General features: G+C 33.5%; 1 long non-coding RNA gene across 2 annotated transcripts; it reads left to right on the forward strand.

The window, feature by feature from the left end:
- Positions 1-51710: 51710 nt before the first annotated feature.
- On the forward strand, positions 51711-54532 carry LOC146915500 (uncharacterized). 2 transcript variants are annotated; one of them, XR_015014622.1, is made up of 3 exons: positions 51711-52073; positions 53001-53305; positions 54264-54532. It is a non-coding gene; the product is annotated as an uncharacterized LOC146915500 (long non-coding RNA). The 2 variants fall into 2 exon arrangements; XR_015014621.1 differs by lacking the exon at positions 51711-52073 and having other exon boundaries at positions 52082-53305.
- Positions 54533-144179: the final 89647 nt, after the last annotated feature.

A 144179-nucleotide genomic window follows, 5' to 3' on the forward strand; every position in this document is an offset into this window, starting at 1 on the left:
CTAAAATCAACCATAGAGGTAATAGATATGCTCGTTAGGTTTCCTAGGAACTATTACATGCTTCGATTTGATAAGGCTAGGCCACTTTATGTCTTTTTTAGTGAAAGAAAAAGGGTCAAAAACGAGTAAAATCCGTAAATTAACAAGGAAATTAACTTAACCACCATTTTGGCCGTTTTTTAAAATTCTAATATAAATCATGGAAGTCGTAGATATGCTCGTTAAATTTCCTAGGAACTATTACATGCTCCGATTCGATAAGGCTAGGCCACTTTATACCCTTTTTAGTGAAAGAAAAGAATCAAAAACAAGCAAAATCCGTAAATTAACAAGGAAATACACTTTACCACCATTTTGGCCGTTTTTCAAATTTCTAAAATCAACCATGGAAGTCGTAGATATTCTCGTTAGATTTCCTAGGATGTATTACATGCTTCAATTCGATAAGGCTAGGCCACTTTATCCCCTTTTTAGTGAAAGAAAAAGGGTGAAAAACAAGTAAAATCCGTAAATTAACAAGGAAATTCACTTTACCACCATTTTGGCCGTTTTTCAAATTTCTAAAATCAACCATGGAAGTCGTAGATATGCTCGTTAGAATTCCAAGGAATTATTACATGCTTCGATTTGATAAGGCTAGGTCACTTTATGCCCTTTTTAGTGAAAGAAAAAGGGTCAAAAACGAGTAAAATCCGTAAATTAACAAGGAAATTAACTTAACCACCATTTTGGCCGTTTTTGAAAATTTTAATATAAATCATGGAAGTCGTAGATATGCTCGTTAGATTTCCTAGGAACTATTACATGTTCCGATTCGATAAGGCTAGACCACTTTATGCCCTTTTTACTGAAAAAAAAAAGAATCAAAAACAAGTAAAATCCGTAAATTCACAAGGAAATACACTTTACCACCATTTTGGGCGTTTTTAAAATTTCTAAAATCAACCATGGAAGTCGTAGATATTCTCGTTAGATTTCCTAGGATGTATTACATGCTTCAATTTGATAAGGCTAGGCCACTTTATGCCATTTTTAGTGAAAGAAAAAGGGTCAAAAACAAGTAAAATCCGTAAATTAACAAGGAAATTCAGTTTACCACCATTTTGGCCGTTTTTCAAATTTCTAAAATCAACCATGGAAGTCGTAGATATTCTCGTTAGATTTCCTAGGAACTATTACATGCTTCGATTTGATAAGGCTAGACCACTTTATGCCCTTTTTAGTGAAAGAAAAAGGGTCAAAAACGAGTAAAATCCGTAACTTAACAGGAAATTAACCTAACCCCCATTTTGGCCGTTTTTGAAAATTCTAAAATCAACCATAGAGGTAATAGATATGCTCGTTAGGTTTCCTAGGAACTATTACATGCTTCGATTTGATAAGGCTAGGCCACTTTATGTCTTTTTTAGTGAAAGAAAAAGGGTCAAAAACGAGTAAAATCCGTAAATTAACAAGGAAATTAACTTAACCACCATTTTGGCCGTTTTTTAAAATTCTAATATAAATCATGGAAGTCGTAGATATGCTCGTTAAATTTCCTAGGAACTATTACATGCTCCGATTCGATAAGGCTAGGCCACTTTATACCCTTTTTAGTGAAAGAAAAGAATCAAAAACAAGCAAAATCCGTAAATTAACAAGGAAATACACTTTACCACCATTTTGGCCGTTTTTCAAATTTCTAAAATCAACCATGGAAGTTGTAGATATTCTCGTTAGATTTCCTAGGATGTATTACAGCTTTGATTCGATAAGGCTAGGCCACTTTATGCCCTTTTTAGTGAAAGAAAAAGAATCAAAAACAAGTAAAATCCTTAAATTAACAAGGAAATACACTTTACCACCATTTTGGCCGTTTTTCAAATTTCTAAAATCAACCATGGAAGTTGTAGATATTCTCGTTAGATTTCCTAGGAAGTTTTACATGCTTCGATTCGATAAGGCTAGACCACTTTATGCCCTTTTTAGTGAAAGAAAAAGAATCAAAAACAAGTAAAATCCGTAAATTAACAAGGAAATACACTTTACCACCATTTTGGCCGTTTTTCAAATTTCTAAAATCAACCATGGAAGTTGTAGATATTCTCGTTAGATTTCCTAGGAAGTATTACATGCTTCGATTCGATAAGGCTATACCACTTTATGCCCTTTTTAGTGAAAGAAATAGAATCAAAAACAAGTAAAATCCGTAAATTAACAGGGAAATACACTTTACCACCATTTTGGCCGTTTTTCAAATTTCTAAAATCAACCATGGAAGTCGTAGATATTCTCGTTAGATTTCCTAGGATGTATTACATGCTTCAATTTGATAAGGCTAGGCCACTTTATGCCATTTTTAGTGAAAGAAAAAGGGTCAAAAACAAGTAAAATCCGTAAATTAACAAGGAAATTCAGTTTACCACCATTTTGGCCGTTTTTCAAATTTCTAAAATCAACCATGGAAGTCGTAGATATTCTCGTTAGATTTCCTAGGAACTATTACATGCTTCGATTTGATAAGGCTAGGCCACTTTATGCCCTTTTTAGTGAAAGAAAAAGGGTCAAAAACGAGTAAAATCCGTAACTTAACAGGAAATTAACCTAACCCCCATTTTGGCCGTTTTTGAAAATTCTAAAATCAACCATAGAGGTAATAGATATGCTCGTTAGGTTTCCTAGGAACTATTACATGCTTCGATTTGATAAGGCTAGGCCACTTTATGTCTTTTTTAGTGAAAGAAAAAGGGTCAAAAACGAGTAAAATCCGTAAATTAACAAGGAAATTAACTTAACCACCATTTTGGCCGTTTTTTAAAATTCTAATATAAATCATGGAAGTCGTAGATATGCTCGTTAAATTTCCTAGGAACTATTACATGCTCCGATTCGATAAGGCTAGGCCACTTTATACCCTTTTTAGTGAAAGAAAAGAATCAAAAACAAGCAAAATCCGTAAATTAACAAGGAAATACACTTTACCACCATTTTGGCCGTTTTTCAAATTTCTAAAATCAACCATGGAAGTTGTAGATATTCTAGTTAGATTTCCTAGGAAGTATTACATGCTTCGATTCGATAAGGCTAGACCACTTTATGCCCTTTTTAGTGAAAGAAATAGAATCAAAAACAAGTAAAATCCGTAAATTAACAAGGAAATACACTTTACCACCATTTTGGCCGTTTTTCAAATTTCTAAAATCAACCATGGAAGTCGTAGATATTCTCGTTAGATTTCCTAGGATGTATTACATGCTTCAATTCGATAAGGCTAGGCCACTTTATCCCCTTTTTAGTGAAAGAAAAAGGGTGAAAAACAAGTAAAATCCGTAAATTAACAAGGAAATTCACTTTACCACCATTTTGGCCGTTTTTCAAATTTCTAAAATCAACCATGGAAGTCGTAGATATGCTCGTTAGAATTCCAAGGAATTATTACATGCTTCGATTTGATAAGGCTAGGTCACTTTATGCCCTTTTTAGTGAAAGAAAAAGGGTCAAAAACGAGTAAAATCCGTAAATTAACAAGGAAATTAACTTAACCACCATTTTGGCCGTTTATGTAAATTCTAATATAAATCATGGAAGTCGTAGATATGCTCGTTAGATTTCCTAGGAACTATTACATGCTCCGATTCGATAAGGCTAGGCCACTTTATGCCCTTTTTAGTGAAAGAAAAAGAATCAAAAACAAGTAAAATCCATAAATTAACAAGGAAATACACTTTACCACCATTTTGGCCGTTTTTCAAATTTCTAAAATCAACCATGGAAGTTGTAGATATTCTCGTTAGATTTCCTAGGATGTATTACATGCTTCAATTCGATAAGGCTAGGCCACTTTATGCCCTTTTTAGTGAAAGAAAAAGGGTCAAAAACAAGTAAAATCCGTAAATTAACAAGGAAATTCACTTAACCACCATTTTGGCCGTTTTTCAAATTTTTAAAATCAACCATGGAAGTCGTAGATATGCTCGTTAGATTTCCTAGGAACTATTACATGCTTCGATTCGATAAGGTTAGGCCACTTTATGCCCTTTTTACTGAAAGAAAAAGGGTCAAAAACAAGTAAAATCCGTAAATTAACATGGAAATTCACTTTACCACCATTTTGGCCGTTTTTCCAATTTCTAAAATCAACCATGGAAGTCGTAGATATGCTCGTTAGATTACCTAGGAACTATTACATGCTTCGATTCGATAAGGCTAGGCCACTTTATGTCTTTTTTAGTGAAAGAAAAAGGGTCAAAAACGAGTAAAATCCGTAAATTAACAAGGAAATTAACTTAACCACCATTTTGGCCGTTTTTGAAAATTTTAATATAAATCATGGAAGTCGTAGATATGCTCGTTAGATTTCCTAGGAACTATTACATGTTCCGATTCGATAAGGCTAGACCACTTTATGCCCTTTTTACTGAAAAAAAAAAGAATCAAAAACAAGTAAAATCCGTAAATTCACAAGGAAATACACTTTACCACCATTTTGGGCGTTTTTAAAATTTCTAAAATCAACCATGGAAGTCGTAGATATTCTCGTTAGATTTCCTAGGATGTATTACATGCTTCAATTTGATAAGGCTAGGCCACTTTATGCCATTTTTAGTGAAAGAAAAAGGGTCAAAAACAAGTAAAATCCGTAAATTAACAAGGAAATTCAGTTTACCACCATTTTGGCCGTTTTTCAAATTTCTAAAATCAACCATGGAAGTCGTAGATATTCTCGTTAGATTTCCTAGGAACTATTACATGCTTCGATTTGATAAGGCTAGACCACTTTATGCCCTTTTTAGTGAAAGAAAAAGGGTCAAAAACGAGTAAAATCCGTAACTTAACAGGAAATTAACCTAACCCCCATTTTGGCCGTTTTTGAAAATTCTAAAATCAACCATAGAGGTAATAGATATGCTCGTTAGGTTTCCTAGGAACTATTACATGCTTCGATTTGATAAGGCTAGGCCACTTTATGTCTTTTTTAGTGAAAGAAAAAGGGTCAAAAACGAGTAAAATCCGTAAATTAACAAGGAAATTAACTTAACCACCATTTTGGCCGTTTTTTAAAATTCTAATATAAATCATGGAAGTCGTAGATATGCTCGTTAAATTTCCTAGGAACTATTACATGCTCCGATTCGATAAGGCTAGGCCACTTTATACCCTTTTTAGTGAAAGAAAAGAATCAAAAACAAGCAAAATCCGTAAATTAACAAGGAAATACACTTTACCACCATTTTGGCCGTTTTTCAAATTTCTAAAATCAACCATGGAAGTTGTAGATATTCTAGTTAGATTTCCTAGGAAGTATTACATGCTTCGATTCGATAAGGCTAGACCACTTTATGCCCTTTTTAGTGAAAGAAATAGAATCAAAAACAAGTAAAATCCGTAAATTAACAAGGAAATACACTTTACCACCATTTTGGCCGTTTTTCAAATTTCTAAAATCAACCATGGAAGTCGTAGATATTCTCGTTAGATTTCCTAGGATGTATTACATGCTTCAATTCGATAAGGCTAGGCCACTTTATCCCCTTTTTAGTGAAAGAAAAAGGGTGAAAAACAAGTAAAATCCGTAAATTAACAAGGAAATTCACTTTACCACCATTTTGGCCGTTTTTCAAATTTCTAAAATCAACCATGGAAGTCGTAGATATGCTCGTTAGAATTCCAAGGAATTATTACATGCTTCGATTTGATAAGGCTAGGTCACTTTATGCCCTTTTTAGTGAAAGAAAAAGGGTCAAAAACGAGTAAAATCCGTAAATTAACAAGGAAATTAACTTAACCACCATTTTGGCCGTTTATGTAAATTCTAATATAAATCATGGAAGTCGTAGATATGCTCGTTAGATTTCCTAGGAACTATTACATGCTCCGATTCGATAAGGCTAGGCCACTTTATGCCCTTTTTAGTGAAAGAAAAAGAATCAAAAACAAGTAAAATCCATAAATTAACAAGGAAATACACTTTACCACCATTTTGGCCGTTTTTCAAATTTCTAAAATCAACCATGGAAGTTGTAGATATTCTCGTTAGATTTCCTAGGAAGTTTTACATGCTTCGATTCGATAAGGCTAGACCACTTTATGCCCTTTTTAGTGAAAGAAAAAGAATCAAAAACAAGTAAAATCCGTAAATTAACAAGGAAATACACTTTACCACCATTTTGGCCGTTTTTCAAATTTCTAAAATCAACCATGGAAGTTGTAGATATTCTCGTTAGATTTCCTAGGAAGTATTACATGCTTCGATTCGATAATGCTAGACCACTTTATGCCCTTTTTAGTGAAAGAAATAGAATCAAAAACAAGTAAAATCCGTAAATTAACAAGGAAATACACTTTACCACCATTTTGGCCGTTTTTCAAATTTCTAAAATCAACCATTGAAGTCGTAGATATTCTCGTTAGATTTCCTAGGATGTATTACATGCTTCAATTCGATAAGGCTAGGCCACTTTATGCCCTTTTTAGTGAAAGAAAAAGGGTGAAAAACAAGTAAAATCCGTAAATTAACAAGGAAATTCACTTTACCACCATTTTGGCCGTTTTTCAAATTTCTAAAATCAACCATGGAAGTCGTAGATATGCTCGTTAGAATTCCTAGGAACTATTACATGCTTCGATTTGATAAGGCTAGGCCACTTTATGCCCTTTTTAGTGAAAGAAAAAGGGTCAAAAACGAGTAAAATCCGTAAATTAACAAGGAAATTAACTTAACCACCATTTTGGCCGTTTATGAAAATTCTAATATAAATCATGGAAGTCGTAGATATGCTCGTTAGATTTCCTAGGAACCATTACATGCTCCGATTCGATAAGGCTAGGCCACATTCTGGACTTTTTAGTGAAAGAAAAAGAATCAAAAACAAGTAAAATCCATAAATTAAAAAGGAAATACACTTTACCACCATTTTGGCCGTTTTCCAAATTTCTAAAATCAACCATGGAAGTTGTAGATATTCTCGTTAGATTTCCTAGGATGTATTACAGCTTTGATTCGATAAGGCTAGGCCACTTTATGCCCTTTTTAGTGAAAGAAAAAGAATCAAAAACAAGTAAAATCCTTAAATTAACAAGGAAATACACTTTACCACCATTTTGGCCGTTTTTCAAATTTCTAAAATCAACCATGGAAGTTGTAGATATTCTCGTTAGATTTCCTAGGAAGTTTTAAATGCTTCGATTCGATAAGGCTAGACCACTTTATGCCCTTTTTAGTGAAAGAAAAAGAATCAAAAACAAGTAAAATCCGTAAATTAACAAGGAAATACACTTTACCACCATTTTGGCCGTTTTTCAAATTTCTAAAATCAACCATGGAAGTTGTAGATATTCTCGTTAGATTTCCTAGGATGTATTACATGCTTCAATTCGATAAGGCTAGGCCACTTTATGCCCTTTTTAGTGAAAGAAAAAGGGTCAAAAACAAGTAAAATCCGTAAATTAACAAGGAAATTCACTTAACCACCATTTTGGCCGTTTTTCAAATTTTTAAAATCAACCATGGAAGTCGTAGATATGCTCGTTAGATTTCCTAGGAACTATTACATGCTTCGATTCGATAAGGTTAGGCCACTTTATGCCCTTTTTACTCAAAGAAAAAGGGTCAAAAACAAGTAAAATCCGTAAATTAACATGGAAATTCACTTTACCACCATTTTGGCCGTTTTTCCAATTTCTAAAATCAACCATGGAAGTCGTAGATATGCTCGTTAGATTACCTAGGAACTATTACATGATTCGATTCGATAAGGCTAGGCCACTTTATGTCTTTTTTAGTGAAAGAAAAAGGGTCAAAAACGAGTAAAATCCGTAAATTAACAAGGAAATTAACTTAACCACCATTTTGGCCGTTTTTGAAAATTTTAATATAAATCATGGAAGTCGTAGATATGCTCGTTAGATTTCCTAGGAACTATTACATGTTCCGATTCGATAAGGCTAGACCACTTTATGCCCTTTTTACTGAAAAAAAAAAAGAATCAAAAACAAGTAAAATCCGTAAATTCACAAGGAAATACACTTTACCACCATTTTGGGCGTTTTTAAAATTTCTAAAATCAACCATGGAAGTCGTAGATATTCTCGTTAGATTTCCTAGGATGTATTACATGCTTCAATTTGATAAGGCTAGGCCACTTTATGCCATTTTTAGTGAAAGAAAAAGGGTCAAAAACAAGTAAAATCCGTAAATTAACAAGGAAATTCAGTTTACCACCATTTTGGCCGTTTTTCAAATTTCTAAAATCAACCATGGAAGTCGTAGATATTCTCGTTAGATTTCCTAGGAACTATTACATGCATCGATTTGATAAGGCTAGACCACTTTATGCCCTTTTTAGTGAAAGAAAAAGGGTCAAAAACGAGTAAAATCCGTAACTTAACAGGAAATTAACCTAACCCCCATTTTGGCCGTTTTTGAAAATTCTAAAATCAACCATAGAGGTAATAGATATGCTCGTTAGGTTTCCTAGGAACTATTACATGCTTCGATTTGATAAGGCTAGGCCACTTTATGTCTTTTTTAGTGAAAGAAAAAGGGTCAAAAACGAGTAAAATCCGTAAATTAACAAGGAAATTAACTTAACCACCATTTTGGCCGTTTTTTAAAATTCTAATATAAATCATGGAAGTCGTAGATATGCTCGTTAAATTTCCTAGGAACTATTACATGCTCCGATTCGATAAGGCTAGGCCACTTTATACCCTTTTTAGTGAAAGAAAAGAATCAAAAACAAGCAAAATCCGTAAATTAACAAGGAAATACACTTTACCACCATTTTGGCCGTTTTTCAAATTTCTAAAATCAACCATGGAAGTTGTAGATATTCTAGTTAGATTTCCTAGGAAGTATTACATGCTTCGATTCGATAAGGCTAGACCACTTTATGCCCTTTTTAGTGAAAGAAATAGAATCAAAAACAAGTAAAATCCGTAAATTAACAAGGAAATACACTTTACCACCATTTTGGCCGTTTTTCAAATTTCTAAAATCAACCATGGAAGTCGTAGATATTCTCGTTAGATTTCCTAGGATGTATTACATGCTTCAATTCGATAAGGCTAGGCCACTTTATGCCCTTTTTAGTGAAAGAAAAAGGGTGAAAAACAAGTAAAATCCGTAAATTAACAAGGAAATTCACTTTACCACCATTTTGGCCGTTTTTCAAATTTCTAAAATCAACCATGGAAGTCGTAGATATGCTCGTTAGAATTCCAAGGAACTATTACATGCTTCGATTTGATAAGGCTAGGTCACTTTATGCCCTTTTTAGTGAAAGAAAAAGGGTCAAAAACGAGTAAAATCCGTAAATTAACAAGGAAATTAACTTAACCACCATTTTGGCCGTTTATGTAAATTCTAATATAAATCATGGAAGTCGTAGATATGCTCGTTAGATTTCCTAGGAACTATTACATGCTCCGATTCGATAAGGCTAGGCCACTTTATGCCCTTTTTAGTGAAAGAAAAAGAATCAAAAACAAGTAAAATCCATAAATTAACAAGGAAATACACTTTACCACCATTTTGGCCGTTTTTCAAATTTCTAAAATCAACCATGGAAGTTGTAGATATTCTCGTTAGATTTCCTAGGATGTATTACAGCTTTGATTCGATAAGGCTAGGCCACTTTATGCCCTTTTTAGTGAAAGAAAAAGAATCAAAAACAAGTAAAATCCTTAAATTAACAAGGAAATACACTTTACCACAATTTTGGCCGTTTTTCAAATTTCTAAAATCAACCATGGAAGTTGTAGATATTCTCGTTAGATTTCCTAGGAAGTTTTACATGCTTCGATTCGATAAGGCTAGACCACTTTATGCCCTTTTTAGTGAAAGAAAAAGAATCAAAAACAAGTAAAATCCGTAAATTAACAAGGAAATACACTTTACCACCATTTTGGCCGTTTTTCAAATTTCTAAAATCAACCATGGAAGTTGTAGATATTCTCGTTAGATTTCCTAGGAAGTATTACATGCTTCGATTCGATAATGCTAGACCACTTTATGCCCTTTTTAGTGAAAGAAATAGAATCAAAAACAAGTAAAATCCGTAAATTAACAAGGAAATACACTTTACCACCATTTTGGCCGTTTTTCAAATTTCTAAAATCAACCATTGAAGTCGTAGATATTCTCGTTAGATTTCCTAGGATGTATTACATGCTTCAATTCGATAAGGCTAGGCCACTTTATGCCCTTTTTAGTGAAAGAAAAAGGGTGAAAAACAAGTAAAAACCGTAAATTAACAAGGAAATTCACTTTACCACCATTTTGGCCGTTTTTCAAATTTCTAAATTCAACCATGGAAATCGTAGATATGCTCGTTAGAATTCCTAGGAACTATTACATGCTTCGATTTGATAAGGCTAGGCCACTTTATGCCCTTTTTAGTGAAAGAAAAAGGGTCAAAAACGAGTAAAATCCGTAAATTAACAAGGAAATTAACTTAACCACCATTTTGGCCGTTTATGAAAATTCTAATATAAATCATGGAAGTCGTAGATATGCTCGTTAGATTTCCTAGGAACTATTACATGCTCCGATTCAATAAGGCTAGGCCACTTTCTGCCCTTTTTAGTGAAAGAAAAAGAATCAAAAACAAGTAAAATCCATAAATTAACAAGGAAATACACTTTACCACCATTTTGGCCGTTTTTCAAATTTCTAAAATCAACCATGGAAGTTGTAGATATTCTCGTTAGATTTCCTAGGATGTATTACAGCTTTGATTCGATAAGGCTAGGCCACTTTATGCCCTTTTTAGTGAAAGAAAAAGAATCAAAAACAAGTAAAATCCTTAAATTAACAAGGAAATACACTTTACCACCATTTTGGCCGTTTTTCAAATTTCTAAAATCAACCATGGAAGTTGTAGATATTCTCGTTAGATTTCCTAGGAAGTTTTACATGCTTCGATTCGATAAGGCTAGACCACTTTATGCCCTTTTTAGTGAAAGAAAAAGAATCAAAAACAAGTAAAATCCGTAAATTAACAAGGAAATACACTTTACCACCGTTTTGGCCGTTTTTCAAATTTCTAAAATCAACCATGGAAGTTGTAGATATTCTCGTTAGATTTCCTAGGATGTATTACATGCTTCAATTTGATAAGGCTAGGCCACTTTATGCCATTTTTAGTGAAAGAAAAAGGGTCAAAAACAAGTAAAATCCGTAAATTAACAAGGAAATTCAGTTTACCACCATTTTGGCCGTTTTTCAAATTTCTAAAATCAACCATGGATGTCGTAGATATTCTCGTTAGATTTCCTAGGAACTATTACATGCTTCGATTTGATAAGGCTAGACCACTTTATGCCCTTTTTAGTGAAAGAAAAAGGGTCAAAAACGAGTAAAATCCGTAACTTAACAGGAAATTAACCTAACCCCCATTTTGGCCGTTTTTGAAAATTCTAAAATCAACCATAGAGGTAATAGATATGCTCGTTAGGTTTCCTAGGAACTATTACATGCTTCGATTTGATAAGGCTAGGCCACTTTATGTCTTTTTTAGTGAAAGAAAAAGGGTCAAAAACGAGTAAAATCCGTAAATTAACAAGGAAATTAACTTAACCACCATTTTGGCCGTTTTTTAAAATTCTAATATAAATCATGGAAGTCGTAGATATGCTCGTTAAATTTCCTAGGAACTATTACATGCTCCGATTCGATAAGGCTAGGCCACTTTATACCCTTTTTAGTGAAAGAAAAGAATCAAAAACAAGCAAAATCCGTAAATTAACAAGGAAATACACTTTACCACCATTTTGGCCGTTTTTCAAATTTCTAAAATCAACCATGGAAGTTGTAGATATTCTCGTTAGATTTCCTAGGAAGTATTACATGCTTCGATTCGATAAGGCTAGACCACTTTATGCCCTTTTTAGTGAAAGAAATAGAATCAAAAACAAGTAAAATCCGTAAATTAACAAGGAAATACACTTTACCACCATTTTGGCCGTTTTTCAAATTTCTAAAATCAACCATGGAAGTCGTAGATATTCTCGTTAGATTTCCTAGGATGTATTACATGCTTCAATTCGATAAGGCTAGGCCACTTTATGCCCTTTTTAGTGAAAGAAAAAGGGTGAAAAACAAGTAAAATCCGTAAATTAACAAGGAAATTCACTTTACCACCATTTTGGCCGTTTTTCAAATTTCTAAAATCAACCATGGAAGTCGTAGATATGCTCGTTAGAATTCCTAGGAACTATTACATGCTTCGATTTGATAAGGCTAGGCCACTTTATGCCCTTTTTAGTGAAAGAAAAAGGGTCAAAAACGAGTAAAATCCGTAAATTAACAAGGAAATTAACTTAACCACCATTTTGGCCGTTTATGAAAATTCTAATATAAATCATGGAAGTCGTAGATATGCTCGTTAGATTTCCTAGGAACTATTACATGCTCCGATTCAATAAGGCTAGGCCACTTTCTGCCCTTTTTAGTGAAAGAAAAAGAATCAAAAACAAGTAAAATCCTTAAATTAACAAGGAACCGTTTTTCAAATTTCTAAAATCAACCATGGAAGTTGTAGATATTCTCGTTAGATTTCCTAGGATGTTTTACATGCTTCGATTCGATAAGGCTAGACCACTTTATGCCCTTTTTAGTGAAAGAAAAAGAATCAAAAACAAGTAAAATCCGTAAATTAACAAGGAAATACACTTTACCACCATTTTGGCCGTTTTTCAAATTTCTAAAATCAACCATGGAAGTTGTAGATATTCTCGTTAGATTTCCTAGGATGTATTACATGCTTCAATTTGATAAGGCTAGGCCACTTTATGCCATTTTTAGTGAAAGAAAAAGGGTCAAAAACAAGTAAAATCCGTAAATTAACAAGGAAATTCAGTTTACCACCATTTTGGCCGTTTTTCAAATTTCTAAAATCAACCATGGAAGTCGTAGATATTCTCGTTAGATTTCCTAGGAACTATTACATGCTTCGATTTGATAAGGCTAGGCCACTTTATGCCCTTTTTAGTGAAAGAAAAAGGGTCAAAAACGAGTAAAATCCGTAAATTAACAAGGAAATTAACTTAACCACCATTTTGGCCGTTTATGAAAATTCTAATATAAATCATGGAAGTCGTAGATATGCTCGTTAGATTTCCTAGGAACTATTACATGCTCCGATTCAATAAGGCTAGGCCACTTTCTGCCCTTTTTAGTGAAAGAAAAAGAATCAAAAACAAGTAAAATCCTTAAATTAACAAGGAACCGTTTTTCAATTTTCTAAAATCAACCATGGAAGTTGTAGATATTCTCGTTAGATTTCCTAGGATGTTTTACATGCTTCGATTCGATAAGGCTAGACCACTTTATGCCCTTTTTAGTGAAAGAAAAAGAATCAAAAACAAGTAAAATCCGTAAATTAACAAGGAAATACACTTTACCACCATTTTGGCCGTTTTTCAAATTTCTAAAATCAACCATGGAAGTTGTAGATATTCTCGTTAGATTTCCTAGGATGTATTACATGCTTCAATTTGATAAGGCTAGGCCACTTTATGCCATTTTTAGTGAAAGAAAAAGGGTCAAAAACAAGTAAAATCCGTAAATTAACAAGGAAATTCAGTTTACCACCATTTTGGCCGTTTTTCAAATTTCTAAAATCAACCATGGAAGTCGTAGATATTCTCGTTAGATTTCCTAGGAACTATTACATGCTTCGATTTGATAAGGCTAGGCCACTTTATGCCCTTTTTAGTGAAAGAAAAAGGGTCAAAAACGAGTAAAATCCGTAAATTAACAAGGAAATTAACTTAACCACCATTTTGGCCGTTTATGAAAATTCTAATATAAATCATGGAAGTCGTAGATATGCTCGTTAGATTTCCTAGGAACTATTACATGCTCCGATTCAATAAGGCTAGGCCACTTTCTGCCCTTTTTAGTGAAAGAAAAAGAATCAAAAACAAGTAAAATCCTTAAATTAACAAGGAAATACACTTTACCACCATTTTGGCCGTTTTTCAAATTTCTAAAATCAACCATGGAAGTTGTAGATATTCTCGTTAGATTTCCTAGGATGTTTTACATGCTTCGATTTGATAAGGCTAGACCACTTTATGCCCTTTTTAGTGAAAGAAAAAGAATCAAAAACAAGTAAAATCCGTAAATTAACAAGGAAATACACTTTACCACCATTTTGGCCGTTTTTCAAATTTCTAAAATCAACCATGGAAGTTGTAGATATTCTCGTTAGATTTCCTAGGATGTATTACATGCTTCAATTTGATAAGGCTAGGCCACTTTATGCCATTTTTAGTGAAAGAAAAAGGGTCAAAAACAAGTAAAATCCGTAAATTAACAAGGAAATTCAGTTTACCACCATTTTGGCCGTTTTTCAAATTTCTAAAATCAACCATGGAAGTCGTAGATATTCTCGTTAGATTTCCTAGGAACTATTACATGCTTCGATTTGATAAGGCTAGACCACTTTATGCCCTTTTTAGTGAAAGAAAAAGGGTCAAAAACGAGTAAAATCCGTAACTTAACAGGAAATTAACCTAACCCCCATTTTGGCCGTTTTTGAAAATTCTAAAATCAACCATAGAGGTAATAGATATGCTCGTTAGGTTTCCTAGGAACTATTACATGCTTCGATTTGATAAGGCTAGGCCACTTTATGTCGTTTTTAGTGAAAGAAAAAGGGTCAAAAACGAGTAAAATCCGTAAATTAACAAGGAAATTAACTTAACCACCATTTTGGCCGTTTTTTAAAATTCTAATATAAATCATGGAAGTCGTAGATATGCTCGTTAAATTTCCTAGGAACTATTACATGCTCCGATTCGATAAGGCTAGGCCACTTTATACCCTTTTTAGTGAAAGAAAAGAATCAAAAACAAGCAAAATCCGTAAATTAACAAGGAAATACACTTTACCACCATTTTGGCCGTTTTTCAAATTTCTAAAATCAACCATGGAAGTTGTAGATATTCTAGTTAGATTTCCTAGGAAGTATTACATGCTTCGATTCGATAAGGCTAGACCACTTTATGCCCTTTTTAGTGAAAGAAATAGAATCAAAAACAAGTAAAATCCGTAAATTAACAAGGAAATACACTTTACCACCATTTTGGCCGTTTTTCAAATTTCTAAAATCAACCATGGAAGTCGTAGATATTCTCGTTAGATTTCCTAGGATGTATTACATGCTTCAATTCGATAAGGCTAGGCCACTTTATCCCCTTTTTAGTGAAAGAAAAAGGGTGAAAAACAAGTAAAATCCGTAAATTAACAAGGAAATTCACTTTACCACCATTTTGGCCGTTTTTCAAATTTCTAAAATCAACCATGGAAGTCGTAGATATGCTCGTTAGAATTCCAAGGAATTATTACATGCTTCGATTTGATAAGGCTAGGTCACTTTATGCCCTTTTTAGTGAAAGAAAAAGGGTCAAAAACGAGTAAAATCCGTAAATTAACAAGGAAATTAACTTAACCACCATTTTGGCCGTTTATGTAAATTCTAATATAAATCATGGAAGTCGTAGATATGCTCGTTAGATTTCCTAGGAACTATTACATGCTCCGATTCGATAAGGCTAGGCCACTTTATGCCCTTTTTAGTGAAAGAAAAAGAATCAAAAACAAGTAAAATCCATAAATTAACAAGGAAATACACTTTACCACCATTTTGGGCGTTTTTCAAATTTCTAAAATCAACCATGGAAGTTGTAGATATTCTCGTTAGATTTCCTAGGATGTTTTACATGCTTCGATTTGATAAGGCTAGACCACTTTATGCCCTTTTTAGTGAAAGAAAAAGAATCAAAAACAAGTAAAATCCGTAAATTAACAAGGAAATACACTTTACCACCATTTTGGCCGTTTTTCAAATTTCTAAAATCAACCATGGAAGTTGTAGATATTCTCGTTAGATTTCCTAGGATGTATTACATGCTTCAATTTGATAAGGCTAGGCCACTTTATGCCATTTTTAGTGAAAGAAAAAGGGTCAAAAACAAGTAAAATCCGTAAATTAACAAGGAAATTCAGTTTACCACCATTTTGGCCGTTTTTCAAATTTCTAAAATCAACCATGGAAGTCGTAGATATTCTCGTTAGATTTCCTAGGAACTATTACATGCTTCGATTTGATAAGGCTAGACCACTTTATGCCCTTTTTAGTGAAAGAAAAAGGGTCAAAAACGAGTAAAATCCGTAACTTAATAGGAAATTAACCTAACCCCCATTTTGGCCGTTTTTGAAAATTCTAAAATCAACCATAGAGGTAATAGATATGCTCGTTAGGTTTCCTAGGAACTACTACATGCTTCGATTTGATAAGGCTAGGCCACTTTATGTCTTTTTTAGTGAAAGAAAAAGGGTCAAAAACGAGTAAAATCCGTAAATTAACAAGGAAATTAACTTAACCACCATTTTGGCCGTTTATGAAAATTCTAATATAAATCATGGAAGTCGTAGATATGCTCGTTAGATTTCCTAGGAACTATTACATGCTCCGATTCAATAAGGCTAGGCCACTTTCTGCCCTTTTTAGTGAAAGAAAAAGAATCAAAAACAAGTAAAATCCATAAATTAACAAGGAAATACACTTTACCACCATTTTGGCCGTTTTTCAAATTTCTAAAATAAACCATGGAAGTTGTAGATATTCTCGTTAGATTTCCTAGGATGTATTACAGCTTTGATTCGATAAGGCTAGGCCACTTTATGCCCTTTTTAGTGAAAGAAAAAGAATCAAAAACAAGTAAAATCCTTAAATTAACAAGGAAATACACTTTACCACCATTTTGGCCGTTTTTCAAATTTCTAAAATCAACCATGGAAGTTGTAGATATTCTCGTTAGATTTCCTAGGAAGTTTTACATGCTTCGATTCGATAAGGCTAGACCACTTTATGCCCTTTTTAGTGAAAGAAAAAGAATCAAAAACAAGTAAAATCCGTAAATTAACAAGGAAATACACTTTACCACCATTTTGGCCGTTTTTCAAATTTCTAAAATCAACCATGGAAGTTGTAGATATTCTCGTTAGATTTCCTAGGATGTATTACATGCTTCAATTTGATAAGGCTAGGCCACTTTATGCCATTTTTAGTGAAAGAAAAAGGGTCAAAAACAAGTAAAATCCGTAAATTAACAAGGAAATTCAGTTTACCACCATTTTGGCCGTTTTTCAAATTTCTAAAATCAACCATGGATGTCGTAGATATTCTCGTTAGATTTCCTAGGAACTATTACATGCTTCGATTTGATAAGGCTAGACCATTTTATGCCCTTTTTAGTGAAAGAAAAAGGGTCAAAAACGAGTAAAATCCGTAACTTAACAGGAAATTAACCTAACCCCCATTTTGGCCGTTTTTGAAAATTCTAAAATCAACCATAGAGGTAATAGATATGCTCGTTAGGTTTCCTAGGAACTATTACATGCTTCGATTTGATAAGGCTAGGCCACTTTATGTCTTTTTTAGTGAAAGAAAAAGGGTCAAAAACGAGTAAAATCCGTAAATTAACAAGGAAATTAACTTAACCACCATTTTGGCCGTTTTTTAAAATTCTAATATAAATCATGGAAGTCGTAGATATGCTCGTTAAATTTCCTAGGAACTATTACATGCTCCGATTCGATAAGGCTAGGCCACTTTATACCCTTTTTAGTGAAAGAAAAGAATCAAAAACAAGCAAAATCCGTAAATTAACAAGGAAATACACTTTACCACCATTTTGGCCGTTTTTCAAATTTCTAAAATCAACCATGGAAGTTGTAGATATTCTCGTTAGATTTCCTAGGAAGTATTACATGCTTCGATTCGATAAGGCTAGACCACTTTATGCCCTTTTTAGTGAAAGAAATAGAATCAAAAACAAGTAAAATCCGTAAATTAACAAGGAAATACACTTTACCACCATTTTGGCCGTTTTTCAAATTTCTAAAATCAACCATGGAAGTCGTAGATATTCTCGTTAGATTTCCTAGGATGTATTACATGCTTCAATTCGATAAGGCTAGGCCACTTTATGCCCTTTTTAGTGAAAGAAAAAGGGTGAAAAACAAGTAAAATCCGTAAATTAACAAGGAAATTCACTTTACCACCATTTTGGCCCTTTTTCAAATTTCTAAAATCAACCATGGAAGTCGTAGATATGCTCGTTAGAATTCCTAGGAACTATTACATGCTTCGATTTGATAAGGCTAGGCCACTTTATGCCCTTTTTAGTGAAAGAAAAAGGGTCAAAAACGAGTAAAATCCGTAAATTAACAAGGAAATTAACTTAACCACCATTTTGGCCGTTTATGAAAATTCTAATATAAATCATGGAAGTCGTAGATATGCTCGTTAGATTTCCTAGGAACTATTACATGCTCCGATTCAATAAGGCTAGGCCACTTTCTGCCCTTTTTAGTGAAAGAAAAAGAATCAAAAACAAGTAAAATCCTTAAATTAACAAGGAAATACACTTTACCACCATTTTGGCCGTTTTTCAAATTTCTAAAATCAACCATGGAAGTTGTAGATATTCTCGTTAGATTTCCTAGGATGTTTTACATGCTTCGATTCGATAAGGCTAGACCACTTTATGCCCTTTTTAGTGAAAGAAAAAGAATCAAAAACAAGTAAAATCCGTAAATTAACAAGGAAATACACTTTACCACCATTTTGGCCGTTTTTCAAATTTCTAAAATCAACCATGGAAGTTGTAGATATTCTCGTTAGATTTCCTAGGAAGTATTACATGCTTCGATTCGATAAGGCTAGACCACTTTATGCCCTTTTTAGTGAAAGAAATAGAATCAAAAACAAGTAAAATCCGTAAATTAACAAGGAAATACACTTTACCACCATTTTGGCCGTTTTTCAAATTTCTAAAATCAACCATGGAAGTCGTAGATATTCTCGTTAGATTTCCTAGGATGTATTACATGCTTCAATTCGATAAGGCTAGGCCACTTTATGCCCTTTTTAGTGAAAGAAAAAGGGTGAAAAACAAGTAAAATCCGTAAATTAACAAGGAAATTCACTTTACCACCATTTTGGCCGTTTTTCAAATTTCTAAAATCAACCATGGAAGTCGTAGATATGCTCGTTAGAATTCCTAGGAACTATTACATGCTTCGATTTGATAAGGCTAGGCCACTTTATGCCCTTTTTAGTGAAAGAAAAAGGGTCAAAAACGAGTAAAATCCGTAAATTAACAAGGAAATTAACTTAACCACCATTTTGGCCGTTTATGAAAATTCTAATATAAATCATGGAAGTCGTAGATATGCTCGTTAGATTTCCTAGGAACTATTACATGCTCCGATTCGATAAGGCTAGGCCACTTTATGCCCTTTTTAGTGAAAGAAAAAGAATCAAAAACAAGTAAAATCCTTAAATTAACAAGGAAATACACTTTACCACCATTTTGGCCGTTTTTCAAATTTCTAAAATCAACCATGGAAGTTGTAGATATTCTCGTTAGATTTCCTAGGAAGTTTTACATGCTTCGATTCGATAAGGCTAGACCACTTTATGCCCTTTTTAGTGAAAGAAAAAGAATCAAAAACAAGTAAAATCCGTAAATTAACAAGGAAATACACTTTACCACCATTTTGGCCGTTTTTCAAATTTCTAAAATCAACCATGGAAGTTGTAGATATTCTCGTTAGATTTCCTAGGATGTATTACATGCTTCAATTTGATAAGGCTAGGCCACTTTATGCCATTTTTAGTGAAAGAAAAAGGGTCAAAAACAAGTAAAATCCGTAAATTAACAAGGAAATTCAGTTTACCACCATTTTGGCCGTTTTTCAAATTTCTAAAATCAACCATGGATGTCGTAGATATTCTCGTTAGATTTCCTAGGAACTATTACATGCTTCGATTTGATAAGGCTAGACCATTTTATGCCCTTTTTAGTGAAAGAAAAAGGGTCAAAAACGAGTAAAATCCGTAACTTAACAGGAAATTAACCTAACCCCCATTTTGGCCGTTTTTGAAAATTCTAAAATCAACCATAGAGGTAATAGATATGCTCGTTAGGTTTCCTAGGAACTATTACATGCTTCGATTTGATAAGGCTAGGCCACTTTATGTCTTTTTTAGTGAAAGAAAAAGGGTCAAAAACGAGTAAAATCCGTAAATTAACAAGGAAATTAACTTAACCACCATTTTGGCCGTTTTTTAAAATTCTAATATAAATCATGGAAGTCGTAGATATGCTCGTTAAATTTCCTAGGAACTATTACATGCTCCGATTCGATAAGGCTAGGCCACTTTATACCCTTTTTAGTGAAAGAAAAGAATCAAAAACAAGCAAAATCCGTAAATTAACAAGGAAATACACTTTACCACCATTTTGGCCGTTTTTCAAATTTCTAAAATCAACCATGGAAGTTGTAGATATTCTCGTTAGATTTCCTAGGAAGTATTACATGCTTCGATTCGATAAGGCTAGACCACTTTATGCCCTTTTTAGTGAAAGAAATAGAATCAAAAACAAGTAAAATCCGTAAATTAACAAGGAAATACACTTTACCACCATTTTGGCCGTTTTTCAAATTTCTAAAATCAACCATGGAAGTCGTAGATATTCTCGTTAGATTTCCTAGGATGTATTACATGCTTCAATTCGATAAGGCTAGGCCACTTTATGCCCTTTTTAGTGAAAGAAAAAGGGTGAAAAACAAGTAAAATCCGTAAATTAACAAGGAAATTCACTTTACCACCATTTTGGCCCTTTTTCAAATTTCTAAAATCAACCATGGAAGTCGTAGATATGCTCGTTAGAATTCCTAGGAACTATTACATGCTTCGATTTGATAAGGCTAGGCCACTTTATGCCCTTTTTAGTGAAAGAAAAAGGGTCAAAAACGAGTAAAATCCGTAAATTAACAAGGAAATTAACTTAACCACCATTTTGGCCGTTTATGAAAATTCTAATATAAATCATGGAAGTCGTAGATATGCTCGTTAGATTTCCTAGGAACTATTACATGCTCCGATTCAATAAGGCTAGGCCACTTTCTGCCCTTTTTAGTGAAAGAAAAAGAATCAAAAACAAGTAAAATCCTTAAATTAACAAGGAAATACACTTTACCACCATTTTGGCCGTTTTTCAAATTTCTAAAATCAACCATGGAAGTTGTAGATATTCTCGTTAGATTTCCTAGGATGTTTTACATGCTTCGATTCGATAAGGCTAGACCACTTTATGCCCTTTTTAGTGAAAGAAAAAGAATCAAAAACAAGTAAAATCCGTAAATTAACAAGGAAATACACTTTACCACCATTTTGGCCGTTTTTCAAATTTCTAAAATCAACCATGGAAGTTGTAGATATTCTCGTTAGATTTCCTAGGAAGTATTACATGCTTCGATTCGATAAGGCTAGACCACTTTATGCCCTTTTTAGTGAAAGAAATAGAATCAAAAACAAGTAAAATCCGTAAATTAACAAGGAAATACACTTTACCACCATTTTGGCCGTTTTTAAAATTTCTAAAATCAACCATGGAAGTCGTAGATATTCTCGTTAGATTTCCTAGGATGTATTACATGCTTCAATTCGATAAGGCTAGGCCACTTTATGCCCTTTTTAGTGAAAGAAAAAGGGTGAAAAACAAGTAAAATCCGTAAATTAACAAGGAAATTCACTTTACCACCATTTTGGCCGTTTTTCAAATTTCTAAAATCAACCATGGAAGTCGTAGATATGCTCGTTAGAATTCCTAGGAACTATTACATGCTTCGATTTGATAAGGCTAGGCCACTTTATGCCCTTTTTAGTGAAAGAAAAAGGGTCAAAAACGAGTAAAATCCGTAAATTAACAAGGAAATTAACTTAACCACCATTTTGGCCGTTTATGAAAATTCTAATATAAATCATGGAAGTCGTAGATATGCTCGTTAGATTTCCTAGGAACTATTACATGCTCCGATTCGATAAGGCTAGGCCACTTTATGCCCTTTTTAGTGAAAGAAAAAGAATCAAAAACAAGTAAAATCCTTAAATTAACAAGGAAATACACTTTACCACCATTTTGGCCGTTTTTCAAATTTCTAAAATCAACCATGGAAGTTGTAGATATTCTCGTTAGATTTCCTAGGAAGTTTTACATGCTTCGATTCGATAAGGCTAGACCACTTTATGCCCTTTTTAGTGAAAGAAAAAGAATCAAAAACAAGTAAAATCCGTAAATTAACAAGGAAATACACTTTACCACCATTTTGGCCGTTTTTCAAATTTCTAAAATCAACCATGGAAGTTGTAGATATTCTCGTTAGATTTCCTAGGATGTATTACATGCTTCAATTTGATAAGGCTAGGCCACTTTATGCCATTTTTAGTGAAAGAAAAAGGGTCAAAAACAAGTAAAATCCGTAAATTAACAAGGAAATTCAGTTTACCACCATTTTGGCCGTTTTTCAAATTTCTAAAATCAACCATGGATGTCGTAGATATTCTCGTTAGATTTCCTAGGAACTATTACATGCTTCGATTTGATAAGGCTAGACCACTTTATGCCCTTTTTAGTGAAAGAAAAAGGGTCAAAAACGAGTAAAATCCGTAACTTAACAGGAAATTAACCTAACCCCCATTTTGGCCGTTTTTGAAAATTCTAAAATCAACCATAGAGGTAATAGATATGCTCGTTAGGTTTCCTAGGAACTATTACATGCTTCGATTTGATAAGGCTAGGCCACTTTATGTCTTTTTTAGTGAAAGAAAAAGGGTCAAAAACGAGTAAAATCCGTAAATTAACAAGGAAATTAACTTAACCACCATTTTGGCCGTTTTTTAAAATTCTAATATAAATCATGGAAGTCGTAGATATGCTCGTTAAATTTCCTAGGAACTATTACATGCTCCGATTCGATAAGGCTAGGCCACTTTATACCCTTTTTAGTGAAAGAAAAGAATCAAAAACAAGCAAAATCCGTAAATTAACAAGGAAATACACTTTACCACCATTTTGGCCGTTTTTCAAATTTCTAAAATCAACCATGGAAGTTGTAGATATTCTCGTTAGATTTCCTAGGAAGTATTACATGCTTCGATTCGATAAGGCTAGACCACTTTATGCCCTTTTTAGTGAAAGAAATAGAATCAAAAACAAGTAAAATCCGTAAATTAACAAGGAAATACACTTTACCACCATTTTGGCCGTTTTTCAAATTTCTAAAATCAACCATGGAAGTCGTAGATATTCTCGTTAGATTTCCTAGGATGTATTACATGCTTCAATTCGATAAGGCTAGGCCACTTTATGCCCTTTTTAGTGAAAGAAAAAGGGTGAAAAACAAGTAAAATCCGTAAATTAACAAGGAAATTCACTTTACCACCATTTTGGCCCTTTTTCAAATTTCTAAAATCAACCATGGAAGTCGTAGATATGCTCGTTAGAATTCCTAGGAACTATTACATGCTTCGATTTGATAAGGCTAGGCCACTTTATGCCCTTTTTAGTGAAAGAAAAAGGGTCAAAAACGAGTAAAATCCGTAAATTAACAAGGAAATTAACTTAACCACCATTTTGGCCGTTTATGAAAATTCTAATATAAATCATGGAAGTCGTAGATATGCTCGTTAGATTTCCTAGGAACTATTACATGCTCCGATTCAATAAGGCTAGGCCACTTTCTGCCCTTTTTAGTGAAAGAAAAAGAATCAAAAACAAGTAAAATCCTTAAATTAACAAGGAAATACACTTTACCACCATTTTGGCCGTTTTTCAAATTTCTAAAATCAACCATGGAAGTTGTAGATATTCTCGTTAGATTTCCTAGGATGTTTTACATGCTTCGATTCGATAAGGCTAGACCACTTTATGCCCTTTTTAGTGAAAGAAAAAGAATCAAAAACAAGTAAAATCCGTAAATTAACAAGGAAATACACTTTACCACCATTTTGGCCGTTTTTCAAATTTCTAAAATCAACCATGGAAGTTGTAGATATTCTCGTTAGATTTCCTAGGATGTATTACATGCTTCAATTTGATAAGGCTAGGCCACTTTATGCCATTTTTAGTGAAAGAAAAAGGGTCAAAAACAAGTAAAATCCGTAAATTAACAAGGAAATTCAGTTTACCACCATTTTGGCCGTTTTTCAAATTTCTAAAATCAACCATGGAAGTCGTAGATATTCTCGTTAGATTTCCTAGGAACTATTACATGCTTCGATTTGATAAGGCTAGACCACTTTATGCCCTTTTTAGTGAAAGAAAAAGGGTCAAAAACGAGTAAAATCCGTAACTTAATAGGAAATTAACCTAACCCCCATTTTGGCCGTTTTTGAAAATTCTAAAATCAACCATAGAGGTAATAGATATGCTCGTTAGGTTTCCTAGGAACTATTACATGCTTCGATTTGATAAGGCTAGGCCACTTTATGTCTTTTTTAGTGAAAGAAAAAGGGTCAAAAACGAGTAAAATCCATAAATTAACAAGGAAATTAACTTAACCACCATTTTGGCCGTTTATCAAAATTCTAATATAAATCATGGAAGTCGTAGATATGCTCGTTAGATTTCCTAGGAACTATTACATGCTCCGATTCAATAAGGCTAGGCCACTTTCTGCCCTTTTTAGTGAAAGAAAAAGAATCAAAAACAAGTAAAATCCATAAATTAACAAGGAAATACACTTTACCACCATTTTGGCCGTTTTTCAAATTTCTAAAATAAACCATGGAAGTTGTAGATATTCTCGTTAGATTTCCTAGGATGTATTACAGCTTTGATTCGATAAGGCTAGGCCACTTTATGCCCTTTTTAGTGAAAGAAAAAGAATCAAAAACAAGTAAAATCCTTAAATTAACAAGGAAATACACTTTACCACCATTTTGGCCGTTTTTCAAATTTCTAAAATCAACCATGGAAGTTGTAGATATTCTCGTTAGATTTCCTAGGAAGTTTTACATGCTTCGATTCGATAAGGCTAGACCACTTTATGCCCTTTTTAGTGAAAGAAAAAGAATCAAAAACAAGTAAAATCCGTAAATTAACAAGGAAATACACTTTACCACCATTTTGGCCGTTTTTCAAATTTCTAAAATCAACCATGGAAGTTGTAGATATTCTCGTTAGATTTCCTAGGATGTATTACATGCTTCAATTCGATAAGGCTAGGCCACTTTATGCCATTTTTAGTGAAAGAAAAAGGGTCAAAAACAAGTAAAATCCGTAAATTAACAAGGAAATTCAGTTTACCACCATTTTGGCCGTTTTTCAAATTTCTAAAATCAACCATGGAAGTCGTAGATATTCTCGTTAGATTTCCTAGGAACTATTACATGCTTCGATTTGATAAGGCTAGGCCACTTTATGCCCTTTTTAGTGAAAGAAAAAGGGTCAAAAACGAGTAAAATCCGTAAATTAACAAGGAAATTAACTTAACCACCATTTTGGCCGTTTATGAAAATTCTAATATAAATCATGGAAGTCGTAGATATGCTCGTTAGATTTCCTAGGAACTATTACATGCTCCGATTCAATAAGGCTAGGCCACTTTCTGCCCTTTTTAGTGAAAGAAAAAGAATCAAAAACAAGTAAAATCCTTAAATTAACAAGGAAATACACTTTACCACCATTTTGGCCGTTTTTCAAATTTCTAAAATCAACCATGGAAGTTGTAGATATTCTCGTTAGATTTCCTAGGATGTTTTACATGCTTCGATTCGATAAGGCTAGACCACTTTATGCCCTTTTTAGTGAAAGAAAACGAATCAAAAACAAGTAAAATCCGTAAATTAACAAGGAAATACACTTTACCACCATTTTGGCCGTTTTTCAAATTTCTAAAATCAACCATGGAAGTTGTAGATATTCTCGTTAGATTTCCTAGGATGTATTACATGCTTCAATTTGATAAGGCTAGGCCACTTTATGCCATTTTTAGTGAAAGAAAAAGGGTCAAAAACAAGTAAAATCCGTAAATTAACAAGGAAATTCAGTTTACCACCATTTTGGCCGTTTTTCAAATTTCTAAAATCAACCATGGAAGTCGTAGATATTCTCGTTAGATTTCCTAGGAACTATTACATGCTTCGATTTGATAAGGCTAGACCACTTTATGCCCTTTTTAGTGAAAGAAAAAGGGTCAAAAACGAGTAAAATCCGTAACTTAATAGGAAATTAACCTAACCCCCATTTTGGCCGTTTTTGAAAATTCTAAAATCAACCATAGAGGTAATAGATATGCTCGTTAGGTTTCCTAGGAACTATTACATGCTTCGATTTGATAAGGCTAGGCCACTTTATGTCTTTTTTAGTGAAAGAAAAAGGGTCAAAAACGAGTAAAATCCATAAATTAACAAGGAAATTAACTTAACCACCATTTTGGCCGTTTATGAAAATTCTAATATAAATCATGGAAGTCGTAGATATGCTCGTTAGATTTCCTAGGAACTATTACATGCTCCGATTCAATAAGGCTAGGCCACTTTCTGCCCTTTTTAGTGAAAGAAAAAGAATCAAAAACAAGTAAAATCCATAAATTAACAAGGAAATACACTTTACCACCATTTTGGCCGTTTTTCAAATTTCTAAAATAAACCATGGAAGTTGTAGATATTCTCGTTAGATTTCCTAGGATGTATTACAGCTTTGATTCGATAAGGCTAGGCCACTTTATGCCCTTTTTAGTGAAAGAAAAAGAATCAAAAACAAGTAAAATCCTTAAATTAACAAGGAAATACACTTTACCACCATTTTGGCCGTTTTTCAAATTTCTAAAATCAACCATGGAAGTTGTAGATATTCTCGTTAGATTTCCTAGGAAGTTTTACATGCTTCGATTCGATAAGGCTAGACCACTTTATGCCCTTTTTAGTGAAAGAAAAAGAATCAAAAACAAGTAAAATCCGTAAATTAACAAGGAAATACACTTTACCACCATTTTGGCCGTTTTTCAAATTTCTAAAATCAACCATGGAAGTTGTAGATATTCTCGTTAGATTTCCTAGGATGTATTACATGCTTCAATTCGATAAGGCTAGGCCACTTTATGCCATTTTTAGTGAAAGAAAAAGGGTCAAAAACAAGTAAAATCCGTAAATTAACAAGGAAATTCAGTTTACCACCATTTTGGCCGTTTTTCAAATTTCTAAAATCAACCATGGAAGTCGTAGATATTCTCGTTAGATTTCCTAGGAACTATTACATGCTTCGATTTGATATGGCTAGACCACTTTATGCCCTTTTTAGTGAAAGAAAAAGGGTCAAAAACGAGTAAAATCCGTAACTTAACAGGAAATTAACCTAACCCCCATTTTGGCCGTTTTTGAAAATTCTAAAATCAACCATAGAGGTAATAGATATGCTCGTTAGGTTTCCTAGGAACTATTACATGCTTCGATTTGATAAGGCTAGGCCACTTTATGTCTTTTTTAGTGAAAGAAAAAGGGTCAAAAACGAGTAAAATCCGTAAATTAACAAGGAAATTAACTTAACCACCATTTTGGCCGTTTTTTAAAATTCTAATATAAATCATGGAAGTCGTAGATATGCTCGTTAAATTTCCTAGGAACTATTACATGCTCCGATTCGATAAGGCTAGGCCACTTTATACCCTTTTTAGTGAAAGAAAAGAATCAAAAACAAGCAAAATCCGTAAATTAACAAGGAAATACACTTTACCACCATTTTGGCCGTTTTTCAAATTTCTAAAATCAACCATGGAAGTTGTAGATATTCTCGTTAGATTTCCTAGGAAGTATTACATGCTTCGATTCGATAAGGCTAGACCACTTTATGCCCTTTTTAGTGAAAGAAATAGAATCAAAAACAAGTAAAATCCGTAAATTAACAAGGAAATACACTTTACCACCATTTTGGCCGTTTTTCAAATTTCTAAAATCAACCATGGAAGTCGTAGATATTCTCGTTAGATTTCCTAGGATGTATTACATGCTTCAATTCGATAAGGCTAGGCCACTTTATGCCCTTTTTAGTGAAAGAAAAAGGGTGAAAAACATGTAAAATCCGTAAATTAACAAGGAAATTCACTTTACCACCATTTTGGCCGTTTTTAAAATTTCTAAAATCAACCATGGAAGTCGTAGATATGCTAGTTAGAATTCCTAGGAACTATTACATGCTTCGATTTGATAAGGCTAGGCCACTTTATGCCCTTTTTAGTGAAAGAAAAAGGGTCAAAAACGAGTAAAATCCGTAAATTAACAAGGAAATTAACTTAACCACCATTTTGGCCGTTTATGAAAATTCTAATATAAATCATGGAAGTCGTAGATATGCTCGTTAGATTTCCTAGGAACTATTACATGCTCCGATTCAATAAGGCTAGGCCACTTTCTGCCCTTTTTAGTGAAAGAAAAAGAATCAAAAACAAGTAAAATCCTTAAATTAACAAGGAAATACACTTTACCACCATTTTGGCCGTTTTTCAAATTTCTAAAATCAACCATGGAAGTTGTAGATATTCTCGTTAGATTTCCTAGGAAGTTTTACATGCTTCGATTCGATAAGGCTAGACCACTTTATGCCCTTTTTAGTGAAAGAAAAAGAATCAAAAACAAGTAAAATCCGTAAATTAACAAGGAAATACACTTTACCACCATTTTGGCCGTTTTTCAAATTTCTAAAATCAACCATGGAAGTTGTAGATATTCTCGTTAGATTTCCTAGGATGTATTACATGCTTCAATTTGATAAGGCTAGGCCACTTTATGCCATTTTTAGTGAAAGAAAAAGGGTCAAAAACAAGTAAAATCCGTAAATTAACAAGGAAATTCAGTTTACCACCATTTTGGCCGTTTTTCAAATTTCTAAAATCAACCATGGAAGTTGTAGATATTCTCGTTAGATTTCCTAGGATGTATTACAGCTTTGATTCGATAAGGCTAGGCCACTTTATGCCCTTTTTAGTGAAAGAAAAAGAATCAAAAACAAGTAAAATCCTTAAATTAACAAGGAAATACACTTTACCACCATTTTGGCCGTTTTTCAAATTTCTAAAATCAACCATGGAAGTTGTAGATATTCTCGTTAGATTTCCTAGGAAGTTTTACATGCTTCGATTCGATAAGGCTAGACCACTTTATGCCCTTTTTAGTGAAAGAAAAAGAATCAAAAACAAGTAAAATCCGTAAATTAACAAGGAAATACACTTTACCACCATTTTGGCCGTTTTTCAAATTTCTAAAATCAACCATGGAAGTTGTAGATATTCTCGTTAGATTTCCTAGGATGTATTACATGCTTCAATTCGATAAGGCTAGGCCACTTTATGCCATTTTTAGTGAAAGAAAAAGGGTCAAAAACAAGTAAAATCCGTAAATTAACAAGGAAATTCAGTTTACCACCATTTTGGCCGTTTTTCAAATTTCTAAAATCAACCATGGAAGTCGTAGATATTCTCGTTAGATTTCCTAGGAACTATTACATGCTTCGATTTGATAAGGCTAGGCCACTTTATGCCCTTTTTAGTGAAAGAAAAAGGGTCAAAAACGAGTAAAATCCGTAAATTAACAAGGAAATTAACTTAACCACCATTTTGGCCGTTTATGAAAATTCTAATATAAATCATGGAAGTCGTAGATATGCTCGTTAGATTTCCTAGGAACTATTACATGCTCCGATTCAATAAGGCTAGGCCACTTTCTGCCCTTTTTAGTGAAAGAAAAAGAATCAAAAACAAGTAAAATCCTTAAATTAACAAGGAAATACACTTTACCACCATTTTGGCCGTTTTTCAAATTTCTAAAATCAACCATGGAAGTTGTAGATATTCTCGTTAGATTTCCTAGGATGTTTTACATGCTTCGATTCGATAAGGCTAGACCACTTTATGCCCTTTTTAGTGAAAGAAAACGAATCAAAAACAAGTAAAATCCGTAAATTAACAAGGAAATACACTTTACCACCATTTTGGCCGTTTTTCAAATTTCTAAAATCAACCATGGAAGTTGTAGATATTCTCGTTAGATTTCCTAGGATGTATTACATGCTTCAATTTGATAAGGCTAGGCCACTTTATGCCATTTTTAGTGAAAGAAAAAGGGTCAAAAACAAGTAAAATCCGTAAATTAACAAGGAAATTCAGTTTACCACCATTTTGGCCGTTTTTCAAATTTCTAAAATCAACCATGGAAGTCGTAGATATTCTCGTTAGATTTCCTAGGAACTATTACATGCTTCGATTTGATAAGGCTAGACCACTTTATGCCCTTTTTAGTGAAAGAAAAAGGGTCAAAAACGAGTAAAATCCGTAACTTAATAGGAAATTAACCTAACCCCCATTTTGGCCGTTTTTGAAAATTCTAAAATCAACCATAGAGGTAATAGATATGCTCGTTAGGTTTCCTAGGAACTATTACATGCTTCGATTTGATAAGGCTAGGCCACTTTATGTCTTTTTTAGTGAAAGAAAAAGGGTCAAAAACGAGTAAAATCCATAAATTAACAAGGAAATTAACTTAACCACCATTTTGGCCGTTTATGAAAATTCTAATATAAATCATGGAAGTCGTAGATATGCTCGTTAGATTTCCTAGGAACTATTACATGCTCCGATTCAATAAGGCTAGGCTACTTTCTGCCCTTTTTAGTGAAAGAAAAAGAATCAAAAACAAGTAAAATCCATAAATTAACAAGGAAATACACTTTACCACCATTTTGGCCGTTTTTCAAATTTCTAAAATAAACCATGGAAGTTGTAGATATTCTCGTTAGATTTCCTAGGATGTATTACAGCTTTGATTCGATAAGGCTAGGCCACTTTATGCCCTTTTTAGTGAAAGAAAAAGAATCAAAAACAAGTAAAATCCTTAAATTAACAAGGAAATACACTTTACCACCATTTTGGCCGTTTTTCAAATTTCTAAAATCAACCATGGAAGTTGTAGATATTCTCGTTAGATTTCCTAGGAAGTTTTACATGCTTCGATTCGATAAGGCTAGACCACTTTATGCCCTTTTTAGTGAAAGAAAAAGAATCAAAAACAAGTAAAATCCGTAAATTAACAAGGAAATACACTTTACCACCATTTTGGCCGTTTTTCAAATTTCTAAAATCAACCATGGAAGTTGTAGATATTCTCGTTAGATTTCCTAGGATGTATTACATGCTTCAATTCGATAAGGCTAGGCCACTTTATGCCATTTTTAGTGAAAGAAAAAGGGTCAAAAACAAGTAAAATCCGTAAATTAACAAGGAAATTCAGTTTACCACCATTTTGGCCGTTTTTCAAATTTCTAAAATCAACCATGGAAGTCGTAGATATTCTCGTTAGATTTCCTAGGAACTATTACATGCTTCGATTTGATATGGCTAGACCACTTTATGCCCTTTTTAGTGAAAGAAAAAGGGTCAAAAACGAGTAAAATCCGTAACTTAACAGGAAATTAACCTAACCCCCATTTTGGCCGTTTTTGAAAATTCTAAAATCAACCATAGAGGTAATAGATATGCTCGTTAGGTTTCCTAGGAACTATTACATGCTTCGATTTGATAAGGCTAGGCCACTTTATGTCTTTTTTAGTGAAAGAAAAAGGGTCAAAAACGAGTAAAATCCGTAAATTAACAAGGAAATTAACTTAACCACCATTTTGGCCGTTTTTTAAAATTCTAATATAAATCATGGAAGTCGTAGATATGCTCGTTAAATTTCCTAGGAACTATTACATGCTCCGATTCGATAAGGCTAGGCCACTTTATACCCTTTTTAGTGAAAGAAAAGAATCAAAAACAAGCAAAATCCGTAAATTAACAAGGAAATACACTTTACCACCATTTTGGCCGTTTTTCAAATTTCTAAAATCAACCATGGAAGTTGTAGATATTCTCGTTAGATTTCCTAGGAAGTATTACATGCTTCGATTCGATAAGGCTAGACCACTTTATGCCCTTTTTAGTGAAAGAAATAGAATCAAAAACAAGTAAAATCCGTAAATTAACAAGGAAATACACTTTACCACCATTTTGGCCGTTTTTCAAATTTCTAAAATCAACCATGGAAGTCGTAGATATTCTCGTTAGATTTCCTAGGATGTATTACATGCTTCAATTCGATAAGGCTAGGCCACTTTATGCCCTTTTTAGTGAAAGAAAAAGGGTGAAAAACATGTAAAATCCGTAAATTAACAAGGAAATTCACTTTACCACCATTTTGGCCGTTTTTAAAATTTCTAAAATCAACCATGGAAGTCGTAGATATGCTAGTTAGAATTCCTAGGAACTATTACATGCTTCGATTTGATAAGGCTAGGCCACTTTATGCCCTTTTTAGTGAAAGAAAAAGGGTCAAAAACGAGTAAAATCCGTAAATTAACAAGGAAATTAACTTAACCACCATTTTGGCCGTTTATGAAAATTCTAATATAAATCATGGAAGTCGTAGATATGCTCGTTAGATTTCCTAGGAACTATTACATGCTCCGATTCAATAAGGCTAGGCCACTTTCTGCCCTTTTTAGTGAAAGAAAAAGAATCAAAAACAAGTAAAATCCTTAAATTAACAAGGAAATACACTTTACCACCATTTTGGCCGTTTTTCAAATTTCTAAAATCAACCATGGAAGTTGTAGATATTCTCGTTAGATTTCCTAGGAAGTTTTACATGCTTCGATTCGATAAGGCTAGACCACTTTATGCCCTTTTTAGTGAAAGAAAAAGAATCAAAAACAAGTAAAATCCGTAAATTAACAAGGAAATACACTTTACCACCATTTTGGCCGTTTTTCAAATTTCTAAAATCAACCATGGAAGTTGTAGATATTCTCGTTAGATTTCCTAGGATGTATTACATGCTTCAATTTGATAAGGCTAGGCCACTTTATGCCATTTTTAGTGAAAGAAAAAGGGTCAAAAACAAGTAAAATCCGTAAATTAACAAGGAAATTCAGTTTACCACCATTTTGGCCGTTTTTCAAATTTCTAAAATCAGCCATGGAAGTTGTAGATATTCTCGTTAGATTTCCTAGGATGTATTACAGCTTTGATTCGATAAGGCTAGGCCACTTTATGCCCTTTTTAGTGAAAGAAAAAGAATCAAAAACAAGTAAAATCCTTAAATTAACAAGGAAATACACTTTACCACCATTTTGGCCGTTTTTCAAATTTCTAAAATCAACCATGGTAGTTGTAGATATTCTCGTTAGATTTCCTAGGAAGTTTTACATGCTTCGATTCGATAAGGCTAGACCACTTTATGCCCTTTTTAGTGAAAGAAAAAGAATCAAAAACAAGTAAAATCCGTAAATTAACAAGGAAATACACTTTACCACCATTTTGGCCGTTTTTCAAATTTCTAAAATCAACCATGGAAGTTGTAGATATTCTCGTTAGATTTCCTAGGAAGTATTACATGCTTCGATTCGATAAGGCTAGACCACTTTATGCCCTTTTTAGTGAAAGAAAAAGAATCAAAAACAAGTAAAATCCGTAAATTAACAAGGAAATACACTTTACCACCATTTTGGCCGTTTTTCAAATTTCTAAAATCAACCATGGAAGTTGTAGATATTCTCGTTAGATTTCCTAGGATGTATTACATGCTTCAATTTGATAAGGCTAGGCCACTTTATGCCATTTTTAGTGAAAGAAAAAGGGTCAAAAACAAGTAAAATCCGTAAATTAACAAGGAAATTCAGTTTACCACCATTTTGGCCGTTTTTCAAATTTCTAAAATCAACCATGGAAGTTGTAGATATTCTCGTTAGATTTCCTAGGATGTATTACAGCTTTGATTCGATAAGGCTAGGCCACTTTATGCCCTTTTTAGTGAAAGAAAAAGAATCAAAAACAAGTAAAATCCTTAAATTAACAAGGAAATACACTTTACCACCATTTTGGCCGTTTTTCAAATTTCTAAAATCAACCATGGAAGTTGTAGATATTCTCGTTAGATTTCCTAGGAAGTTTTACATGCTTCGATTCGATAAGGCTAGACCACTTTATGCCCTTTTTAGTGAAAGAAAAAGAATCAAAAACAAGTAAAATCCGTAAATTAACAAGGAAATACACTTTACCACCATTTTGGCCGTTTTTCAAATTTCTAAAATCAACCATGGAAGTTGTAGATATTCTCGTTAGATTTCCTAGGAAGTATTACATGCTTCGATTCGATAAGGCTAGACCACTTTATGCCCTTTTTAGTGAAAGAAATAGAATCAAAAACAAGTAAAATCCGTAAATTAACAAGGAAATACACTTTACCACCATTTTGGCCGTTTTTCAAATTTCTAAAATCAACCATGGAAGTTGTAGATATTCTCGTTAGATTTCCTAGGATGTATTACATGCTTCAATTTGATAAGGCTAGGCCACTTTATGCCATTTTTAGTGAAAGAAAAAGGGTCAAAAACAAGTAAAATCCGTAAATTAACAAGGAAATTCAGTTTACCACCATTTTGGCCGTTTTTCAAATTTCTAAAATCAACCATGGAAGTTGTAGATATTCTCGTTAGATTTCCTAGGATTTATTACAGCTTTGATTCGATAAGGCTAGGCCACTTTATGCCCTTTTTAGTGAAAGAAAAAGAATCAAAAACAAGTAAAATCCTTAAATTAACAAGGAAATACACTTTACCACCATTTTGGCCGTTTTTCAAATTTCTAAAATCAACCATGGAAGTTGTAGATATTCTCGTTAGATTTCCTAGGAAGTTTTACATGCTTCGATTCGATAAGGCTAGACCACTTTATGCCCTTTTTAGTGAAAGAAAAAGAATCAAAAACAAGTAAAATCCGTAAATTAACAAGGAAATACACTTTACCACCATTTTGGCCGTTTTTCAAATTTCTAAAATCAACCATGGAAGTTGTAGATATTCTCGTTAGATTTCCTAGGAAGTATTACATGCTTCGATTCGATAAGGCTAGACCACTTTATGCCCTTTTTAGTGAAAGAAATAGAATCAAAAACAAGTAAAATCCGTAAATTAACAAGGAAATACACTTTACCACCATTTTGGCCGTTTTTCAAATTTCTAAAATCAACCATGGAAGTCGTAGATATTCTCGTTAGATTTCCTAGGATGTATTACATGCTCCAATTCGATAAGGCTAGGCCACTTTATGCCCTTTTTAGTGAAAGAAAAAGGGTGAAAAACAAGTAAAATCCGTAAATTAACAAGGAAATTCACTTTACCACCATTTTGGCCGTTTTTCAAATTTCTAAAATCAACCATGGAAGTCGTAGATATGCTCGTTAGAATTCCTAGGAACTATTACATGCTTCGATTTGATAAAGCTAGGCCACTTTATGCCCTTTTTAGTGAAAGAAAAAGGGTCAAAAACGAGTAAAATCCGTAAATTAACAAGGAAATTAACTTAACCACCATTTTGGCCGTTTATGAAAATTCTAATATAAATCATGGAAGTCGTAGATATGCTCGTTAGATTTCCTAGGAACTATTACATGCTCCGATTCATAAGGCTAGGCCACTTTCTGCCCTTTTTAGTGAAAGAAAAAGAATCAAAAACAAGTAAAATCCATAAATTAACAAGGAAATACACTTTACCACCATTTTGGCCGATTTTCAAATTTCTAAAATCAACCATGGAAGTTGTAGATATTCTCGTTAGATTTCCTAGGATGTATTACATGCTTCAATTTGATAAGGCTAGGCCACTTTATGCCATTTTTAGTGAAAGAAAAAGGGTCAAAAACAAGTAAAATCCGTAAATTAACAAGGAAATTCAGTTTACCACCATTTTGGCCGTTTTTCAAATTTCTAAAATCAACCATGGAAGTCGTAGATATTCTCGTTAGATTTCCTAGGAACTATTACATGCTTCGATTTGATAAGGCTAGACCACTTTATGCCCTTTTTAGTGAAAGAAAAAGGGTCAAAAACGAGTAAAATCCGTAACTTAACAGGAAATTAACCTAACCCCCATTTTGGCCGTTTTTGAAAATTCTAAAATCAACCATAGAGGTAATAGATATGCTCGTTAGGTTTCCTAGGAACTATTACATGCTTCGATTTGATAAGGCTAGGCCACTTTATGTCTTTTTTAGTGAAAGAAAAAGGGTCAAAAACGAGTAAAATCCGTAAATTAACAAGGAAATTAACTTAACCACCATTTTGGCCGTTTTTTAAAATTCTAATATAAATCATGGAAGTCGTAGATATGCTCGTTAAATTTCCTAGGAACTATTACATGCTCCGATTCGATAAGGCTAGGCCACTTTATACCCTTTTTAGTGAAAGAAAAGAATCAAAAACAAGCAAAATCCGTAAATTAACAAGGAAATACACTTTACCACCATTTTGGCCGTTTTTCAAATTTCTAAAATCAACCATGGAAGTTGTAGATATTCTCGTTAGATTTCCTAGGATGTATTACATGCTTCCATTTGATAAGGCTAGGCCACTTTATGCCATTTTTAGTGAAAGAAAAAGGGTCAAAAACAAGTAAAATCCGTAAATTAACAAGGAAATTCAGTTTACCACCATTTTGGCCGTTTTTCAAATTTCTAAAATCAACCATGGAAGTTGTAGATATTCTCGTTAGATTTCCTAGGATTTATTACAGCTTTGATTCGATAAGGCTAGGCCACTTTATGCCCTTTTTAGTGAAAGAAAAAGAATCAAAAACAAGTAAAATCCTTAAATTAACAAGGAAATACACTTTACCACCATTTTGGCCGTTTTTCAAATTTCTAAAATCAACCATGGAAGTTGTAGATATTCTCGTTAGATTTCCTAGGAAGTTTTACATGCTTCGATTCGATAAGGCTAGACCACTTTATGCCCTTTTTAGTGAAAGAAAAAGAATCAAAAACAAGTAAAATCCGTAAATTAACAAGGAAATACACTTTACCACCATTTTGGCCGTTTTTCAAATTTCTAAAATCAACCATGGAAGTTGTAGATATTCTCGTTAGATTTCCTAGGAAGTATTACATGCTTCGATTCGATAAGGCTAGACCACTTTATGCCCTTTTTAGTGAAAGAAATAGAATCAAAAACAAGTAAAATCCGTAAATTAACAAGGAAATACACTTTACCACCATTTTGGCCGTTTTTCAAATTTCTAAAATCAACCATGGAAGTCGTAGATATTCTCGTTAGATTTCCTAGGATGTATTACATGCTCCAATTCGATAAGGCTAGGCCACTTTATGCCCTTTTTAGTGAAAGAAAAAGGGTGAAAAACAAGTAAAATCCGTAAATTAACAAGGAAATTCACTTTACCACCATTTTGGCCGTTTTTCAAATTTCTAAAATCAACCATGGAAGTCGTAGATATGCTCGTTAGAATTCCTAGGAACTATTACATGCTTCGATTTGATAAAGCTAGGCCACTTTATGCCCTTTTTAGTGAAAGAAAAAGGGTCAAAAACGAGTAAAATCCGTAAATTAACAAGGAAATTAACTTAACCACCATTTTGGCCGTTTATGAAAATTCTAATATAAATCATGGAAGTCGTAGATATGCTCGTTAGATTTCCTAGGAACTATTACATGCTCCGATTCATAAGGCTAGGCCACTTTCTGCCCTTTTTAGTGAAAGAAAAAGAATCAAAAACAAGTAAAATCCATAAATTAACAAGGAAATACACTTTACCACCATTTTGGCCGATTTTCAAATTTCTAAAATCAACCATGGAAGTTGTAGATATTCTCGTTAGATTTCCTAGGATGTATTACATGCTTCAATTTGATAAGGCTAGGCCACTTTATGCCATTTTTAGTGAAAGAAAAAGGGTCAAAAACAAGTAAAATCCGTAAATTAACAAGGAAATTCAGTTTACCACCATTTTGGCCGTTTTTCAAATTTCTAAAATCAACCATGGAAGTCGTAGATATTCTCGTTAGATTTCCTAGGAACTATTACATGCTTCGATTTGATAAGGCTAGACCACTTTATGCCCTTTTTAGTGAAAGAAAAAGGGTCAAAAACGAGTAAAATCCGTAACTTAACAGGAAATTAACCTAACCCCCATTTTGGCCGTTTTTGAAAATTCTAAAATCAACCATAGAGGTAATAGATATGCTCGTTAGGTTTCCTAGGAACTATTACATGCTTCGATTTGATAAGGCTAGGCCACTTTATGTCTTTTTTAGTGAAAGAAAAAGGGTCAAAAACGAGTAAAATCCGTAAATTAACAAGGAAATTAACTTAACCACCATTTTGGCCGTTTTTTAAAATTCTAATATAAATCATGGAAGTCGTAGATATGCTCGTTAAATTTCCTAGGAACTATTACATGCTCCGATTCGATAAGGCTAGGCCACTTTATACCCTTTTTAGTGAAAGAAAAGAATCAAAAACAAGCAAAATCCGTAAATTAACAAGGAAATACACTTTACCACCATTTTGGCCGTTTTTCAAATTTCTAAAATCAACCATGGAAGTTGTAGATATTCACGTTAGATTTCCTAGGAAGTATTACATGCTTCGATTCGATAAGGCTAGACCACTTTATGCCCTTTTTAGTGAAAGAAATAGAATCAAAAACAAGTAAAATCCGTAAATTAACAAGGAAATACACTTTACCACCATTTTGGCCGTTTTTCAAATTTCTAAAATCAACCATGGAAGTCGTAGATATTCTCGTTAGATTTCCTAGGATGTATTACATGCTCCAATTCGATAATGCTAGGCCACTTTATGCCCTTTTTAGTGAAAGAAAAAGGGTGAAAAACAAGTAAAATCCGTAAATTAACAAGGAAATTCACTTTACCACCATTTTGGCCGTTTTTCAAATTTCTAAAATCAACCATGGAAGTCGTAGATATGCTCGTTAGAATTCCTAGGAACTATTACATGCTTCGATTTGATAAAGCTAGGCCACTTTATGCCCTTTTTAGTGAAAGAAAAAGGGTCAAAAACGAGTAAAATCCGTAAATTAACAAGGAAATTAACTTAACCACCATTTTGGCCGTTTATGAAAATTCTAATATAAATCATGGAAGTCGTAGATATGCTCGTTAGATTTCCTAGGAACTATTACATGCTCCGATTCATAAGGCTAGGCCACTTTATGCCCTTTTTAGTGAAAGAAAAAGAATCAAAAACAAGTAAAATCCATAAATTAACAAGGAAATACACTTTACCACCATTTTGGCCGTTTTTAAAATTTCTAAAATCAACCATGGAAGTCGTAGATATTCTCGTTAGATTTCCTAGGATGTATTACATGCTTCAATTTGATAAGGCTAGGCCACTTTATGCCATTTTTAGTGAAAGAAAAAGGGTCAAAAACAAGTAAAATCCGTAAATTAACAAGGAAATTCAGTTTACCACCATTTTGGCCGTTTTTCAAATTTCTAAAATCAACCATGGAAGTCGTAGATATTCTCGTTAGATTTCCTAGGAACTATTACATGCTTCGATTTGATAAGGCTAGACCACTTTATGCCCTTTTTAGTGAAAGAAAAAGGGTCAAAAACGAGTAAAATCCGTAACTTAACAGGAAATTAACCTAACCCCCATTTTGGCCGTTTTTGAAAATTCTAAAATCAACCATAGAGGTAATAGATATGCTCGTTAGGTTTCCTAGGAACTATTACATGCTTCGATTTGATAAGGCTAGGCCACTTTATGTCTTTTTTAGTGAAAGAAAAAGGGTCAAAAACGAGTAAAATCCGTAAATTAACAAGGAAATTAACTTAACCACCATTTTGGCCGTTTTTTAAAATTCTAATATAAATCATGGAAGTCGTAGATATACTCGTTAAATTTCCTAGGAACTATTACATGCTCCGATTCGATAAGGCTAGGCCACTTTATACCCTTTTTAGTGAAAGAAAAGAATCAAAAACAAGCAAAATCCGTAAATTAACAAGGAAATACACTTTACCACCATTTTGGCCGTTTTTCAAATTTCTAAAATCAACCATGGAAGTTGTAGATATTCTCGTTAGATTTCCTAGGAAGTATTACATGCTTCGATTCGATAAGGCTAGACCACTTTATGCCCTTTTTAGTGAAAGAAATAGAATCAAAAACAAGTAAAATCCGTAAATTAACAAGGAAATACACTTTACCACCATTTTGGCCGTTTTTCAAATTTCTAAAATCAACCATGGAAGTCGTAGATATTCTCGTTAGATTTCCTAGGATGTATTACATGCTTCAATTCGATAAGGCTAGGCCACTTTATGCCCTTTTTAGTGAAAGAAAAAGGGTGAAAAACAAGTAAAATCCGTAAATTAACAAGGAAATTCACTTTACCACCATTTTGGCCGTTTTTCAAATTTCTAAAATCAACCATGGAAGTCGTAGATATGCTAGTTAGAATTCCTAGGAACTATTACATGCTTCGATTTGATAAGGCTAGGCCACTTTATGCCCTTTTTAGTGAAAGAAAAAGGGTCAAAAACGAGTAAAATCCGTAAATTAACAAGGAAATTAACTTAACCACCATTTTGGCCGTTTATGAAAATTCTAATATAAATCATGGAAGTCGTAGATATGCTCGTTAGATTTCCTAGGAACTATTACATGCTCCGATTCGATAAGGCTAGGCCACTTTATGCCCTTTTTAGTGAAAGAAAAAGAATCAAAAACAAGTAAAATCCATAAATTAACAAGGAAATACACTTTACCACCATTTTGGCCGTTTTTCAAATTTCTAAAATCAACCATGGAAGTTGTAGATATTCTCGTTAGATTTCCTAGGATGTATTACAGCTTTGATTCGATAAGGCTAGGCCACTTTATGCCCTTTTTAGTGAAAGAAAAAGAATCAAAAACAAGTAAAATCCGTAAATTAACAAGGAAATACACTTTACCACCATTTTGGCCGTTTTTCAAATTTCTAAGATCAACCATGGAAGTTGTAGATATTCTCGTTAGATTTCCTATGATGTATTACATGCTTCAATTCGATAAGGCTAGGCCACTTTATGCCCTTTTTAGTGAAAGAAAAAGGGTCAAAAACAAGTAAAATCCGTAAATTAACAAGGAAATTCACTTAACCACCATTTTGGCCGTTTTTCAAATTTTTAAAATCAACCATGGAAGTCGTAGATATGCTCGTTAGATTTCCTAGGAACTATTACATGCTTCGATTCGATAAGGCTAGGCCACTTTATGCCCTTTTTACTGAAAGAAAAAGGGTCAAAAACAAGTAAAATCCGTAAATTAACATGGAAATTCACTTTACCACCATTTTGGGCGTTTTTAAAATTTCTAAAATCAACCATGGAAGTCGTAGATATTCTCGTTAGATTTCCTAGGATGTATTACATGCTTCAATTCGATAAGGCTAGGCCACTTTATGCCATTTTTAGTGAAAGAAAAAGGGTCAAAAACAAGTAAAATCCGTAAATTAACAAGGAAATTCAGTTTACCACCATTTTGGCCGTTTTTCAAATTTCTAAAATCAACCATGGAAGTCGTAGATATTCTCGTTAGATTTCCTAGGAACTATTACATGCTTCGATTTGATAAGGCTAGACCACTTTATGCCCTTTTTAGTGAAAGAAAAAGGGTCAAAAACGAGTAAAATCCGTAACTTAACAGGAAATTAACCTAACCCCCATTTTGGCCGTTTTTGAAAATTCTAAAATCAACCATAGAGGTAATAGATATGCTCGTTAGGTTTCCTAGGAACTATTACATGCTTCGATTTGATAAGGCTAGGCCACTTTATGTCTTTTTTAGTGAAAGAAAAAGGGTCAAAAACGAGTAAAATCCGTAAATTAACAAGGAAATTAACTTAACCACCATTTTGGCCGTTTTTTAAAATTCTAATATAAATCATGGAAGTCGTAGATATGCTCGTTAAATTTCCTAGGAACTATTACATGCTCCGATTCGATAAGGCTAGGCCACTTTATACCCTTTTTAGTGAAAGAAAAGAATCAAAAACAAGCAAAATCCGTAAATTAACAAGGAAATACACTTTACCACCATTTTGGCCGTTTTTCAAATTTCTAAAATCAACCATGGAAGTTGTAGATATTCTCGTTAGATTTCCTAGGAAGTATTACATGCTTCGATTCGATAAGGCTAGACCACTTTATGCCCTTTTTAGTGAAAGAAATAGAATCAAAAATAAGTAAAATCCGTAAATTAACAAGGAAATACACTTTACCACCATTTTGGCCGTTTTTCAAATTTCTAAAATCAACCATGGAAGTCGTAGATATTCTCGTTAGATTTCCTAGGATGTATTACATGCTTCAATTCGATAAGGCTAGGCCACTTTATGCCCTTTTTAGTGAAAGAAAAAGGGTGAAAAACAAGTAAAATCCGTAAATTAACAAGGAAATTCACTTTACCACCATTTTGGCCGTTTTTCAAATTTCTAAAATCAACCATGGAAGTCGTAGATATGCTAGTTAGAATTCCTAGGAACTATTACATGCTTCGATTTGATAAGGCTAGGCCACTTTATGCCCTTTTTAGTGAAAGAAAAAGGGTCAAAAACGAGTAAAATCCGTAAATTAACAAGGAAATTAACTTAACCACCATTTTGGCCGTTTATGAAAATTCTAATATAAATCATGGAAGTCGTAGATATGCTCGTTAGATTTCCTAGGAACTATTACATGCTCCGATTCGATAAGGCTAGGCCACTTTATGCCCTTTTTAGTAAAAGAAAAAGAATCAAAAACAAGTAAAATCCATAAATTAACAAGGAAATACACTTTACCACCATTTTGGCCGTTTTTCAAATTTCTAAAATCAACCATGGAAGTTGTAGATATTCTCGTTAGATTTCCTAGGATGTATTACAGCTTTGATTCGATAAGGCTAGGCCACTTTATGCCCTTTTTAGTGAAAGAAAAAGAATCAAAAACAAGTAAAATCCGTAAATTAACAAGGAAATACACTTTACCACCATTTTGGCCGTTTTTCAAATTTCTAAAATAACCATGGAAGTTGTAGATATTCTCGTTAGATTTCCTAGGATGTATTACATGCTTCAATTCGATAAGGCTAGGCCACTTTATGCCCTTTTTAGTGAAAGAAAAAGGGTCAAAAACAAGTAAAATCCGTAAATTAACAAGGAAATTCACTTAACCACCATTTTGGCCGTTTTTCAAATTTTTAAAATCAACCATGGAAGTCGTAGATATGCTCGTTAGATTTCCTAGGAACTATTACATGCTTCGATTTGATAAGGCTAGACCACTTTATGCCCTTTTTAGTGAAAGAAAAAGGGTCAAAAACGAGTAAAATCCGTAACTTAACAGGAAATTAACCTAACCCCCATTTTGGCCGTTTTTGAAAATTCTAAAATCAACCATAGAGGTAATAGATATGCTCGTTAGGTTTCCTAGGAACTATTACATGCTTCGATTTGATAAGGCTAGGCCACTTTATGTCTTTTTTAGTGAAAGAAAAAGGGTCAAAAACGAGTAAAATCCGTAAATTAACAAGGAAATTAACTTAACCACCATTTTGGCCGTTTTTTAAAATTCTAATATAAATCATGGAAGTCGTAGATATGCTCGTTAAATTTCCTAGGAACTATTACATGCTCCGATTCGATAAGGCTAGGCCACTTTATACCCTTTTTAGTGAAAGAAAAGAATCAAAAACAAGCAAAATCCGTAAATTAACAAGGAAATACACTTTACCACCATTTTGGCCGTTTTTCAAATTTCTAAAATCAACCATGGAAGTTGTAGATATTCTCGTTAGATTTCCTAGGAAGTATTACATGCTTCGATTCGATAAGGCTAGACCACTTTATGCCCTTTTTAGTGAAAGAAATAGAATCAAAAACAAGTAAAATCCGTAAATTAACAAGGAAATACACTTTACCACCATTTTGGCCGTTTTTCAAATTTCTAAAATCAACCATGGAAGTCGTAGATATTCTCGTTAGATTTCCTAGGATGTATTACATGCTTCAATTCGATAAGGCTAGGCCACTTTATGCCCTTTTTAGTGAAAGAAAAAGGGTGAAAAACAAGTAAAATCCGTAAATTAACAAGGAAATTCACTTTACCACCATTTTGGCCGTTTTTCAAATTTCTAAAATCAACCATGGAAGTCGTAGATATGCTAGTTAGAATTCCTAGGAACTATTACATGCTTCGATTTGATAAGGCTAGGCCACTTTATGCCCTTTTTAGTGAAAGAAAAAGGGTCAAAAACGAGTAAAATCCGTAAATTAACAAGGAAATTAACTTAACCACCATTTTGGCCGTTTATGAAAATTCTAATATAAATCATGGAAGTCGTAGATATGCTCGTTAGATTTCCTAGGAACTATTACATGCTCCGATTCGATAAGGCTAGGCCACTTTATGCCCTTTTTAGTGAAAGAAAAAGAATCAAAAACAAGTAAAATCCATAAATTAACAAGGAAATACACTTTACCACCATTTTGGCCGTTTTTCAAATTTCTAAAATCAACCATGGAAGTTGTAGATATTCTCGTTAGATTTCCTAGGATGTATTACAGCTTTGATTCGATAAGGCTAGGCCACTTTATGCCCTTTTTAGTGAAAGAAAAAGAATCAAAAACAAGTAAAATCCGTAAATTAACAAGGAAATACACTTTACCACCATTTTGGCCGTTTTTCAAATTTCTAAAATAACCATGGAAGTCGTAGATATGCTCGTTAGATTTCCTAGGAACTATTACATGCTTCGATTCGATAAGGCTAGGCCACTTTATGCCCTTTTTACTGAAAGAAAAAGGGTCAAAAACAAGTAAAATCCGTAAATTAACATGGAAATTCACTTTACCACCATTTTGGGCGTTTTTAAAATTTCTAAAATCAACCATGGAAGTCGTAGATATTCTCGTTAGATTTCCTAGGATGTATTACATGCTTCAATTCGATAAGGCTAGGCCACTTTATGCCATTTTTAGTGAAAGAAAAAGGGTCAAAAACAAGTAAAATCCGTAAATTAACAAGGAAATTCAGTTTACCACCATTTTGGCCGTTTTTCAAATTTCTAAAATCAACCATGGAAGTCGTAGATATTCTCGTTAGATTTCCTAGGAACTATTTCATGCTTCGATTTGATAAGGCTAGACCACTTTATGCCCTTTTTAGTGAAAGAAAAAGGGTCAAAAACGAGTAAAATCCGTAACTTAACAGGAAATTAACCTAACCCCCATTTTGGCCGTTTTTGAAAATTCTAAAATCAACCATAGAGGTAATAGATATGCTCGTTAGGTTTCCTAGGAACTATTACATGCTTCGATTTGATAAGGCTAGGCCACTTTATGTCTTTTTTAGTGAAAGAAAAAGGGTCAAAAACGAGTAAAATCCGTAAATTAACAAGGAAATTAACTTAACCACCATTTTGGCCGTTTTTTAAAATTCTAATATAAATCATGGAAGTCGTAGATATGCTCGTTAAATTTCCTAGGAACTATTACATGCTCCGATTCGATAAGGCTAGGCCACTTTATACCCTTTTTAGTGAAAGAAAAGAATCAAAAACAAGCAAAATCCGTAAATTAACAAGGAAATACACTTTACCACCATTTTTGCCATTTTTCAAATTGCTAAAATCAACCATGGAAGTTGTAGATATTCTCGTTAGATTTCCTAGGAAGTATTACATGCTTCGATTCGATAAGGCTAGACCACTTTATGCCCTTTTTAGTGAAAGAAATAGAATCAAAAACAAGTAAAATCCGTAAATTAACAAGGAAATACACTTTACCACCATTTTGGCCGTTTTTCAAATTTCTAAAATCAACCATGGAAGTCGTAGATATTCTCGTTAGATTTCCTAGGATGTATTACATGCTTCAATTCGATAAGGCTAGGCCACTTTATGCCCTTTTTAGTGAAAGAAAAAGGGTGAAAAACAAGTAAAATCCGTAAATTAACAAGGAAATTCACTTTACCACCATTTTGGCCGTTTTTCAAATTTCTAAAATCAACCATGGAAGTCGTAGATATGCTCGTTAGAATTCCTAGGAACTATTACATGCTTCGATTTGATAAGGCTAGGCCACTTTATGCCCTTTTTAGTGAAAGAAAAAGGGTCAAAAACGAGTAAAATCCGTAAATTAACAAGGAAATTAACTTAACCACCATTTTGGCCGTTTATGAAAATTCTAATATAAATCATGGAAGTCGTAGATATGCTCGTTAGATTTCCTAGGAACTATTACATGCTCCGATTCGATAAGGCTAGGCCACTTTATGCCCTTTTTAGTGAAAGAAAAAGAATCAAAAACAAGTAAAATCCATAAATTAACAAGGAAATACACTTTACCACCATTTTGGCCGTTTTTCAAATTTCTAAAATCAACCATGGAAGTTGTAGATATTCTCGTTAGATTTCCTAGGATGTATTACAGCTTTGATTCGATAAGGCTAGGCCACTTTATGCCCTTTTTAGTGAAAGAAAAAGAATCAAAAACAAGTAAAATCCGTAAATTAACAAGGAAATACACTTTACCACCATTTTGGCCGTTTTTCAAATTTCTAAAATCAACCATGGAAGTTGTAGATATTCTCGTTAGATTTCCTAGGATGTATTACATGCTTCAATTCGATAAGGCTAGGCCACTTTATGCCCTTTTTAGTGAAAGAAAAAGGGTCAAAAACAAGTAAAATCCGTAAATTAACAAGGAAATTCACTTAACCACCATTTTGGCCGTTTTTCAAATTTTTAAAATCAACCATGGAAGTCGTAGATATGCTCGTTAGATTTCCTAGGAACTATTACATGCTTCGATTCGATAAGGCTAGGCCACTTTATGCCCTTTTTACTGAAAGAAAAAGGGTCAAAAACAAGTAAAATCCGTAAATTAACATGGAAATTCACTTTACCACCATTTTGGGCGTTTTTAAAATTTCTAAAATCAACCATGGAAGTCGTAGATATTCTCGTTAGATTTCCTAGGATGTATTACATGCTTCAATTCGATAAGGCTAGGCCACTTTATGCCATTTTTAGTGAAAGAAAAAGGGTCAAAAACAAGTAAAATCCGTAAATTAACAAGGAAATTCAGTTTACCACCATTTTGGCCGTTTTTCAAATTTCTAAAATCAACCATGGAAGTCGTAGATATTCTCGTTAGATTTCCTAGGAACTATTACATGCTTCGATTCGATAAGGCTAGACCACTTTATGCCCTTTTTAGTGAAAGAAATAGAATCAAAAACAAGTAAAATCCGTAAATTAACAAGGAAATACACTTTACCACCATTTTGGCCGTTTTTCAAATTTCTAAAATCAACCATGGAAGTCGTAGATATTCTCGTTAGATTTCCTAGGATGTATTACATGCTTCAATTCGATAAGGTTAGGCCACTTTATGCCCTTTTTAGTGAAAGAAAAAGGGTGAAAAACAAGTAAAATCCGTAAATTAACAAGGAAATTCACTTTACCACCATTTTGGCCGTTTTTCAAATTTCTAAAATCAACCATGGAAGTCGTAGATATGCTAGTTAGAATTCCTAGGAACTATTACATGCTTCGATTTGATAAGGCTAGGCCACTTTATGCCCTTTTTAGTGAAAGAAAAAGGGTCAAAAACGAGTAAAATCCGTAAATTAACAAGGAAATTAACTTAACCACCATTTTGGCCGTTTATGAAAATTCTAATATAAATCATGGAAGTCGTAGATATGCTCGTTAGATTTCCTAGGAACTATTACATGCTCCGATTCGATAAGGCTAGGCCACTTTGTGCCCTTTTTAGTGAAAGAAAAAGAATCAAAAACAAGTAAAATCCATAAATTAACAAGGAAATACACTTTACCACCATTTTGGCCGTTTTTCAAATTTCTAAAATCAACCATGGAAGTTGTAGATATTCTCGTTAGATTTCCTAGGATGTATTACAGCTTTGATTAGATAAGGCTAGGCCACTTTATGCCCTTTTTAGTGAAAGAAAAAGAATCAAAAACAAGTAAAATCTGTAAATTAACAAGGAAATACACTTTACCACCATTTTGGCCGTTTTTCAAATTTCTAAAATCAACCATGGAAGTTGTAGATATTCTCGTTAGATTTCCTAGGATGTATTACATGTTTCAATTCGATAAGGCTAGGCCACTTTATGCCCTTTTTAGTGAAAGAAAAAGGGTCAAAAACAAGTAAAATCCGTAAATTAACAAGGAAATTCACTTAACCACCATTTTGGCCGTTTTTCAAATTTTTAAAATCAACCATGGAAGTCGTAGATATGCTCGTTAGATTTCCTAGGAACTATTACATGCTTCGATTCGATAAGGCTAGGCCACTTTATGCCCTTTTTACTGAAAGAAAAAGGGTCAAAAACAAGTAAAATCCGTAAATTAACATGGAAATTCACTTTACCACCATTTTGGGCGTTTTTAAAATTTCTAAAATCAACCATGGAAGTCGTAGATATTCTCGTTAGATTTCCTAGGATGTATTACATGCTTCAATTCGATAAGGCTAGGCCACTTTATGCCATTTTTAGTGAAAGAAAAAGGGTCAAAAACAAGTAAAATCCGTAAATTAACAAGGAAATTCAGTTTACCACCATTTTGGCCGTTTTTCAAATTTCTAAAATCAACCATGGAAGTCGTAGATATTCTCGTTAGATTTCCTAGGAACTATTACATGCTTCGATTCGATAAGGCTAGACCACTTTCACTACACCATTTGTTGTCTCTGGCAACACTTTTTTAGGCAACATGTAAAAATTGTCCCCTAAAAGTCGCTTAGGCAACGATTTTCGGCTGTTGCCAAAAAGATTTTCGCAATACCCGATAAACGTCCCCTAAAATACTTTTGGGGACGTTTTTGGAGTGTTACTCTATTACTTCTTTATCCACGATCGCGAATTGTCCCCTTAAATACTTCTGGGGACGTTTTTAAAGTGTCACAATATTATTTCTCTGGCAATATTTGATAATTGTCCCCATAAATACTTTTGGGGACAATTTTAGAATGTTACCTTAGTTTTAACAAAAGGCTACATTCCTTCAATGTTCCATGAGATTCACAACATCAAAATTTTGGTGGCAATCTTCCCTTTAAACTTGTTTATCAAAAACCAAATATTCCCTCTAAACTTGGTCATTACTTTCATAAAGAGATTTTGTCAAAAAGAATTAAAATTTCATAAAGAGATCTTTGTAAAAAAAAAAAAAAAAAATCCTTCATAATAGATAAAGATAGATAGACTATTGATTGATATTGTTGATGATTAGAAAATTTTAAAATATAATGAGTAGTTTGTTGAGATATTTATGCTACATAAATTTTAAAAATAAATTAAAAACTTAAATAAAATATTTAATTGATAAGATCAAAGTAATATATGAAGTTTGATGAGATATTAATGTCAAATAAAATATTAATTAAAAAAATAAAAAATAATAAAAATATTGAGAATAGATGTGTGAGTCTGGGTATATACTAGCGAAAAAACAAGCATTCACGTGCCCGTCATTCCGCTTTTTTTATTGCGCCAACGTTTGAAAATTATGAACGGTGTTTTTTTATGAAATTTTAATTTTGATTAAAAGTAAAAATATAAATGTTTTTGTAACATATCAGACTGCTTTCATGATTGTCGACTGACGCCACAAACCAACACGAGTCTTTTTAGCGTGTTTTGTCCTCACACACACGCTTACTGGGAAACTTCCTGGTAGGTCACCCATAAGACTACTCCAAGTCAAGCACGCTTAACTATGGAGTTCTTATGGAATGAGCTACTGAAAAGAAGATGCATCTTGTTGATATAGACAGTATCAAACAATTCTTATAAGCCTTCCTTCAACCATGTAGTCCCATACTTACACGGCCTCATGATCCCTCTCATTCCGATGTGATTCGGTTCCTCTATAAGTTGCCGGGAGCCGCTCATTGCCGTGCCTTGTGCACCGGCGATCACTCGCCTGACCTCGTCAGCCGTGGGTGTTACATGCCCACCAGCTTCCGTTTGGTTCGTCCCCGAACCACACCGTACTGGGAGAGGTCTGCTCTGATACCATTTTGTAACATATCAGACTGCTTTTAGGATTGATATTTTAGGATTGCCGACTGACCCCACAAACCAACACGAGTCTTTTCAGCATGTTTTGTCTTCACTCGCACGCTTACCGGGAAACTTTCCGGTAGGTCACCCATCCAAAGACTACTCCAAGTTAAGCACACTTAACTATGGAGTTCTTATGGAATGGGCTACCAGAAAGAAGATGCATCTTGTTGATATAGGTAATACCAAACAATTTTTATAAGCCTTCCTTCAACCATGTAGTCCCATACCAAACAATATTTATAAGCTGCCGAGAGCCGCTCATTGTCGTGCCTTGTGCACCGGCGATCACTCCCCTGGCTTCGTCAGCCGTGGGTGTTACAGATTTTGCTTTCAAACTATAACAAATCAAACTAACTATGCTTATTTATTTTAATGAAACCAACAATATAACAAAAAAATATAATTTGTTTAAAAAAAAAATATATAATCTAAGTTCCACCGTTGATTTGGCTAGCTGGAATTCTTTATTGGATAGTAGTAAGGCTATTAATAATGATCTGCTTTTTAATATTCTGAATGCTGCCATTCAACAAGGTATTTGGCTTCTTTGGATTGAGAGGAACACTAGAATTTTTCAAGGCACCTGGAATTCGGTTGATTTTATCATTCATAGAGTAGTAGCCGAGGTTCGCATGAGTTACAAAATTATGAAGGCTAAAAGTAGAGATGCAGTTGCAGAATTCCAAATCCTTCAGTTGTTTGGGTTGTCCCCCATGCCTCTTTCTGTTTCTATTGGCAGGGCCCCGGTTGTTAGATGGATAGCTCCGGATTTTGGCACCATCAAGGTTAATGTGGATGGGCCGGCATTTGGTAACCCATCAGTCGAAGCTATTGGTGGGGTCTTCCGGGACTGGCAGGCCAACTTTCTGGGAGGTTTTGCTCAGCATATTGGTTTTGCTAACTGTTTGGAGGCAGAGTTCTGCTCAGTTATGTACGCGTTGGATGCGGCTTTTGAGAGGAATTGGAGCAATCTTTGGGTGGAGTGTGACTCAGTTACAGTTGTTCAGGCTTTTTCCAACGTCTCGCAGGTCCCCTGGAAGCTTAGGACTCGTTGGCAGAACTGCATGTTGAGAGCTCAGCAGATCAGATGTTTTTGCACACATATTCTGCGGGACGGCAACCAAACTGCTGATGCTTTAGCAAAGAACGGACCATACGATTGACCATTGTCATATTGCACAAATAATGGTGATTTAAATTTTAAAAGTGATTCTCCACTATTGAAGAATCCATATTGGTGATTTAAACTTAATTTTTTTTTTTTTTTTTATAATTTTGTTAGGGGAGTTTTTCTAGAATTGTTCTCAATAAAAATAATGAAAAAAAAGAATAAACATAATAATATCATTGGAAGATATTAATTACTTAAAAAAATCATTGGAAGATATTGCAAAATTAAATATAAAAAAATAAAGGGTTCACGGACCAATACTAAATTGCAGAGATTAATACCAAAGTGTGGTGTCATTAAAAAAATAATTTAGATTATATTTTTTTGTTACATTGTTAGTGTCATTGAAATAGATAATCATAGTTAGTTTGATTTGTTATAATTTGATAGTAAAAAACATTTATATTTTTTATTTGAATCAAAATCAAAATTTCATAAAAAATTAACGTTTAATTTTCTAACATTAGCGCAATAAAAAGAGCGGAAAGACAGACACGTGAGTGTCAGTCTTTTCGCTAATAATAATAATAATAATAATAATAATAATAATAATAATAATAATAATAATAATAATAATAATAATAATAATATATAATATAATTTTCACAAAAAAATATAATATCCCATCAAAAACAAAATAAAAAATAAAAATATAATATAATATATATTTTTTTTAGAGGAATATTAAATGTGTATTATAGAAATATGTCTTTTCCCCAATTCATTGTACGGTATATACCCAATCCGCTCATCTTCAGACTCAGAACCTCTCTCAAATTGAAATTCTCAATCAAACTGAACCTCAATCTTGTTCCACACACTTTATCCATTCATCAATCGAAATCGTTCCAAACCTTCATCAATCGAAACCATGTGATCTTCGTTCCACCATGATGACTTTGAATATTGAAACCCTGTTCGTCAATACGATCTGTTCCACCAAGATCCAGACACAATCCTTCTAGATGAATATTCACCCAAATCGTTCCTGAATCATTCCCCACTCCTCAAACCCCGATCTTCTATTGCTCTCATCACACCTCAAATCCAAAATCGCGACTGTTCACACCAGATCTTCGATCCATGTAACTCTTCTTCATCCTACTTATTTTTTTATTTTTTTTTGGTTTTGTTTTATTGTTTGCAATGTTTTTGGGATTTTTTTCATGTATTTGTTGACCCTTTTGTGTTTTTTTTTTTTGTACGTGGGCTTTTGAGTATTGCGTGTGAAATGATTTTAGGTTATAGATCTTCATGTAGTTCTTATTATTTTATTTAGTTTATTTATATGATTTAAACAAATAGGTTAAATTTGTCCATTCTTGATTGTTAGAAACATATGAACACATGTATCTATAGAAGAATTTAATTACTTTTTTTTATAGTAAAATTTAATTTATTTGTCCATTCTTGTAGTCTAGTAAAGTACTATCTACTAGCAGCACCATTTTTGACACGTTCTGTGTTCGCGGCATTGTTTACATTAATGTGTTCTTGCTTCTTTGCATTGGTGTGTTCAGTTAGGTGGATTCTCAATTCTAGGGTGAGGGTTCCAACAAATCCCTCACCGGTGGACCACCATGAATAACAATAAGAGCCATTAGATTTCTTGCGTTCATAGATTTTATTATACACCGTATACACGGGATCACACTTAACGTTTTCATCTCTCCCTTCTATTGCTTCAATTTGTAAAGTTGTAATCTCAACGGAATGTTGGTAATGGTAACAATCACAAATCAATCAGTTTTATTAAAGAAACTCATGACATATGATTTTGTGGAAATTAAGAATATAATAGTAAAAAGAAATTAAAGAGAGAAGAAATTCAATTGACGAACATATGATTATTTATAGTCTTGTGCTTTTGTTGACGGGTTTTTCCTTGATTACACCAACTTCCGTTAGAATCCGCTAGGCTTTTCTTTTGGTTTAATTTTTGGGTATTTTTGTCCTTGTCCAAATATATGTGTGATTGTTTGATACAATATAATTTACCAATACACTGCCAGAACATCGTATACAACCTGTCAAAAAGAAACTTTGTGCACAGAATGTTGAAAAAGAGTAAACAAATTGAAATGGGTTTTGAAATCTTGAATAAAAGACGCACTTTTAATTTTCATGTGCCGGTGGAACAAATGGAGACAAAGCTTAGCCATGGTCCTTGTGCAAGACAAAGTGAGATCTGCTAGGGATAGAGAAAGAGCGTGGTTGGAGAGAGAGGAGAGCTAGACTTGTTTAATCCAATGGTCAATTAAAGTGATACACCTCTGAGGGACTTTATTGAATCCTCACCCTAGAATCCACCGTTCAGGTATAAGCTTTTTAACTTCTTTGTTGCTTGCTATATATGTTTTTTACATGCTTATATGCTACTATTTTACTAAAAAATTGAAATTTATGCTTCGGTTGGATTTTGCTTCAACTTGTATTTTAGTTAAAAATTGAAAGGGTATTATTCCTACTATATAGTACTAGTTTTATCTTCTAATTATTGGTTTGTTGCTATCATTTGAATTTCTCCTTTCAATTGTCAATTTAAAAAACTCTAAAATATAAATATATATATATATATATATATATATATATATATATATATATATAATCTTATGTTTAGTTAAATTCTTTTATGATTCATTTATTAGGTTTATAATTCCTTAAAGTACTTATAACCTTATAGGCTTATAGTAATAAATCAATTAATCAAACATGACAAAGAACAAATGGTGGAGTTGCCTCCACAAAGTCAAGGTTACAATAATGATGTTAATTACATTTTGGATATTGTTGGGTCAGGTGGCTTTTTTGAGTTCTACATGAATTTGATTTTGTTGTTTGTGAGAAATTGTTTAAGATGTGTGTTAGTCTGATTTTGTTTGTGAGAAATTCTGATTGTGTTTGTATGAAATAGTTTAAGATGTGTGCGTCGGGTCTGATTTTGATTGTAGCATAATTTTATTCATAAATTTTGTTTATACAATTGGTGTTGTTTGTGCTAACTTGTGTTTAATTTTCTGCATTTGTTGTTTTGGTTTATGTGTTTTGCATAACTAGGCACAAGTTGTAGACACTTAAAAAGGGGTTGGTATTGATAGAATAGTAACGGGAAATGTAAAACAATTTTCCTATTTGCGATTCTGTTTTGAGTGTGTTTTACTTGTCGTTTTGGTTTTTATTTGTGTGAGGTATAACTTTTATTGATGTCCTAATTGTTCCTTGAACCAATGATATATATGGTTAATGTATTTTGTTTTATTTTCTTATCCAACAAGGTATCAACGAAAGTGTTGAAAAGGTCGAGGTAGAGAATCAATTTCAAGAAGACATCGTAACCGATGAATTTCAAGAGGGCAACATAGGTGATGAATTTTCGGTGGATAAATTTGAAAGAGCTAGATGGTGTTTTATTTGAGTGAAATATGTTTTTGGTTATTTTGTTAGGCTCATCTTTCAAAGTATTAAACTTATTATTATGTAATGTTCAACATTTTCTTACTACCATATATTGAATTAATGTTCGAACCATTTTATTATAATATAACTTTTGTCAATTTGACCTTGTTTGAATTATAATTGACAAATTTTTATTATACCAGTTATAATTAATTATATTTCAAAATTGTAATATTTTATTAGGACATGTAAAAAGTGTTGCTTAAAAGTATTGGCTGCCTCAACTCTATGGCAACGATTATTAAGTGCAGCCACCTATAGCAACAATTCAAAATCGTCGTCTTAGATTACCACAGAAAACGTCCCCTATTCCTATGGTTTAGGCGACGTTTAGAAAAAGTGTGCCCAAAGATCATGAAAAAACGTCTCCTTAGACAATAGGCGACGCTCGCATAGGAGACGCCTGAAAAACGTCCCCTATTCTTTTAGGCAACGCTTTTTGCAGTTCTGGCAACATTTTTCAATTGTTGCTAGACAGGATAAATGGTGTAGTGTTTATGCCCTTTTTAGTGAAAGAAATAGAATCAAAAACAAGTAAAATCCGTAAATTAACAAGGAAATACACTTTACCACCATTTTGGCCGTTTTTCAAATTTCTAAAATCAACCATGGAAGTCGTAGATATTCTCGTTAGATTTCCTAGGATGTATTACATGCTTCAATTCGATAAGGCTAGGCCACTTTATGCCCTTTTTAGTGAAAGAAAAAGGGTGAAAAACAAGTAAAATCCGTAAATTAACAAGGAAATTCACTTTACCACCATTTTGGCCGTTTTTCAAATTTCTAAAATCAACCATGGAAGTCGTAGATATGCTAGTTAGAATTCCTAGGAACTATTACATGCTTCGATTTGATAAGGCTAGGCCACTTTATGCCCTTTTTAGTGAAAGAAAAAGGGTCAAAAACGAGTAAAATCCGTAAATTAACAAGGAAATTAACTTAACCACCATTTTGGCCGTTTATGAAAATTCTAATATAAATCATGGAAGTCGTAGATATGCTCGTTAGATTTCCTAGGAACTATTACATGCTCCGATTCGATAAGGCTAGGCCACTTTATGCCCTTTTTAGTGAAAGAAAAAGAATCAAAAACAAGTAAAATCCATAAATTAACAAGGAAATACACTTTACCACCATTTTGGCCGTTTTTCAAATTTCTAAAATCAACCATGGAAGTTGTAGATATTCTCGTTAGATTTCCTAGGATGTATTACAGCTTTGATTCGATAAGGCTAGGCCACTTTATGCCCTTTTTAGTGAAAGAAAAAGAATCAAAAACAAGTAAAATCCGTAAATTAACAAGGAAATACACTTTACCACCATTTTGGCCGTTTTTCAAATTTCTCAAATAACCATGGAAGTTGTAGATATTCTCGTTAGATTTCCTAGGATGTATTACATGCTTCAATTCGATAAGGCTAGGCCACTTTATGCCCTTTTTAGTGAAAGAAAAAGGGTCAAAAACAAGTAAAATCCGTAAATTAACAAGGAAATTCACTTAACCACCATTTTGGCCGTTTTTCAAATTTTTAAAATCAACCATGGAAGTCGTAGATATGCTCGTTAGATTTCCAAGGAACTATTACATGCTTCGATTCGATAAGGCTAGGCCACTTTATGCCCTTTTTACTGAAAGAAAAAGGGTCAAAAACAAGTAAAATCCGTAAATTAACATGGAAATTCACTTTACCACCATTTTGGGCGTTTTTAAAATTTCTAAAATCAACCATGGAAGTCGTAGATATTCTCGTTAGATTTCCTAGGATGTATTACATGCTTCAATTCGATAAGGCTAGGCCACTTTATGCCATTTTTAGTGAAAGAAAAAGGGTCAAAAACAAGTAAAATCCGTAAATTAACAAGGAAATTCAGTTTACCACCATTTTGGCCGTTTTTCAAATTTCTAAAATCAACCATGGAAGTCGTAGATATTCTCGTTAGATTTCCTAGGAACTATTACATGCTTCGATTTGATAAGGCTAGACCACTTTATGCCCTTTTTAGTGAAAGAAAAAGGGTCAAAAACGAGTAAAATCCGTAACTTAACAGGAAATTAACCTAACCCCCATTTTGGCCGTTTTTGAAAATTCTAAAATCAACCATAGAGGTAATAGATATGCTCGTTAGGTTTCCTAGGAACTATTACATGCTTCGATTTGATAAGGCTAGGCCACTTTATGTCTTTTTTAGTGAAAGAAAAAGGGTCAAAAACGAGTAAAATCCGTAAATTAACAAGGAAATTAACTTAACCACCATTTTGGCCGTTTTTTAAAATTCTAATATAAATCATGGAAGTCGTAGATATGCTCGTTAAATTTCCTAGGAACTATTACATGCTCCGATTCGATAAGGCTAGGCCACTTTATACCCTTTTTAGTGAAAGAAAAGAATCAAAAACAAGCAAAATCCGTAAATTAACAAGGAAATACACTTTACCACCATTTTGGCCGTTTTTCAAATTTCTAAAATCAACCATGGAAGTTGTAGATATTCTCGTTAGATTTCCTAGGAAGTATTACATGCTTCGATTCGATAAGGATAGACCACTTTTTGCCCTTTTTAGTGAAAGAAATAGAATCAAAAACAAGTAAAATCCGTAAATTAACAAGGAAATACACTTTACCACCATTTTGGCCGTTTTTCAAATTTCTAAAATCAACCATGGAAGTCGTAGATATTCTCGTTAGATTTCCTAGGATGTATTACATGCTTCAATTCGATAAGGCTAGGCCACTTTATGCCCTTTTTAGTGAAAGAAAAAGGGTGAAAAACAAGTAAAATCCGTAAATTAACAAGGAAATTCACTTTACCACCATTTTGGCCGTTTTTCAAATTTCTAAAATCAACCATGGAAGTCGTAGATATGCTCGTTAGAATTCCTAGGAACTATTACATGCTTCGATTTGATAAGGCTAGGCCACTTTATGCCCTTTTTAGTGAAAGAAAAAGGGTCAAAAACGAGTAAAATCCGTAAATTAACAAGGAAATTAACTTAACCACCATTTTGGCCGTTTATGAAAATTCTAATATAAATCATGGAAGTCGTAGATATGCTCGTTAGATTTCCTAGGAACTATTACATGCTCCGATTCGATAAGGCTAGGCCACTTTATGCCCTTTTTAGTGAAAGAAAAAGAATCAAAAACAAGTAAAATCCATAAATTAACAAGGAAATACACTTTACCACCATTTTGGCCGTTTTTCAAATTTCTAAAATCAACCATGGAAGTTGTAGATATTCTCGTTAGATTTCCTAGGATGTATTACAGCTTTGATTCGATAAGGCTAGGCCACTTTATGCCCTTTTTAGTGAAAGAAAAAGAATCAAAAACAAGTAAAATCCTTAAATTAACAAGGAAATACACTTTACCACCATTTTGGCCGTTTTTCAAATTTCTAAAATCAACCATGGAAGTTGTAGATATTATCGTTAGATTTCCTAGGAAGTTTTACATGCTTCGATTCGATAAGGCTAGACCACTTTATGCCCTTTTTAGTGAAAGAAAAAGAATCAAAAACAAGTAAAATCCGTAAATTAACAAGGAAATACACTTTACCACCATTTTGGCCGTTTTTCAAATTTCTAAAATCAACCATGCAAGTTGTAGATATTCTCGTTAGATTTCCTAGGATGTATTACATGCTTCAATTCGATAAGGCTAGTCCACTTTATGCCCTTTTTAGTGAAAGAAAAAGGGTCAAAAACAAGTAAAATCCGTAAATTAACAAGGAAATTCACTTAACCACCATTTTGGCCGTTTTTCAAATTTTTAAAATCAACCATGGAAGTCGTAGATATGCTCGTTAGATTTCCTAGGAACTATTACATGCTTCGATTCGATAAGGCTAGGCCACTTTATGCCCTTTTTACTGAAAGAAAAAGGGTCAAAAACAAGTAAAATCCGTAAATTAACATGGAAATTCACTTTACCACCATTTTGGGCGTTTTTAAAATTTCTAAAATCAACCATGGAAGTCGTAGATATTCTCGTTAGATTTCCTAGGATGTATTACATGCTTCAATTCGATAAGGCTAGGCCACTTTATGCCATTTTTAGTGAAAGAAAAAGGGTCAAAAACAAGTAAAATCCGTAAATTAACAAGGAAATTCAGTTTACCACCATTTTGGCCGTTTTTCAAATTTCTAAAATCAACCATGGAAGTCGTAGATATTCTCGTTAGATTTCCTAGGAACTATTACATGCTTCGATTTGATAAGGCTAGACCACTTTATGCCCTTTTTAGTGAAAGAAAAAGGGTCAAAAACGAGTAAAATCCGTAACTTAACAACGAAATTAACCTAACCCCCATTTTGGCCGTTTTTGAAAATTCTAAAATCAACCATAGAGGTAATAGATATGCTCGTTAGGTTTCCTAGGATGTATTACATGCTTCAATTCGATAAGGCTAGGCCACTTTATGCCCTTTTTAGTGAAAGAAAAAGGGTCAAAAACAAGTAAAATCCGTAAATTAACAAGGAAATTCACTTAACCACCATTTTGGCCGTTTTTCAAATTTTTAAAATCAACCATGGAAGTCGTAGATATGCTCGTTAGATTTCCTAGGAACTATTACATGCTTCGATTCGATAAGGCTAGGCCACTTTATGCCCTTTTTAATGAAAGAAAAAGGGTCAAAAACAAGTAAAATCCGTAAATTAACATGGAAATTCACTTTACCACCATTTTGGGCGTTTTTAAAATTTCTAAAATCAACCATGGAAGTCGTAGATATTCTCGTTAGATTTCCTAGGATGTATTACATGCTTCAATTCGATAAGGCTAGGCCACTTTATGCCATTTTTAGTGAAAGAAAAAGGGTCAAAAAAAAGTAAAATCCGTAAATTAACATGGAAATTCACTTTACCACCATTTTGGGCGTTTTTAAAATTTCTAAAATCAACCATGGAAGTCGTAGATATTCTCGCTAGATTTCCTAGGATGTATTACATGCTTCAATTCGATAAGGCTAGGCCACTTTATGCCATTTTTAGTGAAAGAAAAAGGGTCAAAAACAAGTAAAATCCGTAAATTAACAAGGAAATTCAGTTTACCACCATTTTGGCCGTTTTTCAAATTTCTAAAATCAACCATGGAAGTCGTAGATATTCTCGTTAGATTTCCTAGGAACTATTACATGCTTCGATTTGATAAGGCTAGACCACTTTATGCCCTTTTTAGTGAAAGAAAAAGGGTCAAAAACGAGTAAAATCCGTAACTTAACAGGAAATTAACCTAACCCCCATTTTGGCCGTTTTTGAAAATTCTAAAATCAACCATAGAGGTAATAGATATGCTCGTTAGGTTTCCTAGGAACTATTACATGCTTCGATTTGATAAGGCTAGGCCACTTTATGTCTTTTTTAGTGAAAGAAAAAGGGTCAAAAACGAGTAAAATCCGTAAATTAACAAGGAAATTAACTTAACCACCATTTTGGCCGTTTTTTAAAATTCTAATATAAATCATGGAAGTCGTAGATATGCTCGTTAAATTTCCTAGGAACTATTACATGCTCCGATTCGATAAGGCTAGGCCACTTTATACCCTTTTTAGTGAAAGAAAAGAATCAAAAACAAGCAAAATCCGTAAATTAACAAGGAAATACACTTTACCACCATTTTGGCCGTTTCTCAAATTTCTAAAATCAACCATGGAAGTTGTAGATATTCTCGTTAGATTTCCTAGGAAGTATTACATGCTTCGATTCGATAAGGCTAGACCACTTTATGCCCTTTTTAGTGAAAGAAATAGAATCAAAAACAAGTAAAATCCGTAAATTAACAAGGAAATACACTTTACCACCATTTTGGCCGTTTTTCAAATTTCTAAAATCAACCATGGAAGTCGTAGATATTCTCGTTAGATTTCCTAGGATGTATTACATGCTTCAATTCGATAAGGCTAGGCCACTTTATGCCCTTTTTAGTGAAAGAAAAAGGGTGAAAAACAAGTAAAATCCGTAAATTAACAAGGAAATTCACTTTACCACCATTTTGGCCGTTTTTCAAATTTCTAAAATCAACCATGGAAGTCGTAGATATGCTAGTTAGAATTCCTAGGAACTATTACATGCTTCGATTTGATAAGGCTAGGCCACTTTATGCCCTTTTTAGTGAAAGAAAAAGGGTCAAAAACGAGTAAAATCCGTAAATTAACAAGGAAATTAACTTAACCACCATTTTGGCCGTTTATGAAAATTCTAATATAAATCATGGAAGTCGTAGATATGCTCGTTAGATTTCCTAGGAACTATTACATGCTCCGATTCGATAAGGCTAGGCCACTTTATGCCCTTTTTAGTGAAAGAAAAAGAATCAAAAACAAGTAAAATCCATAAATTAACAAGGAAATACACTTTACCACCATTTTGGCCGTTTTTCAAATTTCTAAAATCAACCATGGAAGTTGTAGATATTCTCGTTAGATTTCCTAGGATGTATTACAGCTTTGATTCGATAAGGCTAGGCCACTTTATGCCCTTTTTAGTGAAAGAAAAAGAATCAAAAACAAGTAAAATCCGTAAATTAACAAGGAAATACACTTTACCACCATTTTGGCCGTTTTTCAAATTTCTAAAATCAACCATGGAAGTTGTAGATATTCTCGTTAGATTTCCTAGGATGTATTACATGCTTCAATTCGATAAGGCTAGGCCACTTTATGCCCTTTTTAGTGAAAGAAAAAGGGTCAAAAACAAGTAAAATCCGTAAATTAACATGGAAATTCACTTTACCACCATTTTGGGCGTTTTTAAAATTTCTAAAATCAACCATGGAAGTCGTAGATATTCTCGCTAGATTTCCTAGGATTTATTACATGCTTCAATTCGATAAGGCTAGGCCACTTTATGCCATTTTTAGTGAAAGAAAAAGGGTCAAAAACAAGTAAAATCCGTAAATTAACAAGGAAATTCAGTTTACCACCATTTTGGCCGTTTTTCAAATTTCTAAAATCAACCATGGAAGTCGTAGATATTCTCGTTAGATTTCCTAGGAACTATTACATGCTTCGATTTGATAAGGCTAGACCACTTTATGCCCTTTTTAGTGAAAGAAAAAGGGTCAAAAACGAGTAAAATCCGTAACTTAACAGGAAATTAACCTAACCCCCATTTTGGCCGTTTTTGAAAATTCTAAAATCAACCATAGAGGTAATAGATATGCTCGTTAGGTTTCCTAGGAACTATTACATGCTTCGATTTGATAAGGCTAGGCCACTTTATGTCTTTTTTAGTGAAAGAAAAAGGGTCAAAAACGAGTAAAATCCGTAAATTAACAAGGAAATTAACTTAACCACCATTTTGGCCGTTTTTTAAAATTCTAATATAAATCATGGAAGTCGTAGATATGCTCGTTAAATTTCCTAGGAACTATTACATGCTCCGATTCGATAAGGCTAGGCCACTTTATACCCTTTTTAGTGAAAGAAAAGAATCAAAAACAAGCAAAATCCGTAAATTAACAAGGAAATACACTTTACCACCATTTTGGCCGTTTCTCAAATTTCTAAAATCAACCATGGAAGTTGTAGATATTCTCGTTAGATTTCCTAGGAAGTATTACATGCTTCGATTCGATAAGGCTAGACCACTTTATGCCCTTTTTAGTGAAAGAAATAGAATCAAAAACAAGTAAAATCCGTAAATTAACAAGGAAATACACTTTACCACCATTTTGGCCGTTTTTCAAATTTCTAAAATCAACCATGGAAGTCGTAGATAGTCTCGTTAGATTTCCTAGGATGTATTACATGCTTCAATTCGATAAGGCTAGGCCACTTTATGCCCTTTTTAGTGAAAGAAAAAGGGTGAAAAACAAGTAAAATCCGTAAATTAACAAGGAAATTCACTTTACCACCATTTTGGCCGTTTTTCAAATTTCTAAAATCAACCATGGAAGTCGTAGATATGCTAGTTAGAATTCCTAGGAACTATTACATGCTTCGATTTGATAAGGCTAGGCCACTTTATGCCCTTTTTAGTGAAAGAAAAAGGGTCAAAAACGAGTAAAATCCGTAAATTAACAAGGAAATTAACTTAACCACCATTTTGGCCGTTTATGAAAATTCTAATATAAATCATGGAAGTCGTAGATATGCTCGTTAGATTTCCTAGGAACTATTACATGCTCCGATTCGATAAGGCTAGGCCACTTTATGCCCTTTTTAGTGAAAGAAAAAGAATCAAAAACAAGTAAAATCCATAAATTAACAAGGAAATACACTTTACCACCATTTTGGCCGTTTTTCAAATTTCTAAAATCAACCATGGAAGTTGTAGATATTCTCGTTAGATTTCCTAGGATGTATTACAGCTTTGATTCGATAAGGCTAGGCCACTTTATGCCCTTTTTAGTGAAAGAAAAAGAATCAAAAACAAGTAAAATCCGTAAATTAACAAGGAAATACACTTTACCACCATTTTGGCCGTTTTTCAAATTTCTAAAATCAACCATGGAAGTTGTAGATATTCTCGTTAGATTTCCTAGGATGTATTACATGCTTCAATTCGATAAGGCTAGGCCACTTTATGCCCTTTTTAGTGAAAGAAAAAGGGTCAAAAACAAGTAAAATCCGTAAATTAACAAGGAAATTCACTTAACCACCATTTTGGCCGTTTTTCAAATTTTTAAAATCAACCATGGAAGTCGTAGATATGCTCGTTAGATTTCCTAGGAACTATTACATGCTTCGATTCGATAAGGCTAGGCCACTTTATGCCCTTTTTACTGAAAGAAAAAGGGTCAAAAACTAGTAAAATCCGTAAATTAACATGGAAATTCACTTTACCACCATTTTGGGCGTTTTTAAAATTTCTAAAATCAACCATGGAAGTCGTAGATATTCTCGTTAGATTTCCTAGGATGTATTACATGCTTCAATTCGATAAGGCTAGGCCACTTTATGCCATTTTTAGTGAAAGAAAAAGGGTCAAAAACAAGTAAAATCCGTAAATTAACAAGGAAATTCAGTTTACCACCATTTTGGCCGTTTTTCAAATTTCTAAAATCAACCATGGAAGTCGTAGATATTCTCGTTAGATTTCCTAGGAACTATTACATGCTTCGATTCGATAAGGCTAGACCACTTTATGCCCTTTTTAGTGAAAGAAATAGAATCAAAAACAAGTAAAATCCGTAAATTAACAAGGAAATACACTTTACCACCATTTTGGCCGTTTTTCAAATTTCTAAAATCAACCATGGAAGTCGTAGATATTCTCGTTAGATTTCCTAGGATGTATTACATGCTTCAATTCGATAAGGCTAGGCCACTTTATGCCCTTTTTAGTGAAAGAAAAAGGGTGAAAAACAAGTAAAATCCGTAAATTAACAAGGAAATTCACTTTACCACCATTTTGGCCGTTTTTCAAATTTCTAAAATCAACCATGGAAGTCGTAGATATGCTAGTTAGAATTCCTAGGAACTATTACATGCTTCGATTTGATAAGGCTAGGCCACTTTATGCCCTTTTTAGTGAAAGAAAAAGGGTCAAAAACGAGTAAAATCCGTAAATTAACAAGGAAATTAACTTAACCACCATTTTGGCCGTTTATGAAAATTCTAATATAAATCATGGAAGTCGTAGATATGCTCGTTAGATTTCCTAGGAACTATTACATGCTCCGATTCGATAAGGCTAGGCCACTTTGTGCCCTTTTTAGTGAAAGAAAAAGAATCAAAAACAAGTAAAATCCATAAATTAACAAGGAAATACACTTTACCACCATTTTGGCCGTTTTTCAAATTTCTAAAATCAACCATGGAAGTTGTAGATATTCTCGTTAGATTTCCTAGGATGTATTACAGCTTTGATTCGATAAGGCTAGGCCACTTTATGCCCTTTTTAGTGAAAGAAAAAGAATCAAAAACAAGTAAAATCCGTAAATTAACAAGGAAATACACTTTACCACCATTTTGGCCGTTTTTCAAATTTCTAAAATCAACCATGGAAGTCGTAGATATTCTCGTTAGATTTCCTAGGAACTATTACATGCTTCGATTTGATAAGGCTAGACCACTTTATGCCCTTTTTAGTGAAAGAAAAAGGGTCAAAAACGAGTAAAATCCGTAACTTAACAGGAAATTAACCTAACCCCCATTTTGGCCGTTTTTGAAAATTCTAAAATCAACCATAGAGGTAATAGATATGCTCGTTAGGTTTCCTAGGAACTATTACATGCTTCGATTTGATAAGGCTAGGCCACTTTATGTCTTTTTTAGTGAAAGAAAAAGGGTCAAAAACGAGTAAAATCCGTAAATTAACAAGGAAATTAACTTAACCACCATTTTGGCCGTTTTTTAAAATTCTAATATAAATCATGGAAGTCGTAGATATGCTCGTTAAATTTCCTAGGAACTATTACATGCTCCGATTCGATAAGGCTAGGCCACTTTATACCCTTTTTAGTGAAAGAAAAGAATCAAAAACAAGCAAAATCCGTAAATTAACAAGGAAATACACTTTACCACCATTTTTGCCGTTTTTCAAATTGCTAAAATCAACCATGGAAGTTGTAGATATTCTCGTTTGATTTCCTAGGAAGTATTACATGCTTCGATTCGATAAGGCTAGACCACTTTATGCCCTTTTTAGTGAAAGAAATAGAATCAAAAACAAGTAAAATCCGTAAATTAACAAGGAAATACACTTTACCACCATTTTGGCCGTTTTTCAAATTTCTAAAATCAACCATGGAAGTCGTAGATATTCTCGTTAGATTTCCTAGGATGTATTACATGCTTCAATTCGATAAGGCTAGGCCACTTTATGCCCTTTTTAGTGAAAGAAAAAGGGTGAAAAACAAGTAAAATCCGTAAATTAACAAGGAAATTCACTTTACCACCATTTTGGCCGTTTTTCAAATTTCTAAAATCAACCATGGAAGTCGTAGATATGCTAGTTAGAATTCCTAGGAACTATTACATGCTTCGATTTGATAAGGCTAGGCCACTTTATGCCCTTTTTAGTGAAAGAAAAAGGGTCAAAAACGAGTAAAATCCGTAAATTAACAAGGAAATTAACTTAACCACCATTTTGGCCGTTTTTCAAATTTCTAAAATCAACCATGAAAGTCGTAGATATTCTCGTTAGATTTCCTAGGATGTATTACATGCTTCAATTCGATAAGGCTAGGCCACTTTATGCCCTTTTTAGTGAAAGAAAAAGAATCAAAAACAAGTAAAATCCATAAATTAACAAGGAAATACACTTTACCACCATTTTGGCCGTTTTTCAAATTTCTAAAATCAACCATGGAAGTTGTAGATATTCTCGTTAGATTTCCTAGGATGTATTACAGCTTTGATTCGATAAGGCTAGGCCACTTTATGCCCTTTTTAGTGAAAGAAAAAGAATCAAAAACAAGTAAAATCCGTAAATTAACAAGGAAATACACTTTACCACCATTTTGGCCGTTTTTCAAATTTCTAAAATCAACCATGGAAGTTGTAGATATTCTCGTTAGATTTCCTAGGATGTATTACATGCTTCAATTCGATAAGGCTAGGCCACTTTATCCCCTTTTTAGTGAAAGAAAAAGGGTCAAAAACAAGTAAAATCCGTAAATTAACAAGGAAATTCACTTAACCACCATTTTGGCCGTTTTTCAAATTTTTAAAATCAACCATGGAAGTCGTAGATATGCTCGTTAGATTTCCTAGGAACTATTACATGCTTCGATTCGATAAGGCTAGGCCACTTTATGCCCTTTTTACTGAAAGAAAAAGGGTCAAAAACAAGTAAAATCCGTAAATTAACATGGAAATTCACTTTACCACCATTTTGGGCGTTTTTAAAATTTCTAAAATCAACCATGGAAGTCGTAGATATTCTCGTTAGATTTCCTAGGATGTATTACATGCTTCAATTCGATAAGGCTAGGCCACTTTATGCCATTTTTAGTGAAAGAAAAAGGGTCAAAAACAAGTAAAATCCGTAAATTAACAAGGAAATTCAGTTTACCACCATTTTGGCCGTTTTTCAAATTTCTAAAATCAACCATGGAAGTCGTAGATATTCTCGTTAGATTTCCTAGGAACTATTACATGCTTCGATTTGATAGGGCTAGACCACTTTATGCCCTTTTTAGTGAAAGAAAAAGGGTCAAAAACGAGTAAAATCCGTAACTTAACAGGAAATTAACCTAACCCCCATTTTGGCCGTTTTTGAAAATTCTAAAATCAACCATAGAGGTAATAGATATGCTCGTTAGGTTTCCTAGGAACTATTACATGCTTCGATTTGATAAGGCTAGGCCACTTTATGTCTTTTTTAGTGAAAGAAAAAGGGTCAAAAACGAGTAAAATCCGTAAATTAACAAGGAAATTAACTTAACCACCATTTTGGCCGTTTTTTAAAATTCTAATATAAATCATGGAAGTCGTAGATATGCTCGTTAAATTTCCTAGGAACTATTACATGCTCCGATTCGATAAGGCTAGGCCACTTTATACCCTTTTTAGTGAAAGAAAAGAATCAAAAACAAGCAAAATCCGTAAATTAACAAGGAAATACACTTTACCACCATTTTTGCCGTTTTTCAAATTGCTAAAATCAACCATGGAAGTTGTAGATATTCTCGTTAGATTTCCTAGGAAGTATTACATGCTTCGATTCGATAAGGCTAGACCACTTTATGCCCTTTTTAGTGAAAGAAATAGAATCAAAAACAAGTAAAATCCGTAAATTAACAAGGAAATACACTTTACCACCATTTTGGCCGTTTTTCAAATTTCTAAAATCAACCATGGAAGTCGTAGATATTCTCGTTAGATTTCCTAGGATGTATTACATGCTTCAATTCGATAAGGCTAGGCCACTTTATGCCCTTTTTAGTGAAAGAAAAAGGGTGAAAAACAAGTAAAATCCGTAAATTAACAAGGAAATTCACTTTACCACCATTTTGGCCGTTTTTCAAATTTCTAAAATCAACCATGGAAGTCGTAGATATGCTCGTTAGAATTCCTAGGAACTATTACATGCTTCGATTTGATAAGGCTAGGCCACTTTATGCCCTTTTTAGTGAAAGAAAAAGGGTCAAAAACGAGTAAAATCCGTAAATTAACAAGGAAATTAACTTAACCACCATTTTGGCCGTTTATGAAAATTGTAATATAAATCATGGAAGTCGTAGATATGCTCGTTAGATTTCCTAGGAACTATTACATGCTCCGATTCGATAAGGCTAGGCCACTTTATGCCCTTTTTAGTGAAAGAAAAAGAATCAAAAACAAGTAAAATCCATAAATTAACAAGGAAATACACTTTACCACCATTTTGGCCGTTTTTCAAATTTCTAAAATCAACCATGGAAGTTGTAGATATTCTCGTTAGATTTCCTAGGATGTATTACAGCTTTGATTCGATAAGGCTAGGCCACTTTATGCCCTTTTTAGTGAAAGAAAAAGAATCAAAAACAAGTAAAATCCGTAAATTAACAAGGAAATACACTTTACCACCATTTTGGCCGTTTTTCAAATTTCTAAAATCAACCATGGAAGTTGTAGATATTCTCGTTAGATTTCCTAGGATGTATTACATGCTTCAATTCGATAAGGCTAGGCCACTTTATGCCCTTTTTAGTGAAAGAAAAAGGGTCAAAAACAAGTAAAATCCGTAAATTAACAAGGAAATTCACTTAACCACCATTTTGGCCGTTTTTCAAATTTTTAAAATCAACCATGGAAGTCGTAGATATGCTCGTTAGATTTCCTAGGAACTATTACATGCTTCGATTCGATAAGGCTAGGCCACTTTATGCCCTTTTTACTGAAAGAAAAAGGGTCAAAAACAAGTAAAATCCGTAAATTAACATGGAAATTCACTTTACCACCATTTTGGGCGTTTTTAAAATTTCTAAAATCAACCATGGAAGTCGTAGATATTCTCGTTAGATTTCCTAGGATGTATTACATGCTTCAATTCGATAAGGCTAGGCCACTTTATGCCATTTTTAGTGAAAGAAAAAGGGTCAAAAACAAGTAAAATCCGTAAATTAACAAGGAAATTCAGTTTACCACCATTTTGGCCGTTTTTCAAATTTCTAAAATCAACCATGGAAGTCGTAGATATTCTCGTTAGATTTCCTAGGAACTATTACATGCTTCGATTCGATAAGGCTAGACCACTTTATGCCCTTTTTAGTGAAAGAAATAGAATCAAAAACAAGTAAAATCCGTAAATTAACAAGGAAATACACTTTACCACCATTTTGGCCGTTTTTCAAATTTCTAAAATCAACCATGGAAGTCGTAGATATTCTCGTTAGATTTCCTAGGATGTATTACATGCTTCAATTCGATAAGGCTAGGCCACTTTATGCCCTTTTTAGTGAAAGAAAAAGGGTGAAAAACAAGTAAAATCCGTAAATTAACAAGGAAATTCACTTTACCACCATTTTGGCCGTTTTTCAAATTTCTAAAATCAACCATGGAAGTCGTAGATATGCTAGTTAGAATTCCTAGGAACTATTACATGCTTCGATTTGATAAGGCTAGGCCACTTTATGCCCTTTTTAGTGAAAGAAAAAGGGTCAAAAACGAGTAAAATCCGTAAATTAACAAGGAAATTAACTTAACCACCATTTTGGCCGTTTATGAAAATTCTAATATAAATCATGGAAGTCGTAGATATGCTCGTTAGATTTCCTAGGAACTATTACATGCTCCGATTCGATAAGGCTAGGCCACTTTGTGCCCTTTTTAGTGAAAGAAAAAGAATCAAAAACAAGTAAAATCCATAAATTAACAAGGAAATACACTTTACCACCATTTTGGCCGTTTTTCAAATTTCTAAAATCAACCATGGAAGTTGTAGATATTCTCGTTAGATTTCCTAGGATGTATTACAGCTTTGATTCGATAAGGCTAGGCCACTTTATGCCCTTTTTAGTGAAAGAAAAAGAATCAAAAACAAGTAAAATCCGTAAATTAACAAGGAAATACACTTTACCACCATTTTGGCCGTTTTTCAAATTTCTAAAATCAACCATGGAAGTTGTAGATATTCTCGTTAGATTTCCTAGGATGTATTACATGCTTCAATTCGATAAGGCTAGGCCACTTTATGCCCTTTTTAGTGAAAGAAAAAGGGTCAAAAACAAGTAAAATCCGTAAATTAACAAGGAAATTCACTTAACCACCATTTTGGCCGTTTTTCAAATTTTTAAAATCAACCATGGAAGTCGTAGATATGCTCGTTAGATTTCCTAGGAACTATTACATGCTTCGATTCGATAAGGCTAGGCCACTTTATGCCCTTTTTACTGAAAGAAAAAGGGTCAAAAACAAGTAAAATCCGTAAATTAACATGGAAATTCACTTTACCACCATTTTGGGCGTTTTTAAAATTTCTAAAATCAACCATGGAAGTCGTAGATATTCTCGTTAGATTTCCTAGGATGTATTACATGCTTCAATTCGATAAGGCTAGGCCACTTTATGCCATTTTTAGTGAAAGAAAAAGGGTCAAAAACAAGTAAAATCCGTAAATTAACAAGGAAATTCAGTTTACCACCATTTTGGCCGTTTTTCAAATTTCTAAAATCAACCATGGAAGTCGTAGATATTCTTGTTAGATTTCCTAGGAACTATTACATGCTTCGATTTGATAAGGCTAGACCACTTTATGCCCTTTTTAGTGAAAGAAAAAGGGTCAAAAACGAGTAAAATCCGTAACTTAACAAGGAAATTAACCTAACCCCCATTTTGGCCGTTTTTGAAAATTCTAAAATCAACCATAGAGGTAATAGATATGCTCGTTAGGTTTCCTAGGAACTATTACATGCTTCGATTTGATAAGGCTAGGCCACTTTATGTCTTTTTTAGTGAAAGAAAAAGGGTCAAAAACGAGTAAAATCCGTAAATTAACAAGGAAATTAACTTAACCACCATTTTGGCCGTTTTTTAAAATTCTAATATAAATCATGGAAGTCGTAGATATGCTCGTTAAATTTCCTAGGAACTATTACATGCTCCGATTCGATAAGGCTAGGCCACTTTATACCCTTTTTAGTGAAAGAAAAGAATCAAAAACAAGCAAAATCCGTAAATTAACAAGGAAATACACTTTACCACCATTTTGGCCGTTTTTCAAATTTCTAAAATCAACCATGGAAGTTGTAGATATTCTCGTTAGATTTCCTAGGAAGTATTACATGCTTCGATTCGATAAGGCTAGACCACTTTATGCCCTTTTTAGTGAAAGAAATAGAATCAAAAACAAGTAAAATCCGTAAATTAACAAGGAAATACACTTTACCACCATTTTGGCCGTTTTTCAAATTTCTAAAATCAACCATGGAAGTCGTAGATATTCTCGTTAGATTTCCTAGGATGTATTACATGCTTCAATTCGATAAGGCTAGGCCACTTTATGCCCTTTTTAGTGAAAGAAAAAGGGTGAAAAACAAGTAAAATCCGTAAATTAACAAGGAAATTCACTTTACCACCATTTTGGCCGTTTTTCAAATTTCTAAAATCAACCATGGAAGTCGTAGATATGCTAGTTAGAATTCCTAGGAACTATTACATGCTTCGATTTGATAAGGCTAGGCCACTTTATGCCCTTTTTAGTGAAAGAAAAAGGGTCAAAAACGAGTAAAATCCGTAAATTAACAAGGAAATTAACTTAACCACCATTTTGGCCGTTTATGAAAATTCTAATATAAATCATGGAAGTCGTAGATATGCTCGTTAGATTTCCTAGGAACTATTACATGCTCCGATTCGATAAGGCTAGGCCACTTTGTGCCCTTTTTAGTGAAAGAAAAAGAATCAAAAACAAGTAAAATCCATAAATTAACAAGGAAATACACTTTACCACCATTTTGGCCGTTTTTCAAATTTCTAAAATCAACCATGGAAGTTGTAGATATTCTCGTTAGATTTCCTAGGATGTATTACAGCTTTGATTCGATAAGGCTAGGCCACTTTATGCCCTTTTTAGTGAAAGAAAAAGAATCAAAAACAAGTAAAATCCGTAAATTAACAAGGAAATACACTTTACCACCATTTTGGCCGTTTTTCAAATTTCTAAAATCAACCATGGAAGTTGTAGATATTCTCGTTAGATTTCCTAGGATGTATTACATGCTTCAATTCGATAAGGCTAGGCCACTTTATGCCCTTTTTAGTGAAAGAAAAAGGGTCAAAAACAAGTAAAATCCGTAAATTAACAAGGAAATTCACTTAACCACCATTTTGGCCGTTTTTCAAATTTTTAAAATCAACCATGGAAGTCGTAGATATGCTCGTTAGATTTCCTAGGAACTATTACATGCTTCGATTCGATAAGGCTAGGCCACTTTATGCCCTTTTTACTGAAAGAAAAAGGGTCAAAAACAAGTAAAATCCGTAAATTAACATGGAAATTCACTTTACCACCATTTTGGGCGTTTTTAAAATTTCTAAAATCAACCATGGAAGTCGTAGATATTCTCGTTAGATTTCCTAGGATGTATTACATGCTTCAATTCGATAAGGCTAGGCCACTTTATGCCATTTTTAGTGAAAGAAAAAGGGTCAAAAACAAGTAAAATCCGTAAATTAACAAGGAAATTCAGTTTACCACCATTTTGGCCGTTTTTCAAATTTCTAAAATCAACCATGGAAGTCGTAGATATTCTTGTTAGATTTCCTAGGAACTATTACATGCTTCGATTTGATAAGGCTAGACCACTTTATGCCCTTTTTAGTGAAAGAAAAAGGGTCAAAAACGAGTAAAATCCGTAACTTAACAAGGAAATTAACCTAACCCCCATTTTGGCCGTTTTTGAAAATTCTAAAATCAACCATAGAGGTAATAGATATGCTCGTTAGGTTTCCTAGGAACTATTACATGCTTCGATTTGATAAGGCTAGGCCACTTTATGTCTTTTTTAGTGAAAGAAAAAGGGTCAAAAACGAGTAAAATCCGTAAATTAACAAGGAAATTAACTTAACCACCATTTTGGCCGTTTTTTAAAATTCTAATATAAATCATGGAAGTCGTAGATATGCTCGTTAAATTTCCTAGGAACTATTACATGCTCCGATTCGATAAGGCTAGGCCACTTTATACCCTTTTTAGTGAAAGAAAAGAATCAAAAACAAGCAAAATCCGTAAATTAACAAGGAAATACACTTTACCACCATTTTGGCCGTTTTTCAAATTTCTAAAATCAACCATGGAAGTTGTAGATATTCTCGTTAGATTTCCTAGGAAGTATTACATGCTTCGATTCGATAAGGCTAGACCACTTTATGCCCTTTTTAGTGAAAGAAATAGAATCAAAAACAAGTAAAATCCGTAAATTAACAAGGAAATACACTTTACCACCATTTTGGCCGTTTTTCAAATTTCTAAAATCAACCATGGAAGTCGTAGATATTCTCGTTAGATTTCCTAGGATGTATTACATGCTTCAATTCGATAAGGCTAGGCCACTTTATGCCCTTTTTAGTGAAAGAAAAAGGGTGAAAAACAAGTAAAATCCGTAAATTAACAAGGAAATTCACTTTACCACCATTTTGGCCGTTTTTCAAATTTCTAAAATCAACCATGGAAGTCGTAGATATGCTAGTTAGAATTCCTAGGAACTATTACATGCTTCGATTTGATAAGGCTAGGCCACTTTATGCCCTTTTTAGTGAAAGAAAAAGGGTCAAAAACGAGTAAAATCCGTAAATTAACAAGGAAATTAACTTAACCACCATTTTGGCCGTTTATGAAAATTCTAATATAAATCATGGAAGTCGTAGATATGCTCGTTAGATTTCCTAGGAACTATTACATGCTCCGATTCGATAAGGCTAGGCCACTTTGTGCCCTTTTTAGTGAAAGAAAAAGAATCAAAAACAAGTAAAATCCATAAATTAACAAGGAAATACACTTTACCACCATTTTGGCCGTTTTTCAAATTTCTAAAATCAACCATGGAAGTTGTAGATATTCTCGTTAGATTTCCTAGGATGTATTACAGCTTTGATTCGATAAGGCTAGGCCACTTTATGCCCTTTTTAGTGAAAGAAAAAGAATCAAAAACAAGTAAAATCCGTAAATTAACAAGGAAATACACTTTACCACCATTTTGGCCGTTTTTCAAATTTCTAAAATCAACCATGGAAGTTGTAGATATTCTCGTTAGATTTCCTAGGATGTATTACATGCTTCAATTCGATAAGGCTAGGCCACTTTATGCCCTTTTTAGTGAAAGAAAAAGGGTCAAAAACAAGTAAAATCCGTAAATTAACAAGGAAATTCACTTAACCACCATTTTGGCCGTTTTTCAAATTTTTAAAATCAACCATGGAAGTCGTAGATATGCTCGTTAGATTTCCTAGGAACTATTACATGCTTCGATTCGATAAGGCTAGGCCACTTTATGCCCTTTTTACTGAAAGAAAAAGGGTCAAAAACAAGTAAAATCCGTAAATTAACATGGAAATTCACTTTACCACCATTTTGGGCGTTTTTAAAATTTCTAAAATCAACCATGGAAGTCGTAGATATTCTCGTTAGATTTCCTAGGATGTATTACATGCTTCAATTCGATAAGGCTAGGCCACTTTATGCCATTTTTAGTGAAAGAAAAAGGGTCAAAAACAAGTAAAATCCGTAAATTAACAAGGAAATTCAGTTTACCACCATTTTGGCCGTTTTTCAAATTTCTAAAATCAACCATGGAAGTCGTAGATATTCTTGTTAGATTTCCTAGGAACTATTACATGCTTCGATTTGATAAGGCTAGACCACTTTATGCCCTTTTTAGTGAAAGAAAAAGGGTCAAAAACGAGTAAAATCCATAACTTAACAAGGAAATTAACCTAACCCCCATTTTGGCCGTTTTTGAAAATTCTAAAATCAACCATAGAGGTAATAGATATGCTCGTTAGGTTTCCTAGGAACTATTACATGCTTCGATTTGATAAGGCTAGGCCACTTTATGTCTTTTTTAGTGAAAGAAAAAGGGTCAAAAACGAGTAAAATCCGTAAATTAACAAGGAAATTAACTTAACCACCATTTTGGCCGTTTTTTAAAATTCTAATATAAATCATGGAAGTCGTAGATATGCTCGTTAAATTTCCTAGGAACTATTACATGCTCCGATTCGATAAGGCTAGGCCACTTTATACCCTTTTTAGTGAAAGAAAAGAATCAAAAACAAGCAAAATCCGTAAATTAACAAGGAAATACACTTTACCACCATTTTGGCCGTTTTTCAAATTTCTAAAATCAACCATGGAAGTTGTAGATATTCTCGTTAGATTTCCTAGGAAGTATTACATGCTTCGATTCGATAAGGCTAGACCACTTTATGCCCTTTTTAGTGAAAGAAATAGAATCAAAAACAAGTAAAATCCGTAAATTAACAAGGAAATACACTTTACCACCATTTTGGCCGTTTTTCAAATTTCTAAAATCAACCATGGAAGTCGTAGATATTCTCGTTAGATTTCCTAGGATGTATTACATGCTTCAATTCGATAAGGCTAGGCCACTTTATGCCCTTTTTAGTGAAAGAAAAAGGGTGAAAAACAAGTAAAATCCGTAAATTAACAAGGAAATTCACTTTACCACCATTTTGGCCGTTTTTCAAATTTCTAAAATCAACCATGGAAGTCGTAGATATGCTCGTTAGAATTCCTAGGAACTATTACATGCTTCGATTTGATAAGGCTAGGCCACTTTATGCCCTTTTTAGTGAAAGAAAAAGGGTCAAAAACGAGTAAAATCCGTAAATTAACAAGGAAATTAACTTAACCACCATTTTGGCCGTTTATGAAAATTCTAATATAAATCATGGAAGTCGTAGATATGCTCGTTAGATTTCCTAGGAACTATTACATGCTCCGATACGATAAGGCTAGGCCACTTTATGCCCTTTTTAGTGAAAGAAAAAGAATCAAAAACAAGTAAAATCCATAAATTAACAAGGAAATACACTTTACCACCATTTTGGCCGTTTTTCAAATTTCTAAAATCAACCATGGAAGTTGTAGATATTCTCGTTAGATTTCCTAGGATGTATTACATGCTTCGATTCGATAAGGCTAGGCCACTTTATGCCATTTTTAGTGAAAGAAAAAGAATCAAAAACAAGTAAAATCCTTAAATTAACAAGGAAATACACTTTACCACCATTTTGGCCGTTTTTCAAATTTCTAAAATCAACCATGGAAGTTGTAGATATTCTCGTTAGATTTCCTAGGAAGTTTTACATGCTTCGATTCGATAAGGCTAGACCACTTTATGCCCTTTTTAGTGAAAGAAAAAGAATCAAAAACAAGTAAAATCCGTAAATTAACAAGGAAATACACTTTACCACCATTTTGGCCGTTTTTCAAATTTCTAAAATCAACCATGGAAGTTGTAGATATTCTCGTTAGATTTCCTAGGATGTATTACATGCTTCAATTCGATAAGGCTAGGCCACTTTATGCCCTTTTTAGTGAAAGAAAAAGGGTCAAAAACAAGTAAAATCCGTAAATTAACAAGGAAATTCACTTAACCACCATTTTGGCCGTTTTTCAAATTTTTAAAATCAACCATGGAAGTCGTAGATATGCTCGTTAGATTTCCTAGGAACTATTACATGCTTCCATTCGATAAGGCTAGGCCACTTTATGCCCTTTTTACTGAAAGAAAAAGGGTCAAAAACAAGTAAAATCCGTAAATTAACATGGAAATTCACTTTACCACCATTTTGGGCGTTTTTAAAATTTCTAAAATCAACCATGGAAGTCGTAGATATTCTCGTTAGATTTCCTAGGATGTATTACATGCTTCAATTCGAAAAGGCTAGGCCACTTTATGCCATTTTTAGTGAAAGAAAAAGGGTCAAAAACAAGTAAAATCCGTAAATTAACAAGGAAATTCAGTTTACCACCATTTTGGCCGTTTTTCAAATTTCTAAAATCAACCATGGAAGTCGTAGATATTCTCGTTAGATTTCCTAGGAACTATTACATGCTTCGATTCGATAAGGCTAGACCACTTTATGCCCTTTTTAGTGAAAGAAATAGAATCAAAAACAAGTAAAATCCGTAAATTAACAAGGAAATACACTTTACCACCATTTTGGCCGTTTTTCAAATTTCTAAAATCAACCATGGAAGTCGTAGATATTCTCGTTAGATTTCCTAGGATGTATTACATGCTTCAATTCGATAAGGCTAGGCCACTTTATGCCCTTTTTAGTGAAAGAAAAAGGGTGAAAAACAAGTAAAATCCGTAAATTAACAAGGAAATTCACTTTACCACCATTTTGGCCGTTTTTCAAATTTCTAAAATCAACCATGGAAGTCGTAGATATGCTAGTTAGAATTCCTAGGAACTATTACATGCTTCGATTTGATAAGGCTAGGCCACTTTATGCCCTTTTTAGTGAAAGAAAAAGGGTCAAAAACGAGTAAAATCCGTAAATTAACAAGGAAATTAACTTAACCACCATTTTGGCCGTTTATGAAAATTCTAATATAAATCATGGAAGTCGTAGATATGCTCGTTAGATTTCCTAGGAACTATTACATGCTCCGATTCGATAAGGCTAGGCCACTTTGTGCCCTTTTTAGTGAAAGAAAAAGAATCAAAAACAAGTAAAATCCATAAATTAACAAGGAAATACACTTTACCACCATTTTGGCCGTTTTTCAAATTTCTAAAATCAACCATGGAAGTTGTAGATATTCTCGTTAGATTTCCTAGGATGTATTACAGCTTTGATTCGATAAGGCTAGGCCACTTTATGCCCTTTTTAGTGAAAGAAAAAGAATCAAAAACAAGTAAAATCCGTAAATTAACAAGGAAATACACTTTACCACCATTTTGGCCGTTTTTCAAATTTCTAAAATCAACCATGGAAGTTGTAGATATTCTCGTTAGATTTCCTAGGATGTATTACATGCTTCAATTCGATAAGGCTAGGCCACTTTATGCCCTTTTTAGTGAAAGAAAAAGGGTCAAAAACAAGTAAAATCCGTAAATTAACAAGGAAATTCACTTAACCACCATTTTGGCCGTTTTTCAAATTTTTAAAATCAACCATGGAATCGTAGATATGCTCGTTAGATTTCCTAGGAACTATTACATGCTTCGATTCGATAAGGCTAGGCCACTTTATGCCCTTTTTACTGAAAGAAAAAGGGTCAAAAACAAGTAAAATCCGTAAATTAACATGGAAATTCACTTTACCACCATTTTGGGCGTTTTTAAAATTTCTAAAATCAACCATGGAAGTCGTAGATATTCTCGTTAGATTTCCTAGGATGTATTACATGCTTCAATTCGATAAGGCTAGGCCACTTTATGCCATTTTTAGTGAAAGAAAAAGGGTCAAAAACAAGTAAAATCCGTAAATTAACAAGGAAATTCAGTTTACCACCATTTTGGCCGTTTTTCAAATTTCTAAAATCAACCATGGAAGTCGTAGATATTCTCGTTAGATTTCCTAGGAACTATTACATGCTTCGATTTGATAAGGCTAGCCCACTTTATGCCCTTTTTAGTGAAAGAAAAAGGGTCAAAAACGAGTAAAATCCGTAACTTAACAAGGAAATTAACCTAACCCCCATTTTGGCCGTTTTTGAAAATTCTAAAATCAACCATAGAGGTAATAGATATGCTCGTTAGGTTTCCTAGGAACTATTACATGCTTCGATTTGATAAGGCTAGGCCACTTTATGTCTTTTTTAGTGAAAGAAAAAGGGTCAAAAACGAGTAAAATCCGTAAATTAACAAGGAAATTAACTTAACCACCATTTTGGCCGTTTTTTAAAATTCTAATATAAATCATGGAAGTCGTAGATATGCTCGTTAAATTTCCTAGGAACTATTACATGCTCCGATTCGATAAGGCTAGGCCACTTTATACCCTTTTTAGTGAAAGAAAAGAATCAAAAACAAGCAAAATCCGTAAATTAACAAGGAAATACACTTTACCACCATTTTGGCCGTTTTTCAAATTTCTAAAATCAACCATGGAAGTTGTAGATATTCTCGTTAGATTTCCTAGGAAGTATTACATGCTTCGATTCGATAAGGCTAGACCACTTTATGCCCTTTTTAGTGAAAGAAATAGAATCAAAAACAAGTAAAATCCGTAAATTAACAAGGAAATACACTTTACCACCATTTTGGCCGTTTTTCAAATTTCTAAAATCAACCATGGAAGTCGTAGATATTCTCGTTAGATTTCCTAGGATGTATTACATGCTTCAATTCGATAAGGCTAGGCCACTTTATGCCCTTTTTAGTGAAAGAAAAAGGGTGAAAAACAAGTAAAATCCGTAAATTAACAAGGAAATTCACTTTACCACCATTTTGGCCGTTTTTCAAATTTCTAAAATCAACCATGGAAGTCGTAGATATGCTCGTTAGAATTCCTAGGAACTATTACATGCTTCGATTTGATAAGGCTAGGCCACTTTATGCCCTTTTTAGTGAAAGAAAAAGGGTCAAAAACGAGTAAAATCCGTAAATTAACAAGGAAATTAACTTAACCACCATTTTGGCCGTTTATGAAAATTCTAATATAAATCATGGAAGTCGTAGATATGCTCGTTAGATTTCCTAGGAACTATTACATGCTCCGATACGATAAGGCTAGGCCACTTTATGCCCTTTTTAGTGAAAGAAAAAGAATCAAAAACAAGTAAAATCCATAAATTAACAAGGAAATACACTTTACCACCATTTTGGCCGTTTTTCAAATTTCTAAAATCAACCATGGAAGTTGTAGATATTCTCGTTAGATTTCCTAGGATGTATTACATGCTTCGATTCGATAAGGCTAGGCCACTTTATGCCCTTTTTAGTGAAAGAAAAAGAATCAAAAACAAGTAAAATCCTTAAATTAACAAGGAAATACACTTTACCACCATTTTGGCCGTTTTTCAAATTTCTAAAATCAACCATGGAAGTTGTAGATATTCTCGTTAGATTTCCTAGGAAGTTTTACATGCTTCGATTCGATAAGGCTAGACCACTTTATGCCCTTTTTAGTGAAAGAAAAAGAATCAAAAACAAGTAAAATCCGTAAATTAACAAGGAAATACACTTTACCACCATTTTGGCCGTTTTTCAAATTTCTAAAATCAACCATGGAAGTTGTAGATATTCTCGTTAGATTTCCTAGGATGTATTACATGCTTCAATTCGATAAGGCTAGGCCACTTTATGCCCTTTTTAGTGAAAGAAAAAGGGTCAAAAACAAGTAAAATCCGTAAATTAACAAGGAAATTCACTTAACCACCATTTTGGCCGTTTTTCAAATTTTTAAAATCAACCATGGAAGTCGTAGATATGCTCGTTAGATTTCCTAGGAACTATTACATGCTTCCATTCGATAAGGCTAGGCCACTTTATGCCCTTTTTACTGAAAGAAAAAGGGTCAAAAACAAGTAAAATCCGTAAATTAACATGGAAATTCACTTTACCACCATTTTGGGCGTTTTTAAAATTTCTAAAATCAACCATGGAAGTCGCAGATATTCTCGTTAGATTTCCTAGGATGTATTACATGCTTCAATTCGATAAGGCTAGGCCACTTTATGCCATTTTTAGTGAAAGAAAAAGGGTCAAAAACAAGTAAAATCCGTAAATTAACAAGGAAATTCAGTTTACCACCATTTTGGCCGTTTTTCAAATTTCTAAAATCAACCATGGAAGTCGTAGATATTCTCGTTAGATTTCCTAGGAACTATTACATGCTTCGATTTGATAAGGCTAGACCACTTTATGCCCTTTTTAGTGAAAGAAAAAGGGTCAAAAACGAGTAAAATCCGTAACTTAACAAGGAAATTAACCTAACCCCCATTTTGGCCGTTTTTGAAAATTCTAAAATCAACCATAGAGGTAATAGATATGCTCGTTAGGTTTCCTAGGAACTATTACATGCTTCGATTTGATAAGGCTAGGCCACTTTATGTCTTTTTTAGTGAAAGAAAAAGGGTCAAAAACGAGTAAAATCCGTAAATTAACAAGGAAATTAACTTAACCACCATTTTGGCCGTTTTTTAAAATTCTAATATAAACCATGGAAGTCGTAGATATGCTCGTTAAATTTCCTAGGAACTATTACATGCTCCGATTCGATAAGGCTAGGCCACTTTATACCCTTTTTAGTGAAAGAAAAGAATCAAAAACAAGCAAAATCCGTAAATTAACAAGGAAATACACTTTACCACCATTTTGGCCGTTTTTCAAATTTCTAAAATCAACCATGGAAGTTGTAGATATTCTCGTTAGATTTCCTAGGAAGTATTACATGCTTCGATTCGATAAGGCTAGACCACTTTATGCCCTTTTTAGTGAAAGAAATAGAATCAAAAACAAGTAAAATCCGTAAATTAACAAGGAAATACACTTTACCACCATTTTGGCCGTTTTTCAAATTTCTAAAATCAACCATGGAAGTCGTAGATATTCTCGTTAGATTTCCTAGGATGTATTACATGCTTCAATTCGATAAGGCTAGGCCACTTTATGCCCTTTTTAGTGAAAGAAAAAGGGTGAAAAACAAGTAAAATCCGTAAATTAACAAGGAAATTCACTTTACCACCATTTTGGCCGTTTTTCAAATTTCTAAAATCAACCATGGAAGTCGTAGATATGCTCGTTAGAATTCCTAGGAACTATTACATGCTTCGATTTGATAAGGCTAGGCCACTTTATGCCCTTTTTAGTGAAAGAAAAAGGGTCAAAAACGAGTAAAATCCGTAAATTAACAAGGAAATTAACTTAACCACCATTTTGGCCGTTTATGAAAATTCTAATATAAATCATGGAAGTCGTAGATATGCTCGTTAGATTTCCTAGGAACTATTACATGCTCCGATTCGATAAGGCTAGGCCACTTTATGCCCTTTTTAGTGAAAGAAAAAGAATCAAAAACAAGTAAAATCCATAAATTAACAAGGAAATACACTTTACCACCATTTTGGCCGTTTTTCAAATTTCTAAAATCAACCATGGAAGTTGTAGATATTCTCGTTAGATTTCCTAGGATGTATTACATGCTTCGATTCGATAAGGCTAGGCCACTTTATGCCCTTTTTAGTGAAAGAAAAAGAATCAAAAACAAGTAAAATCCTTAAATTAACAAGGAAATACACTTTACCACCATTTTGGCCGTTTTTCAAATTTCTAAAATCAACCATGGAAGTTGTAGATATTCTCGTTAGATTTCCTAGGATGTATTACATGCTTCAATTCGATAAGGCTAGGCCACTTTATGCCCTTTTTAGTGAAAGAAAAAGGGTCAAAAACAAGTAAAATCCGTAAATTAACAAGGAAATTCACTTAACCACCATTTTGGCCGTTTTTCAAATTTTTAAAATCAACCATGGAAGTCGTAGATATGCTCGTTAGATTTCCTAGGAACTATTACATGCTTCCATTCGATAAGGCTAGGCCACTTTATGCCCTTTTTACTGAAAGAAAAAGGGTCAAAAACAAGTAAAATCCGTAAATTAACATGGAAATTCACTTTACCACCATTTTGGGCGTTTTTAAAATTTCTAAAATCAACCATGGAAGTCGCAGATATTCTCGTTAGATTTCCTAGGATGTATTACATGCTTCAATTCGATAAGGCTAGGCCACTTTATGCCATTTTTAGTGAAAGAAAAAGGGTCAAAAACAAGTAAAATCCGTAAATTAACAAGGAAATTCAGTTTACCACCATTTTGGCCGTTTTTCAAATTTCTAAAATCAACCATGGAAGTCGTAGATATTCTCGTTAGATTTCCTAGGAACTATTACATGCTTCGATTTGATAAGGCTAGACCACTTTATGCCCTTTTTAGTGAAAGAAAAAGGGTCAAAAACGAGTAAAATCCGTAACTTAACAAGGAAATTAACCTAACCCCCATTTTGGCCGTTTTTGAAAATTCTAAAATCAACCATAGAGGTAATAGATATGCTCGTTAGGTTTCCTAGGAACTATTACATGCTTCGATTTGATAAGGCTAGGCCACTTTATGTCTTTTTTAGTGAAAGAAAAAGGGTCAAAAACGAGTAAAATCCGTAAATTAACAAGGAAATTAACTTAACCACCATTTTGGCCGTTTTTTAAAATTCTAATATAAACCATGGAAGTCGTAGATATGCTCGTTAAATTTCCTAGGAACTATTACATGCTCCGATTCGATAAGGCTAGGCCACTTTATACCCTTTTTAGTGAAAGAAAAGAATCAAAAACAAGCAAAATCCGTAAATTAACAAGGAAATACACTTTACCACCATTTTGGCCGTTTTTCAAATTTCTAAAATCAACCATGGAAGTTGTAGATATTCTCGTTAGATTTCCTAGGAAGTATTACATGCTTCGATTCGATAAGGCTAGACCACTTTATGCCCTTTTTAGTGAAAGAAATAGAATCAAAAACAAGTAAAATCCGTAAATTAACAAGGAAATACACTTTACCACCATTTTGGCCGTTTTTCAAATTTCTAAAATCAACCATGGAAGTCGTAGATATTCTCGTTAGATTTCCTAGGATGTATTACATGCTTCAATTCGATAAGGCTAGGCCACTTTATGCCCTTTTTAGTGAAAGAAAAAGGGTGAAAAACAAGTAAAATCCGTAAATTAACAAGGAAATTCACTTTACCACCATTTTGGCCGTTTTTCAAATTTCTAAAATCAACCATGGAAGTCGTAGATATGCTCGTTAGAATTCCTAGGAACTATTACATGCTTCGATTTGATAAGTCTAGGCCACTTTATGCCCTTTTTAGTGAAAGAAAAAGGGTCAAAAACGAGTAAAATCCGTAAATTAACAAGGAAATTAACTTAACCACCATTTTGGCCGTTTATGAAAATTCTAATATAAATCATGGAAGTCGTAGATATGCTCGTTAGATTTCCTAGGAACTATTACATGCTCCGATTCGATAAGGCTAGGCCACTTTATGCCCTTTTTAGTGAAAGAAAAAGAATCAAAAACAAGTAAAATCCATAAATTAACAAGGAAATACACTTTACCACCATTTTGGCCGTTTTTCAAATTTCTAAAATCAACCATGGAAGTTGTAGATATTCTCGTTAGATTTCCTAGGATGTATTACATGCTTCGATTCGATAAGGCTAGGCCACTTTATGCCCTTTTTAGTGAAAGAAAAAGAATCAAAAACAAGTAAAATCCTTAATTTAACAAGGAAATACACTTTACCACCATTTTGGCCGTTTTTCAAATTTCTAAAATCAACCATGGAAGTTGTAGATATTCTCGTTAGATTTCCTAGGAAGTTTTACATGCTTCGATTCGATAAGGCTAGACCACTTTATGCCCTTTTTAGTGAAAGAAAAAGAATCAAAAACAAGTAAAATCCGTAAATTAACAAGGAAATACACTTTACCACCATTTTGGCCGTTTTTCAAATTTCTAAAATCAACCATGGAAGTTGTAGATATTCTCGTTAGATTTCCTAGGATGTATTACATGCTTCAATTCGATAAGGCTAGGCCACTTTATGCCCTTTTTAGTGAAAGAAAAAGGGTCAAAAACAAGTAAAATCCGTAAATTAACAAGGAAATTCACTTAACCACCATTTTGGCCGTTTTTCAAATTTTTAAAATCAACCATGGAAGTCGTAGATATGCTCGTTAGATTTCCTAGGAACTATTACATGCTTCCATTCGATAAGGCTAGGCCACTTTATGCCCTTTTTACTGAAAGAAAAAGGGTCAAAAACAAGTAAAATCCGTAAATTAACATGGAAATTCACTTTACCACCATTTTGGGCGTTTTTAAAATTTCTAAAATCAACCATGGAAGTCGTAGATATTCTCGTTAGATTTCCTAGGATGTATTACATGCTTCAATTCGATAAGGCTAGGCCACTTTATGCCATTTTTAGTGAAAGAAAAAGGGTCAAAAACAAGTAAAATCCGTAAATTAACAAGGAAATTCAGTTTACCACCATTTTGGCCGTTTTTCAAATTTCTAAAATCAACCATGGAAGTCGTAGATATTCTCGTTAGATTTCCTAGGAACTATTACATGCTTCGATTTGATAAGGCTAGACCACTTTATGCCCTTTTTAGTGAAAGAAAAAGGGTCAAAAACGAGTAAAATCCGTAACTTAACAAGGAAATTAACCTAACCCCCATTTTGGCCGTTTTTGAAAATTCTAAAATCAACCATAGAGGTAATAGATATGCTCGTTAGGTTTCCTAGGAACTATTACATGCTTCGATTTGATAAGGCTAGGCCACTTTATGTCTTTTTTAGTGAAAGAAAAAGGGTCAAAAACGAGTAAAATCCGTAAATTAACAAGGAAATTAACTTAACCACCATTTTGGCCGTTTTTTAAAATTCTAATATAAATCATGGAAGTCGTAGATATGCTCGTTAAATTTCCTAGGAACTATTACATGCTCCGATTCGATAAGGCTAGGCCACTTTATACCCTTTTTAGTGAAAGAAAAGAATCAAAAACAAGCAAAATCCGTAAATTAACAAGGAAATACACTTTACCACCATTTTGGCCGTTTTTCAAATTTCTAAAATCAACCATGGAAGTTGTAGATATTCTCGTTAGATTTCCTAGGAAGTATTACATGCTTCGATTCGATAAGGCTAGACCACTTTTTGCCCTTTTTAGTGAAAGAAATAGAATCAAAAACAAGTAAAATCCGTAAATTAACAAGGAAATACACTTTACCACCATTTTGGCCGTTTTTCAAATTTCTAAAATCAACCATGGAAGTCGTAGATATTCTCGTTAGATTTCCTAGGATGTATTACATGCTTCAATTCGATAAGGCTAGGCCACTTTATGCCCTTTTTAGTGAAAGAAAAAGGGTGAAAAACAAGTAAAATCCGTAAATTAACAAGGAAATTCACTTTACCACCATTTTGGCCGTTTTTCAAATTTCTAAAATCAACCATGGAAGTCGTAGATATGCTCGTTAGAATTCCTAGGAACTATTACATGCTTCGATTTGATAAGGCTAGGCCACTTTATGCCCTTTTTAGTGAAAGAAAAAGGGTCAAAAACGAGTAAAATCCGTAAATTAACAAGGAAATTAACTTAACCACCATTTTGGCCGTTTATGAAAATTCTAATATAAATCATGGAAGTCGTAGATATGCTCGTTAGATTTCCTAGGAACTATTACATGCTCCGATTCGATAAGGCTAGGCCACTTTATGCCCTTTTTAGTGAAAGAAAAAGAATCAAAAACAAGTAAAATCCATAAATTAACAAGGAAATACACTTTACCACCATTTTGGCCGTTTTTCAAATTTCTAAAATCAACCATGGAAGTTGTAGATATTCTCGTTAGATTTCCTAGGATGTATTACATGCTTCGATTCGATAAGGCTAGGCCACTTTATGCCCTTTTTAGTGAAAGAAAAAGAATCAAAAACAAGTAAAATCCTTAAATTAACAAGGAAATACACTTTACCACCATTTTGGCCGTTTTTCAAATTTCTAAAATCAACCATGGAAGTTGTAGATATTCTCGTTAGATTTCCTAGGAAGTTTTACATGCTTCGATTCGATAAGGCTAGACCACTTTATGCCCTTTTTAGTGAAAGAAAAAGAATCAAAAACAAGTAAAATCCGTAAATTAACAAGGAAATACACTTTACCACCATTTTGGCCGTTTTTCAAATTTCTAAAATCAACCATGGAAGTTGTAGATATTCTCGTTAGATTTCCTAGGATGTATTACATGCTTCAATTCGATAAGGCTAGGCCACTTTATGCCCTTTTTAGTGAAAGAAAAAGGGTCAAAAACAAGTAAAATCCGTAAATTAACAAGGAGATTCACTTAACCACCATTTTGGCCGTTTTTCAAATTTTTAAAATCAACCATGGAAGTCGTAGATATGCTCGTTAGATTTCCTAGGAACTATTACATGCTTCCATTCGATAAGGCTAGGCCACTTTATGCCCTTTTTACTGAAAGAAAAAGGGTCAAAAACAAGTAAAATCCGTAAATTAACATGGAAATTCACTTTACCACCATTTTGGGCGTTTTTAAAATTTCTAAAATCAACCATGGAAGTCCTAGATATTCTCGTTAGATTTCCTAGGATGTATTACATGCTTCAATTCGATAAGGCTAGGCCACTTTATGCCATTTTTAGTGAAAGAAAAAGGGTCAAAAACAAGTAAAATCCGTAAATTAACAAGGAAATTCAGTTTACCACCATTTTGGCCGTTTTTCAAATTTCTAAAATCAACCATGGAAGTCGTAGATATTCTCGTTAGATTTCCTAGGAACTATTACATGCTTCGATTTGATAAGGCTAGACCACTTTATGCCCTTTTTAGTGAAAGAAAAAGGGTCAAAAACGAGTAAAATCCGTAACTTAACAAGGAAATTAACCTAACCCCCATTTTGGCCGTTTTGGAAAATTCTAAAATCAACCATAGAGGTAATAGATATGCTCGTTAGGTTTCCTAGGAACTATTACATGCTTCGATTTGATAAGGCTAGGCCACTTTATGTCTTTTTTAGTGAAAGAAAAAGGGTCAAAAACGAGTAAAATCCGTAAATTAACAAGGAAATTAACTTAACCACCATTTTGGCCGTTTTTTAAAATTCTAATATAAATCATGGAAGTCGTAGATATGCTCGTTAAATTTCCTAGGAACTATTACATGCTCCGATTCGATAAGGCTAGGCCACTTTATACCCTTTTTAGTGAAAGAAAAGAATCAAAAACAAGCAAAATCCGTAAATTAACAAGGAAATACACTTTACCACCATTTTGGCCGTTTTTCAAATTTCTAAAATCAACCATGGAAGTTGTAGATATTCTCGTTAGATTTCCTAGGAAGTATTACATGCTTCGATTCGATAAGGCTAGACCACTTTTTGCCCTTTTTAGTGAAAGAAATAGAATCAAAAACAAGTAAAATCCGTAAATTAACAAGGAAATACACTTTACCACCATATTGGCCGTTTTTCAAATTTCTAAAATCAACCATGGAAGTCGTAGATATTCTCGTTAGATTTCCTAGGATGTATTACATGCTTCAATTCGATAAGGCTAGGCCACTTTATGCCCTTTTTAGTGAAAGAAAAAGGGTGAAAAACAAGTAAAATCCGTAAATTAACAAGGAAATTCACTTTACCACCATTTTGGCCGTTTTTCAAATTTCTAAAATCAACCATGGAAGTCGTAGATATGCTCGTTAGAATTCCTAGGAACTATTACATGCTTCGATTTGATAAGGCTAGGCCACTTTATGCCCTTTTTAGTGAAAGAAAAAGGGTCAAAAACGAGTAAAATCCGTAAATTAACAAGAAAATTAACTTAACCACCATTTTGGCCGTTTATGAAAATTCTAATATAAATCATGGAAGTCGTAGATATGCTCGTTAGATTTCCTAGGAACTATTACATGCTCCGATTCGATAAGGCTAGGCCACTTTATGCCCTTTTTAGTGAAAGAAAAAGAATCAAAAACAAGTAAAATCCATAAATTAACAAGGAAATACACTTTACCACCATTTTGGCCGTTTTTCAAATTTCTAAAATCAACCATGGAAGTTGTAGATATTCTCGTTAGATTTCCTAGGATGTATTACATGCTTCGATTCGATAAGGCTAGGCCACTTTATGCCCTTTTTAGTGAAAGAAAAAGAATCAAAAACAAGTAAAATCCTTAAATTAACAAGGAAATACACTTTACCACCATTTTGGCCGTTTTTCAAATTTCTAAAATCAACCATGGAAGTTGTAGATATTCTCGTTAGATTTCCTAGGAAGTTTTACATGCTTCGATTCGATAAGGCTAGACCACTTTATGCCCTTTTTAGTGAAAGAAAAAGAATCAAAAACAAGTAAAATCCGTAAATTAACAAGGAAATACACTTTACCACCATTTTGGCCGTTTTTCAAATTTCTAAAATCAACCATGGAAGTTGTAGATATTCTCGTTAGATTTCCTAGGATGTATTACATGCTTCAATTCGATAAGGCTAGGCCACTTTATGCCCTTTTTAGTGAAAGAAAAAGGGTCAAAAACAAGTAAAATCCGTAAATTAACAAGGAAATTCACTTAACCACCATTTTGGCCGTTTTTCAAATTTTTAAAATCAACCATGGAAGTCGTAGATATGCTCGTTAGATTTCCTAGGAACTATTACATGCTTCCATTCGATAAGGCTAGGCCACTTTATGCCCTTTTTACTGAAAGAAAAAGGGTCAAAAACAAGTAAAATCCGTAAATTAACATGGAAATTCACTTTACCACCATTTTGGGCGTTTTTAAAATTTCTAAAATCAACCATGGAAGTCGTAGATATTCTCGTTAGATTTCCTAGGATGTATTACATGCTTCAATTCGATAAGGCTAGGCCACTTTATGCCATTTTTAGTGAAAGAAAAAGGGTCAAAAACAAGTAAAATCCGTAAATTAACAAGGAAATTCAGTTTACCACCATTTTGGCCGTTTTTCAAATTTCTAAAATCAACCATGGAAGTCGTAGATATTCTCGTTAGATTTCCTAGGAACTATTACATGCTTCGATTTGATAAGGCTAGACCACTTTATGCCCTTTTTAGTGAAAGAAAAAGGGTCAAAAACGAGTAAAATCCGTAACTTAACAAGAAAATTAACCTAACCCCCATTTTGGCCGTTTTTGAAAATTCTAAAATCAACCATAGAGGTAATAGATATGCTCGTTAGGTTTCCTAGGAACTATTACATGCTTCGATTTGATAAGGCTAGGCCACTTTATGTCTTTTTTAGTGAAAGAAAAAGGGTCAAAAACGAGTAAAATCCGTAACTTAACAAGGAAATTAACCTAACCCCCATTTTGGCCGTTTTTGAAAATTCTAAAATCAACCATAGAGGTAATAGATATGCTCGTTAGGTTTCCTAGGAACTATTACATGCTTCGATTTGATAAGGCTAGGCCACTTTATGTCTTTTTTAGTGAAAGAAAAAGGGTCAAAAACGAGTAAAATCCGTAAATTAACAAGGAAATTAACTTAACCACCATTTTGGCCGTTTTTTAAAATTCTAATATAAATCATGGAAGTCGTAGATATGCTCGTTAAATTTCCTAGGAACTATTACATGCTCCGATTCGATAAGGCTAGGCCACTTTATACCCTTTTTAGTGAAAGAAAAGAATCAAAAACAAGCAAAATCCGTAAATTAACAAGGAAATACACTTTACCACCATTTTGGCCGTTTTTCAAATTTCTAAAATCAACCATGGAAGTTGTAGATATTCTCGTTAGATTTCCTAGGAAGTATTACATGCTTCGATTCGATAAGGCTAGACCACTTTTTGCCCTTTTTAGTGAAAGAAATAGAATCAAAAACAAGTAAAATCCGTAAATTAACAAGGAAATACACTTTACCACCATTTTGGCCGTTTTTCAAATTTCTAAAATCAACCATGGAAGTCGTAGATATTCTCGTTAGATTTCCTAGGATGTATTACATGCTTCAATTCGATAAGGCTAGGCCACTTTATGCCCTTTTTAGTGAAAGAAAAAGGGTGAAAAACAAGTAAAATCCGTAAATTAACAAGGAAATTCACTTTACCACCATTTTGGCCGTTTTTCAAATTTCTAAAATCAACCATGGAAGTCGTAGATATGCTCGTTAGAATTCCTAGGAACTATTACATGCTTCGATTTGATAAGGCTAGGCCACTTTATGCCCTTTTTAGTGAAAGAAAAAGGGTCAAAAACGAGTAAAATCCGTAAATTAACAAGGAAATTAACTTAACCACCATTTTGGCCGTTTATGAAAATTCTAATATAAATCATGGAAGTCGTAGATATGCTCGTTAGATTTCCTAGGAACTATTACATGCTCCGATTCGATAAGGCTAGGCCACTTTATGCCCTTTTTAGTGAAAGAAAAAGAATCAAAAACAAGTAAAATCCATAAATTAACAAGGAAATACACTTTACCACCATTTTGGCCGTTTTTCAAATTTCTAAAATCAACCATGGAAGTTGTAGATATTCTCGTTAGATTTCCTAGGATGTATTACATGCTTCGATTCGATAAGGCTAGGCCACTTTATGCCCTTTTTAGTGAAAGAAAAAGAATCAAAAACAAGTAAAATCCTTAAATTAACAAGGAAATACACTTTACCACCATTTTGGCCGTTTTTCAAATTTCTAAAATCAACCATGGAAGTTGTAGATATTCTCGTTAGATTTCCTAGGAAGTTTTACATGCTTCGATTCGATAAGGCTAGACCACTTTATGCCCTTTTTAGTTAAAGAAAAAGAATCAAAAACAAGTAAAATCCGTAAATTAACAAGGAAATACACTTTACCACCATTTTGGCCGTTTTTCAAATTTCTAAAATCAACCATGGAAGTTGTAGATATTCTCGTTAGATTTCCTAGGATGTATTACATGCTTCAATTCGATAAGGCTAGGCCACTTTATGCCCTTTTTAGTGAAAGAAAAAGGGTCAAAAACAAGTAAAATCCGTAAATTAACAAGGAAATTCACATAACCACCATTTTGGCCGTTTTTCAAATTTTTAAAATCAACCATGGAAGTCGTAGATATGCTCGTTAGATTTCCTAGGAACTATTACATGCTTCCATTCGATAAGGCTAGGCCACTTTATGCCCTTTTTACTGAAAGAAAAAGGGTCAAAAACAAGTAAAATCCGTAAATTAACATGGAAATTCACTTTACCACCATTTTGGGCGTTTTTAAAATTTCTAAAATCAACCATGGAAGTCGTAGATATTCTCGTTAGATTTCCTAGGATGTATTACATGCTTCAATTCGATAAGGCTAGGCCACTTTATGCCATTTTTAGTGAAAGAAAAAGGGTCAAAAACAAGTAAAATCCGTAAATTAACAAGGAAATTCAGTTTACCACCATTTTGGCCGTTTTTCAAATTTCTAAAATCAACCATGGAAGTCGTAGATATTCTCGTTAGATTTCCTAGGAACTATTACATGCTTCGATTTGATAAGGCTAGACCACTTTATGCCCTTTTTAGTGAAAGAAAAAGGGTCAAAAACGAGTAAAATCCGTAACTTAACAAGGAAATTAACCTAACCCCCATTTTGGCCGTTTTTGAAAATTCTAAAATCAACCATAGAGGTAATAGATATGCTCGTTAGGTTTCCTAGGAACTATTACATGCTTCGATTTGATAAGGCTAGGCCACTTTATGTCTTTTTTAGTGAAAGAAAAAGGGTCAAAAACGAGTAAAATCCGTAAATTAACAAGGAAATTAACTTAACCACCATTTTGGCCGTTTTTTAAAATTCTAATATAAATCATGGAAGTCGTAGATATGCTCGTTAAATTTCCTAGGAACTATTACATGCTCCGATTCGATAAGGCTAGGCCACTTTATACCCTTTTTAGTGAAAGAAAAGAATCAAAAACAAGCAAAATCCGTAAATTAACAAGGAAATACACTTTACCACCATTTTGGCCGTTTTTCAAATTTCTAAAATCAACCATGGAAGTTGTAGATATTCTCGTTAGATTTCCTAGGAAGTATTACATGCTTCGATTCGATAAGGCTAGACCACTTTTTGCCCTTTTTAGTGAAAGAAATAGAATCAAAAACAAGTAAAATCCGTAAATTAACAAGGAAATACACTTTACCACCATTTTGGCCGTTTTTCAAATTTCTAAAATCAACCATGGAAGTCGTAGATATTCTCGTTAGATTTCCTAGGATGTATTACATGCTTCAATTCGATAAGGCTAGGCCACTTTATGCCCTTTTTAGTGAAAGAAAAAGGGTGTAAAACAAGTAAAATCCGTAAATTAACAAGGAAATTCACTTTACCACCATTTTGGCCGTTTTTCAAATTTCTAAAATCAACCATGGAAGTCGTAGATATGCTCGTTAGAATTCCTAGGAACTATTACATGCTTCGATTTGATAAGGCTAGGCCACTTTATGCCCTTTTTAGTGAAAGAAAAAGGGTCAAAAACGAGTAAAATCCGTAAATTAACAAGGAAATTAACTTAACCACCATTTTGGCCGTTTATGAAAATTCTAATATAAATCATGGAAGTCGTAGATATGCTCGTTAGATTTCCTAGGAACTATTACATGCTCCGATTCGATAAGGCTAGGCCACTTTATGCCCTTTTTAGTGAAAGAAAAAGAATCAAAAACAAGTAAAATCCATAAATTAACAAGGAAATACACTTTACCACCATTTTGGCCGTTTTTCAAATTTCTAAAATCAACCATGGAAGTTGTAGATATTCTCGTTAGATTTCCTAGGATGTATTACATGCTTCGATTCGATAAGGCTAGGCCACTTTATGCCCTTTTTAGTGAAAGAAAAAGAATCAAAAACAAGTAAAATCCTTAAATTAACAAGGAAATACACTTTACCACCATTTTGGCCGTTTTTCAAATTTCTAAAATCAACCATGGAAGTTGTAGATATTCTCGTTAGATTTCCTAGGAAGTTTTACATGCTTCGATTCGATAAGGCTAGACCACTTTATGCCCTTTTTAGTTAAAGAAAAAGAATCAAAAACAAGTAAAATCCGTAAATTAACAAGGAAATACACTTTACCACCATTTTGGCCGTTTTTCAAATTTCTAAAATCAACCATGGAAGTTGTAGATATTCTCGTTAGATTTCCTAGGATGTATTACATGCTTCAATTCGATAAGGCTAGGCCACTTTATGCCCTTTTTAGTGAAAGAAAAAGGGTCAAAAACAAGTAAAATCCGTAAATTAACAAGGAAATTCACATAACCACCATTTTGGCCGTTTTTCAAATTTTTAAAATCAACCATGGAAGTCGTAGATATGCTCGTTAGATTTCCTAGGAACTATTACATGCTTCCATTCGATAAGGCTAGGCCACTTTATGCCCTTTTTACTGAAAGAAAAAGGGTCAAAAACAAGTAAAATCCGTAAATTAACATGGAAATTCACTTTACCACCATTTTGGGCGTTTTTAAAATTTCTAAAATCAACCATGGAAGTCGTAGATATTCTCGTTAGATTTCCTAGGATGTATTACATGCTTCAATTCGATAAGGCTAGGCCACTTTATGCCATTTTTAGTGAAAGAAAAAGGGTCAAAAACAAGTAAAATCCGTAAATTAACAAGGAAATTCAGTTTACCACCATTTTGGCCGTTTTTCAAATTTCTAAAATCAACCATGGAAGTCGTAGATATTCTCGTTAGATTTCCTAGGAACTATTACATGCTTCGATTTGATAAGGCTAGACCACTTTATGCCCTTTTTAGTGAAAGAAAAAGGGTCAAAAACGAGTAAAATCCGTAACTTAACAAGGAAATTAACCTAACCCCCATTTTGGCCGTTTTTGAAAATTCTAAAATCAACCATAGAGGTAATAGATATGCTCGTTAGGTTTCCTAGGAACTATTACATGCTTCGATTTGATAAGGCTAGGCCACTTTATGTCTTTTTTAGTGAAAGAAAAAGGGTCAAAAACGAGTAAAATCCGTAAATTAACAAGGAAATTAACTTAACCACCATTTTGGCCGTTTTTTAAAATTCTAATATAAATCATGGAAGTCGTAGATATGCTCGTTAAATTTCCTAGGAACTATTACATGCTCCGATTCGATAAGGCTAGGCCACTTTATACCCTTTTTAGTGAAAGAAAAGAATCAAAAACAAGCAAAATCCGTAAATTAACAAGGAAATACACTTTACCACCATTTTGGCCGTTTTTCAAATTTCTAAAATCAACCATGGAAGTTGTAGATATTCTCGTTAGATTTCCTAGGAAGTATTACATGCTTCGATTCGATAAGGCTAGACCACTTTTTGCCCTTTTTAGTGAAAGAAATAGAATCAAAAACAAGTAAAATCCGTAAATTAACAAGGAAATACACTTTACCACCATTTTGGCCGTTTTTCAAATTTCTAAAATCAACCATGGAAGTCGTAGATATTCTCGTTAGATTTCCTAGGATGTATTACATGCTTCAATTCGATAAGGCTAGGCCACTTTATGCCCTTTTTAGTGAAAGAAAAAGGGTGTAAAACAAGTAAAATCCGTAAATTAACAAGGAAATTCACTTTACCACCATTTTGGCCGTTTTTCAAATTTCTAAAATCAACCATGGAAGTCGTAGATATGCTCGTTAGAATTCCTAGGAACTATTACATGCTTCGATTTGATAAGGCTAGGCCACTTTATGCCCTTTTTAGTGAAAGAAAAAGGGTCAAAAACGAGTAAAATCCGTAAATTAACAAGGAAATTAACTTAACCACCATTTTGGCCGTTTATGAAAATTCTAATATAAATCATGGAAGTCGTAGATATGCTCGTTAGATTTCCTAGGAACTATTACATGCTCCGATTCGATAAGGCTAGGCCACTTTATGCCCTTTTTAGTGAAAGAAAAAGAATCAAAAACAAGTAAAATCCATAAATTAACAAGGAAATACACTTTACCACCATTTTGGCCGTTTTTCAAATTTCTAAAATCAACCATGGAAGTTGTAGATATTCTCGTTAGATTTCCTAGGATGTATTACATGCTTCGATTCGATAAGGCTAGGCCACTTTATGCCCTTTTTAGTGAAAGAAAAAGAATCAAAAACAAGTAAAATCCTTAAATTAACAAGGAAATACACTTTACCACCATTTTGGCCGTTTTTCAAATTTCTAAAATCAACCATGGAAGTTGTAGATATTCTCGTTAGATTTCCTAGGAAGTTTTACATGCTTCGATTCGATAAGGCTAGACCACTTTATGCCCTTTTTAGTTAAAGAAAAAGAATCAAAAACAAGTAAAATCCGTAAATTAACAAGGAAATACACTTTACCACCATTTTGGCCGTTTTTCAAATTTCTAAAATCAACCATGGAAGTTGTAGATATTCTCGTTAGATTTCCTAGGATGTATTACATGCTTCAATTCGATAAGGCTAGGCCACTTTATGCCCTTTTTAGTGAAAGAAAAAGGGTCAAAAACAAGTAAAATCCGTAAATTAACAAGGAAATTCACTTAACCACCATTTTGGCCGTTTTTCAAATTTTTAAAATCAACCATGGAAGTCGTAGATATGCTCGTTAGATTTCCTAGGAACTATTACATGCTTCCATTCGATAAGGCTAGGCCACTTTATGCCCTTTTTACTGAAAGAAAAAGGGTCAAAAACAAGTAAAATCCGTAAATTAACATGGAAATTCACTTTACCACCATTTTGGGCGTTTTTAAAATTTCTAAAATCAACCATGGAAGTCGTAGATATTCTCGTTAGATTTCCTAGGATGTATTACATGCTTCAATTCGATAAGGCTAGGCCACTTTATGCCATTTTTAGTGAAAGAAAAAGGGTCAAAAACAAGTAAAATCCGTAAATTAACAAGGAAATTCAGTTTACCACCATTTTGGCCGTTTTTCAAATTTCTAAAATCAACCATGGAAGTCGTAGATATTCTCGTTAGATTTCCTAGGAACTATTACATGCTTCGATTTGATAAGGCTAGACCACTTTATGCCCTTTTTAGTGAAAGAAAAAGGGTCAAAAACGAGTAAAATCCGTAACTTAACAAGGAAATTAACCTAACCCCCATTTTGGCCGTTTTTGAAAATTCTAAAATCAACCATAGAGGTAATAGATATGCTCGTTAGGTTTCCTAGGAACTATTACATGCTTCGATTTGATAAGGCTAGGCCACTTTATGTCTTTTTTAGTGAAAGAAAAAGGGTCAAAAACGAGTAAAATCCGTAAATTAACAAGGAAATTAACTTAACCACCATTTTGGCCGTTTTTTAAAATTCTAATATAAATCATGGAAGTCGTAGATATGCTCGTTAAATTTCCTAGGAACTATTACATGCTCCGATTCGATAAGGCTAGGCCACTTTATACCCTTTTTAGTGAAAGAAAAGAATCAAAAACAAGCAAAATCCGTAAATTAACAAGGAAATACACTTTACCACCATTTTGGCCGTTTTTCAAATTTCTAAAATCAACCATGGAAGTTGTAGATATTCTCGTTAGATTTCCTAGGAAGTATTACATGCTTCGATTCGATAAGGCTAGACCACTTTTTGCCCTTTTTAGTGAAAGAAATAGAATCAAAAACAAGTAAAATCCGTAAATTAACAAGGAAATACACTTTACCACCATTTTGGCCGTTTTTCAAATTTCTAAAATCAACCATGGAAGTCGTAGATATTCTCGTTAGATTTCCTAGGATGTATTACATGCTTCAATTCGATAAGGCTAGGCCACTTTATGCCCTTTTTAGTGAAAGAAAAAGGGTGAAAAACAAGTAAAATCCGTAAATTAACAAGGAAATTCACTTTACCACCATTTTGGCCGTTTTTCAAATTTCTAAAATCAACCATGGAAGTCGTAGATATGCTCGTTAGAATTCCTAGGAACTATTACATGCTTCGATTTGATAAGGCTAGGCCACTTTATGCCCTTTTTAGTGAAAGAAAAAGGGTCAAAAACGAGTAAAATCCGTAAATTAACAAGGAAATTAACTTAACCACCATTTTGGCCGTTTATGAAAATTCTAATATAAATCATGGAAGTCGTAGATATGCTCGTTAGATTTCCTAGGAACTATTACATGCTCCGATTCGATAAGGCTAGGCCACTTTATGCCCTTTTTAGTGAAAGAAAAAGAATCAAAAACAAGTAAAATCCATAAATTAACAAGGAAATACACTTTACCACCATTTTGGCCGTTTTTCAAATTTCTAAAATCAACCATGGAAGTTGTAGATATTCTCGTTAGATTTCCTAGGATGTATTACAGCTTGGATTCGATAAGGCTAGGCCACTTTATGCCCTTTTTAGTGAAAGAAAAAGAATCAAAAACAAGTAAAATCCTTAAATTAACAAGGAAATACACTTTACCACCATTTTGGCCGTTTTTCAAATTTCTAAAATCAACCATGGAAGTTGTAGATATTCTCGTTAGATTTCCTAGGAAGTTTTACATGCTTCGATTCGATAAGGCTAGACCACTTTATGCCCTTTTTAGTGAAAGAAAAAGGGTCAAAAACAAGTAAAATCCGTAAATTAACAAGGAAATTCACTTAACCACCATTTTGGCCGTTTTTCAAATTTTTAAAATCAACCATGGAAGTCGTAGATATGCTCGTTAGATTTCCTAGGAACTATTACATGCTTCGATTCGATAAGGCTAGGCCACTTTATGTCCTTTTTACTGAAAGAAAAAGGGTCAAAAACAAGTAAAATCCGTAAATTAACATGGAAATTCACTTTACCACCATTTTGGGCGTTTTTAAAATTTCTAAAATCAACCATGGAAGTCGTAGATATTCTCGTTAGATTTCCTAGGATGTATTACATGCTTCAATTCGATAAGGCTAGGCCACTTTATGCCATTTTTAGTGAAAGAAAAAGGGTCAAAAACAAGTAAAATCCGTAAATTAACAAGGAAATTCAGTTTACCACCATTTTGGCCGTTTTTCAAATTTCTAAAATCAACCATGGAAGTCGTAGATATTCTCGTTAGATTTCCTAGGAACTATTACATGCTTCGATTTGATAAGGCTAGACCACTTTATGCCCTTTTTAGTGAAAGAAAAAGGGTCAAAAACGAGTAAAATTCGTAACTTAACAAGGAAATTAACCTAACCCCCATTTTGGCCGTTTTTGAAAATTCTAAAATCAACCATAGAGGTAATAGATATGCTCGTTAGGTTTCCTAGGAACTATTACATGCTTCGATTTGATAAGGCTAGGCCACTTTATGTCTTTTTTAGTGAAAGAAAAAGGGTCAAAAACGAGTAAAATCCGTAAATTAACAAGGAAATTAACTTAACCACCATTTTGGCCGTTTTTTAAAATTCTAATATAAATCATGGAAGTCGTAGATATGCTCGTTAAATTTCCTAGGAACTATTACATGCTCCGATTCGATAAGGCTAGGCCACTTTATACCCTTTTTAGTGAAAGAAAAGAATCAAAAACAAGCAAAATCCGTAAATTAACAAGGAAATACACTTTACCACCATTTTGGCCGTTTTTCAAATTTCTAAAATCAACCATGGAAGTTGTAGATATTCTCGTTAGATTTCCTAGGAAGTATTACATGCTTCGATTCGATAAGGCTAGACCACTTTTTGCCCTTTTTAGTGAAAGAAATAGAATCAAAAACAAGTAAAATCCGTAAATTAACAAGGAAATACACTTTACCACCATTTTGGCCGTTTTTCAAATTTCTAAAATCAACCATGGAAGTCGTAGATATTCTCGTTAGATTTCCTAGGATGTATTACATGCTTCAATTCGATAAGGCTAGGCCACTTTATGCCCTTTTTAGTGAAAGAAAAAGGGTGAAAAACAAGTAAAATCCGTAAATTAACAAGGAAATTCACTTTACCACCATTTTGGCCGTTTTTCAAATTTCTAAAATCAACCATGGAAGTCGTAGATATGCTCGTTAGAATTCCTAGGAACTATTACATGCTTCGATTTGATAAGGCTAGGCCACTTTATGCCCTTTTTAGTGAAAGAAAAAGGGTCAAAAACGAGTAAAATCCGTAAATTAACAAGGAAATTAACTTAACCACCATTTTGGCCGTTTATGAAAATTCTAATATAAATCATGGAAGTCGTAGATATGCTCGTTAGATTTCCTAGGAACTATTACATGCTCCGATTCGATAAGGCTAGGCCACTTTATGCCCTTTTTAGTGAAAGAAAAAGAATCAAAAACAAGTAAAATCCATAAATTAACAAGGAAATACACTTTACCACCATTTTGGCCGTTTTTCAAATTTCTAAAATCAACCATGGAAGTTGTAGATATTCTCGTTAGATTTCCTAGGAAGTATTACATGCTTCGATTCGATAAGGCTAGACCACTTTATGCCCTTTTTAGTGAAAGAAAAAGAATCAAAAACAAGTAAAATCCGTAAATTAACAAGGAAATACACTTTACCACCAATTTGGCCGTTTTTCAAATTTCTAAAATCAACCATGGAAGTTGTAGATATTCTCGTTAGATTTCCTAGGATGTATTACATGCTTCAATTTGATAAGGCTAGGCCACTTTATGCCCTTTTTAGTGAAAGAAAAAGGGTCAAAAACAAGTAAAATCCGTAAATTAACAAGGAAATTCACTTAACCACCATTTTGGCCGTTTTTCAAATTTTTAAAATCAACCATGGAAGTCGTAGATATGCTCGTTAGATTTCCTAGGAACTATTACATGCTTCGATTCGATAAGGCTAGGCCACTTTATGCCCTTTTTACTGAAAGAAAAAGGGTCAAAAACAAGTAAAATCCGTAAATTAACATGGAAATTCACTTTACCACCATTTTGGGCGTTTTTAAAATTTCTAAAATCAACCATGGAAGTCGTAGATATTCTCGTTAGATTTCCTAGGATGTATTACATGCTTCAATTCGATAAGGCTAGGCCACTTTATGCCATTTTTAGTGAAAGAAAAAGGGTCAAAAACAAGTAAAATCCGTAAATTAACAAGGAAATTCAGTTTACCACCATTTTGGCCGTTTTTCAAATTTCTAAAATCAACCATGGAAGTCGTAGATATTCTCGTTAGATTTCCTAGGAACTATTACATGCTTAGATTTGATAAGGCTAGACCACTTTATGCCCTTTTTAGTGAAAGAAAAAGGGTCAAAAACGAGTAAAATCCGTAACTTAACAAGGAAATTAACCTAACCCCCATTTTGGCCGTTTTTGAAAATTCTAAAATCAACCATAGAGGTAATAGATATGCTCGTTAGGTTTCCTAGGAACTATTACATGCTTCGATTTGATAAGGCTAGGCCACTTTATGTCTTTTTTAGTGAAAGAAAAAGGGTCAAAAACGAGTAAAATCCGTAAATTAACAAGGAAATTAACTTAACCACCATTTTGGCCGTTTTTTAAAATTCTAATATAAATCATGGAAGTCGTAGATATGCTCGTTAAATTTCCTAGGAACTATTACATGCTCCGATTCGATAAGGCTAGGCCACTTTATACCCTTTTTAGTGAAAGAAAAGAATCAAAAACAAGCAAAATCCGTAAATTAACAAGGAAATACACTTTACCACCATTTTGGCCGTTTTTCAAATTTCTAAAATCAACCATGGAAGTTGTAGATATTCTCGTTAGATTTCCTAGGAAGTATTACATGCTTCGATTCGATAAGGCTAGACCACTTTTTGCCCTTTTTAGTGAAAGAAATAGAATCAAAAACAAGTAAAATCCGTAAATTAACAAGGAAATACACTTTACCACCATTTTGGCCGTTTTTCAAATTTCTAAAATCAACCATGGAAGTCGTAGATATTCTCGTTAGATTTCCTAGGATGTATTACATGCTTCAATTCGATAAGGCTAGGCCACTTTATGCCCTTTTTAGTGAAAGAAAAAGGGTGAAAAACAAGTAAAATCCGTAAATTAACAAGGAAATTCACTTTACCACCATTTTGGCCGTTTTTCAAATTTCTAAAATCAACCATGGAAGTCGTAGATATGCTCGTTAGAATTCCTAGGAACTATTACATGCTTCGATTTGATAAGGCTAGGCCACTTTATGCCCTTTTTAGTGAAAGAAAAAGGGTCAAAAACGAGTAAAATCCGTAAATTAACAAGGAAATTAACTTAACCACCATTTTGGCCGTTTATGAAAATTCTAATATAAATCATGGAAGTCGTAGATATGCTCGTTAGATTTCCTAGGAACTATTACATGCTCCGATTCGATAAGGCTAGGCCACTTTATGCCCTTTTTAGTGAAAGAAAAAGAATCAAAAACAAGTAAAATCCATAAATTAACAAGGAAATACACTTTACCACCATTTTGGCCGTTTTTCAAATTTCTAAAATCAACCATGGAAGTTGTAGATATTCTCGTTAGATTTCCTAGGATGTATTACATGCTTCGATTCGATAAGGCTAGGCCACTTTATGCCCTTTTTAGTGAAAGAAAAAGAATCAAAAACAAGTAAAATCCTTAAATTAACAAGGAAATACACTTTACCACCATTTTGGCCGTTTTTCAAATTTCTAAAATCAACCATGGAAGTTGTAGATATTCTCGTTAGATTTCCTAGGAAGTTTTACATGCTTCGATTCGATAAGGCTAGACCACTTTATGCCCTTTTTAGTGAAAGAAAAAGAATCAAAAACAAGTAAAATCCGTAAATTAACAAGGAAATACACTTTACCACCATTTTGGCCGTTTTTCAAATTTCTAAAATCAACCATGGAAGTTGTAGATATTCTCGTTAGATTTCCTAGGATGTATTACATGCTTCAATTCGATAAGGCTAGGCCACTTTATGCCCTTTTTAGTGAAAGAAAAAGGGTCAAAAACAAGTAAAATCCGTAAATTAACAAGGAAATTCACTTAACCACCATTTTGGCCGTTTTTCAAATTTTTAAAATCAACCATGGAAGTCGTAGATATGCTCGTTAGATTTCCTAGGAACTATTACATGCTTCCATTCGATAAGGCTAGGCCACTTTATGCCCTTTTTACTGAAAGAAAAAGGGTCAAAAACAAGTAAAATCCGTAAATTAACATGGAAATTCACTTTACCACCATTTTGGGCGTTTTTAAAATTTCTAAAATCAACCATGGAAGTCGTAGATATTCTCGTTAGATTTCCTAGGATGTATTACATGCTTCAATTCGATAAGGCTAGGCCACTTTATGCCATTTTTAGTGAAAGAAAAAGGGTCAAAAACAAGTAAAATCCGTAAATTAACAAGGAAATTCAGTTTACCACCATTTTGGCCGTTTTTCAAATTTCTAAAATCAACCATGGAAGTCGTAGATATTCTCGTTAGATTTCCTAGGAACTATTACATGCTTCGATTTGATAAGGCTAGACCACTTTATGCCCTTTTTAGTGAAAGAAAAAGGGTCAAAAACGAGTAAAATCCGTAACTTAACAAGGAAATTAACCTAACCCCCATTTTGGCCGTTTTTGAAAATTCTAAAATCAACCATAGAGGTAATAGATATGCTCGTTAGGTTTCCTAGGAACTATTACATGCTTCGATTTGATAAGGCTAGGCCACTTTATGTCTTTTTTAGTGAAAGAAAAAGGGTCAAAAACGAGTAAAATCCGTAAATTAACAAGGAAATTAACTTAACCACCATTTTGGCCGTTTTTTAAAATTCTAATATAAATCATGGAAGTCGTAGATATGCTCGTTAAATTTCCTAGGAACTATTACATGCTCCGATTCGATAAGGCTAGGCCACTTTATACCCTTTTTAGTGAAAGAAAAGAATCAAAAACAAGCAAAATCCGTAAATTAACAAGGAAATACACTTTACCACCATTTTGGCCGTTTTTCAAATTTCTAAAATCAACCATGGAAGTTGTAGATATTCTCGTTAGATTTCCTAGGAAGTATTACATGCTTCGATTCGATAAGGCTAGACCACTTTTTGCCCTTTTTAGTGAAAGAAATAGAATCAAAAACAAGTAAAATCCGTAAATTAACAAGGAAATACACTTTACCACCATTTTGGCCGTTTTTCAAATTTCTAAAATCAACCATGGAAGTCGTAGATATTCTCGTTAGATTTCCTAGGATGTATTACATGCTTCAATTCGATAAGGCTAGGCCACTTTATGCCCTTTTTAGTGAAAGAAAAAGGGTGAAAAACAAGTAAAATCCGTAAATTAACAAGGAAATTCACTTTACCACCATTTTGGCCATTTTTCAAATTTCTAAAATCAACCATGGAAGTCGTAGATATGCTCGTTAGAATTCCTAGGAACTATTACATGCTTCGATTTGATAAGGCTAGGCCACTTTATGCCCTTTTTAGTGAAAGAAAAAGGGTCAAAAACGAGTAAAATCCGTAAATTAACAAGGAAATTAACTTAACCACCATTTTGGCCGTTTATGAAAATTCTAATATAAATCATGGAAGTCGTAGATATGCTCGTTAGATTTCCTAGGAACTATTACATGCTCCGATTCGATAAGGCTAGGCCACTTTATGCCCTTTTTAGTGAAAGAAAAAGAATCAAAAACAAGTAAAATCCATAAATTAACAAGGAAATACACTTTACCACCATTTTGGCCGTTTTTCAAATTTCTAAAATCAACCATGGAAGTTGTAGATATTCTCGTTAGATTTCCTAGGAAGTATTACATGCTTCGATTCGATAAGGCTAGACCACTTTATGCCCTTTTTAGTGAAAGAAAAAGAATCAAAAACAAGTAAAATCCGTAAATTAACAAGGAAATACACTTTACCACCATTTTGGCCGTTTTTCAAATTTCTAAAATCAACCATGGAAGTTGTAGATATTCTCGTTAGATTTCCTAGGATGTATTACATGCTTCAATTTGATAAGGCTAGGCCACTTTATGCCCTTTTTAGTGAAAGAAAAAGGGTCAAAAACAAGTAAAATCCGTAAATTAACAAGGAAATTCACTTTACCACCATTTTGGCCGTTTTTCAAATTTCTAAAATCAACCATGGAAGTCGTAGATATGCTCGTTAGAATTCCTAGGAACTATTACATGCTTCGATTTGATAAGGCTAGGCCACTTTATGCCCTTTTTAGTGAAAGAAAAAGGGTCAAAAACGAGTAAAATCCGTAAATTAACAAGGAAATTAACTTAACCACCATTTTGGCCGTTTATGAAAATTCTAATATAAATCATGGAAGTCGTAGATATGCTCGTTAGATTTCCTAGGAACTATTACATGCTCCGATTCGATAAGGCTAGGCCACTTTATGCCCTTTTTAGTGAAAGAAAAAGAATCAAAAACAAGTAAAATCCATAAATTAACAAGGAAATACACTTTACCACCATTTTGGCCGTTTTTCAAATTTCTAAAATCAACCATCGAAGTTGTAGATATTCTCGTTAGATTTCCTAGGATGTATTACATGCTTCGATTCGATAAGGCTAGGCCACTTTATGCCCTTTTTAGTGAAAGAAAAAGAATCAAAAACAAGTAAAATCCTTAAATTAACAAGGAAATACACTTTACCACCATTTTGGCCGTTTTTCAAATTTCTAAAATCAACCATGGAAGTTGTAGATATTCTCGTTAGATTTCCTAGGAAGTTTTACATGCTTCGATTCGATAAGGCTAGACCACTTTATGCCCTTTTTAGTGAAAGAAAAAGAATCAAAAACAAGTAAAATCCGTAAATTAACAAGGAAATACACTTTACCACCATTTTGGCCGTTTTTCAAATTTCTAAAATCAACCATGGAAGTTGTAGATATTCTCGTTAGATTTCCTAGGATGTATTACATGCTTCAATTCGATAAGGCTAGGCCACTTTATGCCCTTTTTAGTGAAAGAAAAAGGGTCAAAAACAAGTAAAATCCGTAAATTAACAAGGAAATTCACTTAACCACCATTTTGGCCGTTTTTCAAATTTTTAAAATCAACCATGGAAGTCGTAGATATGCTCGTTAGATTTCCTAGGAACTATTACATGCTTCCATTCGATAAGGCTAGGCCACTTTATGCCCTTTTTACTGAAAGAAAAAGGGTCAAAAACAAGTAAAATCCGTAAATTAACATGGAAATTCACTTTACCACCATTTTGGGCGTTTTTAAAATTTCTAAAATCAACCATGGAAGTCGTAGATATTCTCGTTAGATTTCCTAGGATGTATTACATGCTTCAATTCGATAAGGCTAGGCCACTTTATGCCATTTTTAGTGAAAGAAAAAGGGTCAAAAACAAGTAAAATCCGTAAATTAACAAGGAAATTCAGTTTACCACCATTTTGGCCGTTTTTCAAATTTCTAAAATCAACCATGGAAGTCGTAGATATTCTCGTTAGATTTCCTAGGAACTATTACATGCTTCGATTTGATAAGGCTAGACCACTTTATGCCCTTTTTAGTGAAAGAAAAAGGGTCAAAAACGAGTAAAATCCGTAACTTAACAAGGAAATTAACCTAACCCCCATTTTGGCCGTTTTTGAAAATTCTAAAATCAACCATAGAGGTAATAGATATGCTCGTTAGGTTTCCTAGGAACTATTACATGCTTCGATTTGATAAGGCTAGGCCACTTTATGTCTTTTTTAGTGAAAGAAAAAGGGTCAAAAACGAGTAAAATCCGTAAATTAACAAGGAAATTAACTTAACCACCATTTTGGCCGTTTTTTAAAATTCTAATATAAATCATGGAAGTCGTAGATATGCTCGTTAAATTTCCTAGGAACTATTACATGCTCCGATTCGATAAGGCTAGGCCACTTTATACCCTTTTTAGTGAAAGAAAAGAATCAAAAACAAGCAAAATCCGTAAATTAACAAGGAAATACACTTTACCACCATTTTGGCCGTTTTTCAAATTTCTAAAATCAACCATGGAAGTTGTAGATATTCTCGTTAGATTTCCTAGGAAGTATTACATGCTTCGATTCGATAAGGCTAGACCACTTTTTGCCCTTTTTAGTGAAAGAAATAGAATCAAAAACAAGTAAAATCCGTAAATTAACAAGGAAATACACTTTACCACCATTTTGGCCGTTTTTCAAATTTCTAAAATCAACCATGGAAGTCGTAGATATTCTCGTTAGATTTCCTAGGATGTATTACATGCTTCAATTCGATAAGGCTAGGCCACTTTATGCCCTTTTTAGTGAAAGAAAAAGGGTGAAAAACAAGTAAAATCCGTAAATTAACAAGGAAATTCACTTTACCACCATTTTGGCCGTTTTTCAAATTTCTAAAATCAACCATGGAAGTCGTAGATATGCTCGTTAGAATTCCTAGGAACTATTACATGCTTCGATTTGATAAGGCTAGGCCACTTTATGCCCTTTTTAGTGAAAGAAAAAGGGTCAAAAACGAGTAAAATCCGTAAATTAACAAGGAAATTAACTTAACCACCATTTTGGCCGTTTATGAAAATTCTAATATAAATCATGGAAGTCGTAGATATGCTCGTTAGATTTCCTAGGAACTATTACATGCTCCGATTCGATAAGGCTAGGCCACTTTATGCCCTTTTTAGTGAAAGAAAAAGAATCAAAAACAAGTAAAATCCATAAATTAACAAGGAAATACACTTTACCACCATTTTGGCCGTTTTTCAAATTTCTAAAATCAACCATGGAAGTTGTAGATATTCTCGTTAGATTTCGTAGGAAGTATTACATGCTTCGATTCGATAAGGCTAGACCACTTTATGCCCTTTTTAGTGAAAGAAAAAGAATCAAAAACAAGTAAAATCCGTAAATTAACAAGGAAATACACTTTACCACCATTTTGGCCGTTTTTCAAATTTCTAAAATCAACCATGGAAGTTGTAGATATTCTCGTTAGATTTCCTAGGATGTATTACATGCTTCAATTTGATAAGGCTAGGCCACTTTATGCCCTTTTTAGTGAAAGAAAAAGGGTCAAAAACAAGTAAAATCCGTAAATTAACAAGGAAATTCACTTAACCACCATTTTGGCCGTTTTTCAAATTTTTAAAATCAACCATGGAAGTCGTAGATATGCTCGTTAGATTTCCTAGGAACTATTACATGCTTCGATTCGATAAGGCTAGGCCACTTTATGCCCTTTTTACTGAAAGAAAAAGGGTCAAAAACAAGTAAAATCCGTAAATTAACATGGAAATTCACTTTACCACCATTTTGGGCGTTTTTAAAATTTCTAAAATCAACCATGGAAGTCGTAGATATTCTCGTTAGATTTCCTAGGATGTATTACATGCTTCAATTCGATAAGGCTAGGCCACTTTATGCCATTTTTAGTGAAAGAAAAAGGGTCAAAAACAAGTAAAATCCGTAAATTAACAAGGAAATTCAGTTTACCACCATTTTGGCCGTTTTTCAAATTTCTAAAATCAACCATGGAAGTCGTAGATATTCTCGTTAGATTTCCTAGGAACTATTACATGCTTCGATTTGATAAGGCTAGACCACTTTATGCCCTTTTTAGTGAAAGAAAAAGGGTCAAAAACGAGTAAAATCCGTAACTTAACAAGGAAATTAACCTAACCCCCATTTTGGCCGTTTTTGAAAATTCTAAAATCAACCATAGAGGTAATAGATATGCTCGTTAGGTTTCCTAGGAACTATTACATGCTTCGATTTGATAAGGCTAGGCCACTTTATGTCTTTTTTAGTGAAAGAAAAAGGGTCAAAAACGAGTAAAATCCGTAAATTAACAAGGAAATTAACTTAACCACCATTTTGGCCGTTTTTTAAAATTCTAATATAAATCATGGAAGTCGTAGATATGCTCGTTAAATTTCCTAGGAACTATTACATGCTCCGATTCGATAAGGCTAGGCCACTTTATACCCTTTTTAGTGAAAGAAAAGAATCAAAAACAAGCAAAATCCGTAAATTAACAAGGAAATACACTTTACCACCATTTTGGCCGTTTTTCAAATTTCTAAAATCAACCATGGAAGTTGTAGATATTCTCGTTAGATTTCCTAGGAAGTATTACATGCTTCGATTCGATAAGGCTAGACCACTTTTTGCCCTTTTTAGTGAAAGAAATAGAATCAAAAACAAGTAAAATCCGTAAATTAACAAGGAAATACACTTTACCACCATTTTGGCCGTTTTTCAAATTTCTAAAATCAACCATGGAAGTCGTAGATATTCTCGTTAGATTTCCTAGGATGTATTACATGCTTCAATTCGATAAGGCTAGGCCACTTTATGCCCTTTTTAGTGAAAGAAAAAGGGTGAAAAACAAGTAAAATCCGTAAATTAACAAGGAAATTCACTTTACCACCATTTTGGCCGTTTTTCAAATTTCTAAAATCAACCATGGAAGTCGTAGATATGCTCGTTAGAATTCCTAGGAACTATTACATGCTTCGATTTGATAAGGCTAGGCCACTTTATGCCCTTTTTAGTGAAAGAAAAAGGGTCAAAAACGAGTAAAATCCGTAAATTAACAAGGAAATTAACTTAACCACCATTTTGGCCGTTTATGAAAATTCTAATATAAATCATGGAAGTCGTAGATATGCTCGTTAGATTTCCTAGGAACTATTACATGCTCCGATTCGATAAGGCTAGGCCACTTTATGCCCTTTTTAGTGAAAGAAAAAGAATCAAAAACAAGTAAAATCCATAAATTAACAAGGAAATACACTTTACCACCATTTTGGCCGTTTTTCAAATTTCTAAAATCAACCATGGAAGTTGTAGATATTCTCGTTAGATTTCCTAGGAAGTATTACATGCTTCGATTCGATAAGGCTAGACCACTTTATGCCCTTTTTAGTGAAAGAAAAAGAATCAAAAACAAGTAAAATCCGTAAATTAACAAGGAAATACACTTTACCACCATTTTGGCCGTTTTTCAAATTTCTAAAATCAACCATGGAAGTTGTAGATATTCTCGTTAGATTTCCTAGGATGTATTACATGCTTCAATTTGATAAGGCTAGGCCACTTTATGCCCTTTTTAGTGAAAGAAAAAGGGTCAAAAACAAGTAAAATCCGTAAATTAACAAGGAAATTCACTTAACCACCATTTTGGCCGTTTTTCAAATTTTTAAAATCAACCATGGAAGTCGTAGATATGCTCGTTAGATTTCCTAGGAACTATTACATGCTTCGATTCGATAAGGCTAGGCCACTTTATGCCCTTTTTACTGAAAGAAAAAGGGTCAAAAACAAGTAAAATCCGTAAATTAACATGGAAATTCACTTTACCACCATTTTGGGCGTTTTTAAAATTTCTAAAATCAACCATGGAAGTCGTAGATATTCTCGTTAGATTTCCTAGGATGTATTACATGCTTCAATTCGATAAGGCTAGGCCACTTTATGCCATTTTTAGTGAAAGAAAAAGGGTCAAAAACAAGTAAAATCCGTAAATTAACAAGGAAATTCAGTTTACCACCATTTTGGCCGTTTTTCAAATTTCTAAAATCAACCATGGAAGTCGTAGATATTCTCGTTAGATTTCCTAGGAACTATTACATGCTTCGATTTGATAAGGCTAGACCACTTTATGCCCTTTTTAGTGAAAGAAAAAGGGTCAAAAACGAGTAAAATCCGTAACTTAACAAGGAAATTAACCTAACCCCCATTTTGGCCGTTTTTGAAAATTCTAAAATCAACCATAGAGGTAATAGATATGCTCGTTAGGTTTCCTAGGAACTATTACATGCTTCGATTTGATAAGGCTAGGCCACTTTATGTCTTTTTTAGTGAAAGAAAAAGGGTCAAAAACGAGTAAAATCCGTAAATTAACAAGGAAATTAACTTAACCACCATTTTGGCCGTTTTTTAAAATTCTAATATAAATCATGGAAGTCGTAGATATGCTCGTTAAATTTCCTAGGAACTATTACATGCTCCGATTCGATAAGGCTAGGCCACTTTATACCCTTTTTAGTGAAAGAAAAGAATCAAAAACAAGCAAAATCCGTAAATTAACAAGGAAATACACTTTACCACCATTTTGGCCGTTTTTCAAATTTCTAAAATCAACCATGGAAGTTGTAGATATTCTCGTTAGATTTCCTAGGAAGTATTACATGCTTCGATTCGATAAGGCTAGACCACTTTTTGCCCTTTTTAGTGAAAGAAATAGAATCAAAAACAAGTAAAATCCGTAAATTAACAAGGAAATACACTTTACCACCATTTTGGCCGTTTTTCAAATTTCTAAAATCAACCATGGAAGTCGTAGATATTCTCGTTAGATTTCCTAGGATGTATTACATGCTTCAATTCGATAAGGCTAGGCCACTTTATGCCCTTTTTAGTGAAAGAAAAAGGGTGAAAAACAAGTAAAATCCGTAAATTAACAAGGAAATTCACTTTACCACCATTTTGGCCGTTTTTCAAATTTCTAAAATCAACCATGGAAGTCGTAGATATGCTCGTTAGAATTCCTAGGAACTATTACATGCTTCGATTTGATAAGGCTAGGCCACTTTATGCCCTTTTTAGTGAAAGAAAAAGGGTCAAAAACGAGTAAAATCCGTAAATTAACAAGGAAATTAACTTAACCACCATTTTGGCCGTTTATGAAAATTCTAATATAAATCATGGAAGTCGTAGATATGCTCGTTAGATTTCCTAGGAACTATTACATGCTCCGATTCGATAAGGCTAGGCCACTTTATGCCCTTTTTAGTGAAAGAAAAAGAATCAAAAACAAGTAAAATCCATAAATTAACAAGGAAATACACTTTACCACCATTTTGGCCGTTTTTCAAATTTCTAAAATCAACCATGGAAGTTGTAGATATTCTCGTTAGATTTCCTAGGATGTATTACATGCTTCAATTTGATAAGGCTAGGCCACTTTATGCCCTTTTTAGTGAAAGAAAAAGGGTCAAAAACAAGTAAAATCCGTAAATTAACAAGGAAATTCACTTAACCACCATTTTGGCCGTTTTTCAAATTTTTAAAATCAACCATGGAAGTCGTAGATATGCTCGTTAGATTTCCTAGGAACTATTACATGCTTCGATTCGATAAGGCTAGGCCACTTTATGCCCTTTTTACTGAAAGAAAAAGGGTCAAAAACAAGTAAAATCCGTAAATTAACATGGAAATTCACTTTACCACCATTTTGGGCGTTTTTAAAATTTCTAAAATCAACCATGGAAGTCGTAGATATTCTCGTTAGATTTTCTAGGATGTATTACATGCTTCAATTCGATAAGGCTAGGCCACTTTATGCCATTTTTAGTGAAAGAAAAAGGGTCAAAAACAAGTAAAATCCGTAAATTAACAAGGAAATTCAGTTTACCACCATTTTGGCCGTTTTTCAAATTTCTAAAATCAACCATGGAAGTCGTAGATATTCTCGTTAGATTTCCTAGGAACTATTACATGCTTCGATTTGATAAGGCTAGACCACTTTATGCCCTTTTTAGTGAAAGAAAAAGGGTCAAAAACGAGTAAAATCCGTAACTTAACAAGGAAATTAACCTAACCCCCATTTTGGCCGTTTTTGAAAATTCTAAAATCAACCATAGAGGTAATAGATATGCTCGTTAGGTTTCCTAGGAACTATTACATGCTTCGATTTGATAAGGCTAGGCCACTTTATGTCTTTTTTAGTGAAAGAAAAAGGGTCAAAAACGAGTAAAATCCGTAAATTAACAAGGAAATTAACTTAACCACCATTTTGGCCGTTTTTTAAAATTCTAATATAAATCATGGAAGTCGTAGATATTCTCGTTAGATTTCCTAGGAAGTATTACATGCTTCGATTCGATAAGGCTAGACCACTTTTTGCCCTTTTTAGTGAAAGAAATAGAATCAAAAACAAGTAAAATCCGTAAATTAACAAGGAAATACACTTTACCACCATTTTGGCCGTTTTTCAAATTTCTAAAATCAACCATGGAAGTTGTAGATATTCTCGTTAGATTTCCTAGGAAGTATTACATGCTTCGATTCGATAAGGCTAGACCACTTTTTGCCCTTTTTAGTGAAAGAAATAGAATCAAAAACAAGTAAAATCCGTAAATTAACAAGGAAATACACTTTACCACCATTTTGGCCGTTTTTCAAATTTCTAAAATCAACCATGGAAGTCGTAGATATTCTCGTTAGATTTCCTAGGATGTATTACATGCTTCAATTCGATAAGGCTAGGCCACTTTATGCCCTTTTTAGTGAAAGAAAAAGGGTGAAAAACAAGTAAAATCCGTAAATTAACAAGGAAATTCACTTTACCACCATTTTGGCCGTTTTTCAAATTTCTAAAATCAACCATGGAAGTCGTAGATATGCTCGTTAGAATTCCTAGGAACTATTACATGCTTCGATTTGATAAGGCTAGGCCACTTTATGCCCTTTTTAGTGAAAGAAAAAGGGTCAAAAACGAGTAAAATCCGTAAATTAACAAGGAAATTAACTTAACCACCATTTTGGCCGTTTATGAAAATTCTAATATAAATCATGGAAGTCGTAGATATGCTCGTTAGATTTCCTAGGAACTATTACATGCTCCGATTCGATAAGGCTAGGCCACTTTATGCCCTTTTTAGTGAAAGAAAAAGAATCAAAAACAAGTAAAATCCATAAATTAACAAGGAAATACACTTTACCACCATTTTGGCCGTTTTTCAAATTTCTAAAATCAACCATGGAAGTTGTAGATATTCTCGTTAGATTTCCTAGGATGTATTACATGCTTCGATTCGATAAGGCTAGGCCACTTTATGCCCTTTTTAGTGAAAGAAAAAGAATCAAAAACAAGTAAAATCCTTAAATTAACAAGGAAATACACTTTACCACCATTTTGGCCGTTTTTCAAATTTCTAAAATCAACCATGGAAGTTGTAGATATTCTCGTTAGATTTCCTAGGAAGTTTTACATGCTTCGATTCGATAAGGCTAGACCACTTTATGCCCTTTTTAGTGAAAGAAAAAGGGTCAAAAACAAGTAAAATCCGTAAATTAACAAGGAAATTCACTTAACCACCATTTTGGCCGTTTTTCAAATTTTTAAAATCAACCATGGAAGTCGTAGATATGCTCGTTAGATTTCCTAGGAACTATTACATGCTTCCATTCGATAAGGCTAGGCCACTTTATGCCCTTTTTACTGAAAGAAAAAGGGTCAAAAACAAGTAAAATCCGTAAATTAACATGGAAATTCACTTTACCACCATTTTGGGCGTTTTTAAAATTTCTAAAATCAACCATGGAAGTCGTAGATATTCTCGTTAGATTTCCTAGGATGTATTACATGCTTCAATTCGATAAGGCTAGGCTAGGCCACTTTATGCCATTTTTAGTGAAAGAAAAAGGGTCAAAAACAAGTAAAATCCGTAAATTAACAAGGAAATTCAGTTTACCACCATTTTGGCCGTTTTTCAAATTTCTAAAATCAACCATGGAAGTCGTAGATATTCTCGTTAGATTTCCTAGGAACTATTACATGCTTCGATTTGATAAGGCTAGACCACTTTATGCCCTTTTTAGTGAAAGAAAAAGGGTCAAAAACGAGTAAAATCCGTAACTTAACAAGGAAATTAACCTAACCCCCATTTTGGCCGTTTTTGAAAATTCTAAAATCAACCATAGAGGTAATAGATATGCTCGTTAGGTTTCCTAGGAACTATTACATGCTTCGATTTGATAAGGCTAGGCCACTTTATGTCTTTTTTAGTGAAAGAAAAAGGGTCAAAAACGAGTAAAATCCGTAAATTAACAAGGAAATTAACTTAACCACCATTTTGGCCGTTTTTTAAAATTCTAATATAAATCATGGAAGTCGTAGATATGCTCGTTAAATTTCCTAGGAACTATTACATGCTCCGATTCGATAAGGCTAGGCCACTTTATACCCTTTTTAGTGAAAGAAAAGAATCAAAAACAAGCAAAATCCGTAAATTAACAAGGAAATACACTTTACCACCATTTTGGCCGTTTTTCAAATTTCTAAAATCAACCATGGAAGTTGTAGATATTCTCGTTAGATTTCCTAGGAAGTATTACATGCTTCGATTCGATAAGGCTAGACCACTTTTTGCCCTTTTTAGTGAAAGAAATAGAATCAAAAACAAGTAAAATCCGTAAATTAACAAGGAAATACACTTTACCACCATTTTGGCCGTTTTTCAAATTTCTAAAATCAACCATGGAAGTCGTAGATATTCTCGTTAGATTTCCTAGGATGTATTACATGCTTCAATTCGATAAGGCTAGGCCACTTTATGCCCTTTTTAGTGAAAGAAAAAGGGTGAAAAACAAGTAAAATCCGTAAATTAACAAGGAAATTCACTTTACCACCATTTTGGCCGTTTTTCAAATTTCTAAAATCAACCATGGAAGTCGTAGATATGCTCGTTAGAATTCCTAGGAACTATTACATGCTTCGATTTGATAAGGCTAGGCCACTTTATGCCCTTTTTAGTGAAAGAAAAAGGGTCAAAAACGAGTAAAATCCGTAAATTAACAAGGAAATTAACTTAACCACCATTTTGGCCGTTTATGAAAATTCTAATATAAATCATGGAAGTCGTAGATATGTGTTGGAGTAAGCCCTAATAGCCAATCTATATTGATTGGGTTTGGCTTTGTATCATGATATTGATATAAATATATATATTGTGAAAATATAAATTATAAGGCGTTTCTTTATTGATTTTGTTTTGTTTCAAAATAATAAAGTCCCTAGAATAGTAGTCCGTTTAATGGAACATTAAGTATAACTTAATTGTGAGACCCCGTTAAACATAAGGAAACTATTATAAAAGTATCCGTAGTCAAGCTTTATTGAGAAGTGGGATATCATTAAAGCATAGAGACTATTATGTGGGTAGACTGATGATCACATCTCACAGATCATGGATAAAGAGTTATCAAGTCTTCACATAGATATAAATATTAGGAGTAATATTTATATTGGATTGACCCACCGTGAGAATACTACATAGTAAGTTATGCAATTGTCATAAGATATACTCACAATGATAATAGTGTATATCACTCTTAGACCTGAAACCACTATGATCCCTAGATGTGGACTCAAGTGCTTTGTTGCCATTCTAACGTTGTCTGTAAAAGGATAACCATAACGTTGGTTGATGGGTACTTGATGAAGCATGCTGAGGGACATGAGTGTCCTAGATGGGATTTGTCCCTCCTCATAAATGGGAGATATATCTTTAGGCCTCTTGATGAAATATGACTGTAAAAATGCATGGCCATGCCGAACTAAGTCAATATAAGATATTGGACTTATTCGTTATTCAGTATATTTCGGAATCAAGGAATATAAATATTGATCTATACAAGGGTGACAATATCTATGCCTTGGGATCAATAAAGATATCGAGACAAAGGAGTAAGTGTACACATGAGTATTATCATGGAAAGGTTTCGTCAGATCACTTGACATTCTTGTCACTTGGGTAGCAATGATGTGTTGCTAGATACCGCTCATTGTTTATAATATTAAATATTAGATTTAATATTATTGCCAACGTGACTAGAACCTATAGGGTCACACACAAAGAACAGTCAAAAGAGAAATATATAAGTATGACTTATATAAGGGGTGCGTTTAGTAAATAACGCTAATTAGTTAGCAAAATTACTAAACTCGTTGTTGGGCTTACTGAAGCCCAATAGTGACTTATGACTTGCAGAGCACACTAGAAGTTCTATAAATAGAACTCTGGTGCTGAAGTTTTTGGTTACACGTTTTGAAGCAACCCCTTTCTTCTCAGCACTTCCAATTCATTGGCTAGCACCGAGTTTTGGAGGAGCACTGTTCGTGTGGACTTGCTAGAGGCTTTGCTGCTTGCTGCTTGCTTGGCTGTGATCGAGATTCTAGTTTCCAGTTCCAGCTTTCAGATTCCACAGTTCAAGGTAACAATCGAATCACTGATTCATGTTTGAATTTCGTAATGATCCAAGGAATGAAAATCGAAAATTTTCCGCTGCTTCTACTCCATTCTTCTATTCGATTTTCCTTCAATATGCTCGTTAGATTTCCTAGGAACTATTACATGCTCCGATTCGATAAGGTTAGGCCACTTTATGCCCTTTTTAGTGAAAGAAAAAGAATCAAAAACAAGTAAAATCCATAAATTAACAAGGAAATACACTTTACCACCATTTTGGCCGTTTTTCAAATTTCTAAAATCAACCATGGAAGTTGTAGATATTCTCGTTAGATTTCCTAGGATGTATTACAGCTTGGATTCGATAAGGCTAGGCCACTTTATGCCCTTTTTAGTGAAAGAAAAAGAATCAAAAACAAGTAAAATCCTTAAATTAACAAGGAAATACACTTTACCACCATTTTGGCCGTTTTTCAAATTTCTAAAATCAACCATGGAAGTTGTAGATATTCTCGTTAGATTTCCTAGGAAGTTTTACATGCTTCGATTCGATAAGGCTAGACCACTTTATGCCCTTTTTAGTGAAAGAAAAAGGGTCAAAAACAAGTAAAATCCGTAAATTAACAAGGAAATTCACTTAACCACCATTTTGGCCGTTTTTCAAATTTTTAAAATCAACCATGGAAGTCGTAGATATGCTCGTTAGATTTCCTAGGAACTATTACATGCTTCGATTCGATAAGGCTAGGCCACTTTATGCCCTTTTTACTGAAAGAAAAAGGGTCAAAAACAAGTAAAATCCGTAAATTAACATGGAAATTCACTTTACCACCATTTTGGGCGTTTTTAAAATTTCTAAAATCAACCATGGAAGTCGTAGATATTCTCGTTAGATTTCCTAGGATGTATTACATGCTTCAATTCGATAAGGCTAGGCCACTTTATGCCATTTTTAGTGAAAGAAAAAGGGTCAAAAACAAGTAAAATCCGTAAATTAACAAGGAAATTCAGTTTACCACCATTTTGGCCGTTTTTCAAATTTCTAAAATCAACCATGGAAGTCGTAGATATTCTCGTTAGATTTCCTAGGAACTATTACATGCTTCGATTTGATAAGGCTAGACCACTTTATGCCCTTTTTAGTGAAAGAAAAAGGGTCAAAAACGAGTAAAATCCGTAACTTAACAAGGAAATTAACCTAACCCCCATTTTGGCCGTTTTTGAAAATTCTAAAATCAACCATAGAGGTAATAGATATGCTCGTTAGGTTTCCTAGGAACTATTACATGCTTCGATTTGATAAGGCTAGGCCACTTTATGTCTTTTTTAGTGAAAGAAAAAGGGTCAAAAACGAGTAAAATCCGTAAATTAACAAGGAAATTAACTTAACCACCATTTTGGCCGTTTTTTAAAATTCTAATATAAATCATGGAAGTCGTAGATATGCTCGTTAAATTTCCTAGGAACTATTACATGCTCCGATTCGATAAGGCTAGGCCACTTTATACCCTTTTTAGTGAAAGAAAAGAATCAAAAACAAGCAAAATCCGTAAATTAACAAGGAAATACACTTTACCACCATTTTGGCCGTTTTTCAAATTTCTAAAATCAACCATGGAAGTTGTAGATATTCTCGTTAGATTTCCTAGGAAGTATTACATGCTTCGATTCGATAAGGCTAGACCACTTTTTGCCCTTTTTAGTGAAAGAAATAGAATCAAAAACAAGTAAAATCCGTAAATTAACAAGGAAATACACTTTACCACCATTTTGGCCGTTTTTCAAATTTCTAAAATCAACCATGGAAGTCGTAGATATTCTCGTTAGATTTCCTAGGATGTATTACATGCTTCAATTCGATAAGGCTAGGCCACTTTATGCCCTTTTTAGTGAAAGAAAAAGGGTGAAAAACAAGTAAAATCCGTAAATTAACAAGGAAATTCACTTTACCACCATTTTGGCCGTTTTTCAAATTTCTAAAATCAACCATGGAAGTCGTAGATATGCTCGTTAGAATTCCTAGGAACTATTACATGCTTCGATTTGATAAGGCTAGGCCACTTTATGCCCTTTTTAGTGAAAGAAAAAGGGTCAAAAACGAGTAAAATCCGTAAATTAACAAGGAAATTAACTTAACCACCATTTTGGCCGTTTATGAAAATTCTAATATAAATCATGGAAGTCGTAGATATGCTCGTTAGATTTCCTAGGAACTATTACATGCTCCGATTCGATAAGGCTAGGCCACTTTATGCCCTTTTTAGTGAAAGAAAAAGAATCAAAAACAAGTAAAATCCATAAATTAACAAGGAAATACACTTTACCACCATTTTGGCCGTTTTTCAAATTTCTAAAATCAACCATGGAAGTTGTAGATATTCTCGTTAGATTTCCTAGGAAGTATTACATGCTTCGATTCGATAAGGCTAGACCACTTTATGCCCTTTTTAGTGAAAGAAAAAGAATCAAAAACAAGTAAAATCCGTAAATTAACAAGGAAATACACTTTACCACCATTTTGGCCGTTTTTCAAATTTCTAAAATCAACCATGGAAGTTGTAGATATTCTCGTTAGATTTCCTAGGATGTATTACATGCTTCAATTCGATAAGGCTAGGCCACTTTATGCCCTTTTTAGTGAAAGAAAAAGGGTCAAAAACAAGTAAAATCCGTAAATTAACAAGGAAATTCACTTAACCACCATTTTGGCCGTTTTTCAAATTTTTAAAATCAACCATGGAAGTCGTAGATATGCTCGTTAGATTTCCTAGGAACTATTACATGCTTCGATTCGATAAGGCTAGGCCACTTTATGCCCTTTTTACTGAAAGAAAAAGGGTCAAAAACAAGTAAAATCCGTAAATTAACATGGAAATTCACTTTACCACCATTTTGGGCGTTTTTAAAATTTCTAAAATCAACCATGGAAGTCGTAGATATTCTCGTTAGATTTCCTAGGATGTATTACATGCTTCAATTCGATAAGGCTAGGCCACTTTATGCCATTTTTAGTGAAAGAAAAAGGGTCAAAAACAAGTAAAATCCGTAAATTAACAAGGAAATTCAGTTTACCACCATTTTGGCCGTTTTTCAAATTTCTAAAATCAACCATGGAAGTCGTAGATATTCTCGTTAGATTTCCTAGGAACTATTACATGCTTCGATTTGATAAGGCTAGACCACTTTATGCCCTTTTTAGTGAAAGAAAAAGGGTCAAAAACGAGTAAAATCCGTAACTTAACAAGGAAATTAACCTAACCCCCATTTTGGCCGTTTTTGAAAATTCTAAAATCAACCATAGAGGTAATAGATATGCTCGTTAGGTTTCCTAGGAACTATTACATGCTTCGATTTGATAAGGCTAGGCCACTTTATGTCTTTTTTAGTGAAAGAAAAAGGGTCAAAAACGAGTAAAATCCGTAAATTAACAAGGAAATTAACTTAACCACCATTTTGGCCGTTTTTTAAAATTCTAATATAAATCATGGAAGTCGTAGATATGCTCGTTAAATTTCCTAGGAACTATTACATGCTCCGATTCGATAAGGCTAGGCCACTTTATACCCTTTTTAGTGAAAGAAAAGAATCAAAAACAAGCAAAATCCGTAAATTAACAAGGAAATACACTTTACCACCATTTTGGCCGTTTTTCAAATTTCTAAAATCAACCATGGAAGTTGTAGATATTCTCGTTAGATTTCCTAGGAAGTATTACATGCTTCGATTCGATAAGGCTAGACCACTTTTTGCCCTTTTTAGTGAAAGAAATAGAATCAAAAACAAGTAAAATCCGTAAATTAACAAGGAAATACACTTTACCACCATTTTGGCCGTTTTTCAAATTTCTAAAATCAACCATGGAAGTCGTAGATATTCTCGTTAGATTTCCTAGGATGTATTACATGCTTCAATTCGATAAGGCTAGGCCACTTTATGCCCTTTTTAGTGAAAGAAAAAGGGTGAAAAACAAGTAAAATCCGTAAATTAACAAGGAAATTCACTTTACCACCATTTTGGCCGTTTTTCAAATTTCTAAAATCAACCATGGAAGTCGTAGATATGCTCGTTAGAATTCCTAGGAACTATTACATGCTTCGATTTGATAAGGCTAGGCCACTTTATGCCCTTTTTAGTGAAAGAAAAAGGGTCAAAAACGAGTAAAATCCGTAAATTAACAAGGAAATTAACTTAACCACCATTTTGGCCGTTTATGAAAATTCTAATATAAATCATGGAAGTCGTAGATATGCTCGTTAGATTTCCTAGGAACTATTACATGCTCCGATTCGATAAGGCTAGGCCACTTTATGCCCTTTTTAGTGAAAGAAAAAGAATCAAAAACAAGTAAAATCCATAAATTAACAAGGAAATACACTTTACCACCATTTTGGCCGTTTTTCAAATTTCTAAAATCAACCATGGAAGTTGTAGATATTCTAGTTAGATTTCCTAGGATGTATTACATGCTTCGATTCGATAAGGCTAGGCCACTTTATGCCCTTTTTAGTGAAAGAAAAAGAATCAAAAACAAGTAAAATCCTTAAATTAACAAGGAAATACACTTTACCACCATTTTGGCCGTTTTTCAAATTTCTAAAATCAACCATGGAAGTTGTAGATATTCTCGTTAGATTTCCTAGGAAGTTTTACATGCTTCGATTCGATAAGGCTAGACCACTTTATGCCCTTTTTAGTGAAAGAAAAAGAATCAAAAACTAGTAAAATCCGTAAATTAACAAGGAAATACACTTTACCACCATTTTGGCCGTTTTTCAAATTTCTAAAATCAACCATGGAAGTTGTAGATATTCTCGTTAGATTTCCTAGGATGTATTACATGCTTCAATTCGATAAGGCTAGGCCACTTTATGCCCTTTTTAGTGAAAGAAAAAGGGTCAAAAACAAGTAAAATCCGTAAATTAACAAGGAAATTCACTTAACCACCATTTTGGCCGTTTTTCAAATTTTTAAAATCAACCATGGAAGTCGTAGATATGCTCGTTAGATTTCCTAGGAACTATTACATGCTTCGATTCGATAAGGCTAGGCCACTTTATGCCCTTTTTACTGAAAGAAAAAGGGTCAAAAACAAGTAAAATCCGTAAATTAACATGGAAATTCACTTTACCACCATTTTGGGCGTTTTTAAAATTTCTAAAATCAACCATGGAAGTCGTAGATATTCTCGTTAGATTTCCTAGGATGTATTACATGCTTCAATTCGATAAGGCTAGGCCACTTTATGCCATTTTTAGTGAAAGAAAAAGGGTCAAAAACAAGTAAAATCCGTAAATTAACAAGGAAATTCAGTTTACCACCATTTTGGCCGTTTTTCAAATTTCTAAAATCAACCATGGAAGTCGTAGATATTCTCGTTAGATTTCCTAGGAACTATTACATGCTTCGATTTGATAAGGCTAGACCACTTTATGCCCTTTTTAGTGAAAGAAAAAGGGTCAAAAACGAGTAAAATCCGTAACTTAACAAGGAAATTAACCTAACCCCCATTTTGGCCGTTTTTGAAAATTCTAAAATCAACCATAGAGGTAATAGATATGCTCGTTAGGTTTCCTAGGAACTATTACATGCTTCGATTTGATAAGGCTAGGCCACTTTATGTCTTTTTTAGTGAAAGAAAAAGGGTCAAAAACGAGTAAAATCCGTAAATTAACAAGGAAATTAACTTAACCACCATTTTGGCCGTTTTTTAAAATTCTAATATAAATCATGGAAGTCGTAGATATGCTCGTTAAATTTCCTAGGAACTATTACATGCTCCGATTCGATAAGGCTAGGCCACTTTATACCCTTTTTAGTGAAAGAAAAGAATCAAAAACAAGCAAAATCCGTAAATTAACAAGGAAATACACTTTACCACCATTTTGGCCGTTTTTCAAATTTCTAAAATCAACCATGGAAGTTGTAGATATTCTCGTTAGATTTCCTAGGAAGTATTACATGCTTCGATTCGATAAGGCTAGACCACTTTTTGCCCTTTTTAGTGAAAGAAATAGAATCAAAAACAAGTAAAATCCGTAAATTAACAAGGAAATACACTTTACCACCATTTTGGCCGTTTTTCAAATTTCTAAAATCAACCATGGAAGTCGTAGATATTCTCGTTAGATTTCCTAGGATGTATTACATGCTTCAATTCGATAAGGCTAGGCCACTTTATGCCCTTTTTAGTGAAAGAAAAAGGGTGAAAAACAAGTAAAATCCGTAAATTAACAAGGAAATTCACTTTACCACCATTTTGGCCGTTTTTCAAATTTCTAAAATCAACCATGGAAGTCGTAGATATGCTCGTTAGAATTCCTAGGAACTATTACATGCTTCGATTTGATAAGGCTAGGCCACTTTATGCCCTTTTTAGTGAAAGAAAAAGGGTCAAAAACGAGTAAAATCCGTAAATTAACAAGGAAATTAACTTAACCACCATTTTGGCCGTTTATGAAAATTCTAATATAAATCATGGAAGTCGTAGATATGCTCGTTAGATTTCCTAGGAACTATTACATGCTCCGATTCGATAAGGCTAGGCCACTTTATGCCCTTTTTAGTGAAAGAAAAAGAATCAAAAACAAGTAAAATCCATAAATTAACAAGGAAATACACTTTACCACCATTTTGGCCGTTTTTCAAATTTCTAAAATCAACCATGGAAGTTGTAGATATTCTAGTTAGATTTCCTAGGATGTATTACATGCTTCGATTCGATAAGGCTAGGCCACTTTATGCCCTTTTTAGTGAAAGAAAAAGAATCAAAAACAAGTAAAATCCTTAAATTAACAAGGAAATACACTTTACCACCATTTTGGCCGTTTTTCAAATTTCTAAAATCAACCATGGAAGTTGTAGATATTCTCGTTAGATTTCCTAGGAAGTTTTACATGCTTCGATTCGATAAGGCTAGACCACTTTATGCCCTTTTTAGTGAAAGAAAAAGAATCAAAAACAAGTAAAATCCGTAAATTAACAAGGAAATACACTTTACCACCATTTTGGCCGTTTTTCAAATTTCTAAAATCAACCATGGAAGTTGTAGATATTCTCGTTAGATTTCCTAGGATGTATTACATGCTTCAATTCGATAAGGCTAGGCCACTTTATGCCCTTTTTAGTGAAAGAAAAAGGGTCAAAAACAAGTAAAATCCGTAAATTAACAAGGAAATTCACTTAACCACCATTTTGGCCGTTTTTCAAATTTTTAAAATCAACCATGGAAGTCGTAGATATGCTCGTTAGATTTCCTAGGAACTATTACATGCTTCCATTCGATAAGGCTAGGCCACTTTATGCCCTTTTTACTGAAAGAAAAAGGGTCAAAAACAAGTAAAATCCGTAAATTAACATGGAAATTCACTTTACCACCATTTTGGGCGTTTTTAAAATTTCTAAAATCAACCATGGAAGTCGTAGATATTCTCGTTAGATTTCCTAGGATGTATTACATGCTTCAATTCGATAAGGCTAGGCCACTTTATGCCATTTTTAGTGAAAGAAAAAGGGTCAAAAACAAGTAAAATCCGTAAATTAACAAGGAAATTCAGTTTACCACCATTTTGGCCGTTTTTCAAATTTCTAAAATCAACCATGGAAGTCGTAGATATTCTCGTTAGATTTCCTAGGAACTATTACATGCTTCGATTTGATAAGGCTAGACCACTTTATGCCCTTTTTAGTGAAAGAAAAAGGGTCAAAAACGAGTAAAATCCGTAACTTAACAAGGAAATTAACCTAACCCCCATTTTGGCCGTTTTTGAAAATTCTAAAATCAACCATAGAGGTAATAGATATGCTCGTTAGGTTTCCTAGGAACTATTACATGCTTCGATTTGATAAGGCTAGGCCACTTTATGTCTTTTTTAGTGAAAGAAAAAGGGTCAAAAACGAGTAAAATCCGTAAATTAACAAGGAAATTAACTTAACCACCATTTTGGCCGTTTTTTAAAATTCTAATATAAATCATGGAAGTCGTAGATATGCTCGTTAAATTTCCTAGGAACTATTACATGCTCCGATTCGATAAGGCTAGGCCACTTTATACCCTTTTTAGTGAAAGAAAAGAATCAAAAACAAGCAAAATCCGTAAATTAACAAGGAAATACACTTTACCACCATTTTGGCCGTTTTTCAAATTTCTAAAATCAACCATGGAAGTTGTAGATATTCTCGTTAGATTTCCTAGGAAGTATTACATGCTTCGATTCGATAAGGCTAGACCACTTTTTGCCCTTTTTAGTGAAAGAAATAGAATCAAAAACAAGTAAAATCCGTAAATTAACAAGGAAATACACTTTACCACCATTTTGGCCGTTTTTCAAATTTCTAAAATCAACCATGGAAGTCGTAGATATTCTCGTTAGATTTCCTAGGATGTATTACATGCTTCAATTCGATAAGGCTAGGCCACTTTATGCCCTTTTTAGTGAAAGAAAAAGGGTGAAAAACAAGTAAAATCCGTAAATTAACAAGGAAATTCACTTTACCACCATTTTGGCCGTTTTTCAAATTTCTAAAATCAACCATGGAAGTCGTAGATATGCTCGTTAGAATTCCTAGGAACTATTACATGCTTCGATTTGATAAGGCTAGGCCACTTTATGCCCTTTTTAGTGAAAGAAAAAGGGTCAAAAACGAGTAAAATCCGTAAATTAACAAGGAAATTAACTTAACCACCATTTTGGCCGTTTATGAAAATTCTAATATAAATCATGGAAGTCGTAGATATGCTCGTTAGATTTCCTAGGAACTATTACATGCTCCGATTCGATAAGGCTAGGCCACTTTATGCCCTTTTTAGTGAAAGAAAAAGAATCAAAAACAAGTAAAATCCATAAATTAACAAGGAAATACACTTTACCACCATTTTGGCCGTTTTTCAAATTTCTAAAATCAACCATGGAAGTTGTAGATATTCTCGTTAGATTTCCTAGGATGTATTACAGCTTTGATTCGATAAGGCTAGGCCACTTTATGCCCTTTTTAGTGAAAGAAAAAGAATCAAAAACAAGTAAAATCCTTAAATTAACAAGGAAATACACTTTACCACCATTTTGGCCGTTTTTCAAATTTCTAAAATCAACCATGGAAGTTGTAGATATTCTCGTTAGATTTCCTAGGAAGTTTTACATGCTTCGATTCGATAAGGCTAGACCACTTTATGCCCTTTTTAGTGAAAGAAAAAGAATCAAAAACAAGTAAAATCCGTAAATTAACAAGGAAATACACTTTACCACCATTTTGGCCGTTTTTCAAATTTCTAAAATCAACCATGGAAGTTGTAGATATTCTCGTTAGATTTCCTAGGATGTATTACATGCTTCAATTCGATAAGGCTAGGCCACTTTATGCCCTTTTTAGTGAAAGAAAAAGGGTCAAAAACAAGTAAAATCCGTAAATTAACAAGGAAATTCACTTAACCACCATTTTGGCCGTTTTTCAAATTTTTAAAATCAACCATGGAAGTCGTAGATATGCTCGTTAGATTTCCTAGGAACTATTACATGCTTCGATTCGATAAGGCTAGGCCACTTTATGCCCTTTTTACTGAAAGAAAAAGGGTCAAAAACAAGTAAAATCCGTAAATTAACATGGAAATTCACTTTACCACCATTTTGGGCGTTTTTAAAATTTCTAAAATCAACAATGGAAGTCGTAGATATTCTCGTTAGATTTCCTAGGATGTATTACATGCTTCAATTCGATAAGGCTAGGCCACTTTATGCCATTTTTAGTGAAAGAAAAAGGGTCAAAAACAAGTAAAATCCGTAAATTAACAAGGAAATTCAGTTTACCACCATTTTGGCCGTTTTTCAAATTTCTAAAATCAACCATGGAAGTCGTAGATATTCTCGTTAGATTTCCTAGGAACTATTACATGCTTCGATTTGATAAGGCTAGACCACTTTATGCCCTTTTTAGTGAAAGAAAAAGGGTCAAAAACGAGTAAAATCCGTAACTTAACAAGGAAATTAACCTAACCCCCATTTTGGCCGTTTTTGAAAATTCTAAAATCAACCATAGAGGTAATAGATATGCTCGTTAGGTTTCCTAGGAACTATTACATGCTTCGATTTGATAAGGCTAGGCCACTTTATGTCTTTTTTAGTGAAAGAAAAAGGGTCAAAAACGAGTAAAATCCGTAAATTAACAAGGAAATTAACTTAACCACCATTTTGGCCGTTTTTTAAAATTCTAATATAAATCATGGAAGTCGTAGATATGCTCGTTAAATTTCCTAGGAACTATTACATGCTGCGATTCGATAAGGCTAGGCCACTTTATGCCCTTTTTAGTGAAAGAAAAAGGGTGAAAAACAAGTAAAATCCGTAAATTAACAAGGAAATTCACTTTACCACCATTTTGGCCGTTTTTCAAATTTCTAAAATCAACCATGGAAGTCGTAGATATGCTCGTTAGAATTCCTAGGAACTATTACATGCTTCGATTTGATAAGGCTAGGCCACTTTATGCCCTTTTTAGTGAAAGAAAAAGGGTCAAAAACGAGTAAAATCCGTAAATTAACAAGGAAATTAACTTAACCACCATTTTGGCCGTTTATGAAAATTCTAATATAAATCATGGAAGTCGTAGATATGCTCGTTAGATTTCCTAGGAACTATTACATGCTCCGATTCGATAAGGCTAGGCCACTTTATGCCCTTTTTAGTGAAAGAAAAAGAATCAAAAACAAGTAAAATCCATAAATTAACAAGGAAATACACTTTACCACCATTTTGGCCGTTTTTCAAATTTCTAAAATCAACCATGGAAGTTGTAGATATTCTCGTTAGATTTCCTAGGATGTATTACAGCTTTGATTCGATAAGGCTAGGCCACTTTATGCCCTTTTTAGTGAAAGAAAAAGAATCAAAAACAAGTAAAATCCTTAAATTAACAAGGAAATACACTTTACCACCATTTTGGCCGTTTTTCAAATTTCTAAAATCAACCATGGAAGTTGTAGATATTCTCGTTAGATTTCCTAGGAAGTTTTACATGCTTCGATTCGATAAGGCTAGACCACTTTATGCCCTTTTTAGTGAAAGAAAAAGAATCAAAAACAAGTAAAATCCGTAAATTAACAAGGAAATACACTTTACCACCATTTTGGCCGTTTTTCAAATTTCTAAAATCAACCATGGAAGTTGTAGATATTCTCGTTAGATTTCCTAGGATGTATTACATGCTTCAATTCGATAAGGCTAGGCCACTTTATGCCCTTTTTAGTGAAAGAAAAAGGGTCAAAAACAAGTAAAATCCGTAAATTAACAAGGAAATTCACTTAACCACCATTTTGGCCGTTTTTCAAATTTTTAAAATCAACCATGGAAGTCGTAGATATGCTCGTTAGATTTCCTAGGAACTATTACATGCTTCGATTCGATAAGGCTAGGCCACTTTATGCCCTTTTTACTGAAAGAAAAAGGGTCAAAAACAAGTAAAATCCGTAAATTAACATGGAAATTCACTTTACCACCATTTTGGGCGTTTTTAAAATTTCTAAAATCAACAATGGAAGTCGTAGATATTCTCGTTAGATTTCCTAGGATGTATTACATGCTTCAATTCGATAAGGCTAGGCCACTTTATGCCATTTTTAGTGAAAGAAAAAGGGTCAAAAACAAGTAAAATCCGTAAATTAACAAGGAAATTCAGTTTACCACCATTTTGGCCGTTTTTCAAATTTCTAAAATCAACCATGGAAGTCGTAGATATTCTCGTTAGATTTCCTAGGAACTATTACATGCTTCGATTTGATAAGGCTAGACCACTTTATGCCCTTTTTAGTGAAAGAAAAAGGGTCAAAAACGAGTAAAATCCGTAACTTAACAAGGAAATTAACCTAACCCCCATTTTGGCCGTTTTTGAAAATTCTAAAATCAACCATAGAGGTAATAGATATGCTCGTTAGGTTTCCTAGGAACTATTACATGCTTCGATTTGATAAGGCTAGGCCACTTTATGTCTTTTTTAGTGAAAGAAAAAGGGTCAAAAACGAGTAAAATCCGTAAATTAACAAGGAAATTAACTTAACCACCATTTTGGCCGTTTTTTAAAATTCTAATATAAATCATGGAAGTCGTAGATATGCTCGTTAAATTTCCTAGGAACTATTACATGCTGCGATTCGATAAGGCTAGGCCACTTTATACCCTTTTTAGTGAAAGAAAAGAATCAAAAACAAGCAAAATCCGTAAATTAACAAGGAAATACACTTTACCACCATTTTGGCCGTTTTTCAAATTTCTAAAATCAACCATGGAAGTTGTAGATATTCTCGTTAGATTTCCTAGGAAGTATTACAAGCTTCGATTCGATAAGGCTAGACCACTTTATGCCCTTTTTAGTGAAAGAAATAGAATCAAAAACAAGTAAAATCCGTAAATTAACAAGGAAATACACTTTACCACCATTTTGGCCGTTTTTCAAATTTCTAAAATCAACCATGGAAGTCGTAGATATTCTCGTTAGATTTCCTAGGATGTATTACATGCTTCAATTCGATAAGGCTAGGCCACTTTATGCCCTTTTTAGTGAAAGAAAAAGGGTGAAAAACAAGTAAAATCCGTAAATTAACAAGGAAATTCACTTTACCACCATTTTGGCCGTTTTTCAAATTTCTAAAATCAACCATGGAAGTCGTAGATATGCTCGTTAGAATTCCTAGGAACTATTACATGCTTCGATTTGATAAGGCTAGGCCACTTTATGCCCTTTTTAGTGAAAGAAAAAGGGTCAAAAACGAGTAAAATCCGTAAATTAACAAGGAAATTAACTTAACCACCATTTTGGCCGTTTATGAAAATTCTAATATAAATCATGGAAGTCGTAGATATGCTCGTTAGATTTCCTAGGAACTATTACATGCTCCGATTCGATAAGGCTAGGCCACTTTATGCCCTTTTTAGTGAAAGAAAAAGAATCAAAAACAAGTAAAATCCATAAATTAACAAGGAAATACACTTTACCACCATTTTGGCCGTTTTTCAAATTTCTAAAATCAACCATGGAAGTTGTAGATATTCCCGTTAGATTTCCTAGGAAGTATTACATGCTTCGATTCGATAAGGCTAGACCACTTTATGCCCTTTTTAGTGAAAGAAAAAGAATCAAAAACAAGTAAAATCCGTAAATTAACAAGGAAATACACTTTACCACCATTTTGGCCGTTTTTCAAATTTCTAAAATCAACCATGGAAGTTGTAGATATTCTCGTTAGATTTCCTAGGATGTATTACATGCTTCAATTCGATAAGGCTAGGCCACTTTATGCCCTTTTTAGTGAAAGAAAAAGGGTCAAAAACAAGTAAAATCCGTAAATTAACAAGGAAATTCACTTAACCACCATTTTGGCCGTTTTTCAAATTTTTAAAATCAACCATGGAAGTCGTAGATATGCTCGTTAGATTTCCTAGGAACTATTACATGCTTCGATTCGATAAGGCTAGGCCACTTTATGCCCTTTTTACTGAAAGAAAAAGGGTCAAAAACAAGTAAAATCCGTAAATTAACATGGAAATTCACTTTACCACCATTTTGGGCGTTTTTAAAATTTCTAAAATCAACCATGGAAGTCGTAGATATTCTCGTTAGATTTCCTAGGATGTATTACATGCTTCAATTCGATAAGGCTAGGCCACTTTATGCCATTTTTAGTGAAAGAAAAAGGGTCAAAAACAAGTAAAATCCGTAAATTAACAAGGAAATTCAGTTTACCACCATTTTGGCCGTTTTTCAAATTTCTAAAATCAACCATGGAAGTCGTAGATATTCTCGTTAGATTTCCTAGGAACTATTACATGCTTCGATTTGATAAGGCTAGACCACTTTATGCCCTTTTTAGTGAAAGAAAAAGGGTCAAAAACGAGTAAAATCCGTAACTTAACAAGGAAATTAACCTAACCCCCATTTTGGCCGTTTTTGAAAATTCTAAAATCAACCATAGAGGTAATAGATATGCTCGTTAGGTTTCCTAGGAACTATTACATGCTTCGATTTGATAAGGCTAGGCCACTTTATGTCTTTTTTAGTGAAAGAAAAAGGGTCAAAAACGAGTAAAATCCGTAAATTAACAAGGAAATTAACTTAACCACCATTTTGGCCGTTTTTTAAAATTCTAATATAAATCATGGAAGTCGTAGATATGCTCGTTAAATTTCCTAGGAACTATTACATGCTGCGATTCGATAAGGCTAGGCCACTTTATACCCTTTTTAGTGAAAGAAAAGAATCAAAAACAAGCAAAATCCGTAAATTAACAAGGAAATACACTTTACCACCATTTTGGCCGTTTTTCAAATTTCTAAAATCAACCATGGAAGTTGTAGATATTCTCGTTAGATTTCCTAGGAAGTATTACAAGCTTCGATTCGATAAGGCTAGACCACTTTATGCCCTTTTTAGTGAAAGAAATAGAATCAAAAACAAGTAAAATCCGTAAATTAACAAGGAAATACACTTTACCACCATTTTGGCCGTTTTTCAAATTTCTAAAATCAACCATGGAAGTCGTAGATATTCTCGTTAGATTTCCTAGGATGTATTACATGCTTCAATTCGATAAGGCTAGGCCACTTTATGCCCTTTTTAGTGAAAGAAAAAGGGTGAAAAACAAGTAAAATCCGTAAATTAACAAGGAAATTCACTTTACCACCATTTTGGCCGTTTTTCAAATTTCTAAAATCAACCATGGAAGTCGTAGATATGCTCGTTAGAATTCCTAGGAACTATTACATGCTTCGATTTGATAAGGCTAGGCCACTTTATGCCCTTTTTAGTGAAAGAAAAAGGGTCAAAAACGAGTAAAATCCGTAAATTAACAAGGAAATTAACTTAACCACCATTTTGGCCGTTTATGAAAATTCTAATATAAATCATGGAAGTCGTAGATATGCTCGTTAGATTTCCTAGGAACTATTACATGCTCCGATTCGATAAGGCTAGGCCACTTTATGCCCTTTTTAGTGAAAGAAAAAGAATCAAAAACAAGTAAAATCCATAAATTAACAAGGAAATACACTTTACCACCATTTTGGCCGTTTTTCAAATTTCTAAAATCAACCATGGAAGTTGTAGATATTCTCGTTAGATTTCCTAGGAAGTATTACATGCTTCGATTCGATAAGGCTAGACCACTTTATGCCCTTTTTAGTGAAAGAAAAAGAATCAAAAACAAGTAAAATCCGTAAATTAACAAGGAAATACACTTTACCACCATTTTGGCCGTTTTTCAAATTTCTAAAATCAACCATGGAAGTTGTAGATATTCTCGTTAGATTTCCTAGGATGTATTACATGCTTCAATTCGATAAGGCTAGGCCACTTTATGCCCTTTTTAGTGAAAGAAAAAGGGTCAAAAACAAGTAAAATCCGTAAATTAACAAGGAAATTCACTTAACCACCATTTTGGCCGTTTTTCAAATTTTTAAAATCAACCATGGAAGTCGTAGATATGCTCGTTAGATTTCCTAGGAACTATTACATGCTTCGATTCGATAAGGCTAGGCCACTTTATGCCCTTTTTACTGAAAGAAAAAGGGTCAAAAACAAGTAAAATCCGTAAATTAACATGGAAATTCACTTTACCACCATTTTGGGCGTTTTTAAAATTTCTAAAATCAACCATGGAAGTCGTAGATATTCTCGTTAGATTTCCTAGGATGTATTACATGCTTCAATTCGATAAGGCTAGGCCACTTTATGCCATTTTTAGTGAAAGAAAAAGGGTCAAAAACAAGTAAAATCCGTAAATTAACAAGGAAATTCAGTTTACCACCATTTTGGCCGTTTTTCAAATTTCTAAAATCAACCATGGAAGTCGTAGATATTCTCGTTAGATTTCCTAGGAACTATTACATGCTTCGATTTGATAAGGCTAGACCACTTTATGCCCTTTTTAGTGAAAGAAAAAGGGTCAAAAACGAGTAAAATCCGTAACTTAACAAGGAAATTAACCTAACCCCCATTTTGGCCGTTTTTGAAAATTCTAAAATCAACCATAGAGGTAATAGATATGCTCGTTAGGTTTCCTAGGAACTATTACATGCTTCGATTTGATAAGGCTAGGCCACTTTATGTCTTTTTTAGTGAAAGAAAAAGGGTCAAAAACGAGTAAAATCCGTAAATTAACAAGGAAATTAACTTAACCACCATTTTGGCCGTTTTTTAAAATTCTAATATAAATCATGGAAGTCGTAGATATGCTCGTTAAATTTCCTAGGAACTATTACATGCTCCGATTCGATAAGGCTAGGCCACTTTATACCCTTTTTAGTGAAAGAAAAGAATCAAAAACAAGCAAAATCCGTAAATTAACAAGGAAATACACTTTACCACCATTTTGGCCGTTTTTCAAATTTCTAAAATCAACCATGGAAGTTGTAGATATTCTCGTTAGATTTCCTAGGAAGTATTACATGCTTCGATTCGATAAGGCTAGACCACTTTTTGCCCTTTTTAGTGAAAGAAATAGAATCAAAAACAAGTAAAATCCGTAAATTAACAAGGAAATACACTTTACCACCATTTTGGCCGTTTTTCAAATTTCTAAAATCAACCATGGAAGTCGTAGATATTCTCGTTAGATTTCCTAGGATGTATTACATGCTTCAATTCGATAAGGCTAGGCCACTTTATGCCCTTTTTAGTGAAAGAAAAAGGGTGAAAAACAAGTAAAATCCGTAAATTAACAAGGAAATTCACTTTACCACCATTTTGGCCGTTTTTCAAATTTCTAAAATCAACCATGGAAGTCGTAGATATGCTCGTTAGAATTCCTAGGAACTATTACATGCTTCGATTTGATAAGGCTAGGCCACTTTATGCCCTTTTTAGTGAAAGAAAAAGGGTCAAAAACGAGTAAAATCCGTAAATTAACAAGGAAATTAACTTAACCACCATTTTGGCCGTTTATGAAAATTCTAATATAAATCATGGAAGTCGTAGATATGCTCGTTAGATTTCCTAGGAACTATTACATGCTCCGATTCGATAAGGCTAGGCCACTTTATGCCCTTTTTAGTGAAAGAAAAAGAATCAAAAACAAGTAAAATCCATAAATTAACAAGGAAATACACTTTACCACCATTTTGGCCGTTTTTCAAATTTCTAAAATCAACCATGGAAGTTGTAGATATTCTCGTTAGATTTCCTAGGATGTATTACAGCTTTGATTCGATAAGGCTAGGCCACTTTATGCCCTTTTTAGTGAAAGAAAAAGAATCAAAAACAAGTAAAATCCTTAAATTAACAAGGAAATACACTTTACCACCATTTTGGCCGTTTTTCAAATTTCTAAAATCAACCATGGAAGTTGTAGATATTCTCGTTAGATTTCCTAGGAAGTTTTACATGCTTCGATTCGATAAGGCTAGACCACTTTATGCCCTTTTTAGTGAAAGAAAAAGAATCAAAAACAAGTAAAATCCGTAAATTAACAAGGAAATACACTTTACCACCATTTTGGCCGTTTTTCAAATTTCTAAAATCAACCATGGAAGTCGTAGATATTCTCGTTAGATTTCCTAGGATGTATTACATGCTTCAATTCGATAAGGCTAGGCCACTTTATGCCCTTTTTAGTGAAAGAAAAAGGGTGAAAAACAAGTAAAATCCGTAAATTAACAAGGAAATTCACTTTACCACCATTTTGGCCGTTTTTCAAATTTCTAAAATCAACCATGGAAGTCGTAGATATGCTCGTTAGAATTCCTAGGAACTATTACATGCTTCGATTTGATAAGGCTAGGCCACTTTATGTCTTTTTTAGTGAAAGAAAAAGGGTCAAAAACGAGTAAAATCCGTAAATTAACAAGGAAATTAACTTAACCACCATTTTGGCCGTTTTTTAAAATTCTAATATAAATCATGGAAGTCGTAGATATGCTCGTTAAATTTCCTAGGAACTATTACATGCTCCGATTCGATAAGGCTAGGCCACTTTATACCCTTTTTAGTGAAAGAAAAGAATCAAAAACAAGCAAAATCCGTAAATTAACAAGGAAATACACTTTACCACCATTTTGGCCGTTTTTCAAATTTCTAAAATCAACCATGGAAGTTGTAGATATTCTCGTTAGATTTCCTAGGAAGTATTACATGCTTCGATTCGATAAGGCTAGACCACTTTTTGCCCTTTTTAGTGAAAGAAATAGAATCAAAAACAAGTAAAATCCGTAAATTAACAAGGAAATACACTTTACCACCATTTTGGCCGTTTTTCAAATTTCTAAAATCAACCATGGAAGTCGTAGATATTCTCGTTAGATTTCCTAGGATGTATTACATGCTTCAATTCGATAAGGCTAGGCCACTTTATGCCCTTTTTAGTGAAAGAAAAAGGGTGAAAAACAAGTAAAATCCGTAAATTAACAAGGAAATTCACTTTACCACCATTTTGGCCGTTTTTCAAATTTCTAAAATCAACCATGGAAGTCGTAGATATGCTCGTTAGAATTCCTAGGAACTATTACATGCTTCGATTTGATAAGGCTAGGCCACTTTATGCCCTTTTTAGTGAAAGAAAAAGGGTCAAAAACGAGTAAAATCCGTAAATTAACAAGGAAATTAACTTAACCACCATTTTGGCCGTTTATGAAAATTCTAATATAAATCATGGAAGTCGTAGATATGCTCGTTAGATTTCCTAGGAACTATTACATGCTCCGATTCGATAAGGCTAGGCCACTTTATGCCCTTTTTAGTGAAAGAAAAAGAATCAAAAACAAGTAAAATCCATAAATTAACAAGGAAATACACTTTACCACCATTTTGGCCGTTTTTCAAATTTCTAAAATCAACCATGGAAGTTGTAGATATTCTCGTTAGATTTCCTAGGATGTATTACAGCTTTGATTCGATAAGGCTAGGCCACTTTATGCCCTTTTTAGTGAAAGAAAAAGAATCAAAAACAAGTAAAATCCTTAAATTAACAAGGAAATACACTTTACCACCATTTTGGCCGTTTTTCAAATTTCTAAAATCAACCATGGAAGTTGTAGATATTCTCGTTAGATTTCCTAGGAAGTTTTACATGCTTCGATTCGATAAGGCTAGACCACTTTATGCCCTTTTTAGTGAAAGAAAAAGAATCAAAAACAAGTAAAATCCGTAAATTAACAAGGAAATACACTTTACCACCATTTTGGCCGTTTTTCAAATTTCTAAAATCAACCATGGAAGTCGTAGATATTCTCGTTAGATTTCCTAGGATGTATTACATGCTTCAATTCGATAAGGCTAGGCCACTTTATGCCCTTTTTAGTGAAAGAAAAAGGGTGAAAAACAAGTAAAATCCGTAAATTAACAAGGAAATTCACTTTACCACCATTTTGGCCGTTTTTCAAATTTCTAAAATCAACCATGGAAGTCGTAGATATGCTCGTTAGAATTCCTAGGAACTATTACATGCTTCGATTTGATAAGGCTAGGCCACTTTATGCCCTTTTTAGTGAAAGAAAAAGGGTCAAAAACGAGTAAAATCCGTAAATTAACAAGGAAATTAACTTAACCACCATTTTGGCCGTTTATGAAAATTCTAATATAAATCATGGAAGTCGTAGATATGCTCGTTAGATTTCCTAGGAACTATTACATGCTCCGATTCGATAAGGCTAGGCCACTTTATGCCCTTTTTAGTGAAAGAAAAAGAATCAAAAACAAGTAAAATCCATAAATTAACAAGGAAATACACTTTACCACCATTTTGGCCGTTTTTCAAATTTCTAAAATCAACCATGGAAGTTGTAGATATTCTCGTTAGATTTCCTAGGATGTATTACAGCTTTGATTCGATAAGGCTAGGCCACTTTATGCCCTTTTTAGTGAAAGAAAAAGAATCAAAAACAAGTAAAATCCTTAAATTAACAAGGAAATACACTTTACCACCATTTTGGCCGTTTTTCAAATTTCTAAAATCAACCATGGAAGTTGTAGATATTCTCGTTAGATTTCCTAGGAAGTTTTACATGCTTCGATTCGATAAGGCTAGACCACTTTATGCCCTTTTTAGTGAAAGAAAAAGAATCAAAAACAAGTAAAATCCGTAAATTAACAAGGAAATACACTTTACCACCATTTTGGCCGTTTTTCAAATTTCTAAAATCAACCATGGAAGTTGTAGATATTCTCGTTAGATTTCCTAGGATGTATTACATGCTTCAATTCGATAAGGCTAGGCCACTTTATGCCCTTTTTAGTGAAAGAAAAAGGGTAAAAAACAAGTAAAATCCGTAAATTAACAAGGAAATTCACTTAACCACCATTTTGGCCGTTTTTCAAATTTTTAAAATCAACCATGGAAGTCGTAGATATGCTCGTTAGATTTCCTAGGAACTATTACATGCTTCGATTCGATAAGGCTAGGCCACTTTATGCCCTTTTTACTGAAAGAAAAAGGGTCAAAAACAAGTAAAATCCGTAAATTAACATGGAAATTCACTTTACCACCATTTTGGGCGTTTTTAAAATTTCTAAAATCAACCATGGAAGTCGTAGTTATTCTCGTTAGATTTCCTAGGATGTATTACATGCTTCAATTCGATAAGGCTAGGCCACTTTATGCCATTTTTAGTGAAAGAAAGAGGGTCAAAAACAAGTAAAATCCGTAAATTAACAAGGAAATTCAGTTTACCACCATTTTGGCCGTTTTTCAAATTTCTAAAATCAACCATGGAAGTCGTAGATATTCTCGTTAGATTTCCTAGGAACTATTACATGCTTCGATTTGATAAGGCTAGACCACTTTATGCCCTTTTTAGTGAAAGAAAAAGGGTCAAAAACGAGTAAAATCCGTAACTTTACAAGGAAATTAACCTAACCCCCATTTTGGCCGTTTTTGAAAATTCTAAAATCAACCATAGAGGTAATAGATATGCTCGTTAGGTTTCCTAGGAACTATTACATGCTTCGATTTGATAAGGCTAGGCCACTTTATGTCTTTTTTAGTGAAAGAAAAAGGGTCAAAAACGAGTAAAATCCGTAAATTAACAAGGAAATTAACTTAACCACCATTTTGGCCGTTTTTTAAAATTCTAATATAAATCATGGAAGTCGTAGATATGCTCGTTAAATTTCCTAGGAACTATTACATGCTCCGATTCGATAAGGCTAGGCCACTTTATACCCTTTTTAGTGAAAGAAAAGAATCAAAAACAAGCAAAATCCGTAAATTAACAAGGAAATACACTTTACCACCATTTTGGCCGTTTTTCAAATTTCTAAAATCAACCATGGAAGTTGTAGATATTCTCGTTAGATTTCCTAGGAAGTATTACATGCTTCGATTCGATAAGGCTAGACCACTTTTTGCCCTTTTTAGTGAACGAAATAGAATCAAAAACAAGTAAAATCCGTAAATTAACAAGGAAATACACTTTACCACCATTTTGGCCGTTTTTCAAATTTCTAAAATCAACCATGGAAGTCGTAGATATTCTCGTTAGATTTCCTAGGATGTATTACATGCTTCAATTCGATAAGGCTAGGCCACTTTATGCCCTTTTTAGTGAAAGAAAAAGGGTGAAAAACAAGTAAAATCCGTAAATTAACAAGGAAATTCACTTTACCACCATTTTGGCCGTTTTTCAAATTTCTAAAATCAACCATGGAAGTCGTAGATATGCTCGTTAGAATTCCTAAGAACTATTACATGCTTCGATTTGATAAGGCTAGGCCACTTTATGCCCTTTTTAGTGAAAGAAAAAGGGTCAAAAACGAGTAAAATCCGTAAATTAACAAGGAAATTAACTTAACCACCATTTTGGCCGTTTATGAAAATTCTAATATAAATCATGGAAGTCGTAGATATGCTCGTTAGATTTCCTAGGAACTATTACATGCTCCGATTCGATAAGGCTAGGCCACTTTATGCCCTTTTTAGTGAAAAAAAAAGAATCAAAAACAAGTAAAATCCATAAATAAACAAGGAAATACACTTTACCACCATTTTGGCCGTTTTTCAAATTTCTAAAATCAACCATGGAAGTTGTAGATATTCTCGTTAGATTTCCTAGGATGTATTACAGCTTTGATTCGATAAGGCTAGGCCACTTTATGCCCTTTTGAGTGAAAGAAAAAGAATCAAAAACAAGTAAAATCCTTAAATTAACAAGGAAATACACTTTACCACCATTTTGGCCGTTTTTCAAATTTCTAAAATCAACCATGGAAGTTGTAGATATTCTCGTTAGATTTCCTAGGAAGTTTTACATGCTTCGATTCGATAAGGCTAGACCACTTTATGCCCTTTTTAGTGAAAGAAAAAGAATCAAAAACAAGTAAAATCCGTAAATTAACAAGGAAATACACTTTACCACCATTTTGGCCGTTTTTCAAATTTCTAAAATCAACCATGGAAGTTGTAGATATTCTCGTTAGATTTCCTAGGATGTATTACAGCTTTGATTCGATAAGGCTAGGCCACTTTATGCCCTTTTTAGTGAAAGAAAAAGAATCAAAAACAAGTAAAATCCTTAAATTAACAAGGAAATACACTTTACCACCATTTTGGCCGTTTTTCAAATTTCTAAAATCAACCATGGAAGTTGTAGATATTCTCGTTAGATTTCCTAGGAAGTTTTACATGCTTCGATTCGATAAGGCTAGACCACTTTATGCCCTTTTTAGTGAAAGAAAAAGAATCAAAAACAAGTAAAATCCGTAAATTAACAAGGAAATACACTTTACCACCATTTTGGCCGTTTTTCAAATTTCTAAAATCAACCATGGAAGTTGTAGATATTCTCGTTAGATTTCCTAGGATGTATTACATGCTTCAATTCGATAAGGCTAGGCCACTTTATGCCCTTTTTAGTGAAAGAAAAAGGGTCAAAAACAAGTAAAATCCGTAAATTAACAAGGAAATTCACTTAACCACCATTTTGGCCGTTTTTCAAATTTTTAAAATCAACCATGGAAGTCGTAGATATGCTCGTTAGATTTCCTAGGAACTATTACATGCTTCGATTCGATAAGGCTAGGCCACTTTATGCCCTTTTTACTGAAAGAAAAAGGGTCAAAAACAAGTAAAATCCGTAAATTAACATGGAAATTCACTTTACCACCATTTTGGGCGTTTTTAAAATTTCTAAAATCAACCATGGAAGTCGTAGATATTCTCGTTAGATTTCCTAGGATGTATTACATGCTTCAATTCGATAAGGCTAGGCCACTTTATGCCATTTTTAGTGAAAGAAAGAGGGTCAAAAACAAGTAAAATCCGTAAATTAACAAGGAAATTCAGTTTACCACCATTTTGGCCGTTTTTCAAATTTCTAAAATCAACCATGGAAGTCGTAGATATTCTCGTTAGATTTCCTAGGAACTATTACATGCTTCGATTTGATAAGGCTAGACCACTTTATGCCCTTTTTACTGAAAGAAAAAGGGTCAAAAACGAGTAAAATCCGTAACTTAACAAGGAAATTAACCTAACCCCCATTTTGGCCGTTTTTGAAAATTCTAAAATCAACCATAGAGGTAATAGATATGCTCGTTAGGTTTCCTAGGAACTATTACATGCTTCGATTTGATAAGGCTAGGCCACTTTATGTCTTTTTTAGTGAAAGAAAAAGGGTCAAAAACGAGTAAAATCCGTAAATTAACAAGGAAATTAACTTAACCACCATTTTGGCCGTTTTTTAAAATTCTAATATAAATCATGGAAGTCGTAGATATGCTCGTTAAATTTCCTAGGAACTATTACATGCTCCGATTCGATAAGGCTAGGCCACTTTATACCCTTTTTAGTGAAAGAAAAGAATCAAAAACAAGCAAAATCCGTAAATTAACAAGGAAATACACTTTACCACCATTTTGGCCGTTTTTCAAATTTCTAAAATCAACCATGGAAGTTGTAGATATTCTCGTTAGATTTCCTAGGAAGTATTACATGCTTCGATTCGATAAGGCTAGACCACTTTTTGCCCTTTTTAGTGAAAGAAATAGAATCAAAAACAAGTAAAATCCGTAAATTAACAAGGAAATACACTTTACCACCATTTTGGCCGTTTTTCAAATTTCTAAAATCAACCATGGAAGTCGTAGATATTCTCGTTAGATTTCCTAGGATGTATTACATGCTTCAATTCGATAAGGCTAGGCCACTTTATGCCCTTTTTAGTGAAAGAAAAAGGGTGAAAAACAAGTAAAATCCGTAAATTAACAAGGAAATTCACTTTACCACCATTTTGGCCGTTTTTCAAATTTCTAAAATCAACCATGGAAGTCGTAGATATGCTCGTTAGAATTCCTAGGAACTATTACATGCTTCGATTTGATAAGGCTAGGCCACTTTATGCCCTTTTTAGTGAAAGAAAAAGGGTCAAAAACGAGTAAAATCCGTAAATTAACAAGGAAATTAACTTAACCACCATTTTGGCCGTTTATGAAAATTCTAATATAAATCATGGAAGTCGTAGATATGCTCGTTAGATTTCCTAGGAACTATTACATGCTCCGATTCGATAAGGCTAGGCCACTTTATGCCCTTTTTAGTGAAAGAAAAAGAATCAAAAACAAGTAAAATCCATAAATTAACAAGGAAATACACTTTACCACCATTTTGGCCGTTTTTCAAATTTCTAAAATCAACCATGGAAGTTGTAGATATTCTCGTTAGATTTCCTAGGATGTATTACAGCTTTGATTCGATAAGGCTAGGCCACTTTATGCCCTTTTTAGTGAAAGAAAAAGAATCAAAAACAAGTAAAATCCTTAAATTAACAAGGAAATACACTTTACCACCATTTTGGCCGTTTTTCAAATTTCTAAAATCAACCATGGAAGTTGTAGATATTCTCGTTAGATTTCCTAGGAAGTTTTACATGCTTCGATTCGATAAGGCTAGACCACTTTATGCCCTTTTTAGTGAAAGAAAAAGAATCAAAAACAAGTAAAATCCGTAAATTAACAAGGAAATACACTTTACCACCATTTTGGCCGTTTTTCAAATTTCTAAAATCAACCATGGAAGTTGTAGATATTCTCGTTAGATTTCCTAGGATGTATTACATGCTTCAATTCGATAAGGCTAGGCCACTTTATGCCCTTTTTAGTGAAAGAAAAAGGGTCAAAAACAAGTAAAATCCGTAAATTAACAAGGAAATTCACTTAACCACCATTTTGGCCGTTTTTCAAATTTTTAAAATCAACCATGGAAGTCGTAGATATGCTCGTTAGATTTCCTAGGAACTATTACATGCTTCGATTCGATAAGGCTAGGCCACTTTATGCCCTTTTTACTGAAAGAAAAAGGGTCAAAAACAAGTAAAATCCGTAAATTAACATGGAAATTCACTTTACCACCATTTTGGGCGTTTTTAAAATTTCTAAAATCAACCATGGAAGTCGTAGATATTCTCGTTAGATTTCCTAGGATGTATTACATGCTTCAATTCGATAAGGCTAGGCCACTTTATGCCATTTTTAGTGAAAGAAAGAGGGTCAAAAACAAGTAAAATCCGTAAATTAACAAGGAAATTCAGTTTACCACCATTTTGGCCGTTTTTCAAATTTCTAAAATCAACCATGGAAGTCGTAGATATTCTCGTTAGATTTCCTAGGAACTATTACATGCTTCGATTTGATAAGGCTAGACCACTTTATGCCCTTTTTACTGAAAGAAAAAGGGTCAAAAACGAGTAAAATCCGTAACTTAACAAGGAAATTAACCTAACCCCCATTTTGGCCGTTTTTGAAAATTCTAAAATCAACCATAGAGGTAATAGATATGCTCGTTAGGTTTCCTAGGAACTATTACATGCTTCGATTTGATAAGGCTAGGCCACTTTATGTCTTTTTTAGTGAAAGAAAAAGGGTCAAAAACGAGTAAAATCCGTAAATTAACAAGGAAATTAACTTAACCACCATTTTGGCCGTTTTTTAAAATTCTAATATAAATCATGGAAGTCGTAGATATGCTCGTTAAATTTCCTAGGAACTATTACATGCTCCGATTCGATAAGGCTAGGCCACTTTATACCCTTTTTAGTGAAAGAAAAGAATCAAAAACAAGCAAAATCCGTAAATTAACAAGGAAATACACTTTACCACCATTTTGGCCGTTTTTCAAATTTCTAAAATCAACCATGGAAGTTGTAGATATTCTCGTTAGATTTCCTAGGAAGTATTACATGCTTCGATTCGATAAGGCTAGACCACTTTTTGCCCTTTTTAGTGAAAGAAATAGAATCAAAAACAAGTAAAATCCGTAAATTAACAAGGAAATACACTTTACCACCATTTTGGCCGTTTTTCAAATTTCTAAAATCAACCATGGAAGTCGTAGATATTCTCGTTAGATTTCCTAGGATGTATTACATGCTTCAATTCGATAAGGCTAGGCCACTTTATGCCCTTTTTAGTGAAAGAAAAAGGGTGAAAAACAAGTAAAATCCGTAAATTAACAAGGAAATTCACTTTACCACCATTTTGGCCGTTTTTCAAATTTCTAAAATCAACCATGGAAGTCGTAGATATGCTCGTTAGAATTCCTAGGAACTATTACATGCTTCGATTTGATAAGGCTAGGCCACTTTATGCCCTTTTTAGTGAAAGAAAAAGGGTCAAAAACGAGTAAAATCCGTAAATTAACAAGGAAATTAACTTAACCACCATTTTGGCCGTTTATGAAAATTCTAATATAAATCATGGAAGTCGTAGATATGCTCGTTAGATTTCCTAGGAACTATTACATGCTCCGATTCGATAAGGCTAGGCCACTTTATGCCCTTTTTAGTGAAAAAAAAAGAATCAAAAACAAGTAAAATCCATAAATAAACAAGGAAATACACTTTACCACCATTTTGGCCGTTTTTCAAATTTCTAAAATCAACCATGGAAGTTGTAGATATTCTCGTTAGATTTCCTAGGATGTATTACAGCTTTGATTCGATAAGGCTAGGCCACTTTATGCCCTTTTTAGTGAAAGAAAAAGAATCAAAAACAAGTAAAATCCTTAAATTAACAAGGAAATACACTTTACCACCATTTTGGCCGTTTTTCAAATTTCTAAAATCAACCATGGAAGTTGTAGATATTCTCGTTAGATTTCCTAGGAAGTTTTACATGCTTCGATTCGATAAGGCTAGACCACTTTATGCCCTTTTTAGTGAAAGAAAAAGAATCAAAAACAAGTAAAATCCGTAAATTAACAAGGAAATACACTTTACCACCATTTTGGCCGTTTTTCAAATTTCTAAAATCAACCATGGAAGTTGTAGATATTCTCGTTAGATTTCCTAGGATGTATTACATGCTTCAATTCGATAAGGCTAGGCCACTTTATGCCCTTTTTAGTGAAAGAAAAAGGGTCAAAAACAAGTAAAATCCGTAAATTAACAAGGAAATTCACTTAACCACCATTTTGGCCGTTTTTCAAATTTTTAAAATCAACCATGGAAGTCGTAGATATGCTCGTTAGATTTCCTAGGAACTATTACATGCTTCGATTCGATAAGGCTAGGCCACTTTATGCCCTTTTTACTGAAAGAAAAAGGGTCAAAAACAAGTAAAATCCGTAAATTAACATGGAAATTCACTTTACCACCATTTTGGCCGTTTTTAAAATTTCTAAAATCAACCATGGAAGTCGTAGATATTCTCGTTAGATTTCCTAGGATGTATTACATGCTTCAATTCGATAAGGCTAGGCCACTTTATGCCATTTTTAGTGAAAGAAAAAGGGTCAAAAACAAGTAAAATCCGTAAATTAACAAGGAAATTCAGTTTACCACCATTTTGGCCGTTTTTCAAATTTCTAAAATCAACCATGGAAGTCGTAGATATTCTCGTTAGATTTCCTAGGAACTATTACATGCTTCGATTTGATAAGGCTAGACCACTTTATGCCCTTTTTAGTGAAAGAAAAAGGGTCAAAAACGAGTAAAATCCGTAACTTAACAAGGAAATTAACCTAACCCCCATTTTGGCCGTTTTTGAAAATTCTAAAATCAACCATAGAGGTAATAGATATGCTCGTTAGGTTTCCTAGGAACTATTACATGCTTCGATTTGATAAGGCTAGGCCACTTTATGTCTTTTTTAGTGAAAGAAAAAGGGTCAAAAACGAGTAAAATCCGTAAATTAACAAGGAAATTAACTTAACCACCATTTTGGCCGTTTTTTAAAATTCTAATATAAATCATGGAAGTCGTAGATATGCTCGTTAAATTTCCTAGGAACTATTACATGCTCCGATTCGATAAGGCTAGGCCACTTTATACCCTTTTTAGTGAAAGAAAGGAATCAAAAACAAGCAAAATCCGTAAATTAACAAGGAAATACACTTTACCACCATTTTGGCCGTTTTTCAAATTTCTAAAATCAACCATGGAAGTTGTAGATATTCTCGTTAGATTTCCTAGGAAGTATTACATGCTTCGATTCGATAAGGCTAGACCACTTTTTGCCCTTTTTAGTGAAAGAAATAGAATCAAAAACAAGTAAAATCCGTAAATTAACAAGGAAATACACTTTACCACCATTTTGGCCGTTTTTCAAATTTCTAAAATCAACCATGGAAGTCGTAGATATTCTCGTTAGA

This window comes from Medicago sativa, chromosome 6, assembly GCF_051527215.1.
Source record: "Medicago sativa cultivar Bolivia chromosome 6, Bolivia_mono, whole genome shotgun sequence".
In the NCBI taxonomy this organism is placed as follows: Eukaryota; Viridiplantae; Streptophyta; class Magnoliopsida; order Fabales; family Fabaceae; genus Medicago; species Medicago sativa.